Source organism: Rana temporaria, chromosome 1 (genome assembly GCF_905171775.1).
Source record: "Rana temporaria chromosome 1, aRanTem1.1, whole genome shotgun sequence".
Taxonomy (NCBI): domain Eukaryota; kingdom Metazoa; phylum Chordata; class Amphibia; order Anura; family Ranidae; genus Rana; species Rana temporaria.
The window spans coordinates 173,501,588-173,632,141 of NC_053489.1; the positions used below are offsets into that span (position 1 = coordinate 173,501,588).

At 42.2% G+C, this 130,554-nt stretch overlaps 1 protein-coding gene across 1 annotated transcript; it reads left to right on the forward strand.

The window, feature by feature from the left end:
- The first annotated feature begins 30,149 nt into the window (after nucleotides 1-30,149).
- On the forward strand, nucleotides 30,150-120,299 carry TMEM116 (transmembrane protein 116). Its single transcript, XM_040346257.1, has 11 exons — nucleotides 30,150-30,334; nucleotides 80,244-80,290; nucleotides 84,638-84,701; nucleotides 86,809-86,937; nucleotides 95,289-95,381; nucleotides 99,433-99,482; nucleotides 102,082-102,159; nucleotides 107,490-107,625; nucleotides 110,877-111,024; nucleotides 113,681-113,757; nucleotides 119,276-120,299. Exons 1-11 carry the CDS (start codon nucleotides 30,266-30,268, stop codon nucleotides 119,471-119,473), a joined length of 1,089 nt encoding a protein of 362 aa, XP_040202191.1. The 5' UTR covers nucleotides 30,150-30,265; the 3' UTR covers nucleotides 119,474-120,299.
- The last annotated feature ends 10,255 nt before the right edge of the window (nucleotides 120,300-130,554 follow it).

Genomic DNA, 130,554 nt, shown 5'->3' on the forward strand with positions numbered 1-130,554 from the left:
TGGTATGTCTGCAGTCTCTGACAATCTCTTTTAACAACTCCTATGGTATGTCTGCAGTCTCTGACAATCTCTTTTAACAACTCCTATGGCATGTCTGCAGTCTCTGACAATCTCTTTTAACAACTCCTATGGTATGTCTGCAGTCTCTGACAATCTCTTTTAACAACTCCTATGGCATGTCTGCAGTCTCTGACAATCTCTTTTAACAACTCCTATAACATGTCTGCAGTCTCTGATCATCTCTTTTAGCAACTTCTACATCATGTCTGCATTCTATGGCCATCTCTTTTAGTATGACTGTAGTATTTGAATGTCTCCTGTTGTAAGTCTTCAGTTTTTGACTGCATGTAGCTCTCAGTTCACTAATTATTATGTACGTCACTTTGATAATGTCACTTGAGGCCCCCTGCATCAAGAAAGTTGGGTGAAACCAACATGTCAAGTTTCTTACCACTTCCACATATTTCTTCATGATTCTGCAGAGAGAACACTGCATTGAGGTTGCAGTTGCACAGATCAGCCATAGACATTACAATGTTCTTTCAAAGTTTTGAAGGGAACCTGGACTGAAGGGAATATGGGGGTGCAATTATACATATATTAGTTGCTTGACTGTCTCTGGCTTTCATATTTTTTGACCCAAAACAAACAGACAGATTAGAAAGGCACAGTAAAGTCAGAAAACCTGATCTGCATACTTGTTTCAGGTCAGTGCCTCATGATGTTAGTATGAAATGAATGAAATACTTTACGCACATATGTCAATGTGTGTTAGCTCATCCATTTCTTTTGTGAACGCAGCCTCAGGGAGTAGCATGGGGGACGGTAGATGGTAGGTGGAGGGAAACACTGTAAGACAATCGGCCCCCTTTCAGCACCTAGCACAGCACTGGGTGTTTCATTACTTCCCGGAGGGTCAACTGAAGCTTTGGGGGTAAGTGCAGTATGAGGAGGCGAGGGGGGGGGGCACCTAAGTGATCAATATGTTGGGATCCATCCAGATGTCCTTTAGGCTGCTGGCTCAGCCTCTCAGCATGCCACTGAGATCCTGTGCCAGCCACTTCTGCCCCCTTTATAGCTCAGTGCTCCAGTGAGCACTGGAGGGGCCAAGCACAGAGTGGTGACTGACAGTCATTGCACTCTGTTCAGAGCTGAAGTGAGAACTAAGTGGGCAGCAGTCACCTGATCTCTCTGTTCTCAGGTTTAGATCTGGCAGGGGACAGCTTGCAGCATCAGACCAATGTTACTGCAGGTAGGTATATATATCCTTTTTTATATTCCCACACTTCTCCTTTCAGTACTTACCTTGCATGCTGCCTCATCCTCTCCAAAAGCCTACCTCTCCTGTTAGAGATATTGTAAGCTGACTGCACGATGCACGCTGACTGCACCAACATTCACAGCCAGCCAGAGAGACGTAGATAGGGCATGCATGCGTGGTTGCCGTGGTGGCGCTTGGAATTATGGAGCATAATTATTTAACAACTTTCTGTACTTCCTGGACTTTCGGTGGTTATACAGGGTGATGCCTGCAGCTGGTGTTTGAATGCTTCTAAGTGCTGAAAAGGGATTTGGAGTCCTATAGACCCGATATCTTTCCATAAAGAGTACCTGTCACATTCTTTGTGACAGCAATGAAAGTGATTGATTTTGTTTTAATAAAAATTAAAGCAACAGTGTAAAAAAGTAAAAATAAACAAAAAAAAGTATTTAATAATTAAAAAAATAAAAATTCAAAGTGCCCCGTCCTCCCCCACAAAGGTAAGCCAGCACATCGATCCAACACGCATGCACACAGTGATCATCCCACACAAGGTATCACCATGAAGGTTCCGATCTATTTACTCAACATAAAAACTTCTTTATATTTGACAAAAAATTGGGTTATGTACGTTTTTTTGCATTAAAATTAAAAATAAAAGTAATTTTTACCAAAATATTGTGTTTGAAAAAAATGCTGGCAAATACCATGTGACATAAAAACTTACAAAACCCACCAATTTATTTTTAGAGCCTCTGTGTTAAAAAAAAAAATTATATATATATATATATATATATATATATATATATATATATATATATATATATATATATATATATGTGTGTGTATATATGTGTTTTGGGGTTCTAAGTAATATTCTAGCAAAAAATACTGATTGTAGCATGTGAACAAAAAGTGCCAAAAAGGCCCGGACTGGAGGCCGAAAAGGCCCGGACTGGAGGCCCAGACCGGTATAAAAAAAAAATTCCAAATGCCAAGTTTACTTATTTTAGACCACAGTCACATGATGAGCCTTCTCTCTTCTTCCTGTTACTTCCTGGTGTCGTTCTTCAGGTATACACATCACTGCTTGCTTAAAGTGGTTGTAAACTCAAAGAAAGATTACTGCCAACCACTCTGTTCTATCAAGCCACACACACTGTGCAAATGTTTGTAAAAAAGTATGCCTCTAAATGCCTAATTTCAGATTGTTTCTGTTTGATCACATGACCTCTGGCCGCTCTCCTCCCCTCTCCCAGCGGGAGAGACTCAGATCCCCCTCTGACGTCAGATGGGAGGTCACGTGACCGCTGTGCTGTCCGCTCAGCCCCTCCCACTGTAGCCCTTAGATCAGGGGAGGATAGTGGCTGGAGGTCACTTGACCGAACAGAAATGATCTGAAAAAAGGTATTTAGAGCCATATTTTTATACAAACATTTACACTATGTGGTATAGCTTGGTAGAACAGAGGGACAGGCAGTAATCCTTCTTTGACCTAATTTCCAGCTACTAATAGCGGCAGGAGGGGAGGGGCGGGGAAGAGATCTCTTACACACAAGAGCTGACAGGGAGGGAGGGGGAGAGAGCAGAGAGTGATTTGACGGAGGCACATCAATTGACTACGGTGTCATGGATCAGCAGCCATGATTACCGTGGTCAGTTTACATAGGGGGACACAGGAGCAGGAAGGATCAATTAGGTTTACAGCATAGAAAGGGACAGATTAGACAGCACAATGCGTTTTTTTACCTGCTATAAAAAAACAGGATCTCTTTTTTTTTTTTTAGGGTTACAACCTCTTTAATGTTGAGTGAAGGCATCACTTTCAGTAGCCAGAACCTCTCTCATAGGAGAACTCACGGTGGTGGTGAGTAGACCAGTACCCAAGACATACCTCCCAACTTTTTGAGATGGGAATGAGGGACACCTATCAGCAAAAGTGTGCAGGCATAGGACACACCCCTTACCACACCCTTAAAGGAGAATTGTACAAAAAACAAGATTGGTTAAACCCAATGGTGCTTTTTTTAACCACTACTATTCCTTTATATTGGCTTTTGGAATTTACAAATGCAGCAATTTAGAAACCAGATGAAAGTTTTAGAGCTGGAAAACACGTTTTGATAGATAAAAAGTGAATTTTATATACATCTATATAGATCAGACCAAAATGAGGGACACATGAGGAGGAATGAGGGACAGAGGGACAAAATCAGGGACAGTCCCTCGAAATCAGGGACAGTTGGGAGCTATGATGAGCAGGGGAAAATATCCCCATGGCAGGATATTGGCTCTATTCATAGAGGAAACTGTTAGCCAGATTCACATATCTCATATACGCTACGCCGCCTTAAGTTAGAGAGGCAAGTGCTGTATTCACAATGCACTTGCGTCCTAAGTTACGGCGGCGTAGCGTAAATGTGCCGGCGTAAGCGCGCCTAATTTAAATTGGGAAGAGGTGGGAGTGTTTTATGCTAATAAGGCATGACCCCACGTAATTGACGTTTTGAATGTACGGTGCATGCGCCGTCCGTGGACATAACCCAGTGCGCATGCTCCAAATTACGCCGCAAAGACTCATTGGTTTCGACGTGAACGTAAATTACGGCCAGCCCCATTCACGGACGACTTACGCAAACGTCGTAATTTTTTTTAAATTTGACGCGGTTCCGACGTCCATACTTAACATTGGCTGCGCCATCTTTTTGGTGGCTTATCTTTACGCCTGAAAACGCCTTACGTAAACGGTGTATCTCTACTGCGACGGGAAAGTGTACGTTCGTGAATAGGCGTATCTCGCTGATTTACGCATTCTAGGCATAAATCAGCGTACACGCCCCTAGCGGCCAGCGTAAATAGTCAGCTAAGATACGACGGCGCAGGCGGTCGTATCTTAGCAACATTTAAGCGTATCTCAATTTGAGAATACGCTTAAATATACAACGGCGCAGATTCGGAGTTACGGACGCGTATCTACTGATACGCCGGCGTAACTATACCTGAATCTGGCTATGTGACTTTAATCCAATACACTGCCTAGGAAGGGGTGTTTAAAATCAAGACTGAGGATTAAGGTATGGATGCACAATGCACTATTGAAATACCTTTTTTTTTTGCCCAGAGTTGGGCTTTAATTAAGCATTTATTCTCCCATGCTCAACTGGTTCATACAATTTTAATTATGATAAAAAAAACTGGGAGACTTTAGTACTATTGGAAGCTATAACTCCGTTTTTAATGAAACTCTGAACTGCTTTAAAAAATGCCCATGGCTCTATCGTACACGTGGGCTGCAGGAAAGCCTCTTCTGCTTTTCTAACTAAATAGAATCCACTTTAACTGCAAAACAAACTGTAAAACTTAAAAAAAAAATAGTAAAATACATTTTATAGTATACTGTGCTGAAACTATGTAACTTTTTAAAGCAATAAGATATGACTAAGTAATCATACAACAGCTAGTAAGCTGTACATGTATTGATATTGTATGATGACTGGAAATGCCCAAGGTATTGCACAATACATTATCCAGCAGGGAGTAAAAAGAACACGTACACTCAGTCACTAGTGAAACCGATGCTGTGGTTTTTATGGCGGGCAAGGCTCTTTTTTCCAACTACATGATCATCTTTGGCATTTAAAAATATGAGAAGTTTTACTAAGGCTGACTCAAATATGTTACATTTAGTTTTTTTTTTGTTAAAATATAAAAAATCTAAACCAGTACATTATGATACAACAGAAAAATAAATAGTAGCGAACATAAGACATGCATTTCTTAGCCTAGTGCTGCTGCATAATCATCTGTTTTTCCAGTACATTACAAGTGCGTTTTTTCATGTTTGTTCGCTAGTTGTTTATGTTTTTTTTTTTAAGCCTTTTTGTAAGTGGAGACTGGTTATTAAACACAGAAGTATGCCAAAAGCGCACCAAAAACACATGTATATGCATTTTTCATGCACTCCTATTAAAGTCTTTGGGACCAAAAATGCACTATGCTGCACCAAAAGAAGTACCAGCACCTTTTCAGAAATCACACAGCATCATGTAGCATTCATATCAGCATGCACCATACAGAAGAATTTGATTTCCATTGACGTGCATTGCAGAGCAACAGCAGATGCAGAAGAAATTGCACTAATGTAAATGGAACCTTAAAGCGGAGTTTCCATCAAAAATATAAGTTTGCTTTATATTGTAGCTTAGACCTGAAAAAGAAAAAAAGAAAAAATTATTTTTACTCACCTCGAAATGCCTGTTGCTATGCAGTCCCACGAAATCTGCCTTCCTATTCACCGAGGATCCTGACGTCCGCTCCCTCGGCCCCCAGGATGCCGTGCGCTTCCCCTGTGTCCCTGGGCTTGTTGATGTTTATGGGTTGCCATCACAACGGCGTGCACTTTCACCGCCGCTCGTTGTGATGGCAACCCAAGTGTTTGACGGCGCGGCGCTGCAGTTCTATTGCGGACGCACAAGAATGAGGCGGGACAGGCGGCCCTTTCAGCTAGTCATCCACCGTCGTATTCCCGGAAGAAATTACTTGTGGGCTTCACAATGCCCACAAGCAAAATGAGAACGCTCTGCAGGGAAGAATATAAACTGTTCGTTTTAAATAACTTGGCGGAACGGCGGGACTTTTTCAAATAGTAAGTGAGACTAGAGAGACATGTACAACGCGAGATGAAAGGTGATATTTTAAAAAATTGAAAAATGTAATGGGAACCCCGCTTTAAAGTATTACTAAACCCAGGAGCCTGCATTCACTATATCTGGTCTCCCACTGTTCACAGAACACAGAAATGCAATTATTTTAGTAAACATAAACTTTTCTCATCAGCAGTATATAAGTCTTGCAACTTCTATTACTGTCCTGCCAAGCTTGTAGGAGGAGTTTTCATTCTCCTCTGGCTGTTCTATGAGGCTGCAGGACTCCTGACCCTCTGTCTGGACTGTGCTGATTGGCCCTGTATTTAGTATTATCTAAATAAAAAGTTACGTTATTTATGTTGAATGCCCTTGTATTCTAAAGATCTGCAGGGACTTTTACAGACACACAGTGCAAATATGTCAGCGTATCATTTTTATTAATAATAAAAACTAAAACTTTAAAACTGTTTAGTGAACACCATCTAGACGTTTTTGAGAGATAGTTCACAAAAAAGGGCTGTGTGAAAAAAAAAATTGCACACTTTTTTTTTTAACACACGTTTAAAAAATTATTTTAGGTCTGAAGATGACTTAAAAGCCACAAAAAATATATTTTCATAAAGGAGAGACGCTGGAAAATAAAATAATTGTAGTTCCAATTTGTATGTCAAATTATATTTGCGCAATGGTTTATCAAGCACAATTTTTTTTATAGATACCCAACATGTCAAGCCTTCAAATTGTGGGCACCCGTGAAACGATGACAAACTTTGGTAACCTAAATTATCTATAGGCAATGCTTTAAGGCCCCGTACACACGACCGAACATGTCCGCTGAAACTGGTCCGCGGACATGTCCGACCGTGTGTACGGCCTAGCGGACAGGTTTCCAGCGGACAAAAGTTTCTTAGCAAGCTAAGAAACTTGTCCGCTGGAAACATGTCCGTCGGACATGTCCGATGGTTAGTACGACTCATCGGACATGTCCGCTGGTTATGACGTATAACCAGCGGCCCGAAATCCCGCGAATGCGTCGAATTGATCCGTGTTAGAGAACGTCGGTGTCTTCTACGTCACCGCGTTCTCTGTCCACGGGGATTTTGGTCTGATGGTGTGTACACACATCAGACCAAAAGCTCCCAGCAGACATGTCCGATGAAAACGGTCCGCGGACCGTTTTCATCGGACATCTCTCCATGTGTGTACGGGGCCTAAAAGTCATCAGTGTAGGCTTAACTGTAATATCGGCACAAGGTTTTACTGTATGTTCTCTCCTGCATGTAACATGTTTAGCGCAATCAACGTTTTTCATATGTAGGCACTCCCAACATATGTTTACATTCGTATGTGTGAGGGGGGGGGGGGATGCTTAAAATTATTTTTTTTTGGGACGGGGGGCTCTAAGTGTTTAGGTGTACCTTTATTTTTTTACTTTTTTTTCCACTAAACTTTATTTTTTTATCACATAAGGAACCAGAAGTCCTCTATGTGATACCATTTTGTTGCGACAGGTTCGTTTCAATGAGACACCAGAGGTCTTCTGCCTGTAGTTTAGGGGCCGGCGCATGGATTAGGGGGATAACGCCCCTGTGCCCTGTGTGGATGGGCTGCCACTGGTCATTGGGAATGAAAGTGAAGAAAAATCCCAAAATTTAGGTTGTCACCAGTACAGGAATAAAGAAGAAATCATGAAGTATGAACACTTAGACCCCTTTCACATTGGTCCGCTTCAAAACTGCCAGTAAAATGCTGAGCGGCACTTTTGAGATGCTTTTGAGGCGTTTGCACTGCGGTTTTTATTGAACGCGTGCCTCATATAATCTGTTCCAAAAACGCTGTGGGGCATATTTGAGGTGCTTTTGAGGAGTTTTTGAGGCACTTTCTATTCATTTTAATGGAGAGGGGCATTTTTGGGGGGCTTTTTTTTAGCTCTCCAAACATTCTTCAAAGATACTGCATGCGGGATTTGTTTTCACTGCACTGCCAGCACACCACCCTAGTGTGAAAGCATTCATTAATTTTAATAGGAAAGATTTTTCTTGAGCTTTTCAGGCGCTTTTTTTAATACAAAGTGCTTGAAAAACTCCTCAGTGTAAAAGGGCTCTAATTGCAGTGACAACTTCTAATGCCCCGTACACACGATTGGGCTTTTGTCCGGCCAAATCACATCGGAATTCCGACAGAATTCCATCTAAGTAATATAGAACATGTTCTATATCTAAACTCTGACGGAATTCATCGGAATATTCGATGAAAAAACTCAGATGGGGCTACACACGGTCAGAATATCCAATGAAAAAAGTCCATCTGACTTTTTCCATCGGAAATTCTGATTGTGTGTACAAGGCATAAGAGGGCTTTTCTTTTCTAGATTTCCTCCTCCCACTTCCTATTGAGCAGGAAGTGAAAAGAAATCTCCCTAGTGAGACATAAATGGAGTGTTAACCATTCCTTATTCTCAATAATGAAAAAGAAAAGTTTTAGCTTGAGATATACTTTATGTCGACTCTCGGTTTTTGGAAATATTTGTTATGATAATCCTCATACCAGAGGATTGATTTCTCTCCTATATGCCCAACTTCTAATCCATCCAGATGTAAACAAACCATCCTATACCCAAAAATGGGAGGCGGACCTTGGACATTCTATTGACACAGATGACTGGTCTAAGATCTGGCAGGCCACTAAATCATCCTCCGCTAACATTATAGCGATGGGGCCAATTATAAAGTAATGACCCGCTGGTACCTGCTTCCTTTCAGAGTGGTTAAATACGTTCCTACTTGCTTTGCTCTCTGTTTTCGTGGCTGTTTGGAGTTGGACGATCATTTACATATTTGGTGGACTTGTCCAATAGCTCTGATCTTCTGAGAGGAAATCTTTGATTTAGCCTCCAGAATGTTTAAAAAAAATACCTCTTAAAGTGGAGTTCCACCCAAAAATGGAACTTCCACTTTTTGGAATCCTCCCCCCTCTCCGGTGTCACATTTGGCACCTTTCAGGGGGGAGAAGGGAGCAGATACATGTGTATTACCGATATTCGCTCCCACTTCCTGGCATAGATCACCGCAGCAGTCGTGGTGAACTACGCCATGTCCGGCGCCTACTCTGCCCCCCTGCTGTCTGCTGGGAGACACACAGGTCCCAAAAGACAGCAGGGACCAGTGAGGAAGTGCAGCACGACTGGCACATGCGCAGTAGGGAACCAGGAAGTGAAGCCGCAAGGCTTCACTTCCTGATTCCCTTACCAAGGATGGCGACGGCAGCAGACAGATCGGCTTTGGCTGCCAACATCGCGGGCACCCATATTAATTTAATTTAACTTCTACTTTACTCAATTTGAAACCAGAGTGCTTAAAGCGGGGGTTCACCCAAAAATAAATTTTTAACTTTACATTCAGCTGAGTTGTCCTAATGACAATCGGCTGTTTTTTTTTTCCCCCGTACATACCTTATTTCACCACCGCTTCCGGGTATGTCTTCACCGGGACTGGGCGTTCCTATCTGATTGACAGGCTTCCGACCGTCGCATACTACACGTCACGAGTTGCCGAAAGAAGACGATTGTCGGTGCGGCTCTATACGGCGCCTGCGCACCGACGTATAGCTTCTTTCGGCAACTTGTGACGCGTAGTATGTGACTGTCGGAAGCCTGTCAATCAGATAGGAACGCCCAGTCCCGCAGAAGGTATACCCGGAAGCGGCGGTGGAATAAGGTATGTACAAAAGGACAACTCAGCAGAATGTAATGTTAAAAATTTATTTTTTGGGTGAACCTCCACTTTAACAACACTAAGTTAAAACTTTTGTCCAGCTCCTTACAGCTGCTAAGCAAACGATTGAAAAAGCATGGATATCTCCTTGTTTGGTGGTAGCTGAGGCAAAGAATAGAATGCACAATTCCATGATTCATGCTAAAATGACGGCTATAGAAAGAGATCAGATCCCCAATTTCAAAAAATGATGGCACCCGTGGATACAATACCATTTACCATCAACCTTTGATGAAAATGTTCTTCTGTCATGGTAGTTAATTTGTGCTTAGCCATAGAATATCTTGTGATGGCCTGATGGACTCCTCTCCCTTTTCTTCTCTTTTCATTTTTTTTTTACCCCTTTTCATTATCTTGAAGCTCTTGATCCTTCAAAATATAACTTTCTTCCTCAGCTTATATATGCTACTTATAGTTGATTTAGGTGAGCAGTTTATTATTAGACTATGTTCTCATGTAACCCTTTTTTTTAACCAACATTTCTGTTGCATTTTTTGGTTACATATTCATATTGTATGTTAAGAAAGTATATTAACTTGAATTGTAATGAACTTTATTCCTTTTTGTCAAATATTATGTTTATTGAAGTTATCTGTAATGCCTTTTATGAACCAAATAAAACCATTTGACAAGGAGATAGACTTTAATTGTGCTGTAATACCGCTCACTACTACATGATATAGACACAACACCAGACTCTTTTACAGTCACTAAAGGAAAAATCACACACAGTGCTAAGAGATAGTTACAAGTGCTACTAGCACTGCATTTAAATATAATTAAAATTGTAAGCAAGTGGAGTGCATAGCATAAACAAAAGCAAAATACAGGTTTAAATACAGAAGTAAAATGCACACACACATGAATTATATAACCTGACAAAATAGGCTAGGTTTCCACTAGTGCAACCCCAAATTTGCGTGGTTTTGCCGTAATTTCTTGCCGTGATTTTACCTCAAGTCGCATCAAAGTGGGACCAAAGTAGTGCAGGGACTACTTTGAAGTCGCAAAGATATAAACGGTACTCATTGCAAATCATGGGGTACAATCTTGTTATGCGACTCTGCAGTCCCAAGTTGCATGACAAGTTGCACTAGTGGAAACCGATTTGTCATGCGATTTGAGAAATCAATTTTACATGACAAGTTGCAGCCTATTGGAGGCATTGGCACTGTTCCAATTGGTGCAACACCGATTTTGCGGTGCTGCACCAATTTGCAAAAGTAGTTCCTGCACTACTTTTGCCGATTTCAGGTGCAACTTCAATAGACATCTGTGCATGAAGCCACACAGATGTCTATCAAGTAACACCTGAAATCGCGCTAAACTTGCTACTTTGAAATCGCGCTACTTCAAGAGAAGTAGCGCGATTTCAAAGTAGCATCAATGTGAACCAGGGCGAAGAGCATACCTTTCGCCCATGTTCAAACTGGGTACGATTTGGTACGATTTGAGATGCGATTTCACATGTCAAATCGCATCTCAAATCGGCGGCATTTGCCGGCAATTGTCGGCAATGACACCGTCCTAATCGGTGCGACGCCGCATCTGCGGCGATGCACCAATTTCAAAAAGTAGTTCCTGTACTACTTTTTGCGTTTTCGAGCCGCGATTTACATTGAACCCTGCACAGATGTCTCTTAAATCGCGGCCAAAATCGCAGCCGCGAAATCGCTTTTACCGCGATTTTGAATTCGCAGCAGTGTGAACCTAGCCTAAAAAAGAGAAATATAGGAGCTGCGACTGCTGACTTTCTTATGAAAATACAGGTTGTCTGGCTGTTGCCCTGGCCCACTGGTTATACTGCTTTCTCACCAATGTGGAATAGTTATGCAGATCAATAAAGTATAGTCAAAAGTCCTAATTGTCATGCTTGTTCCAGGCCAGTGCCTCAAAAAGTTGTAATCAGTAGGAGAACCTGCCAATAGCAGTCTTGTTGCTTCTCTTTTTCTTAGTTTTTTTTTAAGTTTATAAACTCTGATGCGGGACTTTCCACTGTGGTTTTACAATCCTAAATGGCAGTAGTAAATACATGTCCAATGCTTCCAGGAATTCTATTTTTTTACAGACACTTGGAAAGGAAACAATAACTCCTCCTGCCCTTCTTTATTAAATATTTAATTCGCTCGCACATTGACATGGCACGTTGAGGTAATAAAAAAAGAATTATGTGCAAAGTGCACTTACCCCTTCAAAAACATTACCAGTTAGGTCAAAGCCGTGTGAATATTGATTGTTTTAGTTCATCATGGGTGTGTTTTGTACATTCCTTATGCTCACTGTGCCCTATCTAAACCTGCATGGTTTAGATTGTGCGTTTGCAAGGTGCATAGGCAGGGCTGGCTCTACCATGCAGGGCTGGCCCTACCATGGGACCCAATGGGACCATGGTTCCAGGCGGCATTTAGGAGGGGGCAGCAGCCCGGCCGGCAAGATGTTTTTTTTTTTTATGAGAGGAGACTCGTAGCAGAGAGCAGAGCAGATGCTGGTCGGCGTTGCGCTGGTTGCTAAAATTACTTGCTGACAGTCACCTAGCAACCAGTGATGTCAGAGACCGTGGCCGCCCCAGCATTCACAGCGCTCAGCCTCCGCGCCAATCAATTGGTCCGCCCACCTCTTCCATCTCCTGCGTGAGGGAAGTGTGGGTCTGAGGAGAGCTGCCTGTGCGGCTGTGGCCGGCCCCGGTGACAGAGAGTGGGCGATCGGGGGAGATATACAGTACAGACAGCCCCCGGCTCTCCTCTCCCTGTTACAGTGCTGCTGCTCCATTTACCAGTGAACTCAGCAATGGCGCTGTGACAGGGAGAGGAGAACCGCGGGCTGTCTACTGTACTGTATATCTCCCCCGATCGCCCCCTCCCCCTCTCTGTCAGCTAGAGCTAGAATAAAGAGAGCTCTAATTGGACTCGCCATGCCGCCGCCTTGCTTCCTGCTTTCCTCACCATGATTGGCCACAGCAGAGGGCCAATCAGAAGACTCTGAGGACTGGGGGCATCATGGGAAATTTAGTCCCTTAAGAGTGGCGGCCCCAGCGTGTCCACAGACACCATGCTAAAGCCCCCAGCATGCAAGCACTCTGCTGGGGGGGGGGGGTTACAAAAGGAAAAAAGGAGAATACTGGGCTCATGCTGCCAGAAGCCAGAGAGAGCCACGCTGTACCCACACCACCAGAGAGCCACGCTGTACCCGCACCAACCAGAGAGTCACGCTGTACCCGCACCAACCAGAGAGTCACACTGTACCCGCACCAACCAGAGAGCCACGCTGTACCCGCACCAACCAGAGAGTCACGCTGTACCCGCACCAACCAGAGAGCCACGCTGTACCCGCACCAACCAAAGAGCCACGCTGTACCTACACCAACCAGAGAGGGAGTCACGCTGTACCCGCACCACCAGAGAGAGAGCCCCGCTGTAACCGCACCACCAAAGCTCCCTGCTGGCAGCCGAAAAGTACAGCTAAAACAAAGGATTTCATTCTTGGTCCCAGGCAGCACCATGTCTTGGGCCGGCACTGCTACCATGGGACCCAATGGGATCATGGTTCTAGGGGGCATTTAGGAGGGGGCAGCAGCCCGGCCGGCAAGATGTTTTTTTTTTTTATGATAGGGGTACACTCTGTATACACTCACGATCTACGGGCAGCGCCAACACCCCTTCACATATCACACTTATTCCAGACCCCATCACTGGGGTACTCCAGGGGGGCAGCAGCCTTATCCAGCACCTCAGCGCAGATTTATTACAGGGTTTATCAAGGTTGGGTATTATTCCATAGGAAAGATGAGAGGGTGGATTCAATAGTCAAATCTTTTTGGGGGAAAAAATAGGGGTCTAAAACAATATGAAAATGTTGATAGAAAAATGATTTAAAAAATATTTTAGCACCCATAACCTTACAAGTGTATTGGATGCACACTTATCTTTTTTGTTCTAAGTGAATTTGGGGACTGTAATATCTGATATGTCAATCTAAGGCAATCAAGTTCTACTAATTACAATTTTTTACAAGATCCAGAATCCTTGATTACTAGACCAACAAGCATTGTGTGTATGACTGAATGGATGGGCGCATGCTCAGCTGCGATTTCCTTACTATGACAATGTTGTCTTTTTAATATATTTGGATGGTCATTCGCTAAAACTTTTGCTGTTTTTTTTTATTTCAATGGTGCGTTTTTTCTACAATAAAATATTTTTAAAATATTTTTAATCCCACTTAAGTGACCTTCTTGGTAGGCTCTCCTCCTTTTGTTTATAAAGCAGTGGGTGGACTGATCCAAGCAATATAGCCATATATATCTCCCTGCATGCATTTCAAAGCTTATTTTATTTTTAAGGATTTTTTATTTTAAACTATCGTTTTCCTGTAAGGGACACAATAACCTGGTAGTACACAGGTAAATGGTTTTGTAGACAACTTTCTCCTAGGCTATACTTTTGTTCCAGTTAGTGTATAAGGAAGGATTTATATTTTAGAAACTCAAAGCAGCTACTACTCTTCATAACAGAAAAGGTATTTTGTCGTGTTGCTACCTATTTGTTCATTGGTATTTGATTACTCATAGTCATAGGACACATGATCACGAGTTTTACAAGCACATGCTATGCTGTAGACAAAGCTACTTGCCCTACAAGTCAATATGCCAGAAGGTCTCCAGGCTTTCCTTTATTAAGTGCTTAAAAAAAGCTAAATACAATTTTGGTTTTGTTTCATAAGTGTATACAGTGTATACATAAGTGACAGATGAAATGTTGGGTAACCACGAATAAGGTGAGCTTATATAGCATATAAGCTCCCTATACTTCTTATAAAGACAAGGCTGGACACGTAGGGCATTAACTATAGTCAGGTGGTATACCCTATTGGGTGGATATTATTGGTGGATCACTTTTCCTATGATGAGTGTCAGAGAGTGAGCCACTCAAGGAGTGAAAGGGTTAATATGATACTACCATTCCTCCCAAAGATAACTGTGTATAACCCCAACCTCCCTGTGGCTCGTTTCGAGGTCACTCATCTCTCATATTGTCCGTTGGAATAATTTTGTGACTTTCAAAATTGTAAGGCAGGAATGGGGCATAGACAAATTATTTTTTAAATACCTGTTACTCCGGCACGCCATCCGTACGCAATTTGGGGCGTTGACTATAGAGCTCATGGAGTCCCCAATGGAAGACTTGCTCCCTTTTATTTTACTGTATTGTTTACTCTTGTGTTTTCATGTAAAACTCATAAATAAACACCTTTCGAAAAAAAAAGGTTATGGGTGCTGGCTTGCAGTTAGAGAGTTTATTGGTGCATCCCAAATAGGAGGCCCTTCTGTATTGTGTAATGCATTCATATATTGACTTCCAAGCATTTTAACTAAATGTGAACCCACACCTTGTAAAACAGCCCACTCGGTTTAAAACAGAAAGGCAATGCATTTGTGTATGTATAAAAAAATATATAAATCCTTATTTTTTTCTTTATTAATAAGTGATCACATGACCTCTGTTCTCAGCTGCATGAGGGGTTTAGAGAGCTGGAGGTGGAGACTGCAGGGGTGTGTGTCAGCAGGGGGCAGAGGAACATCAGTACACTGATCTTCCCAGTAATGAGCTGTGCAGGGTGGCGTGTCAGCACAAGTCTGACCATTGGAGGACAGGCAGACTGTGCTCCATGCACAACCAGAAAACTGACCACACATGGATGTGCTCTAATGCCTAGTAAGGTCAGTTTTAAATAGCAGGGAAACACACGGGAAGCAATACAAAGAGAACCAAATACTTTTTAGCACAAGTCATTTTGCATTTCAGGATGTGGTTTTAGAACATGACTCGTTCCTCACCAGGCTCTCGTGTCCTTCCTGGACATCTAACACTTGATCACCACTGTATTCTGTATTCACTTTGCCATATAGGCTAACGTTACATGAAGACACTGCTTTATAATTACTGCAAGGCCTTGCTTTCATCCAGGGCAGGTCCATACGTTGACCATGTGATAAGCAGTTTCCAATATGGATACCATGCCCTGAGGTGAAAGGTATAAAGCACACCTTTCCTCCCACCAAGCAGGACCATCACCAGCCACATTTATCCGCTTCCACTCAGTCTGTCCACTGTTTATTATGTCCCAACCTTAAAGGTTAAAATGCACGTGCCAAATGTACTTAAATTGATTGTAAACAATCACCTTGTAAAATAACCTATTCAGTTTAAAATAGAAATTAAAGGCAAAACATTTTTGTATAGATATAAAAAAAAAAATATATATATATATATATATATATATATATAAATAAATGTTTTCTTATAAGTGATCACATTCCTTCTGTTATCAGCTGCATGAGAGCTGGGGGAGGAGAAGCAGCAGCACACTGAGCATCCCACTAAATGGCTTTGCAGCGCAGACATGTCAAAACAAATCTAACCATTGGCGGAGAGTACACTGAGATCCCAGCATAGCTAGAGAACTGACCACGATGTGCTCCTGCTTACTGTGGTCAGTTATTAATAGGAAAGCAGAGGGAAAGGCAGGAACACCAGGGATTTTACACAAAGGAAGCAATACAAAGAGAACAGGATATTTTCTTATACAAGTACATGGTACAGCAGGCACATATGAAGTGTTGGGGGTAATAAATGGTTTTAAAACATAGTACAAACATCCTGTAGCAACACAACACTGCTCAACCCACAGGGTTCATGGCTTAACTCCCAGTGTAAGGTTCTTCTTATACACCAACGTTACACTTATTATTTCATAGTAGACTCTGTTAGCCAAAGGCACTGACAACTACTTTGCTTGAATAAGATTTTAATGATGAACTTGAGAATTAAAGTTACATCACTTTTCACATAAATGTACAGTTGACTCACAAGTTAGAACTGGCTTTGCTGTAGACATGTGCAATTAGTTTAATTCCAAATGGGTTTTTCATTAAAATTCAACAAATTCATTAATTCGGAAACATCCTAATTAAACAAATTTTTCTGAAAATAAATTTTCTAAAAAGAACAAAGATTCTAAAGAACGAAAATCCAAAAGAACGAAAAAAACGAAAATCCGAAAATAAGAACGAAAATCGGAAAATTTGAAAACCTGAAAGAACTAAAAACATTATATTATTGTATTGTAATTAAATTAATACGTTTATTATAGCTTTTGTTATTATTATTTATTAACAATAAATAATAATAATAATAAAAACTATAAATAGTTATAAACTATTAAATTATAGTTATTGGAATTTCCTTTCATATTTGGCGTATTTTAACGTAACGAATATGAATTTATCCGATTTGACAAATTATCGAAATAACGAATACCGCATATATACGAATGGAACATAACGAATTTGAATTTTTCCGAGTTCCGAATTTCCGAATGACCGAAATAACGATGTATACGAATGGAACATACCAAGGGTTCATGGCTTAACTCCCAGTGTAAGGTTCTTCTGATACACCAAGGTTGCACTTATTCCATAGTAGACACTGTGCTTCATACTTTGCTTGAATAAGATTTTAGTGATGAACTTGAGAATTACAGGTACCTCACTCTTCACATAAATGTACAGTTGGCTCATATAAGTTAGAACTGGCTGTGCTGTGCAATTTGTTTCATTCCAAATTAGTTTTTCGTTAAAATTCAGGATATACAGTACGTTAATTCGGAAACATCCGAATTAACGAAAGACCATTTAACAAATTTTTACGATTTTTTTTTTTCTAAAAGAACGAAAATTTGAAAATAAGAACGAAAATTTTAAACAACAAAAATTTGAAAGAACGAAAATCCGAAAGAACAAAAATCGGAAATGTGAAAATCCCAAAATAAGAACAAAAATCAGAAAATTCGAAAGAACGAAAATCTGAAAGAACAAAAAACATTCTATTATAATTAAATGAATACATTTATTAACCGCTATGATAGTTTTTGTTATTATTGATAATAATAATAATAAAAACTATAAATAGTTATAGACTATTAAATTATAGGTATTGGAATTTCCTTTCAAACTTGGCTGTAAGTGAACGTAACAAATATGAATTTATCAGAATTTACAAATTATTGAAATAACGAATACTGCATCTATACGAAATGGAACGTAACAAATGATTTTTTTCCCCGAATTATCGAAATAACAAATAGAGCATCTATACGGAACAGAATTAAACTAACTAATTAAAAATGTTCAGAATTTATTTGGAATAACGAATATCGATCATAATGAATGATCCGTAAAAAATTATATAAAAAAAAACGAATGAAATGAAAACGGAAAAAACACATTTTTTGGAAATGCACATGTCTACTGTGCTGCTGTAACAAAACACTTTCTCCAGGGCTTTCATTTAGGAAAAAAGGTACGTAGAGAGCCTACACATGGGCTGAACAAGATTTTTTTTTATGGATTTCCCTATCCATGCAAACAGCACTGATAGAAGAATCTTTACCTCCAATTATTGTATTCAGTAGCTGTGATAAATGCAGCTGTCCAAATACAGGGCTCTGTTGAACAGTGAATGCATTTAAAAGGGTGCAATCAATGTTTGCTGATCATTTTCAACCCAACTGCGTTGATTTTATAAATTTTTGTCCAGATGAGTGGTATTTGCCTGATGCCGCGTACACACGATCATTTTTCGGCATGAAAAAAAACGACGTTTTTCGGCATGAAAAAAAAAACGAAGTTTTTCGGCATGTAGAAAAAACGAAGTTTTTCCAACTTCATCATTAAAAAGACGTTGCCTACACACCATCGTTTAAAAAAATGCTCTAGCAAAGCGCGGTGACGTACAACACGTACGACGGCACTATAAAGGGGAAGTTCCATACGGATGACGCAACCCTTTGGGCTGCTTTTAGCTGATTTAGTGTTAGTAAAAGACGATTCGCACTTTTCTGTCTGTTACAGCGTGATGAATGTGCTTACTCCATTACGAACGGTAGTTTTACCAGAACGAGCGCTCCCGTCTCATAACTTGCTTCTGAGCATGCGCAGGTTTTTTTAATGTCGTTTTAGCCCACACACGATCATTTTTTACAACCTGAAAAACGACATTGTTTAAAACGTTGTTAAAAAATGCAGCATGCTCGAAAAAAAAAAATTGTCTTTTTTCAGAAGCCGAAAAATGATGTGAAGCCCACACACGATCATTTTAAATGACATTTTTTTAAAACGACGTTTCATGCCGAAAAATTATCTTGTGTACACGGCATTAGAATTTTGTCTAATTCAGCAGAAATAGGTCCATGGTAACGAAAATCCCTGAAATTCGGACGAAAACTAATACACATGTCTACTTAAAACGGTAATAAACCCAAAACCAAAAATGGAATATATTGCAGCTTATAAAACATTAGATGTGGTATCTACATTCGTTTTATTTTTTAGGGCCGGGTTCACACCACAAAAACGCACTCCAAGTTCGTTCTGAATGTGTTTCTGAATGCGCGTTTTTAATGTTTTTTTAAAGAGGAAGTAAACCCTTGGTTAAATTTTTTTTTAAATACACCTGCAAGAGAAAGTATGCTAGTATGCACAGCAATTACCTGAGATCGAAGCCCCCGAAGTCCGCCTCAGTCCCGTCCACCGCCGCCACCACCATGTCCCCTGGATCTTGTTCCTGTCTGCTGTGATTGGCCGGAGCGGCGATGACGTCTCTGCCGCGCATGCGCCCGAGACCAGCAGATCCCCGCGCATATGCGAAAACACGGCATTAACCCTGTTGATGCCATTCACAAAAACGGAACCGCTCAGTGGGCCTGCGCCGTTGTCCGCACAGCGGTGCCCGTTTTTGTGAAAATATCTCCTTAACCGTGTAGGTTAAGGAGATATTTCTGGTACCTGCAGGTAAGCTTTAAAGGATCACTAAAGGAAAACATTTTTTTTGCTGAAATGACTGTTTACAGGGTATAGAGACATAAAAGTTAACTGATTCCTTTTAAAAATGATTAAAAATAGATTAAATTCTATCATATAATGTGCCTGTAGTTTCACTTTTGTTTTTAACTGGTTTCATGTTTCTGTGAAGTAAAGAGACCCACAGAACAAAAACAAACAAATCCAAGGCAGTGTTTTGTTTTTAAAATGAATCTGATTGGTTCTGTTAAGTTTTAGACACACAGTAATGACCGCTTAGACCAGTGGTCTCAAAGTACCGGCCCGCGGGCCATTTGCGGCCCGCGGACCAGTTATAAATGGCCCTCAGGCAGGGTGGAAGTGAGGGGAGCAAAAAAAAAAAATTTTTTTTTTTTTTTTTGAGTTGGTGCCATCTGGTGGTGAGCCGTTGGTATTACAAGTTATTACCACCAGATATGAGCTGGCGCCATCTGGTGGTGGCCGTTGGTATTACAAGTTAAGCATTACAAGTTAAACAGCAATTCTAATGTTATTTTTCACTATTTTCACTGCCATCTTCTTCCCTCTAATTAGAACCCCCAAACATTATATATATTTTTTATCCTAACACCCTAGAGAATAAAATGCCGATCGTTGCAATACTTTCTGTTACGCCGTATTTGCGCAGCGGTCTTACAAGCGCACTTTTTTGGGAAAAAATTACACTTTTTTTTATTAAAAAATAAGACAACAGTAAAGTTATCCCCATTTTTTTTTATATTATGAAAGATAATGTTACGCCGAGTAAATTCATACCCAACATGTCACGCTTCAAAATTGTGTCCGCTTGTGGAATGCCGACACTTTTTTACCCTTTAAAATCTTCATAGGCGACGTTTAAAAAAATCTACATGTTGCATGTTTTAAGTTACAGAGGAGCTAGAATTATTGCTCTCACTCTACCAATCTCGGCGATACCTCACATGTGTGGTTTGAACACCGTTTACATATGCGGGCGCTGCTCACGTATGTGTTCGCTTCTGCGCGCAAGCTCGTCGGGACGGGGTGCGTTTTCTGGCTCCTAACTTTTTTAGCTGGCTCCTAGATTCCAAGCAAATTTGTCAAACCCTGACTTACACCAGTGCTGGTGGTAATAATGCGCTCGCTGACACCAGTGCTGGTGGTAATAATGCGCTCGCTGACACCAGTGCTGGTGGTAATAATGCGTCCGCTGACACCAGTGCTGGGGGTTAATAATGTGTTCGCTGACACCAGTACTGTTGTTTTTGAAGTTTGAAAGTTTGCATGCGGCCCCCCATGGGATATGAAAACTTGTCTTGTGGCCCTCAGGTAATTTGAGTTTGAGACCCCTGGCTTAGACCATCGTGAAAAGCTCCCAGTACTGTGGTTATAAGGAAACAGACAAGCAGGAAGTGTGGAGATCACAGCAGTTTTACAGCAACATCAAAGCAAAAACGAGCAATAAGGACATGAAACCAGTACTGCAGTAAGGTAAAAGAAGCTATTCAGCTAAAAAAATTGTTTTCCTTTAGTGATCCTTTAATCTAGGCAGACCTGTAGGAGCAAGTTGTAACAGTGGGTTTACAACCACTTTAATGCCTTTTTGGGGCGTTTTAGATGCGTTTCCGGATCTAATCCAGGTGTTTTTTTTTCTTTAATTTTCCTGTTTCCTTCCCACTATACTAGGGTCCAGTGTGTTTTTGATTTGTTCCAGTGCATTTCAGTGCGTTTCTGTGCATGTTTGATGTGTTGTACTGCGGTCCAGTGCAGGAAAATTGCAGCGTGCTCTCCTTTTTGTTTTGGAACTGAAAAGCTCTGGAACTGACTGCCCTGGAACTGAACAAAAACACACTTGACTGCATGTGGTGTGAACTGGCCAGTTCACACCACATGCAGTCCAGTGTGTTTCTTTTTCTGCATCAAAAATGCATGGAAAGTAGGTTATATGGTTTTCAATGGCATTGTTCCCACCAGTGCTTGCAGTTCCAGTGCGTTTCAGTTCCAGAAAAGAAAGTAGAACATGCTGCATGTTTCCTGCACTGGACTGTACTGGAACGCTGTACAGTAAAATGCATCAAAAAAGCACTGAAAAACACCGGAAAGCACTGGAACACACATGTCCTTATTCAGGGAAAGTTCAAGTCCCAAAAATGCACTCCAAATCTGTTCCGAAATGCGTTTCTGCATGCGTGTTTTCAAAGTGGTCTGGTGCTTTCCTTGTCTGTTTTTAATGCGTTTCTGGATGCATTCTAGGTGCTTTTTTTCTTTTTTTTTTCCAGTCCCAACCCCCCCCCCCCTCCGTTTTTGATGCTTTCCAGTGCATTTTTGATGCGTTTTACTGCGTTCCAGTACAGTCTAGTGCAGGAAAAATGCAGCATGTTCTACTTTTTTTTCTGGAACTGACAGCACTGGTGTGAACTATGCCATTGTAAAACCATATAACCTACTTTCTATGCATTTTTGATGCAGAACAAAAACACACTGCACTTCATGTGGCGTGAACTGGCCCTCAAGGTTAAGAAAAAAGAGGGGGGGGTTAATGCACTGGACTGCATCAAAAACGCACCAAAACGCTTAAAAATGCACTGAACTGCATCAAAAAATGCATTAAAAATGTGCTGGATTGCATAAAAAAAGCGTCAAAAACATGCATGCAGAAAAACATCAGGAACGCATTCTGAGTGCGTTTCTATGGTGTGAACTGGCCCCAAGGATTTGCCTTCTGTTTTCCAGCGGTGATCTGGCCAGTAACACACCTCCTGATTTATAAAGACACCACTGTGGATGAAGGAGCACAGGGGGCAGATGTGGACAGAAGCATTATCACTCTGAGGAGAGGGCAGTATTAGGCCCCGTACAGACGACCAAACATGTCTGCTGAAACGGGTCCGCGGGCCAGTTTCAGCAGACATGTTTGGTCGTGTGTAGGCCCGAGCGTGCAGGATTCCAGCAAACATTTGCCCGCCGGGCCTTTTCCCAGCAGACAAATATTCCTGGACTTGTTTTAAAACCGTCCGCTGGAATCCTGCCCGCTCGGACATGTTCGGTTGTCTGTACAGACCTACTGTACATGTCCGAGCGCCCGCCATCCCTCGCATGCGTCGAATGACTTCGACGCATGCGTGGAAGCATTTAACTGGCAGGCCCGCCCACGTCCCCGCGTCATTGTCGCGGCGACACCGCGTCATTGTCGCGGCGACACCGCGTCATCGACGCGGCGACACCGCGGACACGCCCCGCGTATTGTTTACGCGCGGCTTTCTGTACGATGGTTAGTACAGCCATCGTACAGAAAGCCCCGGGCAGACATGTACGGTGAAAACGGTCCGGTGGACCGGTTTCATCGTACATGTTTGCACGTGTGTACACGGCCTCAGATGTACTAGGCGATTTAAATACACTAACAAATTGAAAATGAACACCGGATAATGCTTTGTAATCAGTTACGACAAACAGTTAAAGATAAAGCTTTTATGTAAATATATAAAAAGTGGATCATTGCAAGCACCCCATCAGTAGTAAATGTCTCATCCCTGTAACTGCAAGAAAGCTTTTCTGCTGAAAAACAACAGACGTTCTGGCAGGATCACTATATTAAAGTAGAAGAAAGCTTATAAATGGAAACTAATGCAGCCATCACTTCTATGAATTGGTAAGCTGCGATCTTTAATACTGCTTTAAGAAATGAATTTTTAGTAATACAAAAAACTCTGGGCCAGATTCTCGTAGAATTACATTGCTCCACGGCAGCGTAACGTATGTGATTTACGTTACACCGCCGCAGGTTTACAGCGTAAGTGCATGATTCTCAGAACTCTTACCTGTAAACTTGCGGCGGTGTAACGTAAATGCGCTCGGCGCAAGCCCGCCCAATTCAAATGGGGCGGGCACCATTTAAATAAGGCGCGTTCCCGCGCAACGTACTGCGCATGCTCCGTCGGGTAAATTACCCGACGTGCATTGCGCTAAATGACGTCGCACGGACGTCATTTGTTTAGACGTGAACGTAAATGGCGTCCAGCGCCATTCACGGATGACTTACGCAAACGACGTTGTTTTTTAAATTTCGACGCGGGAACGACGGCCATACTTAACATGGCTTAGGACAACTAGGGCTCAGCCCTAATTTTACGCGGCGTAACTCGACGGAAACAACGTAAAGTTAGATCGACGGGCAGCGCGGACGTTCGGGGATCGCCGTAACTATTCATTTGCATATTCTACGCCGACCGCAATGGCCTCGCCACCTAGCGGCCGGCCTAGAATTGCATCCTTAAGATCCGACAGTGTAAATCAATTACACCTGTCGGATCTTAGGGCTAGCTATGCGTAACTGATTCTATGAATCAGCCGCATAGTTAGGACGGCCGTAACACAGAGATACGACGGCGTATCTCTTTTGTGAATCTGGCCCTCTGTTCCTCCAAGTAAATAAAGTTTATGACTTATTAATTCTTCATTAGAGAAGTTTCTGCTCATAGTATCTCTCCATGAGGAAGTTCCCTGCAGAATACAGGTGACTGTAAACATCTTCTGTGTACAATGGGTGATAATAGGGTTGTAATAACTCTTTTATGAGATCTAATGACTCACTATTTATTTTGTCGGTGGAGTTTTTTTTAGGTTGTAAGCCTATTTGCATATATTTTCTATGTTTTCCTAAAGAGAACCAGTCACAGTTGGCCAAATGCAAGAATCGGAATATTCTGTCTCAGGGTATATTCTACTGTACATGCTCAGTTATGATTTTGTGAGTCGGGGGTCAGAGGTCATCTAATGTCTGATTGTTGTCCTGTCTGACCTAACACACTGGGGTTGATTTACTAAAGGGAGTAAAAAATGTTTACTTAGCCCGGTGAACTCTCACTTTAAATAGCCAATCATGTGCAAAAGAATGTGAAAAAAATAACAGGACATTACACTAGATTAGTAAGGGAACAAATGTAACCCTTTCAATAGTAGGTCTGCATTATAAAAAACTGAATACCTAGATTCTTGTATAAGCCCCTTTGTGGTTCTCATTAATGTTGAGGCAACACTGAGGCCTCGTACACATCACCGTTTTCCTCGGAAAAATCCATCAAGAAAAATGCTGGCAGAGCTTTTTTGCAGAGAAAAACGATTGTGTGTGTGTTTTTCGTCGAGAAAACTGTTGTGGATCTCGACGAGAAAAAAAGAGAACATGCTCTCTTTTTTCTCGTCAGAAGTCTCAATTTCCTTGTCGTGTTTCTCGTCGGGCTGGTTTACGACGAGAAACACGTTCGTGTGTATGCTTAGAAACCCGCGCATGCTCAGAATAAATGCAAATGAGTATGAGGGGGGCGTGTTTTATGTAAACGGTCGTATGTACGAGGCCATAGACACAGAGCTTCCAGGTCTTTTAATCCTGGAAGGAGATCACAGCTAAAGTGGGGCTTTCTGCCTCCTTAGACCATCCTGCCATGTGCCTGTGAGGTGTTGAGGCCTCAGGGGGGCAACCCAAGGGCCCTTTTTTGCTGGAAGCTGCATAAAGCTGGCTGCCGTCTGAGGATCTAGCCTAATATCACGGAAAAGGTGTTGCAAGGATGATGGAAGGAGGCAACCAACTTTCCATGGACATTAGTGAGTACAGACTGCTGAGAAAGATCTTAGATGGGGCTGCTGCCCACCCTTTGGTACTAGAGAGTCAGCTGTGAGTTTGGAGAAAAAGGGGTTATCAGCTGGTGTCCTGAAAAGCTAAGTCCATTTAAGGCCCCTTTCACACTGGGGCGTTTTTCGAGTGTTTTTCGAGCATTATTTGAGCGTTTTTCGATCGTTTTCAGAGCGTTATTCCAGTGAAGCCTCATCTGCAATCCCAATGTGATGGTAAAGCACCGCTAAGACCCTAAAGTTTTAGGGCGTTTTGCAGTGCCTCAGTGTGAAAGGGTAAGGCGTTTTTAGAGCGCTTTCAATTCATTTCAATGAAGAGGGGCGTTTTTGGAGCGTTTTTTTTCAGCGCCCAAAAGCTGCTCCAAAGATGCTGGAAGGGTCCATTGAGATGCATGGAGAGCGTTTTATGAGTGTTTTAATATCGCTATTTTTAATGCTAAAACGCTGTAAAAACGCATCAGTGTGAAAGGGGTCTAAGTCGTTGTGAAGGGACTTTGCTGAAATTGCTCAGAGAGGAGGATTTTGTGTCCTTAGTCCTTAGTCCAATGACCGGTTTTATGAGGACTTTGCTTACAGTTCTACAGATAGAAGTCTAGTGTCCTCACTTTGTACACAGTTCTCGTCCAGTGGCGGCTGGTGCTGAAATTTTTTGGTGGCGCAAACAAACGAAAAAAAAATAAACAAACTAAACTAAAAACAATTGCAGCCTCACTGTGCCCATCAAAGGCAGCCACTGTGCCCATCAAAGGCAGCCCTTATGCCCAACAAAGGCAGCCCCTATGCCCAACAAAGGCAGCCCTTGTGCCCATCAAATGCAGCCACTGTGCCATCAAATGCAGCCACTGTGCCATCAAATGCAGCCACTGTGCCATCAAATGCAGCCACTGTGCCATCAATTGTCGCCACTGTGCCATGCCATCAATTGTCGCCACTGTGCCATGCCATCAATTGTCACCACTGTGCCATGCCAAATGCAGCCACTGTGCAATGCCATCTAAAACGCAGCCACTGTGCCATCATTTATCGCCACTGTGCCCATCAATTGTCACCACTGTGCCATGCCATCAAACGCAGCCACTGTGCCATCAATTGTCGCCACTGTGCCCACTAATTGTCACCACTGTGCCATGCCATCAAACGCAGCCACTGTGCCATCATTTGTTGCCACTGTGCCATCAATTGTCACCACTGTGCCATCAATTGTCGCCACTGTGCCCATCAATTGTCACCACTGTGCCATGCCAAACGCAGCCACTGTCCAAGCCATCAAACGCAGCCACTGTGTCATCAATTGTTACCACTGTAGCATCAATTGTAGCCACTGTGCCCATCAATTGTCGTCACTGTGCCCATCAATTGTCGTCATTGTGCCCATCAATTGTCGCCACTGTGCCCTGTAAAATGCTGCCAGATTGCCCCCCCGCCCGGCACTTTCCTTTCTGGGGTCAGCCATCCTCCTTCCACCGTCCCTCAATATCTTCTCCCACCCTCGATGACGCTTCAGCCAATCAGGTTACCAATCAGAACCGGTAAACCTGATTGGCTGAGACGAGTGTTAGCCAGGGAATGCACCCCCCGTGCGACCCCTGGTTAACTATTTGCAAGCCGATTACAGCCCTCAGGCTGTAAAAGGAAAGGCTATCCAAAGCCAACCAGCTGCCGTTATTCAGATGGCCGGCGCTCACCAGGGGGCCAGCCATCTGAATAGTGGGCAGCAGCGGCAATACATAGATTCATGCAATGCATGAATCTATATATTGTTGATCAGTGGCGGTGCAGGAGAGAGAGGGGGCGGCGCTCCTGCGCCCTCTATGGACAAACCGCCACTGTCCCACTGAATCCTCTAACCCTATCCACACAGAAATAAAAACACCAAAAGGAACACCCCTGGACTGTTTATTGAGCCAAAGAATGACTGTGACTGTGTGCCTGGCTGCGGGGTAACTGTTGGGAAAGGGAACTCTGGGCAACTTTTTAGCGGCTCCTACAGTGGTAGCGCTACAGATAGATTATAAATGCCCAGGAAGAGAATGTGAAAGTGAGTACATAGCTCAAGCTGGCATCTGGTGTGCACAAAGGGAATTTATATCTTTTGTGGCTATTGAGGAAAATATATAAATAAACAATGTTGTGCCCAGAGCTCAGCTTTAAGGCCCCTTCCACACGGGGCGGATCCGTTGCAGCGGAGTCCACCAGCTCAGCGGGAGATCTCTCCGTTCTGCCAGCAGATGACAGGTCCTTCTCTGCTCACTAAGCGGGGAGGGGCTTGTCGTGCGCCGCTGTTTGCTATAGAGAGATCGGACAAAAACGGACCCATGGACTAGGGGGGTGGCGTCCCTGCGCCCCGTATGGACGGGCCGCCACTGGCATCTACAAACTAAGGTATAGATACTGGGCTTTCTATTTATTTTATTTTGTGTACTACTAATGGCAGTGGTCACCGACTTACCTAACTGATGCTGGGGGGTAACTGACTAACTGCCACTGACATCACCGGTGACACTAATAGAGCAATCAGTGCTAATAATATACAATGTCATTTCACTAATGACACTGGCTGGGAAGGGGTTAACATTTAGAGCAATCAAGGGGTTAAATGTGTGCCTAAGGCTGCATTCACACCTGAACGCGGCGTATTTTACCGCAATTTGCCACGACAAATTGCGGCGTTTTGTCCCGCGATTTGCCGCGACAAAACGCAGCGTTTTTTAAGCCTTACATACGCCAGAGGGGTGATCAACATTGTCGGCTATGCCGAACGCCGAAAAGCCGCCTGAAAAAAAGGTCCGGGACTTGTTTTGAGCTTCAGGCGTACGGCGTTTCGGCGTTCGGCGTGGAGATGTGAACCATCTCCATAGCCGTCAATGTTAAATCGCCCCTCCAGCGTATTGCAGGCTGCAATAGTGTTGGGCGTTGGGCGTGAAAACGCCTAGGTGTGAATGGAGCCTTAAGCCTAGTACACGCCACTAGTTTTTTTTTCATTCAACCCAGTGGGTTGAACGGGAAAAAAAAAATGGACAGCTCCGATCGGTGCTGTGGTACTAACAATCCGATGTTAGTACATCACCTCCGACCGAAGCTGTCTGGTTTTTGTTTTTTTCATTCAACCCACAGGGTTAAACGGAAAAAAAGACAAGTGGCATGTACTTGACCGCCGCACCATCGCAGTCCCACTATAAGTCGGTGATCATTTCCATTAGTAGTATAAAAAAAGGTGCTTTACTCCAAAGCTCCCACCCCTCCATGTTGAGGGCATGCGGCCTGGTATGGTTCAGGGGGAAGGCGCTTGCTCGTCCCCACCCCCTTTCCTAACCGGCGTGCTTGGATAGGGGTCTGGTATGGATTTTGGGGGGACGGCATTGGGGTTCCCCTTAAAATCCATACTAGACCGATGGGGCCTGGTATGCTCTTGAAGGGGAACACATGCCGTTTAAAAAAAAAAAAAAAATTTGCCGTGGAGTGCAAGATCATCAGAGCACATGTCGCATGCCAAAGTCCGATTCGTTAATCAGTGTATTCTGGCAGCGAAGGAGAACCCTGGATCACATATTGTTGTGTTGGTGCCGGGATCTGTCAGATGTTTTTTCATTGAACTTGCTGGTTGACACAGTGAGTAACAAATTTCATAAAAACTAGATTACAGAGTCATTAAGTAATGGATGTGCATGGATCATTTTTGGAGAGTAAGGTTATTGATTAGTATCCATTTAAAGCGCTACATTTTTGTAGTAAAACCTTGGATTGCGAGCATAATTCGTTCCAGAAACATGCTTGTAATCCAAAGCACTTGTATATCAAAGCATTTTTTTTCAGGGTATAAAAGAGAAGAAAGGCACCTCTGATGCCGCGTACACACGATCATTTTTCAGGTTGTAAAAAACTACGTTTTTAAGGGTCTAGAAAAAACGACGTTTTTTTTCAACCCGATCATTAAAACGGCCTTACCTACACACGATCGTGAAAAAAAATGCTCTAGCAAAGCGCGGTGACGCACAACACGTACGACGGCACTATAAAGGGGAAGTTCCATTCCATTGGGCTGCTTTAGCTGATTCCGTGTTAGTAAAATACGATTCGCGCTTTTCAGTCTGTTACAGCGTGATGAATGTGCTTACTCCATTACGAACGCTAGTTTTACCAGAACGAGCGCTCCCATCCTATAACTTGCTTCTGAGCATGCGTGGGTTTTTCACGTCGTTAAAGCCCACACACAACCATTTTGTACAACCCGAAAAACGACAACGTTAAAAACGTTGTTAAAAAAATAGAGCATTTTTTGGCCGTTTTTCAGAACCCAAAAAATGCTCCGAAGCCCACACACGATTAATGACATAAAAAAAAAACGTAATTTTTTAGAACCCGAAAAATGATCGTGTGTACGCGGCACAATATGTTGCTAAATGTTGTACCTTCATTAAATGTAACCATATTGCTACACTTAGAGGCTCCTCTCTTCTTTTTTATACTCAGTTGTGACATGACACTACTCTTATATCAAGACATCGCTTGTATATCAAGGCAAAATTGAGTAAAACATTTTGCTTGTCTTGCAAAACGCTCTCAAACCAAGTTACTCTCAAACCAAGGTTTTACTGTGTATATATATATATATATATATATATATATATATATATATATATATATATATATATATATATATATATATATATATACACACACAAATATATTTGCACAGTTAGCTATCCATGTTATATGGTGCTGCTGCAAATAAAAGAGTTACAATGTGACTTTAATGGTGGCTGTCAGCGATCAGATGAGAGGGAAAGTGACAGTTCAGACACATTATTACCATACGGGAACAGAAAGATACCTGTGATGATCGTTGCTCTGTACATAGATATAGGATGCGGTGGGAATATACAGTAGATGAGTGACAGATCGGAATGTAGACACCGATCAGTCCCGATCCCGATGACCTGACTCATTCCATGTCACAGGGACTTCCCTTCCTCGGCCCCTCCCTCCCTCCTCTGTACGGACTGATGGCACAACCTCCGTGCAGGAACTGTCACATCTCATCTCCCCCAGGATGGGTGACATCTCCTGCTGCACTCTATAGAGGAGAACTCACCCAACACCCATGGATTATACTATGGAAGACAACACCTCCCTGTGGATCAATGCTACCCTAGCAGAACACATCCATGGGGTGAGTACACACAGATCTCTCCAATCCTTTATAGATCTATGACTTCTAAATCTGCAGTCATCACTCATAGAGATGATTTCTTTCCACACTATTTCTAAAAGAAATGAAAAAAATACACTTATTGCATACATTGCTGACGATATACATACACTACATTCATATCAGGCTGTGAGATCAAAGAGCTTACAATCTAAAGTTCCTTTCTTACATTCTAGGGCCAATTTTAATATCCTAGTTACGCCCTGGAGTGTGGGAAGCAACCCATGCAAGCACAAGGAGCACATGCAAACTCCATGCAGATATTGCCCTGACCGGGATTGGAACTAAGCACCCCAGTGCTGCAATGCTAATCACATTTTTAGGTTATTACATTTCTTATTTTTACTGAAACTGTAGTTTAGACAAAAACAGTCACTACTATTCTGAACGCAGCCTACCATTTATACGGATCTGCGTCAAAGCACATGCGTATGTATGTATAGGACTGAGAAAAAGAACATGACAATTTTTACACGTTAGAAAACTGATGTATTTACCGATCATCTACAAAGTAACATTTGTTCCTTGCCTAAGCCCTGGTTCACACTGACTGACACGCAATTTCATTCCCGCATGTCGGTCCCGACTTCGGGGGGCGATTTCAGAGACATCTGTGCGGGTAATCGCATGGAAATCGCACCCCGAAATTGGCAAAAGTAGTACAGGAGCTTCAGTTGGGAATCGGTGCACCTATTCGGACGCTGCCATTGCCGATTTTCCCACATCCAAAGTTCCGCAGATGGGGCGCATGGAAGCATTATCGTTTACAGCTATTCACTTCTATGGTCCCATCTGTAGCACCTCTACCACTGTCGGTTTTACACTGGACATATTCTATGCCTGCAAATGAGACCTTTATCTAAAACATCACTTGTTCTAGGTTTGTACTGCTGATGTAGATCAGGGGTCTCCAAACTTTCTAAGCAACAGGTTAGTTTACTATCCTTCAGGATTTAGAGGGCCACACTGTGGCTAATGGAAGTTGAAGTGCCCCGTCATCAGTGCCCCATCAGTGGTTTTATTGGGAGTAGTAGTCCCCCATTGTTCATATCAGTGAAAAGAATTGTGCCCCACAGATGGTGTCCGTAGGGTGACCAGACATCCCCGGTTTCAGGGGACAGTCCCCAGATTGAGGACACTGTCCCCGGACCAAGTCTGTCCCTGGTTTTGTCCCCAGATTGGATTTGAACAGGGGCTGAATTACACTCCTTCCCCCCCACACTCCACCGCTTTTCCATTATCTGTGCCCCTTTCTGATGATCATGTGCTGGTCGGAGCGGAGGGAATATTTCTTCAGTTTCGGGTGCATGCCCATTCAGCTACTGTTCTTCTGCCTTGGCTCAAGTCCCAGCCAACTGCCTGCCTATGTCCTTGCCGGAGTGATCTTCCTCCGCTCCCCACCTAGTAGTAGCCGGGGCCGGAGAATGAGACTTTGAGAGGCTGTGAGGCGGGCAGAGAGTCGCCGATTGCCGCCATTAATAGTAAAAAAAAAATATGTCCCCGGATTTCATTTTAAAAATCTGGTCACCTTACCATAGGGGGAATGATGTCCCTTCATTGGCATCAGTTGGTGGAATAGTGCCCTAAGCAAAGGGCCACATCTGACCCTCGGGCCACAGTTTGGAGACCACCGATGTAGATCATTTGGCCCAGATGTCACAAGGAGGCGTATCTACTCTAGGAGTAGAGGATTTTGACATAGTACATTGTATGTATTTATGTTTCACAGTGAATGGAGGCAAATAAGGTTAAAGCTGTGATCACTTATATCACAGGGGTCAAACACAAGGCCCGCGGGCCGAATCCGGCCCTCCATGCCATTTCATGTGGCCCTCGCACCTCTCCTGCAGCTGCAGGAGAGCTCCAGCTGGTCCTCCTCAAGATCCTGTACTTTCTGCTTTCAAGCAATGCATCCAGCTTCTTCCCAGCAGCAGCATAAGGAAAGGGGGTGTACTGTGATGTAAGGGAGAGTGGGGGACTCAACTTCTGATGGTGGGGGGGCTCTTGATATCTATTGTAAGGGGGAGGGGGTGCGCTGGACATCTAATCTTACAGATGCAACCGGCCCTTCTGAGGGCAATCATAATGCTGATGGGCCCCCGATGAAATTGAGTTTGATACCCCTGCCTTATATTGTCCAATAGGGACTCCCCATGGGAGTTTAGGATTTTGGATGATAGGTGCATATTTAAATTGTCAACAACTGCTTCAAAGTTCTTATAAAGATACCATTGTGCGCTTGGATCAGAGTTCTCTGCCGATCACTTCTGATATTTTTTAGCATATTTTACCTTGTTTGGCCCATCCACAACTGCTGATGATCCACTCTGTTCTCAGCAATTGAAGTCAGACTATTTTTTTTATTTTTATCTCAGTTTATTGCCTGATATCTTATCTGTTTGACAAGAACAAAGCAAATGTGAAGCTGTGTTTACTTTCACTAAGGAAGTAAATGGATTTTTCTAGTACTGTACATGATCGTGCATTGGGCTGACTATAGATGTTTGAACCGGCCAAGATTTGATCCGTGTAAGTGCAGGCTAGATGTACCCAAGCCAATTCATCGATTGATTTGGGTAGAAGCAGCATGTGGGATTTTCAGGATGCAATGACAATTACTGTGTTCTTCCAGAAGGGACAGCTTCCCCCACCAGCCCCCCCTCCACTGGGAGAACACAATAGGGACACGGGAGGGACTCCCCCATCAACACCGACTGTGTTGATGGGGGAATCAAACAATTTTCTTTTCTGCAACACGTGGCTCCAGGAAAAAAAAATTGCTTCATCTGTGGCCTGCCTAACAGTCACTTTATAAAGTAGACATACTCATTGTGGCAGATTCATATAGATCTGCGGATCTTTAGATCCGCTAGATCTACCTGGTTTACGATCCGCCGGTGCAATTTAGCGAGGCAAGTGCATGATTCATAAAGCACTTACCTCGCAAACTGCACCGTCGGATCCTAACTCCCCCGGGCGGAATGCAAATTCCGCGGCTAGGGGGAGTGTACAATTTAAATCAGGCGCGTTCCCGCGCCGATTTAACTGCGCATGCGCCGGGGCGAAAAAGCCCAGTGCGCATGCTCCAAATGACGTCGCTACGACGTCATTGTTTGCGGCGGGTACGTCGTTTGCGGCCATCGGTATTCCCGATCGCGGTACGCAAACGACGTAGAAAATTTCAAAATCGGCGCGGGAACGTCGGCCATACTTAACATTAGCTCCCCCTCATAGAAGCAGGGGTAGCTATCCGCTGGAAAAACCCGAACGCAAACGACGTAGAAAACGAGCGACGGGCGGGCGTACGGACGTGAATCGGCGGTTTTCCTCATTTGCATATGCGACGGGTAAAAAATCGCGACGACACCTAGCGGCCGGCGGGAGATTACAGCCTAAGATTCGACTGGTGTAAGTCACTTACACCAGTCGGATCCAAGGGAGATCCATGCGGAACTGATTCTTATCTCACAGATCCGACCGTCGGGTCTCACAGATACGACGGCGGATCAGGAGATCCGCCGGCGTATCTCTATCTGAATCTGCCCCACTAAGTTCATCAGCCCAGTGGCTCCAGTCCAAATTTTTAACACTTTTCCTGAAAATTATTCTATGCCCAGATTGGTTGTACTATTGGTGTAGCTGATTTTATACAGATGATGTAGTGAGGTTGTTTTTTTAGCTGATTCATACCACAGAAATGCATTCCAGATGGTGCGTTTTCAATGCATTTTTTTCACCGTTTTTTTCCAGTTTCCTGATGTCTTTCTTTTGCTGTAATTCGTTTTTGATGCATTTGGATGCGTTCCAGTGCGTCCTGATGCATTTTTTATGTGAAAAAAATCCAGCATGTTATACCTTTTTTTTGCGCACTGGAACACTTTTAAACTGACGACACTGGTGTGAACTAGGTTATTGGGACCCATATATACTGTCCCTGCATTTTTAGTGCAGAAAAAAAATGCACTGGGTGGCACCTGGTGTGAACTGGCCCTAAGGCTGGGTTCACACCTCCGACGGATGTGGCTCTTAGCAAGGGTCCGGTGTGTCCCTGTTCTCCATTTCAGGGACGGAATCAGGGCCACATTTTTGCCTGAATTCGGCCCTGAAACTGAGCCAAAGATGCACAGGACCCCCGTGCAAGCCGCTCCGCATCCGCAATGGAGATATGTGAACCGCTCCATAGAGTGCTGTTCACACTCTCCTGTCAGGTGTGAACCCAGCATCAAGGAGTAGAGATTGTCTACCTAGAAAAGTGAAAGTTCAGTTCATTTGCTAACGTTGCAGAGACTGTACCCAGCAAAGAGCAAAAACAAAAGAGTGTTCAGTTGGCTTACTAAAGGAGTAGAAACTGTCTACCTAGCAAAGCAAATGTTCAGTTGACTTACCAAAGGAGTAGAGACTGTCTACCCAGGAAAGTGAATGTTTAGTTCACTTACCAAAGGAGTAGAGACTGTCTACCCAGGAAAGTGAATGTTTAGTTGATTACCAGCCTTTTTCAACCAGGGTGCCCAGGATTGCCTTGAGGCTTCTTCAGGGGTGCCTGGGCAAAATGCCTAAACTTAAAAGTGATATACAGTTGTATTCAAAATTATTCAACCCCCACTGAAATTGATTGCTTTTCCCAGTTTGACATTGATTTTGATCATTCAGTCATCCTGCTTACAATTAAATCAAAGAGGCACGTTTAGGTCAGACAAATATAACATAACATTTATAATGAAATAACCACAAATGTCTTTTCTGTGCTCACATCATTATCAGTTTTATTCAACCCCCAGTTGACATTCAAACTTAGTACTTAGTACAACATCCTTTTACAGTTATAACAGCTTTTAAACTTGAAGCATAGCTTGACACAAGTGTCTTGCAGCGATCTACGGGTATCTTCGCCCATTCGTCATGGGCAAAAGCCTCCAGTTCAGTCACATTCTTAGGCTTGCGCACTGCAACTGCTTTCTTTAAGTCCCACCAGAGGTTCTCAATCGGATTTAAGTCTGGTGACTGCGATGGCCACTCCAAAATGTTCCAGCCTTTAATCTGCAACCATGCTCTAGTGGACTTGGAGGTATGCTTGGGATCATTGTCCTGTTGAAAGGTCCAACGTCTCCCAAGCCTCAGGTTTGTGACGGACTGCATCACATTGTTATCCACTATCTCCAGGTACTGAAGAGAATTCATGGTACCTTGCACACACTGAAGCTTCCCTGTATCTGCAGAAGCAAAACAGCCCCAAAGCATGATTGACCCCCCCGCCATGCTTCACAGTAGGCAAGGTGTTCTTTTCATCATAGGCCTTGTTCTTCCTCCTCCAAACATAGCGTTGATCCATGGGCCCAAACACTTCTAATTTTGTTTCATCAGTCCACAGAACACAATCCCATAACTTCTGTGGTTTGTCCACATGATTTTTGCACACTGCAGTCGACTCTTCTTATTCTTTGGAGACAGCAAGGGGGTGCGCCTGGGAGTTCTGGCATGGAGGCCTTCATTACGCAGTGTGCGCCGTATTGTCTGAGCAGAAACTTCAGTACCCACATCTGACAAATCTTTTGTCAGTTCCTCAGCAGTCACAAGGGGACTTTTCTCCACTCTACGCTTCAGGAGGCGCACAGCAGTCAAAGTCAGCATCTTCTTTCTGCCACGACCAGGTAGCGTTTCAACAGTGCCCTTTGCCTTGAATTTGCGAATGATGCTTCCTATGGTGTCTCTTGGTATGTTTAACATCTTTGCAATCTTCTTATAGCCATTGCCCTTCCTGTGAAGAGTAATCACCTCTTCTCTTGTCTTCCTGGACCATTCTCTTGACTTCCCCATGTTTGTAACCACACCAGTAAATGTCTAAAAGGAGCCGAGTATCACAGTCATTTTAAAGCTGCCTGATTGGTGCTTATTAGGCTTTATTGCTGCTCCCTGACATCCACAGGTGTTTTCAATACCTGATTGAAAACACTTCAATGAACCTCTGTTCTTCAGAATGGTAGTCTTTAAGGGGTTGAGTAATTGTGTAAATGAAGAATTCACAAAATAAATATTTACTACTGTATTACAAAACCAATTGATGTCATTTTAGTTGCATATGGTTCTTTAATAAGTCCTTGTAGGATTTCATTCTGAATACAATTACAAATGTACACTAAATTCCCTAAAACCCCTTACAGCATTGGGGGGTTGAATAAATTTGAACACAACTGTAAAAGCCAGCAAGTAGATCAAGCCTGCCTTTTAAGCCTCGTACACGCGACCGAGGAACTCGACGGGCGAAACACATCGTTTTCCTCGTCGAGTTCCTTGTCAGGCTGTCGAGGAACTCGACAAGGCAAGTTTCTCCATTAGCGTTGAGGAAATAGTAAACATGCTCTCTTTTTGGCTCGTCGAGTTTCTCGACAGTTTCCTCGACGAAAATGTACACACGACCGGTTTCCTCTGCAAAAAGATATCTCCCAGCAAGTTTCTTGCTGGTTTTTGCCGAGAAACTCGGTCGTGTGTACGAGGCTTTAGTTACACAAAGCCACAGGTTTTCATTATGCACCATTACAACTTTCTACACACTGCCATCCTAACAACCAATGACACCATCAATTAATAAGGAGGATGTCTGTTGCCTCCACAACATCCTTGTTTGACCCTCCTGTGCCCCTCTCCCTCAGCACTGGGCTGACTGATGGAGAGAAATTGAGGGAGAAGAGAAACATTGGAATACTAGTCAGTACCCGTGTGCTTACAGGCCCCCCAAGCCCCCCATTTACTTACCTGAGCCCTTGAAAGTCCCGCGTCGTGAGCACACTGGCTTCTTGGCCCAGGCTTCTCGGCTCTTCATTGGATGATTGATAGCAGTGCAGCCATTGGCTCCCTCTGCTGTCAATCAAATCAATGATGCGGCGTGCAAGGGGGCGGGGCTGAGTGATACAGTCGGCGGCTATGGCCGCCGATTGCATCATGGGAGCATGCCCGCAACCTAACCCCCTTGGGAGATTAGGTTAGCTCTTGCGGGGAGGAGCCAAGACAGTCGCCAAGGGACCCCAGAAGATGAGGATCGGGGCCACTCTGTGCAAAACAAGCTGCATAGTGGAGGTAAGTATAACATGTTTGTTATTTAAAAAATAAAAAACCTTTACAACCCCTTTAAGATTGTCTATAATTTTAAGGTTACCTCGACTGAAAAAAGGTTGGGAAACGCTGCTGTAAACACAGTCTACTCATCAAAGGCGATGTTCAGTTGATTTATGGAGAAGTAGAGACTGCCCAACTAGCAAAGTGAAAGTTCAGTTGATTTCCTAAAGGAGTAGGCGTTGTCTTCCCAACAAAGTCAATGTTAGTTGGCTTAAAACAGTAAAAGCTGTCTACTTACCAAAGTGAACGTTCAGTTGATTTACTAAAGTAGTAGAGACTGTCTACCTAGAAAAGCATTCACTGAACGTATTAAATAAAATAAAGCTGTATTCATGTCCTAGCAACGTTTTTTTAAACTCCTGGTGACCGTCCTCTATAACTTGAGAAAATCAGCCCCAGTGACCATATAGTCACTCTGATCTCTGTGAATATTGATAACGCTGCCAGTAACGATCATCTAATGAGATTGATTTTCCAACCTGTGAAGAATGTTTTCATCATTTATCTGCTAGTTTATTGGTCAGTTTGTGATTATTGTGAAGGTTGGTTCTCGTATTGGGCAAAATGTCACCATCATTATCGTTGAGCTTAAAGGGGTTGTAAAGGTTTGTTTTTTATTTTCTAAATACGTTCCTTTAACCACTTCAGCCCCAGACCATTTTGCTGGTCAATGACCGGGCCACTTTTTGCGATCCGGCACTGCGTCGCTTTAACTGACAATTGCGCAGTCGTGCGACGTGGCTCCCAAACAAAATTGACGTCCGTTTTTTCCCACAAATAGAGCTTTCTTTTGGTGGTATTTGATCACCTCTGTGGTTTTTATTTTTTGCGCTATAAACAAAAATAGAGCGACAATTTTGAAAGAAAATTTATATTTTTTTTACTTTTTGCTATAATAAATATCCCCCAAAAATATATATAAAAAAAAATGTTTTCCTTAGTTTAGGCCGATACGTATTCTTCTACATATTTTTCGTAAAAAAAAAATCGCAATAAGCGTTTATTGATTGGTTTGCACAAAAGTTATAGCGTCTACAAAATAGGGGATAGCTTTATGGCATTTTTATTAATATTTTTTTTTCACTAGTAATGGCGGCGATCTGCAATTTTTATCGGTACTGTGACTTTATGGCGGACACTTCAGACATTTCTGACACATTTTTGGGACCATTGCCATTTTTATAGCGATCAGTGCTATAAAAATGCATTGATTACTGTAAAAATTTCACTGGCAGGAAAGGTGTTAACACAAGGGGCTAAAAATGTTCCCTCATTGTGTTCTAACTGAAGGGGGGGTGGGACTGACTAGGGGAAATGACAGATCGCTGTTCATACATTGAAAGAACCGGGAGCTGTGTGTTTACACACACAGCTCCCGTTTCTTGCTCTGAAACGAGCGAACGCGGGTGCCCGGTGGTGATCGCGCCCGCTGGGCACTCGCATCGGCACCAGGGTCGAGCAGGGGGCACGCGCGAGCCCCTAGTGGCCGCAATGCAAAATCACGTAATATTATGTGAGTTTGCGCCCAGGGCTGTGGAGTCGGTAGATAAATGTTCCGACTCCGACTCCTCAGTTTTATGTACTTCCGACTCCGACTCCTCGACTCCGACTCCTCTGTATTAATATGCGAATGTATTTTATACATTCCTTGAGGGAAAGAAACGCAACCTACCACAGGACTACTGGCTGGGAAGCCAACAGTCTACTGTATTGCACAGTTTAAGCAAAAGACAAACACAATGAAAACAATCAAGTGGCTGGATAGTAGCAGCAGGCATAAACATCAGGAACAGGATTTTTACCAGTTCAAAAATACAAACCACATTATTTGGTTGTTTTAGAACAAAAACAAAGCTTATCTATAATGAACCAAAAACAAAATCTGCAAAACCTAGAAATGGTTTATATTAATCTTGAAATGTAGTTCTAGGCTTAGCAAATGCAAATCAATTCAATGTAGAGTTCTAAGGAAGAGAATTGCCTCTGTCAGATCCTCTTTCATAGAGGCTCTTAAGTCAGACTTTATTATTTTTAGGGCTGAAAATAATCTTTCCACACTGACTTGTGTGGGTGGCGTTGCAGTAACTATTCTGGCCACATCACTAACGATCTCTGGATAAACAAGGATGGCTTCTTCAACAGTAAGTTTTGATGAGCGATCATACTTTTCAACTTCTTTTAGTGCTTTATAAAACTCCTGTTGGAATTTTTTTATTTGGACACTTACTGGTTCTCTAACATGCGTTCCCTGTAAAAGCAGAACACAACACTATGGAAAGTATAAGTATTGCAGCTCCTAATTGTGCGTTGCGTGCCATATAGTGAAGCACATGAAAAGCGTGCTTCTTCACGGTCACTTAACGTGTTCGTTTTGCGGTTACGTGAGGCACTGCATGCATTGGTCTTTATTCTTACAGTAGAGAAGTCATTAATTATAACTTTTTGTGAATTGGGACATTTAAACTTGCTTTTTTTTTTTTTATTCCAATCTAAATCTAGTAGTAGGAGTCGGAGTCGGAGTCGGTGCATTGTTTGCCGACTCCGACTCCGACTCCAGGTACCCAAAATTTCCCCCGACTCCGACTCCGACTCCGACTCCACAGCCCTGTTTGCGCCGCCGAGCCGACCTGCCGCCGTAAAACTACAGTGGGCGGTCGGCAAACGGTTAAGCTAGTGCATTGTTGGTTCACTAACCTTTTCCTTCAATTTCCCTTTTAAATGTTTTTTTTTCTTTGTCTGAATTTCTCACTTCCTGTTCCTCCTCAGTAAGCTGTTCTGGCTGACTAACCCCCAGCCAGAACGGCTCGGATGATGGGGGCAAGCTTACTGAGGAGAAACAGGAAGTGAGAAATTCAGACAAAGAAAAAAAAACATTTAGAAGGGAAATCTAAGGAAAAGGTAAGTGAACCAACAATGCACTAGCTTAAAGGAACCTATTTAGAAAACAAAAAACAAACCTTTACAACCCCTTTAATCTGCCGAGTGTTTATAAAGCATAAAAGTGTGTCCATGAGTGTACTAAAGGCACAGAGCTAGATGCAGTAAAATATTAAACGAGTGCGGTGTACTTTGTATAGTGTTGTCATGTCATACCAGCTCCAGGCACTACAAACTGAAAACATGTAAAGAAACAGAAGCCCAACTGTGCCAGAATAAATGCCCCATGGCTTTTTATATTGTGTTTCTAATCTGCCATACAGCCAAGTTTACTCTAATCCTCCTCACGGCAAATTAGGAAGTGGGTCTTGAGTCCTGTCACCTGATTGGCTGAAAGGACAGGCAAAAAACATTCTGCATGCAGCATCCCCAGCAGCCCCCCTAAATACATACCATAGGTGTGCGCAGCCTATTTCATTAGGGTGTGCACCCCAAAGCTCAAACACATGTGGGTATAAATACATATAAATAAACGTAAAACATGGACAGTGTCAGTAGAGCAGAAATTGGTGTCAGTAGGGCAGTGGACCGTGTTTTATTTTTCAATATTTTTTTTTAAATGTTTTAGGAGCCCTATTGGGGGTTTTAGTGAAATATCAGCAGGGGGAATCTGTACCATACGGGGTGATTAGGGTGTGTCCAGGCACATCTGGCACACCCCCTGAACACGCCTATGCCCAATCTTGATCCAGCGATGTGCATGAGAGCCGAGGCTCTCCCGGGTAGGGTTGCCACACCATCTCTTTAATCCAGGACACGCATTAATTACACAGGTTCTGTGGCTGATTAAACCCACTTGGTGCCTTATCTGCATTATATCAGCCCCAGAACCTGTGTAATTCAAATGTGTCCTGGATTAAAGGGATGACGTAGCAACCCTACTCCCGGGGTCTCTTGCTCCTTATTGGCTCAGATCCAGCAGCAGGAGCCATTGGCTCCCACTGCTGTCAATCAAAGCCAGTGAGGAGTGACTTATGAGTGAGTGAGTGAATTACTTATATAGCGCTACAAATGCGAACTGAATTGCCTCAAGGCGCTTGGCATCCATTTTCCTTCAGTTTAACCCTCAGAATAGATGGGTCCTTAGTTTTTTTCTGAAGGCCAGGTGAACTTATGGACACTCACAGTGGGGCTCGGGAGCGAGCACGCATGAGTGTCCCCATAGCAAGTGGCTTGCTATGGGGGCACTTAGCGGGGGGTAGGAGCCAGGAGTGCCAGCAGAGGATCTGGGCTGCTCTGTGTAAAACCACTGCACAGCACAGGTAAGTATAACATGTTTGTTATTTTAACCACTTGCTTACTGGGCACATAAACCCACTTCGCGCCCAGGCGAAATTTCAGCTTCCGGCACTGCGTCGCTTTAACTGACATTTGCGCGGTCGTGCGACGTGGCTCCCAAACAAAATTGACGTCCTTTTTCCTCCACAAATAGAGCTTTATTTTGGTGGTATTTGATCACCTCTGCGGTTTTTATTTTTTGCGCTATAAACAAAAATTGCGACAATTTAAATATATATATATTTTTTACTTTTAGCTATAATAAATATCCCATTTTTTTTTTTAAAAAAACAATTTTTTTTCTCAGTTAAGGCCGATACGTATTTTTCTACGTATTTTTGTAAAAAAAAAAATCGCAATAAGCGACTGGTTTGCGCAAAAGTTATAGCGCCTACAAAATAGGGGACAGAATTATGATTTTTTTTCATTTTTTTTTTTTTTACTAGTAATGGCGGCGATCTGCGATTTTTATTGGGACTGCGATATTGCGGCGGACATATCGGACACTTTTGACACAAATTTGGGACCATTCACATTTATACAGCGATCAGTGCTATAAAAATGCACTAATTACTGTATAAATGTGACTGGCAGGGAAGGGGTTAACACTAGGGGGTGAGGAAGGGGTTAAATGTATTCCCTGGGTGTGTTCTAACTGTGTGGGGGGAGGGGGGTGACTGGGGGAGGTGACCGATGCTGTGTCTCTATGTACAAGAGACACAGATCGGTCTCCTCTCCTCTGACAGCTCGTGGAGCTCTGTGTTTACACACAGAGCTCCACGTCCCTGCTGTCACCTGCTGTGTCACCGCCGATCGCGTGTACCCGGCGGACATCGCGGCCGCCAGGTACACGCGTCGGCTCTGCAGCGATGCGCCGGGACAGTGTTTACCCGCTGCGCGCCACCCAGTGGCGCGCGCGGGTAATGCTTTTAAAAAGATGTCCAAAGACGTCCACTTGGAACTTGAGAGCCGCGCTGTTGACGTCTTTTGTCAATAGCGCGGGTCTGAAGTGGTTAAGAAAAAAAAATAACCCAAGGCTTTACAATTACTTTAGGGAAGGTGTTCTGTCTGTAAGGCAGAAACACTTCCTAATAAATGGTGGCCTCTTGTCTGATCCACATACAATACAGAAACAAACACCTAATAAGCCCTAGTTCAACTTCCTCATTGGTATTGACACTGGCACAGGTTGTGTCCTGAGGGGAAGTGATTTCACCTAAGTTCTAAGTGGTGCGTTATTACTTATTTATAGAGTTGTGTGCTTCATGCCGTTTTGTTCGGTTAATCATTTAAATAATTGCATTTTTTAGGGCAAAAGTTTGATTTGTCAGGTTTCACCTATCACTGTAGAAAAGCACGGTGATTTTTGTATTTCATGCCTGAAGTAACAATTTGAAAACATTTGTCTCATTTACGCAGAACAGTCCTATTGAAGTATCCATAGACTGCTGTGCTTACATAATCCAAGCGCCCTCAGGCTCCATGAGCAGAACAGAAACAATCTGCTCAGACACATATTAGTGGAGGCTGGGAAGAAGATGGAGTGAATATGTCTGAGGGAACAATAGCAATCATGTCAGGTTTTCTATCTAGCTCCTAATGACCGTTCCTCTAGAACAGGGATATGCAATTAGCGGACCTCCATCTGCTGCAGAACTACAAGTCCCATGAGGCATAGCAAGACTCTGACAGCCACAAGCATGACACCCAGAGGCAGAGGCATGATGGGACTTGTAGTTTTTGCCGCAGCTGGAGGTCCGCTAACTACATATCCCTGCTCTAGACAGTGGCTGGTGTTGGGGGCCTTACATAAACGTTTGTCACCAGATTTGACTAAAAATAGATAAATTGTATAACTTTCAAGTGATGTCTATGGGCAGCATAAAGGTTGTCTTGGCCAAAAGCTTTTCACCAGAACAGAAAATGAGGCTCCAACAGAGCCCCAGATAGCAGTAAAATCACATAGGGGTTCTAATTCTTCTCCACTCCCCCACCCCAAAAAAAAAAATGGGCTATAGATCCTTAACTTGTGCCCAGATCATACTCACTACATTAATAAAAGTATTGGGACGCCAGCCTTTACATGCACATGAACTTTAATGGCATCCCAGTGTTAGTCCATAGGGTTCAATATTGGGTTGGCCCACCCTTTGCAACTATAAAGGCTTCAACTCTTCTGGGAAGGCTGTCCACAAGGTTGAGGAGTCTATGGGAATGTTTGACCATTCTTCCAGAAACACATTTGTGAGGTCAGGCATTGATGTGAATGAGAAGGCCTGGCTCTCAGTCTCCACTCTAATTCATCCCAAAAGATGTTCTATCAGGTTGAGGTCAGGACTCTGTGCAGGCCAGTCAAATTTGTCCACCCCAAACTCGCTCATCCATGTCTTTATGGTACTTCCTTTGTGCACTGGTCCAAATCATTTGGTGGAGGGGGGATTATGGTGTGGGTTTTTTTTTCAGGGGTTGGGCTTGATGCCTTAGTTCAAGTGAATGGAACTCTGAAGGCGTCAGCACACCAATACATTTTGGACAATTTCATGCTCTCAACTTTGTGGGAAGAGTTTGGGGATGGCCCCTTCCTGTTCCAACATGACTGCGCACCAGTGCACAAAGCAAGGTCCATTAAGACATGGATGAGCGCGTTATGGATGAACGAACTTGACTGGCTTCAACCCGATAGAACACCTTTGGGATGAATTACAGTGGAGATTGTGAGCCAGGCCTTCTCATCCATATCAGTGCCTGACCTCACAAATGCGTTTCTGGAAGAGATCCTGGGCCAGATTCACAAAGAGATACGACGGTGTATCTCCTGATACGGCGTCGTATCTCTGAATTCCGTCGATCGTATCTATGCGACTGATTCATAGAATCAGTTACGCATAGATATGCCTAAGATCCGACAGGTGTAAGTGACTTACACCGTCAGATCTTAGGCTACAATTCCAGGCCGGCCGCTAGGTGGCGTTTCGGTTTATTTACGCGACGAATATGCAAATGAGGAGATACGCCGATTCAGAAACGAACAAACGACCGCCCGGCGCTTTTTTTTTACGTCGTTTGCATTTGGCTTTTTCCGGCGGATAGTTACCCCTGGGTCTATGAGGTGCAGCCAATGTTAAGTATGGCCGTCGTTCCCGCGTTGCGATTTAAAAAATTTACGTTGTTTGCGTAACTCGTCCGTGAATGGGGCTGGACGCCATTTACGTTCACCTCAAAACCAATGACGTCCTTGCGACGTCATTTACCGCAATGCACGCTGGGTAAATTTGCGGAGGGCGCATGCGCTGTGCGATCGGCGCGGGAACGCGCCTGATTTAAATACTACACGCCCCCTAGCCGCGGAATTTGAATTCCGCCGGGGGATTTACGATACGCCGCCGCAAGTTTTGAGTGCTTTGTGAATTAACCACTTGCCTCAAAAACTTGCGGCAGCGGATCTTAAATCAGATAGGTTACGCGGATCTAAAGATCCGCTAACCTATGTGAATCTGGCCCGTTGTGTTTACACTGACATCTCCCCATTGTTCAGCTCCATGACACGATCGCGGGACACTGGTGGACATGGAGTCCGCGAGTCCCATGGGTCACGGTCACGGAGCTTGTGGCAGGGTCGTGAGCGCGCCACCGCCGGCGCGCGTGTGACCACACAGCAGCAATTTAAAGGGGACGTATATATATGTCCATTTGCGCAGCCGTGCCATTCTGCCGACGTATACGTTTGTGCTGCGGTCGGCAAGCGGTTAATAGTTGAATTTTAGATTAGACAGGCATTGGAACTCTTCTAGTGTTCTAAGTCAGTAAGGCAGGTAGCTATTCACTTTCACCATAGCCCAGAGATTGGGTGATGCACACATTCTCCCATAGTCAGAGGTGAAAACTTCTTCTTGTAATCCCAGGCCACTCTGCAACTCCTTCTTGGGCCTCCTGTTTTGCAACAATTGGATGCTCCCTTACTTCCTGTTGGATAAAAAGGTTGTCTTTAAGAAATAAGAGGAAAATCGTCCTAAAAGTAACACAGATAAAAGATATTTTTTAAGTAATATTAAAAATGGCAAACATGTCATACTTAAAGGGTCACTAAAGGATTTTTTTTTTAGCTTTTTTTTTTAGCTTTTTCCTGGTTTCATGTCCTCATTGTTCGTTTTTGCTCTGATGTTGCTGTAATTCTTCTCTGTTCTGGACACTTCCTGGTTGTCTGTTTCCTGATGACCACAGTACTGGGAGATTCTAGTTTCATTTTCCAAACCATCACTGCTCTATGGCTCTGTACATGCACAGAGGCAGGATAACATGCAAAAACAAACCTAAAGGTACATTATATGATTGATTTTTATCTATTTGTATTCAATTTTAAAAGGAATCAGTTAAAGCGGTAGTTCACCCTCAGTGTCAACATTGTACCATAAAATCAGGCATTGTAGCGCGAGCTACAGTATGCCTGTCTCGAATTTTTTATCTCCGTACTCACAGTGTACTGGTACATTATAGATTCCGACTCCCGCGGGGAATGGGCGTGCCTATGGAGAGGGAGGATGATTGACGGCCGGCTCTGGCACGTCACGCTCCCCGAAGACAGCCGGAGTAGGTCTCGGCTCTTCACGGCACCTGCGCACAGGCTATGCGCAGGCGCCGTGAAGAGCCAAGCCTATTTCGGCTATTTCCGGAGAAGCGTGACGCACCAGAGCCGGCCGTCAATCACCTTCCGTCTGGATTGGAACGCCCATTCCCCGTGGGCAGTCGGAATCGTCTATGTACGATTACACAGTGAGTACGGGGATAAAAAATTTGAGACAGGCATACTGTAGCTCGCGCTACAATGCCTGATTTTATGCTAGAAGATTTTTTTTTTTTTTTTCTTGTTTATAGGGTGAACCCCCGCTTTAACTATTATGCCTCTATACCCTGTAAACAGTCATTTCAGCAAAAAAAATGTTTTCCTTTACAACTCCTTTAACCACTTCCAGACCTGCGCACGACGATGTACGTCCATTTTTTAAAGATTGATATCTCGGTAACGCCCTCCGCCGCTTACCGGAGCCGTCGGTAGCGGCGGAGGAGATCGCGACTGTTCGGCAGCTGAGCGGGGACGAGACTGAAGGAAAAATCTCCTTCGCCCGTCCCCATAGCTCTGCTGGGCGGAAGTGATGTCAAAACGTCAGTCCCGCCCAGCCTCTTAAAGAGACAATTTATTTTTTTTGTCATTTGAAAAAATGACATTTCCAAATTTTTTTTTTTTTTTTTTGCATTTAAGTCTAAATATGAGATCTGAGGTCTTTTTGACCCCAGATCTCATATTTAAGAGGACCTGTCATGCTTTTTTCTATTACAAGGGATGTTTACATTCCTTATAATAGTAATAAAAGTGATCAATTTTTTTTTTTTCAGTGTAAAAAGTAATAAAATAAATAAGAAAACAAAAACATTTTTTTTTTAAAGCGCCCCGTCCCGACGAGCTCGCGCGCAGAAGCGAACGCATACGCGAGTAGCGCCCGCATATGAAAACGGTGTTCAAATCACACAAGTGAGGTATCGCCGCGATCGTTAGAGCGAGAGCAATAATTCTAGCCCTAAAGCTACTCTGTAGCTCAAAAAATGCAACCTCTAGAATTTTTTAAACATCGCCTATCGAGATTTTTAAGGGTAAAAGTTTGACGCCATGCCACAATTTTTAAGCGTGACATGTTGGGTATCATTTTACTCGGCGTAACGTTATCTTTCACAATATATAAAAAAATTGGGCCAAATTTATTGTTGTCCTATTTTTGAATTAAAAAAAGTGAATTTTTTCCAAAAAAAGTGCGCTTGTAAGACCGCTGCGCAAATACGGTGTGACAAAAAGTATTGCAATGACCACCATTTTATTCTCTAGTGTGTTAGAAAAAAAAATATATAATTTTTGGGGGTTTTAATTTTATGGCAGAAAAAACTGTTTTAGTCTTGCAAACACCAAATCTGAAAAACACCTAAGGTCTGGAAGTGGTTAAGCCTCGTACACCTAGAAACGCGTGTCTGGCTGACGTGATGAGGACGTGACGCCGGTGAGGGTGGGAGGAGCCGACTGCTCCATGGCTGCTAGCGGCGTCTGCCGCACCGAGTCTCCATCGAGTACATCGGCGGACCGACGGACACCAGCGTGAGAGGCTGAGTGACCAAAGGACCGAGCGGGAGACTCATCCCCTCCCAAAGACCCGACGAGTGCGGAGAGTGACCGTACCGCCCCACGATCCCCAACAGCCTGTATCACAACGGATGGCCGAGCGGAGCACAGTGGAACCGATAGCAGGGGCTACATCAAGGTCCCCCCCACGGAACAGCGCAGCCCAGCGGCGGTCGGCGAGATGAACTGGGGGATTGGTGAGGCGCTCAGTTGAGCCGAGTCGGGTCGGGCTCCCTGCCCCCCCCCCGGACCCCCCCCTCCCTATTCTCAATATTCCCTTGTGAATGACTTTTTGCTATTTGCTGTGTCTGTTCAATCTTGGGAGGATTTCAGGTGCAGTGCACCCTGGGGACTAGCTGCCGCGGATTAGATTCGGGCATGATAGGTTAAAGGAGTGATAAGGCTGCATCCTCTTTTGCTTCGGTGGTTTCATCGTTGTAAGCATTGTTTAGGACTCAGGACATATGAAAAGTTCTATTTTCCTCTTGTGAAAACAATCAGGGGAGGTGTTGCAGGGAACAGTAAAGAGGAGCTCCTGAGGTGTGGTGTGACACCCAGAGTAAATTCGGGCACTGTTTTTTTTTTTTTTTTTTCCTTTCTTTGTTGTTTTTTTTCTCTCTCCATGTGTCCTGGCGGTTATATCTCTTAACACTCAGCTCAGTAGCGACATACCTGGTGCAAGAGCAATGAGAGACTGATTAACTTGAGTAAAACCCTGGTGTATTTTCTATAGGAGTATGTAAGGAGGACTATTAAGATAGTCCCCTTTAAAACGTATCTTTTGCCTTATGATCACTAGTGAAGGGGAGATCTCTAATTCAGGAGATTAAAACTAGTCTGAAACCACACAGAAAGGCGCAGGCCTACATCTGGTGAGCAATAAGGCAAAATTGAACATAAGCATTGCTGGCTCTCTCCAGATATCTGAATACCCTATACACTCGATCAACCGTGATAAAACTGTAAGCATAGCGGGCATCTCTTACTGTAAAGATAGACCCCGCAGGCTTAATAGACCGGCTTAAAAGTAGTAAATAAACGGCGAAACAGAGGAGAAATTAACAAGACCGCCCAGGGAAACAGGATCAAATAGGTATGAGGTATACCCCCTTTCTCTACACACCTCTCCCCACAAGGGGGTCAATATAGTTGGTGTTTGGTACGCTGAATACCCCCACGGGCATAGAACCCGAGATAGATAATCAAGTTAGATTACAGACTACTGTGAACAGGGGGAAAAGGAAGGAGAGAAGAAGGGAGGAAGAAAAGGAAGAAAAAAGGGAAAAGGGCCCTGAAGCAGGGGTCTGAGAAAGGAGGAGCAAAAGAAACAAATAGCAATTCTTAAACATCTTCAAACTGGGGAAGAGAATCAGACCCAACAATAAAAGCAGGATGAATAGATCAACTAGGGGCGTTACTTCAAAAACACCTAAAAATAATCCTGGAAACGGTTCAATACAGCAATATATGACTCAAGAAGGGAGTCTCAAAAGCCCAGGGATCACAAAGAGAAATGAAAAAAAGAAGAGTGAGACAAAAAAGGGGGGGAGCAGTGCTGAGAGCTCTAGAGGAGAAACGACAATAGAGAGCGAACAAGAACACAGTAAACTAGTAGAACAAGCCCAAGACACACAACCCCCCACGAAGGCTGAGATGAACACTATGCTACTGAGGATGGAAAACATCATAAAAACAGAAATCAACAGAATAAGATTAGACCTAGGAGGGCTTCTTGAAAGAGTAGAAGGGACAGAAAGGAGAATAGAAGAACAGGACCAGGAACTAAACATACTGAAAAAGCAAGTGAAGGCAATGAGTGACAATCAAAGATTGATGGCATATCGGATAGAGGACCAGGAGAATCGCAACAGGAGGCAGAACCTCAGAATCCGTGCGATTGTGGAAGAAAAGGATGAAGATCTCAGAGCAATTATGAATACAATATTTAACCCCCTGCTAGATAAAACAGCAGAAGCGAAGCCCCTCAAGATTGAAAGAGTACACCGTATAGGTAACCCCCAACAGACAGAAAGATACGGACCAAGAGATGTCATTGTGCGATTCAGGAACTATGTGGACAAAGCGGAAATCTGGGGAAGGCTTAGGGGGAAACCCCCCCTAAGATATAGAGAGACTGAGCTCCAAATATTTCCTGACCTGTCGAGAGAAACGTTGGCAAGGAGAAGGCATTTGAAACCCTTACTAGAGTCGATGCGGGCACAAAATATTAAGTATCAATGGGGTTTTCCTGCATGCCTTATTGGAATAAAGGGGGGTAAAACTGCTCGACTAAGATACCCGGAAGAATTGACGGAATTTTGCTATAAAATGGACTTAACAGTACCTGAGCTACCGGACTGGGTGGATTAGCTTGGTGTTGGTTTCAGCCACATTTGATTGGAGGGGGGGACAACCGGGGGGTGGGAGGGAGGGGGGAGGGGGAGCAGCTAGAGGAGCACTTAGGTACACCACCACTAGGGAGGAGCCGATGGAGAAGACGAGGAGGCAACCAATAGCGGCTCCTAGGCCAGGATTGGGCCAGGGGAGGGGGGGAGGATTGGGGGGGGGGCGGACGGGAGGGGGGGAACATCGGGGGGGGGAATAGGCCAGGGGGGAGGAGGGAGGGATGGGAGATGGGATGGAGGAGGGAGGGGGTGGGAGTGGGAAGAGTGGGGGGGTGGGGGGAGGCAGGGAGACCATCTGACCGACATCACAAGAAATTATTTCAAACACTTTAAAAAAAAAGAAGAAAAACTTATATGACAGATGTTAAGAAGTTTCTCTCATATAATGTAAAAGGGCTAAATTCCCATATTAAAAGACACAAAATTCTCTGTGAACTAACACAGTATAAAACAGATATTGCCTATCTTCAAGAGACCCATATTACCTGGGAGTCCAATATAAAGCTTTACTCATCAGAATACCCGATATGGTATTACGGGGATACAATCTCATCGCGATCCCGGGGGGTTGCTATTGGATTCGCTCGTAGAATCCGATTCACATTGGTGGATAGACAAACAGACCCGGAGGGGAGATTCCTGTTCCTGAAAATAAAACTTGGAGGAGAGATTTATACCCTAGCTAATGTGTACGCCCCCAATGTAAACTCGGTTAAATATATTAGTAAAATTATGAGAAAACTAAAAGAATTTGAAGAGGGCCACGTGGTTTTGATGGGAGATTTTAATTTCTGCATGAGTCCAAGCCTCGATAGTACGTCCTGTGCACAGGGGACAAATCGTGAGCAACTAAAGATACTGATAAAACAAATGACACAAAATCAAATGGTGGATGTATGGCGGATCCTCAATCCGAAGGCCCGCGACTACACGTTTTTCTCACCTGTGCATGGGACGTACTCGAGGATCGACTATGTCCTCGTCGACCACAGACTTCTGGAGAGGGTGATAGAAGCAGGGTGTGAGATCATGACGTTATCAGATCACGCCCCTATAACCTTAAAAATAAAAACTTCTATACAAAAAGACACACCACCAGAATGGAGATTGGATGAGAGTCTGTTGGGGGACGAGGAGGTAGTGGAGAGGATACAGAAAGAGTTGGAATGTTATTTTCAGGAGAACGACAAGGAGGGTATCTCAAGAGCATCCCTTTGGGAGGCCCATAAAGCATATATAAGAGGAATCTTTATAGTAGAAGGGGCAAGGAAAAATAAAATAAGAACGAGTAAATTAAAAACATTAAGGGAGGAGATATATCGGCTAGAACAGGAGCATAAATCACAGGGGCAAAAGAGGGAAATATTTCATAAGTTGAGTATAAGAAGGGATGAATATAGAGCTCTGGCGGAACAAGAAACTAAGAAATATATAGACCGGACAGAGAGAGAAAGATATGTCTGGGGAAACAAACCTAGTAAAAACTTGGCCAGAATGGTAAGAAAAAAGAAAACTAGGAATTTTATAGAAAAAATCAGAAACAGGAATGGTGACTTAGTACATGCGACTAATAAAATAGCAGAAGTATTCCGGGGCTACTATGAAGAACTTTACGATATTCAACAAAAGATCAGGTGCCCACGCGAAAAAATGGATAAGATTAGGGAAATATTACAGTTAGCCAATCTCCCAAAATTAGAAGAAGAGGAGGTAGAAGAGATGGAAGGTTCAATAACGGAGCAGGAAATAAGGGAGGCCTTAAAAAATACTCCTAAGGGGAAAAGTCCCGGGCCAGATGGCTTTACATCTGCCTACCTACAAAAGTTCAGCACCATCTTAATCCCCAGACTCTGCCAATACTTTAATGGCCTTGGAACTGACTATGAAATGAGTAGAGAGGCTTTAACAGCAACGATTACAGTGATCAAAAAAGAGGGAAAGGACAATACGATTTGCTCGGGTTATCGACCGATCTCACTCCTGAACGCAGATACGAAACTTTATGCAAAAATTTTAGCGGAAAGAATGAAGGGAGCGATGACAGCCATTGTCCACCCAGACCAGGTAGGCTTTATACCTGGGAGGGAGGGAAAAGACAATGGTGTGAGGGCGCTCCTTCTCCTTGAGCAGATCAAAGAAAGTGGGACCCCTGGTCTATTCCTGTCGGTTGATGCTGAAAAAGCTTTCGACAGGGTAGACTGGGGATTCCTGATACAAACTCTAGAATTCATAGGAATAGGTCCAGGGATGATAAGGAGGATCAAAACCCTATATTTCCACCCGTGTGCAAGGATCAAAATTAACGGATCCTTATCCGCACCTTTTGAGATGAAAAATGGGACTAGGCAAGGATGCCCCCTATCCCCCCTCCTCTTTGTCCTATCATTGGAACCCCTTCTGGCAATGGTCCGACAAAACCCAGAAATCTATGGGGTAGAAGTAGGTGAAGACGAGCACAAACTGTCAGCCTTCGCAGATGATTTATTATTCTATATAAGCAGCCCAAGAGTCACTCTCCCAAAGTTAATAGATACCTTAAAACAATATGGTGAGGTCTCAAACTTTAAAATGAATACAACAAAAACTGAGATTTTGAATATTAATATCCATAAAGACGAAGAACTATATTTGCGGAAGAAATACAATTTCTCCTGGCAAAGAGAGATAAAGTATCTGGGTATAAAAATGGCAAATACTTTGAAAAAAATATATAGAATAAATTTTATCCCCCTTCTTGACGAAATTAAAAGAGAAATTAAAACTATATATAATAGACCAATATCGTGGTTTGGGAGGATAAATGTGGTAAAAATGGTACTTATCCCCAAAATTTTGTACAAATTCCAAATGGTCCCAATTTATTTGCCTCCGTCATATATCAAAATAATTAACTCCCTTCTAATGAAATACATATGGAACAATAAAAAACACAGAATCTCTGCACAAACTCTAAAACGAACCAAGAAAAAAGGTGGCCTGGCTGTACCTGACATTAGATTATATTATAACGCTTCGGTCCTCACACGGGTCATAGAATGGGCTAAAGAGTCACAGGATAAAAGGTGGATAAGTATAGAATGCACTTTAGCGAGGGCACAATTAGGGAGATTAATCTGGAACCCCCCACATTGTAGAACCCTACACACGTCAACACACGCAATCACACATAATGCTTTAAGGATATGGGATCGATTACACAAACAATTAAAAACTAAATTCAACTCACCCCTTATAGATTTGAAAGAAAACAAATATTTTGCACCCGGGACTAAAGAGGTAGGTGGTAATTGGATTAAAAATAGAACACAGTTAAAAGACATAACATTAAAGGGTAAAATTATGACCCTTCACGAAATCAGGATTGTAATGGAGGCACTCAGCGAGTGGAGGTACCTGCAGTTGGTGTCATTCGTTAAGTGCCTCCCACACCCATTGAGGTCACGAGAGGAGTACACTACACTGGAACATATGTGCAGCACCGAAAGCTCAAAAGGAAATATTTCCAAAGTATATAAATATTTGCAGAAAATAGACGAGTCGGATACGCTAAATTATATACAAAAATGGGAGAGAGACCTAGGAGTTCCCAGGGGGAAGACGACCATAGGGAGAATCCTTAATTTGACTCATACTTCGGCGGTTGATGTAAAAACCGCCGAGATGAACTTCAAGTGTCTGACAGGATGGTACACTACCCCAGATAAAATTGCCAAATTCGGAGTAGGAGAGTCAGAGGAATGTTGGAGAGGATGTGAGGCAAGAGGAACGATGGCCCACCTGTGGTGGGACTGTGTAAAAATCAAAACGTTCTGGGGAAAAGTTTTGGCTTTGATAAAAGAGATAACTAAAAAAGAACTGGAAGACAACCCTTGGGTAGTCCTCTTTCATGGGGGAGATACGCCAGTCAACGAATATAGGGGATCACTAATTCCGCATTTGTTGAACTCTGCGAAACGATTGATACCCCTAAAATGGAGAAACCCGGTAAGCCCGCAAATATGGGAGTGGATCGACTCTGTAGAGGGCACTTATAGGAGGGAGACAGTAAAATACGGTGTCGAAAAGAACAAGGCAGGAAATAAGGATATCTGGGAAACATGGACTGAATTCAAAAAATCTTGAAAATACGCAGAAAATATGAGAGCGGAATAAGAATGCAGCAGTACAGGAAATAAAAATACTAGGTGGAGTCGGGGGATGGTCCGGGAGGGGTAGGAAGGGTAGTTGGGGGGGGGGGGGGGGGAAGGGATAAGGGTGGGGTGCTGCGCCACGTCAACACGTAATGATAGCATGTTGGACCTTGTTTATATGAGGAACGCTCTAGCCCGTCTAAATTGTTAAAGAGATGAAAGAAGTTATGTCAAAAAAAAAAAAAAATAATAAATTTTTAACTATATGCAAAAGCAGAATAACAAATATAGAATCAAGCAAAAAAAAAAAAAAAATACCACAAATGATGCTATACCCGAAATAGAGACGGAATTATGAATAAAATCATGAGCAGGTCTCTTGCTGTGGTTATGTCTGACGTGGAAAGAAAAAAAAAAAAAAAAAAAAAAAAGCCTCGTACACATCGGACGTGGAATTTTGTCCAAAGTGTGTTGGCCGTGAACTTGTTTTACAGACGGCAGAACTTTTTCAGCCAACATACACAAAACTACGTGGTTTTTCAGCTCTTTAGCACAACTTCTGCTAATGTTGTCTTATGGTAAACGATAATCTCTTGCGCTACTATCAGTAGATAGTGAATAATCAAAAGGTGTATATTAGTATCTAAGCAGCGATATCAAAATAGTGTTCACTGTGCACAAATAATAAACATATATATAAAAAGGTGATACCCCGCTCAAGAAAAATACATCAACCATAAAAACACAAAGATCCAAACATGACAGTGTTGTCAAACAAAAGTAACCAGTGAAAATGGATAAGAAAGATAAATGATCACTTAATAGTGAATCAGTGCCTGCAGAACAATAACTTAAAAAACAATGCGCCCCCCCAAAAAAATGTTTGAGCACCAGCCGCCACTGGTACACACAGGAGGTAGACGCCCCACATACTGTACAATGGGCCTAAAAGCAGGTATAGTTTTGGGCACAGGTACACAATAAGGAGCAGTTCCAGCAAAGACTAAAAAGACTAAAATAGTAATTAAATACTGTAATACTTAATTTACTTTAATAGGAGCTCTGTGTGATCAGTGATGGACAGCTCATGAGTTGTATAGATCTCAAGTTGGCTCCTGACATCACATATTATTTAGTGTTTGTAATACAACAAAAACTGTCAGAGACCGTGAATGCACTTAGTAGATGGTCAGGGAGTGCAGACATTGGCCCGGATTCACATACATCGGCGCATATTTATGCCGGCGTAGCATATCTAATATACGCTACGCCGACGCAGCACAGATAGGCACGCACCGAATTCACAAAGCCTCCGCTGGCCAAACTGTGCTGGGTTTCCTCGGCGTAAGCCGCCGTAGGTGGAAGTGGGCGTGAGCCATGCTAATGAGGCGTGACCCCATGTAAATGATGGGCCGAGCGCCATACAAGTGCTTAAAACAAACGGCGAATGCGCCGTCCCATGGACGCATACCAGTGCGCATGCTCAGAATCACATCGGAACTACTCCCTAAGATAAGTCGAATCACTGCCTACGACGTGAACGTAACCTACGCCTAGCCAATAATCACAAACTACGTAAACAACGTAAAATACGACGGCTGTGTTCCCTGGTCCATACCTTTGCATGAGTTGCGCCTTCTATATGGGGAATAACTTTACGCCGGACGCAAGTCTTACACAAACCGCGTATATTATGCGCCGGCGCAACTACGTTCGTGAATCGACGTATCTCCCTCATTTGCATATGTGCATAGAAAATCAATGGGAGCGCCAAATGCGCCCAGCGTAAATATGCGCCCACGATACGCCGGCATAGGAAAGTTACATCGGTCAGATGAAGCCTATTTTCAGGCGTATGTCAGTTTATGGGCACGGCGCATAGATACGACGGCGCATACTTACACTTACGCGGCGTATCTCGAGATACGTCGGCGTAAACGCTTTGTGAATCCGGGCCATTGAGTTCAGCTACAGCAGTGGTCGGAGACTGGAACTGGAGACTGCTTCAGAAAATCGACAGAAAAAAAAAGTGAACACCAAATTGGCATAGTTGCCATTTCCAGTCGTATTTTACTTTTCATTTTCTGTCAAACTAACAGAACAATAGCAGTCGGTTGGATCATTCGTTTTTTTTTTCGCGTCTTCCAGTTTTAATGAATCAGCCCAAAACTATTTGTTCTGGCAAGAGTTATCTTCTAGGTTTGCTGCTGGAATTAATTCCCATTTTCCATTGCATTGGGTTATGACTAGATCATGTTTGCCTTTAGAATGTTTCGAATTGTCTTTATTTGCAATGTGACATTAAACTGTTTATATTGTTGTACTTTTATATTGAACTTTTATATATTTAACTTGTAGTTTATATTCCATTGACTTTACTAGGGTCTTATTTTTCAGAAACATGAACATTCATTGACAGCCAGAGCGTAAAAATAATATAATTTTTTGTAAACCCAAGGAATATTAAAAGTTTTCCTTTTTTGAGTTTGAAGCAAGTTTCTGTCAAAACAACTTGCACGCGTTACTTGTCAGCTGACCTCAAAAGTCTACGCTGTATTGAAGACCGGCGAGGTAAAGATAAGAACCCTGGGTGTGCCCTACACTGCATTGCCTAAGGCAGCAAATGAAATGTCACCCTTCTCATATACACAGCACCAGCACTTGTGGATGAGTTTTGTGGACGTTTAACCATTTGACCTCCGGAAGATTTACCCCCCCCCTTTCATGGCCAGGCCATTTTTTGTGATGCGTCACTGCGTTACTTTAACTGGCAATTGTGCGGTCATGCAACACTGTATACAAATAACATGTATGTCCTATTTTTCCCCACAAATAGAGATTTCTTTTGGTGGTATTTGATTACCTCTGCCCTTTTTTTATTTTTTTGCGCTATAAACAAAATAATAACGACAATTTTGAAAAAAAAAACACAATATTTTTTACCTTCTGCTATAAAACATATCCAATAAAAAAAAAAGTTGCAGACATCGAATTTCTTCATACATATAGACCTCTATGTATTCTGCTACATGTTTTTGGTAAAAAAATATCCCAATAAACGTATATTGATTGGTTTGTGCAAAAGTTATAGCATCTACAAACTATTGGACACATACTGACATTTTAATTTATTTTCTACTAGTAATTTTAACTTATAGTGAGACTGCAATATTGCATCGGACACTCTTGACACTTTTTGGGAACCAGTGACACTAATACAGCGATCAGTGCTAATAAATATGCACTGTCACTGTACTAATGACACTGGCTGGGAAGGGGTTAAATATCTAGGGTGATCAAAGGGTTAGATGTGTGCCTAGCCATTCTTTTTGTTTACTGTATGTGCTGCTTGTATGTGCTGCTTTTACTAAGGTACTAAGTAATGGATTTTCTTAGAAATGCTGCATTTTTACACGGCACTGGATGCTCGCCGCAGCACTGGGCACCGCGCTTCTGTCTGGAGACCTGAATTGAGTGTACACTTTGTAAACTTACAATAAAGTTAAAAAAGAAATGTTAAATGGTGGTGTCTGTAAGATTTTTTTCTTCCTCTTCCCCATCTCATAGCACACAGAGGCAGGAGCGGGAGCCATTGGCTCCTGCTGCTGTCAATCAAATGCTGTGAAGAGTCAGGCCGCGTACACCCGGTCGTTCCAAACCGATGAAAATGGTCCGACGGGCCATTTCCATCGGTTCACCGCTGAAGCAGACTGATGGTCTGATGTGCGTACACACCATCATTCCAAAATCCGATCGGGTCAGAACGCGGTGACGTCAAACACACGACGTGCTGAAAAAAACGAAGTTCAATGCTTCCTAGCATGCGTCGACTTGATTCTGAGCATGCGCGGGTTTTGAACCGATGCTTTTCTGTACTAACCATCGGTTTGGACCAATCGGTCAGCAGTCCATCGGTTCAATTTTGAAGCATGTTTTAAAATTTTGGACCGAAGGACAACAGACCGATGGGCTATATACACCGTTGGTTTGGACCGATGAAACTGAACCTCGGTCCATTCTCATTGGTTTGGAACGACCGTGTGTACGCGGCCTAAGTGGGCTGAGCTGCGATGTGTGTGTCAATGGATGCACACAGCTCGGATCAGGAGCAAACCCGCACATGTGCCCCCATAGCAAGCAGCTTGCTATGGGGTCACACACAGAAGAGGAGGAGCAGAGAGCGCCGGAGGGGGACCCAAGAAGAGAAGGTTTGGGGATCCAGGTAAATATACCATGTTTATTATTTTAGGGGAAAAATAAAAGAGCGGATGGACTTTGTTTTTCGTTCAACCCACTGGCTAAATGAAAAAAAGTAATCATGTATAGCAAACCTTTTTTACCTGCCCTTTTGCTGAAATTTCATGACACAGTAGAGATCTAGGGGTCGGTAGGAGGAACCACAGCAACTAGCAGGGAACGTGCTATTCTATACAACTGGAAGGGTGGAATAGGATTAGTGCCAGGATCTCTGCTACAGAATGAAGTTTCAGCTAGTTTCATCCAGTTACCTAAAATAAAGGGACTTACACCAATGTACTGGCTGTTCCACTAAATGTTAGCGGTTATAGGGCTTGGGGAATGTATTATAAGCAAGTGTATACTGGGCTTCTCCTCTCTATTTCTTTTTAAAGTGTTACTAAACCCAAGACTCTGCATTCACTATATCTGGTCTCCCACGGTACACAGAACATGGAAAGGCAATAGTTTTAGTAAATATAAACTGCTAAATATCTTTTCTCATCAGCATTTAGAACAGTCTTGTGACTTCTATCAGTATCTGTTTAAAACTTGTAGAAGGAGTTTTCATTCCGCTCTGACTGACCTATCAGCCTGCAGGACCCCTGACCCTCTGTCTAGACAGTGCTGATTGGCCCTGTGCTGATCACATGCACACTCCCACGAAAAAAACTCTCTAGCAGTACACACCAAACCGAGCATGTGCAGCTTGTCCCCTAGCCTCTGTTCTATCATCAGATGGATTGGGGACAGCGAAAAGAGGGGAGGATCAGAGAAGATAGGATCAAATAGCCTTTTTACACAATGCACAGGAATAACCCCGTAGGTTTCACAGTGAGTAAAACAAGCATGCTTTACTGCATATACAGACTGTTGTGGGTTTAGTAACACTTAAAATTTTGTTGAGTTAGGTTTCATTTTCTTTATATTATGCTTCGGGAAAACAATAAAACGTCTTCCTTCTAGAAAAAAAAAAAGAAGGAAAAAACCCCCAGAAAAACCCCACGAAACAAAGAAAAAAACTAGTCTGGCAGCATTTCATAGATGGTTTTGTTCAGCTGTTACAATCCTGGAACAACAACATTGTAGCAGATGATAATGGGATCCACAAGCCAGAACATAACAATGATCTTTAGGTATAGTAGATATAGCTTGCTAATTTTAGCCAATTGTGTAAAAGTTGCCTCTTGCCCTGCTCTACCACCTCTCAATGGGATGTAGGAGGGTCAGGGCAAAGTTCAGCTATAACAGGAACTGTCAAAAACTTGAAAATCAATTGAATCCCTTTATCCACTTCTTATTTACCTTTACAGTTTTCATTGAGGGCCCATTTACACTACTGCATTACAGTGACCACAAAGCACGTGCACAAAACATATCACACTTGTGTTAAAGCGCAACACAGCATACAGATGTGATCTATCTGGTCTATATGTGAGGAACTTGTTTCCAATGGGGAGGGATGGCGACTTAAAGTGGGGGTTCACCCGGAAATGTACATTTTTAACCTTAGATTGATGCTCATTTTGTCAAGGGGAATCGGCTAGTTTTTTTAAAAACGAAGCAGTACTTACCGTTTTAGAGAGCGATCTTCTCCGCCGCTTCCGGGTATGGGCTGCGGGACTGGGCGTTCCTACTTGATTGACAGTCTTCCGACAGGCTTCCGACGGTCGCATCCATCGCGTCACGATTTTCCGAAAGTAGCCGAACGTAGGTGTGCAGGCGCCATATAGAGCCGCACCGACGTTCGGCTTCTTTCGGCTACTCGTGACGCGATAGATGCGACCGTCGGAAGCCTGTCAATCAAATAGGAACGCCCAGTCCCGAAGACCATACCCGGAAGCGGCGGAGAAGATCGCTCTCTAAAACGGTAAGTACTGCTTTGTTTTTAAAAAAACTACCCGATTCCCCTAGACAAAATGAGCATCAATCTAATGTTAAAATTTTTTTGGGGTGAACTCCCGCATTAAAGTGGATGTAAACCCTTTTTTTCCCACAAATAGAACTTTCTTTTGGTGGAATGTTTTACTTTCTGTTATAAAACATTTCCAATAAAAAAAAAAATGTATTCATCAATTTAGATCAATATGTATTCTGCTACATATTTTTGGTAAAAAATATCCCAATATGTGTATATTGATTGGTTTGCACAAAATTTATAGCGTCAACAAACTATGGGATATATATATATATTTTTACTAGTAATAACAGCGATCAGCAACTTAGAACGGGACTGCGATATTGTGCCGGACAAATCAGAACCCTAACTGACACTTTTGACACTTTTTAGGAACCAATGACATTATTAAAGTGGTCAGTGCTAAAAAATATGCACTGTTACTGTACTAATGACACTGGAAAGGAAGGGGTTAACATCAGGGGCAATCAAAGTGTTAAATGTGTTCCCTAGGAGTGATTGCTAACTGGGGGGGGGAGGGGTTGCTTTGACTGGGGGAATGTAAAGATCTGGGGGGCAAATCCTCAGCCAGCGGGCGTAACGTAATTTTTCCTATTTAAGTTACACCGCCGCAAAATTTCTACCTAAGTGCCCGATCCACAAAGCACTTAACTAGAAATTTTGAGCGGTGTAACTTAAATCCGGCCAGCGCAAGGCGTTCCTCTTCTCCAGGGGGCGATTCCCATTTAAATGAGGCGCGCTCCCGCGCCGGCCATACTGCGCATGCTCGTGACGTCATTTTCCCGACGTGCATAGTGCGAAATTACGTTACGCCGGGCTTTGTGGATCGCGACGGGACAATAAAGTTGCGTCGGGTAAAAAAAAAGATACGGCGCCAAAAAAAAAATTTTAAATTAAAAAAAAATCGCGTGGCGAGCAAGAAAGGTCTGTTTTTACAAGGTGTAAACAGTTTACACCTTGTAAAAGCAGCCCTAATTTTGCGTTTGCAAAATAAAACTTACGGAGAAAAAACGAAGCTGAAAAGCTTCGTGGATCTCCGTAAGTCCTAATTTGCATACCCGAGGCGGCATTTCGACGCATCCTAAGATCCGACAGTGTAATTCAATTACACATGTCGGATCTTCGTCCTAACTATGGGAAACTGATTCTGTGGATCAGTTCCATAGTTAGGACCAGGGATACGACGGAGTAACAGCAGTTACTCCGTCGTATCTCTTTTGAGGATTTGGCCCTGTGTTCCTTAACAGGAACACAGGATCAGCCCATTCAGTTCCCACAGAACGGCGATCTGCCTTGTTTACATAGGCAGACCACCGTTCTGCTTTTCTTCTGAACAAACGGCAGGTCCAAGGGGACATTCCACACAGCGGGAGTGGGTCAACGGCGGCACACCCGCCCCAGACCTGTCAGACCACGTACCAGGTACGTGATCTGGCGCAGAGCGGCCGTGCTGCCGCAGTAAATCTACGGTGGGTGGTTGCTAAGCGGTTAAGCTGCTATTATGCAATGGCTTTCTTGAGCTTGTCTTTGTAGAGAGACATGGGTATCATTGACAGGGGGGGATTGGAAATGACCCTGTTATTGTACATGGAAAAAACATTTATTTCGAAAAGGCAGTTGGCATCTCCAACAAAAGCTAGAGTTTGAAGATGAATGGAGCCTAACTTGGAAGGAGTCTGGCACCAGAGGAAGATCATTTTGTAGCTCTTTTACTGAAAATAGGGATACATACAGTAGATGTTTGCTTTTAAAAGATATTTGGTTGGATGAATCCTTCATTAAAGTGGAACTATACTCACCTTCAGTCCAGAGAAGCGAGCTCCCCACCGGCTGCAGACCTCTTTGGGCGGCCGGCTTCTGGGTATCGATCGCTGGCAGCTTTCATTGGCCAGGCCGAGGTGAGGTCACTCTGCCCATGTGTAGGAGTTCAGCCACCTCGGCCTTGCTGAACTTGTACAATGAGCTGCATGTGCGCAGCTGGCTTGTAAGTCATTCTAATTCCGCGTACACACGGTCGTTTTTTGGCATGAAATAAAATTACATTTTTAGTATGGGCTTCACATCGTTTTCCGTCTTCTGAAAAACGACCAAATAAAAATTCGAACATGCTTCAATTTTTGTCGTTTTTTGTGTTGTAAAAAATTATCGTGTGTGGGCTAAAACAACGTTTTAAACCCGCGCAATGCTCAGAAGCAAGTTATGAGACGGGAGCGCTCGTTCTGGTAAAACTACCGTTCATAATGGAGTAAGCACATTCATCACGCTGTAACAGACAGTAAAGCGCAAATCGTCTTTTACTAACACGGAATAAGCTAAAGCAGCCCAAAGGCAAATGGAACTTCCCCTTTATAGTGCCGTCGTACGTGTTGTACGTCACCGCGCTTTGCTAGAGCATTTTGAAAAAACGATTGTGTGTGGGCAACGTCGTTTTTTATGATGAAGTTGGAAAAACTTCATTTTTTTTCATGATGAAAAACTTCATTTTCTTTCATGACAAAAAGTGATCGTGTGTACGGGGCATAAGTGTTTTTTGTATCTTAATGCATTCCTTGCGGTAGTAAACCTCCACCTTTTTTTTTGGAAACCTGCAAGGCAAAGTTATAATGTACTAGCATGCTACCACATTATGCAAAACTTAACCAATTAAGGACCGAGCCTCTTTCTGAGATCTGTTGTTTTTTGCTAGAAAATTACTTAGAACCCCCAAACATTATACTTTTTTTCTAACGCCCTAGAGAATAAAATGCCGGTCATTGCAATACTTTCTGTCACACCATATTTGCGCAGCGGTCTTACAAGCGCACTTTTTTTGGAAAACAAAATGAATTAATTAATTAAAAAATAAGACAACAGTGAAGTTAGCCCAATTTATTTTTATATTGTGAAAAATAATGTTACGCCGAATAAATTGATACCCAACATGTCACGCTTCAAAATTGCGCCCTCTTGTGGAATGGCGAAAAACGTTTACCCTTAAAAATCTCCATTGGCGACGTTTAGAAGATTCTACAGGTTGCATGTTTTGAGTTACAGAGGAGTTCTAGGGCTAGAATTATTGCTCTCGCTCTAGCAATCGTGACGATACCTCACATGTGTGGTTTGAACACCGTTTTCATATGCGGGCGCTGCTCGCGTATGCGTTTGCTTCTGCACGCGAGCTTGGCGGGACGGGGCGCGTTTAAATTTTTTGATTTTTTACACTGTTCTTAAAAAAAAAAAATTGTGTCACTTTTATTCCTATTACATTCCTTGTAATAGAAAAAAAGCATGTCAGGGCCTCTTAAATATGAGATCTGGGGTCAAAAAGACCTCAGGTCTCATATTTACACTAAAATGCAATAAAAGAAATGACCAGACCTGAGCAACCTGAAAATAGGTAAGTATATACATCTTTCTTACACAGGTTAGCATAGGTTTTTAAAGGGGGGGCATTTTTAAGATTAGTAAGGTTAGTTAGTTTTAGCTTGGAATTCCACTTTAAAGGGTGACTCCCACTTTTTGTGGTAAAAAATAATATAGCATATACAATTGCAACACAAGTCATTTTGTAACTGAATGTTACTAAAAAAAGTACCTTTCCTTTTCAATCTGCAGCTCTGTAATTTTCTGTAAAATGTAATGCAATAGGGAAACCTGGAGGCGTTCTGTACGAAGATGGTGTACGGTACACCCCCCTAAGAAATGTAATTTCCTGCTTGTGTGATTGGCTTACTTATTTTCCCAGAAGTCCGCACTAAGATACAAGTCAGATTTTGGGCATCCCCTGCAACAAAAATTTCATTTTTGGTGATATACTCATGGGTATATTAATGGGGAATTAATGTTAAAAGGGATAAAAACCCTGCAGATTTACTCATTAGAGCCCTGCAAGTGCAGCAGTTGATTGATAATTTCAAAATTTCTCCAACTGAGTTTGTTAAAAATCCTTGCAGGGTACATAAATCACCCAGAGGGGAATGTTTTTTTTTTTTCTCAACATAAGTAGAATTACTCTTTAAGCCTGAAACCAGTGTTTAGGGCAATTACCTTTCCTTTCATGTCACAATCTCTGTGTACAACCGCCTTAAGCTCCCATTTAATCCTAAGTGTTTATGCATGTGCTTTGCACCTAAGCCTATGTACTACAACGCTCAGCAATTGGAATGCCTTGCAGGCTGTGCACATCTCTACATTCAGTTGCTTCAAGCTCAAAAAAGGCTTTTTTAATAGCTATGTCATGCATTTTTAGCCTTGTAGACTTCAGTGAAAGCACCGGTAAACATGTGACACAAGCGGTTCCATGCGTTTTAATACAACTGTTCTCCTCTACGTTCTTTCTATTCTCCTTTTATCCACACCATACACATAAAACATTTAAAAAACACATATACATGTGCAAAAACATGCAAAAAAAAGTGCTTCTATAAGCACCTACTAGGTATAAATGGAGGCATAGATCTACCAACAACTTTGTAGTGCCAAGGCCAGCTTTTATTGGATGCAGGTTCATTGGATAGGTCATCATATTGCATAGTTTTGGTAAATCTACACAGGGTTCCATTTATGTGCCAACAAACACACTACTTTATTGCTTCATTTTACAAGATGAAAGGGACTGACAGAAAATGTTATATCCGATCAGCAATAATAAGATATCAAACCGCTAGATGGAGGAATGGTTAATACAATCATTTAATCACAGCTTTCTTAGTGTATGCAAACTCTAAAGCCCTGTACACACGATCGGATAACTGATGGAATCTAATCCGATGGATTTTTTCGTCGGATATCCGATGAAGCTGACTTTCATCAGTCTTGCCTACACACCATCAGTTCAATGCTTCCGAGCATGCGTCGACTTGATTCTGAGTATGCGTGGATTTTTGACCGATGGACTTCCATACAGATGATCGTTTTTTTTTCTATCGGTTTTTCATCCATAGGAACATTTTAAAACATGTTCTATTTTTTTTCACCAATGGAAAACAAACCGATGGGGCCCACACACGATCGGTTTGTCCGATGAAAATGGTCCATCGGTCTGTTTTCATCAGACAAACCGATTGTGTGTACAGGGCTTTACAATACATTCCTCTTATTAGCTCCCTTATATACAAGTAAAAGCGGTTTATTATATCTGTTTAGAAAGCGCAAAGCTAGAACTCTTGTTAGCTGAAAACTTTCTTTGCTTTGGACCCCAGAATATCAGTCAGTCATTGTTACTTGATATCCTAATGACTACAAAACACCTTCTCATGATGTTATAGAGAAGAGAGGGAGATGTTATAAAATCCTAACATACTCCTTGTCCTTACATTACAATACTATCCAGTATGGTTGCCACCCTAGGACAGGAAGTGAGTTATTAGCTGAATTAACAAATTAAAATACATGTAAAAAAGTGTGAATAAAAACGAATACAGCCACCAAATCTAAGGACCAGCTGAAATATCATCAATTTCTGTTTTTGGGTTTAGATATGCTTTAAGAATGATTGGCTGTATTGCCCCCTTTGCAATCTCAAGCCTCGTACACACGACCGGTTTTCCTGGCAGGAAAACTGCCAGGAGAGCATTTCGTCTGTATGTTTACCTGTCCGAGGTAAACCTACGCATGCTCGATAAGACTTCGACGCATGCGTGTTAGCATACAAGGTTAGTGTGGGGTGTAGAAAGATGGCGGCGATGGCATCGAATGTAATGAGCGCTGGCTCGTCATAGTCGATGATGTCACCACGTTCTTGCCATTCAAAAGAATAGCGGTTCTGTATGCACGGCTTTGCAAGGCAAGCTTGCCAGGAATCCCGTCAGGAAAACCAACGTTTTTTTTTTCCTGACGGGATTCCCAGCCATGTGTACAGGGCTTAATTGTGCAAATCCTTGGCTGTGTATCCGTTTTGGCTGCCAGATGATTTTCCCTACTGGGGAGATCAAAATGAGCAAGAATGACGTATCATAAGTACCATCATGTGCACCTAGAAGCTACAGTCCATGTTTCTATAGTCTGGGCATGACCATTCTTTGCAGATCACTGTTGTGCTTTAAGTCATTCAGCTCCAAGTACGCAGTGGCATTACTATGGGGGGTGTGGACTGCACCCGGGTAACACCCACCATAGGGGTGACACTATCAAGTAGGAAGTGATACCTGACCGAGATGGTGTCACCCCTATCCATGACAGCGCACAGATTGGTGTACCGGCACCAACCACATCATTTACAGGGGCCAGTTTAATGTGTGCATGAGTGGCAGGCTAGACAGGAGAGAGCCCGGTGTGCTAACCTGCCCAGTGTCTACTGCTCTGTCCTGCTCCTGTTACTACGCAGCGCCAGGACAGGGCACTGTGGCAGACTAGAAGGGGAGAGCTGCGCCGATGTGCTAGCCTGCTCAGTGCCATACTGCCTGTCTTGCTGTCACTCTGCAGGGAAAATAATTATTGGGGGGAGGGGGGTGACACCATGTTTTACCGCACCAGGTGACACCAACCCTAGTGATGCCACTCAAAGTACAGTTTCTGGCTCTGTGTTTTTTTAAAGCCACATTTTGATACCTGTATCTACGTGGCCATAATGTCATGGCACCTTATGTATTTAGTAAGTTATGGTTTTGTCTCCTACAGAAGGATTGTAAGAATTTGTTTTCCAGAAACGTCTCTTGAAAAAAAAAAAAAGGGCAAAAGAGGTTGCTCTGTAGTCTCCTGAACATACATTTTTATTTATACATCCACCATTGTAGTGAAAGGTGAACACTGGTCTAACCTGTTTTCATATGTCCTAAGTAATCTTGCTAAGTAACTGTAATTGAGAGTATACATAGATATAATCTGTTGACTTTACAGCAAACAAATTTACAGATTGCAACATGATTTGAATACATATTATACGGCTTGGTTTCATTGTAAGCTAAATGTGCTTTTCGTACTCATAGAGCTGCATGGATTGGCCATAGAGAGTTGAAAAGAAAAGGCAAATACAGTACTATCCATTTATATCTTTAAAGAGTAGACTGTTTTCTGTATACACCTCCAATCCCATTAGATCATAAGCAGCCAATGTGTTTGCCAATGTCACTCTGGTATTAATGATCCAATTTAAAGGAGACCTTCACCCTCTTTAACTACTTTCATTTGTTTTACTCCTCCCCTTCCTTTAAACAATCAGATTTTCCCCTTCCCCAAAAATACCCTTTTCTGTGGGATCCAGGCGGCTCTTAAAGCTTCTATCACCTAGACAATCCCCCCCCCCCCCTCCTGAAATCTTGGGATACTTCCATCAGGCATCCCTGTAGGCTGAAGTGTTCTCTGAATGGCGCCCTTGCTGAGCGAGTGACCTCCTGTGCTGACTAAGCAGCAAGGCAGCCACTAGGCAGGGAACCCAGAAGCTAGAGGCAATCACTATAGTAACATTCTTGCTACAGTGATTTCCAGCTTTCATGGGAATCTCACAGGTATGGTACCTACATACTTACATTGGTCCAAGTTGCACTAATTTAAAGTGATTCTAAAGGCAGAAGGTTTTTGCATTCTATGCATTAAGATAAAAAACCTTCTGTGTGCAGCAGCCGTCCTAATACTTACCTGAGCCCCATCTCGATCCAGCGATGTTGCACAAGAGACTCGGCTGTGCAGAACTCTCCCCCCTGATTGGCTGAGACACACAATGGGCGCCATTGGCTCCTGCTGCTCTTAATCAAAGTCATTGAGCCAATGAGGAGAGATGGGGGGTGGGCACACAGAGCAGCGGCTCGGCTAGGGTTCCCCCATATAAAGCTGTTTGCTGTGGGGGCATTCAGCATAAGGGAGGGACCAGGAGATCTGGCAAGGGACCTGAGATGAGTGTCGCATTCTTGCCCGAGGTTGGACCGACTCTATGATGTCAGCCAAAAGCTTGCATCAGCCCGCTGTCAACTGTAAATGGGTCATAGGAGTGCAGAACGAACTGCTCTCCTGTGATCCACGGACGTACAGCCATACGAGATTTGGCTGTACTTCTCCTTTAAGCTTCAATTTTAAAGCGTATCTGTAGTCAAAATTTTCGTTACTTTAAAACTTGTATAGAGGTGAGTTTGGAGGACGCCAAGCTCATCTCTATACACATGATAGATCCCCCCGTCACATTACAGGTCTCCCCAACCCGCCAGAGTCCCCCTTCATGTCAGAGGCCCCTCATTACATCAGATTCCCCCCTATCATAGAGGCCCCAGAAAGAGAGTCCCACCTATTGGAGAGCCCCCCCCATCATATCAGAGTGGCCCTTATACATCAGAGTCCCCCCATCACATTAGAGCCTCCCCATCACTACAAAGTCCCCCATCACATCAGAATTCCCCCATCCCAGAGCCCCCACTCACACAGGTCATTAGGAAGCAGATTTCTGTCTTCTCCTTAATGTTGGGGGGTAGCCCTGCATGCCACCTGCCCTGGATCAGAGTCATGAGTTGCAAGTTGGTTGTTATGGTGCTACCTGCCAGCCCATCCACACAATGGCACCTCATGAAACTGATCCAGGGCAAACTAGGTCCTGTGCTGGCAGCACCCTGGAGGAACCCAGACAGCACCCCAGAGTGCCGCAGCACCCTGGTTTTAGAAGTACTGCTATACGAATGAGGTCAGTTAGCCATGGGGCATAAAGGAACGATCTATGTGCATTCACCCACTATACTAAAAATAGGAATAATCCCCTTATTTTTGGGATATGTGATAGAGTGCGAGATGTGCATACCATCTGTTCTAAAAAGGCAGGTGCTACTTATTTGGTGATAAAAAAATCACAGCTTAGACCAGTCAACACCCCAATGCTTCCAGGACTTCACATTTTTTACAGACACTTGGAAAGGAAACAATAACTCCTCCTGCCCTCCTCTGTTAAATATTTAATTAGCTTGCACATAGTTGAGGTAATAAAAAAGAATTATGTGCAAAGTGCACTTACCCCTACAAAAACATTACCAGTTAGGTCAAAGCCGTGTGAATACTGATTGTTTTGGCTCATGGGTTTGTTTGTGCATTACTTCTGTTCACTGTGCCTTAGAACTCTGTTCGCACCAAACTGTGCGTTTGCAAAATGCATAGGGGTGCCATGCAGAGTTAAAACAACCTTACAATCTCTTATATATCTCTTTTGAGTTTCTGGGTTCGCACATCTGCTGTAACCATGATGATCACCATTATTTCCTTAATATTATGCAAAGTGCTGGAACACACAAAAAGGATGGGAACACCAAAGTCCTCACTTTTGGAGTATCCAAGACATAGGTCCGGATTCACAAAGCACTTACGCCGACGTATATCCAGATATGCCGCGTAAGTGTAAGTATGCGCCGTTGTATCTATGTGCCGTGCCTATAAACTGAGATACGCCTGAAAAAAGGCTTCATCCGACCGACGTAACTTTCCTACGCCGTCGTATCGTGGGCACATATTTACGCTGGGTGCATTTGCCACTCCCATTGATTTTCTATGCACATATGCAAATGAGGGAGATACGCCGATTCACAAATGTAGTTGCGCCCGGCGCATAATATACGCGGTTTGCGTAAGTCTTACGTCCGGCGTAAAGTTACTCCCCATATAGGAGGCGCAACTCATGCAAAGGTATGGACCATGGAACACAAGCCGTCGTATCTTTTGTCGTTTACGTTGTACGTGAATATGACTAGGCGTAGGTTACGTTCACGTCGTAGGCAGTGATCCGTCGTATCTTAAGGAGTAGTTCCGACGTGATTCTGAGCATGCGCACAGGGATGCGGCCACGGAACGGCGCATGCGCTATTAATTTTGAGTACTTCTATGATGCTTGGCCCATCATTTGCATGGGGTCACGCCTCATTAGCATGGCTCACGCCCACTTCCACCTACGCTGGCTTACGCCGAGGAAACCCAGCGTATCTTTCACAGCAAGTGGGAGCGAGTGCTTTGTGAATCCAGTGCTTGCCTCTGTGCGCTGCGCCGGCGTAGCGTAAAAGAGATACGCTACGAGCGGCATAAATATGCGCCGATGTATGTGAATCCGGGCCATAGTATATAAGAATTTGTGGCCTATCTCAGCCTAACAATCCTCATATATAACTAAAATATCCCTCTTGGGTGAAGCAATCCTTTATAGTAGAAGACATGGGCTAACTTGGCCCACCAACCTCCATTTATAGCTAAAATATTATGGTGGACTGATATTTTAAGTATCAAATAACAAAGAAATGGCAGCGCGAGATCCGCATTAGAATGGTAATCAGCATGTGTGAAAGATGAAACCACCACAGGGTTGTCCGCAGTGTGATGGATAAAGAAACCGCAAGGCTGTGTATGAACTTGTCCTATCCCTCTAGCCGCCTACAGGGAGGTCAGCTGTCAGAAAGTCTGCTAATCATCGGCGTTCTGCACAAGAGCAATGCCAACGATTGGCGGGCTTTCTGACAGCTGTCATGATCTGATTTCCCTGTAGCCAGCTAGAGGGATAGAAAAAATTACAGCCTTATGGTCTCTTCATCCATCACACTGCGGACAACCCTGTGGTGTTTCCATTTTCCATCCATGCTGATTACCAAGATTTTAACATGTAAAGCCTTGTACACACGACTGGTTTTCCCGGCAGGAAAACTGCTAGGAGAGCATTTGGCCGAGAATCCCGGCTGTGTGTATGCTCCCTAGCAGTTTTCCCGTCAGGAAAACAGACGGGAACCTCGACGGGAAAATAGAGAACCCTGCTCTCTATTTTCTCGTCGGGTTTCCCGGCAGAGTGTTTCCTGACAAGAAAACCAGTCGCCTGTATGGGTGAAAAAAACGTGCATGCTTGATAACATTTCGACGCATGCGCGGTAGCATACAAGGTTAGTGTGGGGTGTAGCAAGATGGCAGCGACGGCATCGAATGTGACGAGTCACCGGCTCGTCGTAGTCGATGACGTCCCCGCGTTCTTGCCATTCAAAAAAACGGCAGGATTTTGTGTGGCCGTGTGTATACACGGCTTTTCAAGTCAAGCCTGCCAGGAATCCCGTCAGGAATACCAACGTTTTTTTTCCCAACGGGATTCCCGGTCGTGTGTACAGGGCTTAAGTGTACTATTTTATATTTAGGAATAAATTACTAATTTTAATGAGGATCTTGTGCTGCCATTTGTTTGTTGTTGGAGCTCCATGGATCTTCCTGGATCTTTACCTGGCAAGCTGCAGGATCCTTGTATATTGGAATGAACGTTTGTCCACACCATGCTGACACCATAAACTACCATATGTTGGGCTGGACCTTGTAGTGCACTTTTTTGGTCTGTGTTATATACTTGATCCTTTAAGTATGCCCAAAAGATGATTATGAGCTTACATGATTGCTAAGAATATGTCATCCTACGTATACTGTAAGGTATGTAGTTTGGCATTATTTATATAGAATTATAAGTAATTATTATTAAAAAAGGTATGTTTAATAGCAAGGAGGCATGGGATAACTTGGACCACATATCTACATTTATAACTAAATAGATCTTTGGGGCAGAATGACCTTTAAATAAGCCCGAAGATGTTTATGGGCTCATATAATTCCTATATTCCTAAGAATATGTCACGCTGCTTTTACTGTATATAAGATAAGTAGTTTGGCAATTGGCATGATGTGCATACAATTATATAAAATATATATGTGTGTGTGGTTTCTTTTTTTGGGGGGGGGGGGGGTAACAAGCAGGGCCGATCGACCCTATAGGCTCACTATGCAAGCTGCTTAGGGCCCCGCAAAGCTGCGGAGGGCCCCCCAAATTACTAGAGGCCCCACCCAGTAAAAAGTAATTTTCGGCCCCTCACCCCACTTCTCAACTCGCTGGCTGCATGGAAGAAGAGGTGAGAAGTCAGCACCCCTGCTTCTCACTTTAATGTAAGATGTAATTTTCGACAGCAGAACACCCCCTCCCCCCGCTTCTACTTTAATGTGACATGTCACTGTCGGCAGCGCCCCCATGTGACATGTCATTTTGCTTAGGGCCCCAGGGAGGTCAGGATCGGCACTGGTAACAAGTATGTGTAATGTAGTTATGATAAAGGTTTTTTAGTGGTTAGAGAAAAAAAAAGCAGAAACAGTATTCGGCAAAGATGTATCAAGTTTAAGGACGCTATAAAGAGAAGGGATTACAACTGACCACACTTGTAGTCTGATTCTGTAGTTTACTATGTTTACATTGGTCACTTCTGCATGTCACCAAAACATCACTTATTTTGGTGACAATAAGAGCTGGTATACACTGGGGCGGCACGACTTCGGGGGCGACTCGGCAAGGCGTCCTGAAGACGACTTCAGAGGCGACTTGCAAAATGACTTCTGTATATTAGTCAATGCAAGTCGCCCCAAGTCGCCCCCGAAGTCGTACAAGAACCTTTTTCTAAGTCGGAGAGACTTGCGTCGCTCCTATTAGAACGGTTCTGGTGAATAGAATGGGACGCGACTTGTCAGGTGGCTGAGTCGCCTGACGAGTCGCCCCAGTGTGAACCGGCTCTAATAGAGTATTTTTTGGGGTTTGAACATGGAGTGCTGGTCTTGGATTGGAAAACATGAACTGAAATCACAGCAATCTTTACTATTACCAATTCAGGCATTCACTTGGCCTTGAGTTGGGTCCTTGATTTCAGAATGAACAAGATACACTCCTTCAGTAAATTAGACCAGAGTTTTTTTTAACCAGAGTATCTGGGCACATTGGGTGCCCTCTGGGTCCTTCAGGGGTGGCTTGCATTCAACTATAAAAACTTTTTATATACGGTACATACTACTCAGTTCAATCGTGAGATACTGATACTGGAAGGTTACTTTCCAGCTTTGTGTCAAAAACTGTACATACATCCTTTTATAGTACACAACTAAATATATGAATGGGAAATACCACTAGGAAGACTAATTTACCAGAGGAGTTGAGAATCTTCACAAAATATACAGTAAGTGTTATTCACTTCAATTATCCAATCATGTGAAAAGAAAATTGCTGTTCATTTTGAATACCCAATCCCAGTGAGCTAATCATGATTGGATAATTGAAGATTTTCTACTCCTTATTAACTAACTTTATTTCTATGGTCAAGAAAGAACAATTTTCAGTCTCCATGACAGCCTTTTTTCCTATTGGCTAGAATATTGTAGGTCCATAGAGGGGGCCTCAAGTAGGACCCCTGAGATTATCAAAGTGCTGATTTTATCACTTATTATTCCGTGATATATTGAGTGATAGTGAATATTCAGTAATAGTAATGCTACAAAAAGCTGTCAGAGATGGCAGACATGCATCGGGAGATGGTCAAAGACTACAGGTTCGTACAAGAGATTATCAGAGACTGCAGACATGCTGAACGAGATGGTTCAGAGACTGTAAACATACTATAGAAGTTGTTGGAAAATGGGGACTTGCTTCAGGAGATGGTCATTACCTGAAGACACGCTACATTATACTGCTAGAAATAATGGCTATAACAGGGATATTGGAAAACCCAGACTACTATCAGCAAAGGCTCAAGGGTGGCACATAAATGTCCATTGTGGGACTTAAAGTATAAGAAAAAAGAATAGTCTAGAAAAAAGTTGTCTACAAAACCATTTCCCTGTGTACCACCAGGATATTGTCTCCCTTAGGCCTTGTACACACTGCCAGACATGTCCGATGAAAACGGTCCGCGGACCGTTTTCATCGGACATGTCTGCTGGGATGTTTTGGTCTGATGTGTGTACACACCATCAGACCAAAATCCCCGCGAACAGAGAACGTGGTGACGTATACGACACCGACGTTCTCTGACGCGGAAGTTCAATGCTTCCACGTATGTGTCGAATCAATTCGACGCATTCGCGGGATTTCGGGCTGCTGGTTATACGTCATAACCAGCGGACATGTCCGATGAGTCATACTGAGCATCGGACATGTCCGACGGACATGGTTCCAGCGGACAAGTTTCTTAGCATGCTAAGAAACTTTTGTCCGAGCCGTTCTGACTGAGGTTAGTCAGCCAGAACAGCTTACTGAGGAGGAACAGGAAGTGAGAAATTCAGGCAAAGAACAAAAAACATTTAGAAGGGAAATCAAAGGAAAAGGTAAGTGAACCAACAATGCACTAGCTTAAAGGAACCTATTTAGAAAATAAAAAACGAACCCCTTTAAGACCTGCTGTATCTTGTAATGCAGCAGAGCCCTTCCCAAACATACCTATAGAATGCGCTGTGCTGTTTTTCACATTCAGAAAGCCTAATGTATTACAGTCCATATGTACAACCACCAATTGTGACCTTGTGAGCTGCTCTTTAGCATCTTGCTGCTGTAGGATACATAGAACTTAGATTAGGGTAAATTAGGTGAAATTTCTAATTGAGCAGTTTTATGTTTTTGCTGAATTGCATTAGTAGCTCACTGATCACTTTAACTGGTAGCCTGGGTTTGCTTTTCAATGTTTTCAGACCTGTTTTCAGACCTAAATATGAAGAAGATTTCATTTTATTTAGAAAGAGAGTACTTATCAAAGTATGTTACTATATTAAAAAGAATTGTAGTTATAAGAGCCAACCATATTTGCCGACTATTACAGTAGGTAGACTCTGCCCTCTGTTCAGTAGAGCTGCCCAGTGCTGTGCTGTGCCTTGTTGATCCTGTTATCTCGCTGGAAGTCTACCAGACAGGAACTAACTGAACACTGTTTATTTCTTAGTAGAATCTAATGATGTGAAACACCCACATTTAAATGGCTCAACTTAGTCTCGTGCAGCTTGTGTGTGGTCTGAGACATGGCATCCACCCCCTAGAGCAGTGTTTCTCAACTCCAGTCCTCAAGGCGCCCCAACAGGTCATGTTTTCAGGATTTCCCTCCGATGAAACGGCTGTGGTAATTACTAAGGCAGTGAAACTGATCAAATCATCTGTGCAAAATAATGGAAAGTATGAAAACATGACCCGTTGGGACACCTTGAGGATTGGAGTTGAAAAACACTGCTTAGAGAACAGGTTAAAAACCACAAGACATTCAAGTAATTCTTCACATATTGGCTCCCAAGCAGTTTAAGTCTATGTGAACCCACACCTTGTAAAACAACTTTTTTCTTTTTATAAGTGATCACATGACCTCTATTCTCAGCTGCATGAGGGGTTTAGAGAGCTGGGAGTGGAGACTGCAGGGGTGTGTGTCAGCAGGGGGCAGAGGAAAAGCAGTACACTGAACATCCCAGTAATGAGCTGTGCAGGGTGGCTTGTCAGCATCCGTCTGACCATTGGAGGACATCCAGGCTGTGCTACATGACAACACATGTGCTCTAATGCCTGGTATGGCCAGTTTAGGAAAGCAGGAAAACACAAGGGAAGCAATACAGAGAACCGGATACTTTTTAGCACAAGTGCATTGTACAACAGACATGTATTAGGAATATGAAATGTTGGGGTAACACACTTTATCCTCCTCATGCCTGTTACCAACAGACACCCTGAGACCCCTTTCTGATAGTCTATGTGCTTTAACATTTCAGGATGGGGATTTAGAACATGACCTGCACAAGTCTGACCATTGGAGGATCCGCACAGAAAAAAAGAAGAGTGGGCTCTATAGAGTAGAATGGGCTGCCATCCACTCGCTCTGCTCATTGTGGCCCGCGACTGGTTACCAAGTCGCTTAGGTGGCCCTAGCTCTTCAAAAAAAACCTGCATTACATGAAGACACTGCTTTATAATTACTGCAAGGCCTTGTTCTCATTACTCTCCAGGCCAGGGCCATACGCTGACCATGTGATACAGCAGTTTCCAATATGGATGCCATGCCCTGAGGTGAAAGGTATAAAGCACACCTTTCCTCCCACCAAGCAGGACCATCACCAGCCACATTTATCCGCTTCCACTCAGTCTGTCCACCGTTTATTATGTCCCAGCCTTGAAGGTTAAAATTACTTTGATTGTAAATGATCACCTTGTAAAACAACCAATTCAGTTTAAAATAGAAATTAAAGGCAAAACATTTTTGTATAGATATAAAAAAAAATATAAATAATTTTTTCCCTTTTTTATAAGTGATCACATTCCCTCTGTTATCAGCTGCATAAGAGCTGGGGTTGTTTTCCACCCCCCCCCCCCCCCCAAAAAAAAAGAACACCAGCCGCCACTGGTCAACAGTTTCATCTAGGGTCTAAATGGTGCTCACATCAAGGTGTGCAAGATTAGACAACAATCATCTAATGTCTATGAGAATAATTAATTTGGCCATATTGAAATTCCTGGATACAAAGCATACTCGTATTTGTTTTCTAAAAATATGTTACCAAAAATATATATATTTAAACAGAGCTGTTTATAGAGATATACTTTTCACTTCTTTGTAAAATATATAAGGCTTTGGGGTTGATTGATTAAAACTGGAGCATGCAGAACCTGGTGCAGCTTTGCATAGAAACCAGTCAGCTTCCATTTTTTTTTTTCAAAGCTTAACCACTTGCCGCCCGCCTTATTCAAAAAGACGTCGGCAAAGTGGTTTCAATATCCTGAGTGGACGTCATATGACGTCCTCAGGATATTGAGCCGCTGCGTACCCCCAGGGGCACGCATCGCAGCGATCGTTGTTGCAGAGTGTCAGTCTGACACCCCGCAATAGGTATTGCGGGTCTGACACCCCGATATAGGTAAAGAGTCTCCGACGGAGACTCTTTACCACATGATCAGCCGTGTCCAATCACGGCTGATCACAATGTAGACAGGAAAAGCCGCGAGTAAAGGAGAGCCGATCGGCTGCTCCTCTGACAGGGGGGGTTTGTGCTGATCGATTATCAGCACAGCCCCCCCGAGGATGCCCACACTGGACCACCAGGGATGCCACTAGACCACCAGGGATGCCCACCACAGTTATGCCACCCTTGACAATCACAAATGGATGCCAATCAGTGCCCACAATGGATGCCAATCAGTGCCCACAATGGGCATCACTGATTGGCAGGAATTATTGTTTGGCACTGATTAGCATCCATTAGTACAACACATACTATTAGTACGTTTGTGCCACCTATCAGTGCCCATCTATGCCCATCCATGCCGCCTATCAGTGCCCATCCATGCCGCCTATCCGTGCCTATCCATGCCGCCTATCCGTGCCCATCAATGCCACCTATCCGTGCCCATCCATGTCGCCTATCCGTGCCCACCCATGCCGCCTATCTGTGCCCATCCATGCCGCCTATCAGTGCCCATCCATGCCGCCTATCAGTGCTGCATATTAGTGCCCATCATCAGTGCCCATCAATGCCACCACATCAGTGCCACCTCATCGGTGCCCATCAGTGCCCCCTTATCAGTGCCCGTCAGTGCAGTACCATCAGTGAAGGAGAAAACGTACTTATTTACAATGTTTTATAACTGAAACAAAAAAAAACTATGTTTTTTCTACATTTTCGGTCATTTAAAAAAAAAAATTGCAGAAAATAAAAATCCCAGAGGTGATCAAATACCACCAAAAGAAAGCTCTATTTGTGGGAACAAAATGATAAAAATTTAGTTTGGGTACAGTGTAGCATGACCGCGCAATTGTCATTCAAAGTGCAACAGCGCTGAAAGCTAAAAATTGGTCTGGGCGGGAAGGTGTATAAGTGTCCTGTATGGAAGTAGTTAAAGCGGAGTTTCACCCATTTGGCATGTAATTTTTTTGGGGGGGAGTGGGGGCTTCAGGAGGAGTGGGACTTCCTGTCCCACTTCCTCCTTCCGCCGAGGGGCTGCAAAGGCGAATAGTCTAATCGCCTTTTGGCAGCCCCTCCTGTAGGCGATCGCCTGGGACACGTGACAGGTCCCAGGCGATCGCCTGTCCAATCAGAGGGCGCAGCGCTGCTCGCGCATGCGCAGTGAGTGCCCGGCCGTGAAGCCGAAAGCTGTCACGGCCGGGTGCCCACAGTTAGGATGGAGACGCCGGCGGAGAGGAGGGGAGAGAAGCGGAGCTCCGTGCGGCGCGGCACTGGACAGTGGAGCAGGTAAGTGTATGTTTATTAAAAGCCAGCAGCTACACTTTTTGTAGCTGCTGACTTTTAATAAACATAAAAAATGAGTGGAACACCCCTTTAATTAAACAAGTTGATGTTAGAAGTAGTGTTGCTCACGAATATTCGCATTGCGAATATTCGACTCGAATATAGCATATTCGAGAAATCGCGCTATATTTCGAATTTCGCGGTGAATATTCGCAATTCCGAATATTCGCATTTTTTCAATTTGATTTTTAAAACAGATCACATCCTATCGACGTCTAAAAGCATTGCTGGTATGATTAGAGACCCTGGGCCGAGTAGCTAAGCTGAGGCGATCCTTTTATGTTGCCAAATTGAAAAAAAAAAAATTGCGATTTTTCGCTATTGCGAATGCGAAAATGATTGCGAATTTTCGATAACTGTGGTAGGAGAACTCTGATTGTCTCTGATGCAAAAGGGGGGGGCTTTGTGTATGTTTCTGTTATGAATATTTGTATGTTTGATATTATTTTTTTTTGTAAGAAGGAAAAAATTGCGCATACCTTAAAAAAAGGGGAGAATACAGCAGCAACTCAAAAATGTTATACAACATAAATTAATACAAGACAGAAAATGGAGTCGCTCTACAAGAATAAAAAATATGTCTAGTGACAAGACATGTGGGCAAATTATAAAATAAGCAAGCGCAAATAACTTGTGAAATACACAGTAAAACAAATATATAAGGAAATATAGTCCCAATAATAGAAAAATAATCTTTCATAAAAATGTCTTTGATATGTGAAGTGAAAAAAAGTCCAAAGCATGCAGCATGAACGTGTTCAATCTTCAAGGTGTTTGATTGACAAATGGCTGTGACAGATGGATAGAGTAAAGAATCACCACCAATGCAAAACACTTTTTATTTTCTATTGTAAAATATCAAGAATATTCTGAGCCAATCAGAGTGCTCCTTCTGCATTTGCCGAATATTCGCAATTATTTTGTATTGTAAAATATCAAGAATATTCTGAGCCAATCAGAGTGCTCCTTCTGCATTTTTCCCGAATATTCGCAATTATTTTGTATTGTAAAATATCAAGAATATTCTGAGCCAATCAGAGTGCTCCTTCCGCATTTGCCGAATATTCGCAATTATTTTGTATTGTAAAATATCAAGAATATTCTGAGCCAATCAGAGTGCTCCTTCCGCATTTGCCGAATATTCGCAATTATTTTGTATTGTAAAATATCACGAATATTCTGAGCCAATCAGAGCGCTCCTACAGCATTTGTCGAAATTGCGCAGTAAATATCGCATTCGCATGTTGCGATATTTCGATAAAATATCACGAATATTCTGAGCCAATCAGAGCGCTCCTCCAGCATTTCTCGAAATTGCGCAATAAATATCGCATTCGCATGTTGCGATATTTCGATAAAATATCACGAATATTCTGAGCCAATCAGAGTGCTCCTACCGCAGTTATCAAAAAATCGCAATTATTTTCGCATTCGCAATAGCGAAAAATCGCAATCATTTAATTTCGATAAAATATCACGAATATTCGAATTTAGCGAATATATCTCGAATATTCGAATATATATTCGAGATATATCGCGAAATCGAATATGGCATATTCTGCTCAACACTAGTTAGAAGCTGATTGGCTACCATGCACAGCTGCTTCAGATTTTGCACTCTCCAGTTTTAGTAAATCAACTGCATAATGTTGTAGTTTATTTTATTTATTTATTTTGCTTAAATGTACTAATATGTTTATTTTATTTTTTACAGGTGTATTTTACAATCAAATGGATCCAAGTGATTACAGCTACACTAAGGTATGACACCCAGTTAGCGTGACTGTTATTACTGGCCCCTAGGCACACAAGTTTTGAGCTTTAAGCCACACCTCCTGCCATAGGTTACATGGCCTTAAGGTTTTTCGTTGTGTCTTTTTAATAAAATCACCTGACATTTGGACATGCAGCAGTACACTAATTAGATTACATGGAACATTTCCTTTGAGTCAGTCATTGTCTAGATTATTGTCAAAACATAGAACAAACTTTCTCGAAAAAGTGTGATTTTATGCAATTAGATCAGTCCAATGCTAATGACCTGCCAGTCATAATATGCCATCTGCATTTGCTTCACTCTACTCTGCACACCAGGATCTTGCGTTATCCAGTATGTGACAGCTGACAGGTTTGCTCTAAATAAAGATAGCTATCTATTTTTTTATTAATGTATTCTGCTCTCCAGGGGAAAAAATGACATGTAGTACTTTGTCCCATCTTTCTATGTGCTGTCTAATGCCCTGTACACACGATCGGAATTTCCGATGGGATAAAATCCGATGGAATTTTCCGTCAGAATTCCGTTCAAGCTGTCTTGCATACACACTGTCAGACCAAATTCTGACCGTCCAAAACACGGTGACGTAAAACACTACAACAAACTGAGAAAAATTAAGTTCAATGCTTCCGAGCATGTGTCGACTTGATTCTGAGCATGCGTGTTTTTTTTCTCTGTCGGAGTTCCACACAGACAATCGGAATTTCCAATAGGATTTTTTTCCATCAGAAAAAAATAAAACATGTTCTTTTTCTAAACTCCGACGGAAAAAAGTCAGATGGGGCCCACACACAGTTGGAATATCCGATGAAAAAATTCCATCTGACTTTTTTCATCGGAAATTCCGATCGTGTGTACAAGGCATAAGGCTAGCTGTGAGGTTAGACATGGGGTCCCTTCTCTTCCATGGTTGTCCAACAATACAGCTAGCAAAGAGAAGACTGCTTTGGCAGGTGGAACTTTACTTCATCTCCAAGCCCATTTGCCTGGAACATCACATGGGACTGTAGGCATCAGGCAAAGACCATCAAACATGCATAGAACAGAATAAAAAACACCACACCATAAATTTGGCATAAAATTGGCCACGGCCTGGTTTATTGATTTAATAAATTAATTAATAATAACATAAAAATGTTATTTTCATCAAATCATAAAAAAAAATACTCAGCAATTAACCATACTTCAGCCCAGCCACTAAAGCCTCGTACAAACACGATAGGTTAACCAGTCTAAAGGACCGTTGTCTTAGGTTAACCGATGAAGCTGACTGATGGTCCGTCACGCCTACACACCATAGGTTGAATAACCGTTCGTGTCAGAATGCGGTGACGTAAAACACAACGACGTGCTGAAAAAAACGAAGTTCAATGCTTCCAAGCATGCGTTGATTCTGAGCATCGGTTAAAATTTAAAGCAAGTTGGCTTTTTTTTAACCGATGGTTAAATAACCTATGGGGCCCACCCACGATCGGTTTTGACCGATGAAAACAGTCCATCAGACCGTTGTCCTCTGTTTAACCTATCGTGTGTACGAGGCCTGAGTGTTTCTAACTGTATAGGGATGTGACTGACTGGAGGAGGAGACATATCAATGTTTCTACTTAGTAGAAACAACGATATTTCTCCTCTCCTCTGACTGAAAAGGGATTTGTGTGTTTACACACACAAATCCCTGTGCTGGATCTCGTGCCCGCGATCGCAGGTAGCCGGTGTAATCGTCCACTGAGACTGCTGACATGACATCCAAGATGGTAGACCCCAGCAGCAGTCTCAGGAATTTTAGACGTCTACACAGGGGAGGATTTTACAGGAAGATATGTTGCATAGAATATGTTAAATAAGTATAATCTTAGGGGGGATTTTAGTTGACATGAATGGCCTGGGGACAAGGTCTCTTTATATTCAGGCAGAACCAGACAGTCAGGGGGAGATTTACTAAAACTGGTGCACACAGAATTTCATGCAGCTGTGCATAGTAACCAATAGGCTTCTAACTTTAGCTTGTTCAGTTAAACGTTTACAATAAGGGACAGTTCACACCAGACGCAGTTCCGTTCGGTTCCGTATGCATTTTTTCTGCACAAAATGCATGCACAGTGTTTTCCATGTAATCCATGGTGCAGAAACTGACCGGAAACTGACTGCATGGTGTGAACTAGAGCCAACTAGAGCCATTGGAATACATGGAAAAGACTGTGCATGCATTTTGTGCAGAAAAAAGCGCACGGAACTGAACGGAACTGCGTCTGGTGTGAACTGGCCCTAAGACCTAGAAGCTGATTGGTTACTATGCACAGCTGCACCAGATTCTGTGTGCACGAGTTTTAGTAAATCTCCCTCTGAGTGACTTTGACTGAATACTGATCCTCCACTTCAAAGACCACCTGACCAGTGCCACAGCATTGCTCAAGTCTCCTGAAATGAAGTGCAAAAGGTTAAGTGCCCTAGCATCATGGGAAGCCCTGGGTATGGTGCTTGGAGCTGGAGGAGGTTTTCAAAACTCTATTATTTTTAGATCATACAACTGCTGTAATCTGTATCATCTGCCACACAGCTATGACTTGTATCATATACTGTATTTTATAGATCCTGCAGGTATGGTTATAAGTCACATGTCATTAGGGTGTGTAACGAAGCATACAACATCAATCCACATGACTCGTCCTGACTGTTCGTGATACTAAATTTAGAAGATGCTGAAATGACATAACTGCGTTGCTTGTCAAACCTGAACTAACACATTGTTTTTCATAAACATAAGTGCATCCATGGAAAAGTTTAGTTTACTTCTTAATGATCTGACCACGCTTATGTTAGGATTAACAGTCGACTGCTTGCCGGGGTTAGACACACCTAGTGCAGCGTCAAGGAACATCATAGCTAATAGATAATGTATAGAGAGTCTGAGGGTCAAATGCCAGATTGGGATGTCAGCCAAGAGCAGGATGAGAACCGCATAAACAAACAGACTGGACAATTACAATATGAGGGGACATAAAGGTTGTGTCACCAAGTGGGGGCAGGATCAGAGAGTGACTAGTCTTAGCCATAATGGCTGGTGGACTTGTAAAGGACACCTCCACGTTGTGGCCTTTGCTTTAGTCACAACTGAGACAAACAGGATGGCCAACAGCCAAGGATAGTCTTGAGTGGCAGCAAAAAAAGGCAGTAGGTTAGAAAATTGCCAAGGGCAATAATGGATGGGCAAATGCAACCCAACAAGATGTGCTGGAACCAAACTAACAGGATGACCAGGAAAACAAACAAGAGTGGGGGTGGGCAATAGGCACTAGATATGAAGGTTACCAGCGTAAACAACACAGGAGTGACCCAACAGAGTGTCCTAGAACAGAAGATTGCCAGGACAAGATTAGAGAATTAGACATAATAAGTAGAAGCTGACTAGGAAAAGGCATGGCAAGATACTTTCTGCTTTTGGGCAGATACCAATTGGTTGATTTCAGCTTTTGGTAAATACCAATAGGTTGATTTCTTAAATCTTTCAGAGATTCCTGTGCCAGCATCCCCCTGCTGAATTTCCCAGCCTTGCCCCCACCATGATCACTATTATAAAGTTAAGGATAAACTCTATTTTTAGTTGGAACATACTTTGAGTTATTGCAGTGTTTACCCCAAACTCATGGTTGCTATGCTTTCATATCCAGCTCCTTTAATTATTTTTCTATAATATTAAATATAGATATTTGGAGATTACAAAGCAACTACCATGTATTCTGCTTAGCAAATCCTGGAATAATCTAAAAGCCACTTAGGCCCCGTACACACGACCGAGTTTCTCGGCAGAATTCAGCCAGAAACTCGATCGGAGCCATATTCTGCCGAGAAACCTGGCCGAGGAACACTTTCGGCCGAGGAAACCGACGAGGATCTCGTCGGGCCAAATAGAGAACATGTTCTCTATTTCCTCGTTAGTCAACGGGGAAACTTGGCTCGCCGAGATCCTCGGCGGCTTCACAAGGAACTCAACGAGCAAAACGATGTGTTTTGCCCGTCGAGTTTCTCGGACGTGTGTACGGGGCCTTAGGGAGAGCATTGTTTTCAAATAATCTAGAGACTAATTAACTTGCATTATTGTCGACGTTTCAATGAAGCTCAGTCTATCTTTCTCAAGACACTACAAAATGGAAGTGAACAGACCAATAATCTGTTCACTTCCATGTTGTAGTTTAATGAAAAAGGTGGACTGAGCTTCATCGCAAACCTTGACAATAAAAATGCTGCTGTTTTGATCTATGTCATCTGCAAGACCCATTAATGCCTCTCTATTCTTGTTTTGAATTTATATATTTACATTTTTTTTTTTTTAGTATTTTAGGTCCTGGCTCAATAATTGGTTATGCAGTCTTTCAGAATGTAGTAAAATCTGCAGAGGTAAGTAATTAGTGAAAATGGCTAACATCCATATTTTCCCATAGGAATAAGCAGAGGTTAAACACATTTTCTTTGCTCATTCTACAACCCAATTAAAACCAGCTCAATCATAAACATTTTTTTTTAGTTTGGGTTAGAACCAATGTCGGGCATTATTTCTGCCTCAGAACCCATTGGGTGATTTTCCACTCATTTTCCAGCCTCAGTAATCCTCCAGAAGTGAGTTGGAAATTACCCCAATCTCTTTAGCAATAGCAAAAAAGAATCCTCTCTGTTGCCTTTTTTGTTGCTGTCTGTGTCCCTCTTGGGGTGGTCACCTTCTGCTTCTGGTGTGGTCAACAATGTAATATTTATGCTGTGTATAGCACCTGGTGAGAGTGCACCGGAAGCATTCTTGGTACATCTAAGGATTGAACATTATTCAGTAGAGCTAAGATTTAACTACACCCCTTGACCAGGTCCTAACTATAAGATTAGGTTACAGGATAATTAAGGGGGTGTCATTAACCAAGTTGAAAGGATTACCTGCGTGGTCTGTTCCTTCTGTGATTCCTAAGAGATTGGTGGTATTTTCCCTAGTAAGAGGTAATTTGACAACAATCAGCAAGTTGAGCTGTTGAGTCAGATTGAGCAGCAGGGGCTACAAGGAAGACCTGGCGAACTGTGGATGGGAAGTTACCATGTAAATGACATATGGTGCCGCCACCCTTGCCAAATCAGTGGGGTTTTAAAGTGTTTCTCCCTGATGGAGTTGAGGGACAGAAGAAGGTTTTCTGGCCTTGCAGTGAGGCAGCCTGAGGCCCCGTACACACGTCCGAGAAACTCGACGGGCAAAACACATCGTTTTGCTCGTCGAGTTCCTTGTGAAGCCGCCGAGGATCTCGGCGAGCCGAAATTTCCCATTGAACAGCGAGGAAATAGAGAACATGTTCTCTATTTGGCCCGATGAGATCCTCGTCGGCTTCCTCGGCCAAAAGTGTACACACGGCCGGGTTTCTCGGCAGAATACGGGTCCGATCGAGTTTCTGGCTGAATTCTGCCGAGAAACTCGGTCGTGTGTACGGGGCCTAAGGAAGCGGTCACATGTCACTGCCACCAGTTTTGATGCCAATGTGATATTTGAATAGTACGTTTTAAAGACTTTCCATTATAAAGAGGTTTTGCACAAATCCAATTGGCTAGAGTTCAATAACCTCTGTCACACCATGAATGGAACCTGTATAATGTAATACAGGCAATTGTAAAAAAGGGGATTGTCAGAGTCCAAGTAAAGAAAGAGAGTACAGACACTGTTGACCAATCGAAGGGAATCATTGTCTCCCCTATAAGGGCCGCTGCAAGGAATTGACGAAACCAGTGGGCATTGGACCTAGCTTCTGGGATGGGTGTGTGAGTGATAGGTGCCCTCTGCTATTAAATCACTACCAAAGTGTAATAATTATTTTTCTTTATCTCTTTCTCTCATCTAGTAATGGCTCTACCCTAATGTAAGAATCCAAGCCAGCACCCAGACAGGCATCCTGCCGGTTGAACAAAAATAATCAGATCTCCCCTTCCACAATATACAGCATGGATGGAGGAATTGCCTGCTGTGGTTTTTAAATTCTGACAGCCTCAGCTGACACCCAAATCTAATTGGATGCAGCTGCTGTTTGGCCAACTATTCTCTGATTGTTCATTTGAAGGGTATCCAGTGGGAGGTGGCTGACAGGGCGATCAACACAGAGAATTCCCAAGGGAACCATTTGAAATTGGTATAGTGTGTTTGCAGCTTACCCTGTTGTAGAGCAGACAGATATTCAGGACAATATGGGAACAATATGTAATACAACTGGGAAAGTAGGTGAAGGGAAAACGTCCCCACTAGGACCTAGGCATCAATAATACCTAACAGAAGTTCTAAACCTTTATATTCTACCCAAAACCAAAAAGAAAATTGGCTCAAATTCTCTTCTAAAAGCTAATATGATTCTTTAGTGCTTTGCCCACTGCATATTTATGTTATATATTTCATATCATATACATGCATTCTTCTGATGTGTATTTAGTTTCAAAGATATGTGTGATTTATTGCAGACAATAATTCTCTTGTAATTGTCACTCCTAGGTTCGGCCTCTCTTCTACCTTAGTCTTTCTGATTTGCTCCTTGCAGCGTGTTGGCTCATCGGAGCCGTTCTATATAGGAGATCATGTCAGCACGATGTTGCATGCTATAACCTGCAGGCAGTGGGTCAGGTAAGTGCTGTGCTCCCTTATTCTTACTGTCATTCACCCATTTTCGTTACAGAGGTCGGGGCACCACCCATATTCTATGGCGCAGCCAATCCACAGAAAGATATGAAAGAGAATGACCAATGAGAGTGTAGAGGCGCTGTGCAGTGCGCCTCAAAGCCTCACAAAACCCCACAAATTAAATATCTTGCCTGTAATCACAGGATTGCATTGGCATGACGCTTCCATAATGCACTGTGTCCGGTGCTCATACAAATGACACAGTGCACTTAAAGGATTTTTTTTTTAAAAGGACATTTTTTGTAAAGGGACTAGCTGGGGGGGTGCGGCGGTCGGCGATCTCTCCATGGGCTAGGGTATACAGATATCATACAGCTTATTTTTTAGTGTATATATTTCTGTCCAAAAAATGCGTTTCCTTATGAGCAAAGGCCCATTTACATGGACTGCCAGGGGAGGTAAAAGCAGGCGGGTGATCCATTGTGTTTTACCGTGTCCAACCACCCACCTAAACACAGAAGTGCAGATACTCAGGGCTGTATACAAGCTGCATCCATGACAAAAATGTATCGACTTGTCCCCACGAATACCACTCATTTAAGTGAATGGGGACATTCTGAAACTGTCTGCAATGCGATTGGTTTGCAATGCAGAAAGTTGGCATTTTGAGGGGTAAAAGAAGCAGTGAGGAGCCAACATATTGCCACCTCACTGCCCGTCAAATACCCACTGAAAACCATACACTGCGTATCAAGGGGTGGCAATAAAAGCTGCACATGTGAAAGAGCCTCAAGTTGATGTAGTCCTTGTGGAATTTAGGTAGGTCCTTTTCTCTTCCAGATGACCAAGTCTAAAGTCAGCCACAGATAGATCGAATTTCGTCTGTTTAAGCAGTGACCGGCCGAGATTCCATCTATCTATGGGCAGGCTGGTTGTAGTCAAGTTGATCCATTGATCGACTTTAGTACAACCAGCCTGTCAAATTTTTTTTCATCCACTCCCTGCTGGCAGAACACAATAGCGCTTTGGGAGCGATTCCCCCATCAACAGAAATCAAGCAATTTTCTTTCCTCCTAAGAAAATCCCCCATCAACAGAAATCAAGCAATTTTCTTTCCTCCTACTCATGGTGGAAGGAGAGAAAATTGCCTAATCTATGGCAGGTTTTCTCAACCATGGTTCCATGGAACCCCAGGGTTCCTCCAGAGGTTTCTAGGGGTTCCTTGAGTAATGAGCAAAGTTCTGCCGACACCATTGACCTTTTTAGCTATCTGCAAGTGGGGGATTCTTCCCAATGATCACAAGTGTAATGCCGCGTACACACGATCGGAAATTCCAACAAGAAAACCATGGATTTTTTCAGACGGAATTTTGTCTCAAACTTGTGTTGCATACACACCGTCACACAAAATTCCGACCGTCAAGAACGTGGTCATGTACAAAACTACAACGAGCCGAGAAAAATAAAGTTCAATGATTCCGAGCATGCATCGAATTGATTCCGAGCATGCATGTTTTTTTGCGCGTTGTACTTGCATACAGACGATTGGAATTTCCGACAAGAACTTTTCCCGTCTGAAAATTTGAGAACCAGCTCTCAAATTTTCGCTGTCGGAAATTCCGACAGAAAAAGTCAGATGGGGCCTACTCACAAACTTTTCTTGTCGCAAATTGTGACCGTGTGTACACGGCATAAGGAGCATTCTTCCCACTGACCATCACACTAATGTGTCATGAATTGTAGATGTAGTCATTTTTAGCCGGGGTTCCCTGAGACTGGAAAGGTATTCAAAGGGTTCCTCTGTTTTAAAAAGGTGGAGAAAGGCTGATCAGCCGCTTTAGCCTTTATTTAGCCTTGTACACAAACATTGACATTGACATTAAAGTACAGGTTCAGTTCTCGTGAGGTATGTCCCAGGTAATGCCTTTGTTTTGTTTCTCAGCTGTCAGTGATCTCATGACTCTGGACAATCCAGTTTTTACCTTCTTACAGACACATTTCTTGTAAGGCAATTTCTTGTAACACGTGGCCCTCGTTGTAGCTAGGTGCATATTTTAACTATTTATGGTCATTAAACACAAGGAATTAGAAACATTGCTGTATAGAAAACTGTAAACCTTGTAAAACAACCCATTCAGTTTAACCACTTGCTTACTGGGCACATATACTCCCTTCCTGCCCAGGTGAAATTTCGGCTTTCAGCACTGTCACGCTTTGAATGACAATTGCGCGGTTGTGCGACGTGGCTCCCAAACAAAATTGGCGTCCTTTTTTTCCCACAAATAGAGCTTTCTTTTGGTGGTATTTGATCACCTCTGCGATTTTTATTTTTTGCGCTATAAACAAAAATAGAGCGACAATTTTGATAAAAAAATAAATTTTTTACTTTTTGCTATAATAAATAGCCAATAAAAAAAAAATAATAATAATTTTTCTCAGTTTAGTCCGATACGTATTCTTCTACATATTTTTGGTAAAAAAAAAAATGCAATAAGCGTATATTGATTGGTTTGCACAAACGTTATAGCTTCTACAAAATAGGGGATAGAATCATGAAATTTTTTTTTTTGTCATGACTGCGATATTGCGGCGGACACATCGGACACTTTTGACACATTTTTGGGACCATTCTCATTTATACAGCGAACAATGATATAAATATGCACTGATTACTGTATAAATGTGACTGGCAGGGAAGGGGTTAACACTAGGGGGTGAGGAAGGGGTTAATGTATTCCCTAATTAGTGATTCTTACTGTGGGGGGAGGGGGTGACTGGGGGAGGTGACCGATGGTTATCCCTATGTACAAGGGACACACTATCAGTCTCCTCTCCCTGACAGGACGTGGAGCTCTGTGTTTACACAAAGAGCTCCATGTCCCTGTCCCCGTGACCGCCGATCGCGGGTGCCTGGCGGACATTGCGGCCGCCAGGCACGCGCATCGGCACCTGACTGACGCTGCGGGCGTGTGCGCACACCGCCGGCGCCACTCGCCGGCAATTCAAAGCCACAATGTGTAAAAACCTGCTGTGTGGGCGGGAAGAGGTTAAAAAAGAAATGAAAGGCAAAAAAAATTGTATAGATATAAAAAATAAACATTATAAATAACCTTTTTCCCTTTTTATAAATTCCCTCTGTTCTCAGCTACATTAGAGTTGGGGGGGGGGGCAGCAGAACACTGATCTTGCCAGTAAATGGCTATGCAGTGGGGGCATGTCAGGACAAGTTATCATTGGAGGAGAGCAGGCATAGCTAAAGAACTGACCACAGTTTGTTCTCCTGCTTAGTGTGGTCAGATTTTAATAGGAAAGCAAGGGGAACACCAGGGATTTCACATAAAGGAAACAATACAAAGAAAACAGGATACTTTTTTATACAAGTACATGGTAGAGCAGGCACATTTCAGGACTATAAAGTGTTGGGGTAACAAACGCTTTAAAGTAAAACTTTTTTCATTTTGGATAAAGTAAAGCCCCGTACACAAGATCGGAATTTCTGATGGAAAAAGTCCAACTGACTGTGTACAGGGCATACGTAAGAGTTATAACCCCTGCCAGTTTTTCTTTAGCCATCTGTGTCCCATTGGGAAGATTCACCTTAATTTCCTTCATTCAGCCTGCCCATTAACGGTTTGAATACAAGCCAATTTGTGTTGAACCGGCCAAGATTGGAACTTTATTAATATAGTGAAGAATAAGGCGAGGCTGTGGTCACTTTGAATAACCAATCATGTGTGAGAGAAAGAAAAACATTTTTTTTCCTAGCACCTGATTGGATGATTGAAGAAACCTTATTCATTAAGCTCAGTAAGGCCCCTTTCACACTGAGGAGTTTTTCAGGCGGTTTAGCGCTAAAAATAGCACCTAAATAGCGCCTGAAAAACTCCTGCCCAGCATTCTCAATGTGAAAGCCCGAGGGCTTTCACACTGAGGCGATGCGCTGGCGGGAGAGAAGAAAATCTCCTGCAAGCAGCATCTTTGGAGCGGTGAGAGGAGCGGTGTGTATACCGCTCCTTCACAGCTCCTTTCCATTTAAAACAATGGGAACCCGCGGTAATACCGCCCGCAATGCACCTCTGCAGAAGCACATTGCGGGCGGTATTAAGACTTTTTCAGCCGCTAGCAGGGGTTAATGCCGCTAGTGGGGGTTAATACCGCACCGCTAGTGGCCGAATCCTGTGGCAATTCCGACGGTATATCGCCGATATTTTTAATGACGCTATACCGCCACCGCACATCCCACCCCAGTGTGAAAGGGGCCTAAACGTATATATTTTTGTTAAGTGGATAGTTTATTTTCCTTTTGTAAATCACCCCACTCTGTAGCCAGTTAGTTTTAAAAATAGATTTTTTGCCCTCTGCACTCTTGTAACATGTTATTACATCAGAGGCCTATCTAGTGAAAATAGCACCTATGGCAAACGCTTAAACTGCGCCCCTGTGGAAACATTTGAAACCTATCTTTCAGATAACCTTAACAAAAAAAAACAGCTAACAAAACTAGTGATATTTATCATCCCTTGTGATACCTTGGGTAGTGACATATCCTCTTTATGGAGAAATCTGGGGTTTATTAGACCCCTGATACCTCCTCTGCCCTCCAAGGCCAGGAAAATGCAGAACCAATACTGAAAGTGATGAAATCTTCATCACTTAAGGCCTCAGTTTTCACAGAGGAGAGGGAGAAACTGATGTTCCTCCTTCTTCTTTGTGCGCTGCCAATCCGACCAGATGGAATGGGAGAGCCTGGGAGAACAGGGGAGGGCTGTGGCTGAATGCAGCAGGGATAGCGCTGCCATTGTCCATTAGCAAAGGTGCTGAAAAGGAGATCTTGCCTATGCTCGGGAGGAGGGAAGAAGAGACCCTCAGACCCTGGTAAGTGCCTTGCTGCGCATGCCACTCAACAGCGCCCCCTTCATATGGCGCCCATGGCACTTGCCATGGCTGCCATACCCTAGATACGTCACTGTATTACATGCATTTTGTGCTTTCAAATACGACTGTGAAAAATTACAAAGGAAGAATAAAGGGAGAGGGACTGGTTATGATTTCACAAACTCTTGTGTTTTCACAATGAGATGTCGCAGGCAGCCTGCTGCTTTGCATGCAAAGAAAACGACATGGAAAACATGTAATGAACTTTTTTTCACAGGAAAACGTTTATGAAAACACCTTGAACGCCATGTGTGCTGTCTACCATTATTATAATGTAGGGAAACATTCACAGCAGGGGCTGGAAATGAACACAATGGAATTCAAATAATTATAATTATAAACAAGAAGTGCTTTTCACATGAAAAGTCTAAATGTTGGATAAGGCAAGTCCAGGGCAGAGTGAGAAGGAATGTCATATTTGCTCAGTGAATACGTATGTGATTGGATATTGACAATGTCAGTGCTTTGTATTGGTGAATTAATAAAACTAACCAGACTCTTTGCTATGTTTTTTTTTTTTTTTAGTAAAGACGGTCCTTATTTTGAATGCATATTCTTCTGTCCTTCTCCACAACTATACTTATTTTAGGTTCCTCTAGATCAGGGGTCTCCAATCTTTCCAAAAAAAGGGGCAGTTTATTGCTCTCCAGACTTCGGGGGGGGCCGGAGTGTGCCCAGTGGGAGTAGAAAATGGCCCAGTGTTAGTGGATGTAACCAATACCCCGTCATTGGTATTAATGGGAGGAATAGGGCCCCATCGCTGGTGTCTGTGGGAGGAAAAGTTCAAATTACTGGCATCAGTGTGAGAAATATTGCCTCAGATCAATGGCAGTAATAATGCCCAATCTCCAGTACCAGTGGGAGAAATAGTGCCCCATTGTGAGTGCCAGTGGGAGAAATCGGGCCGCATCATCGGTGTCAGTGGGAGTCAAAGTGCCCCATCATCAGTGTCAGTGGGAGAGATAGTGCCCGATTATCGGTGCCAGTAGGAGAAATTGGCCCCATCATCGGTGTCAGTGGGAGAAATAGTAACCTACTGTTGGTATCAATAGGAGATATAGTGCCCCAAGGGCCACATTCAGCACTGTATACAGCGCTCCCAAAACACCCTGCCCATTGAAATGAATGGGCAGCGCTTCCAAAGCACCTGAAAAGAGATTCGGAAGTGGTGCAACACGGGTGCTTTTAACCCCTTCTTCGGCCAAGGGGAGTTCAGATTTAAATATATAAAACTTTATATATTTTGACCAAAAGGCAAGTCTTTATTGTATCTGAGCCATACAAGCCACACAGGACCAAGAATTGGTTACATTTATTGTGTTGCATAGCGTATATTTTCTCTAACATCTTTAGTTCATAAATTGAGGAGTTGAACTTTAAACTGGCTGCACTTTAGTTTCTATCCTCTACTTGATTGGCATCCATCTCCATGGCCTCCTCCTCAAAGTGTTGTAGAGGATGCAATAATGGGAGACTGTTGCGCATATATGATGTCTATATCTGGTTATTAAGGCCTTTTGCACAAAGGAGTAAAATATACTGAAGTTTTCACTATTCTGAAATGAGATGCATTGCTATCTATGGGACATTGCACACAGCTGAGTAAAGATCAGTAATACAGCGTTGAGCACAAAGCAGTAAAACGAAAATTCTTCATTTTGGTGCAGTGATTTACGCATGTTTACTCGTTTTGGCCCCTTGTACACGGGCATCATAAGTATTAATGGGAATATTACAATACTGGCAATGAAGAAGAATTTTACTCATCTATACACTTACACCCCTTTACTTGCCTATACGTAACATTACTCAGGTCTTTACATACAGTTTTTGGCCCTTTGCACACGGATGTCACGAGATCCTAAGTAAACATCAGTAAATTATGACCGTGTGCAAGGGGCCTTAGATGTAGTGGTCAAAAGGGGCAAATGTGATATCTAAGATCATGGGTGGGCCCCACCTCTCGATTTCTAAATTCTACTTTTTCCATTGTTCTACTATTTCACGCAAGGCTTAACGATATGGCATACTGCCTTATTTGCTAAACAGAGCCAAGAGTAATCTAGCTTCAAGCTGGAAATCAAGGAAAATCCCACCAATGGTTCCTTGGTATAGAAGATAGATCAAATGCTGCTAATGGCGGAACTAATGCCTCGTACACACGACCATTTTTAATGGTCTAGAAAAAAACGTTTTTTTCGACGTGATTCTTGTTAAGTCTGCCTTGCATACACACGATCGTGAAAAAAAAAATGCTCGAGCAAAGCGCGGTGACCTACAACAAGTACAGTGGCACTATAAAGGGGAAGTACCATTCGGATGGCACCACCCTTGGGGGTGCTTTTGCTGATTTTGTGTTAGTAAAAGTTTGGTGAGATACGATTCACGATTTTCAGTCTTCGTGCTTTTCAGCCTGTTACAGCGTGACGAATGTACTATCTCCATTACGAACGCAAGTTTTACCAGAATGAGTGCTCCCGTCTCATAATTTGCTTACGAGCATGCACGTTTTTTTCACGTCGTTAAAGCCTACACACGACCGTTTTTCAAGACGTGAAAAACGTCGAGAAAAAATAGAGCATGTTCTAAATTTTTAATGCCCATTTTTCATGTCATAAAAAAATGCTCTTGAGCCCACACACGATCGTTTTTAATGACCATTTTTAAAAATTTAATTTTTCACGTCATGAAAAACGGTCGTGTGGCTTAACACAACATAGAGACAACAATGGAATTCGTGGAAAAAAATTAAGACAACTGTAAAGTATTTACAGGCAAATACTGTCCCTTAATTTACCTGAATTTATTTGCGGCCATACTCTTGTAGGTAAACTCAATTTTAAGAGGGACTTAAAATGTATTTTGACGTGGGGAGTGGATGCTCCTTTTTCTTTATAAAAATTGAGAAAAAAATATATTCTCTGATTCTGTCAAATGTTTAAAAATGTTCAACCATTCTTTATAAAGTGAGAATAATTTCAATGTTTTGGCAGAAGAAACTTTTTCGTGTAGTAATAAAATAATTGCTTTGAAGGATTTGTTTATGACTTTGGCAATGGTCACTAACATTTACAACCAACATTTGCATATTTTTAATTATGAACATGATAATAAAGTATGTTCCTGTTTTGTGCATCTTCAGCACTCATAGCAATAGTTGGTAATAAACCATTTGTACAAAATGCTTTATTGTAATTCTTGCAATTTTGTGTTTCTAGAAATTGTACCTGGAATTTTGAGAGTATGTCTTGTTTCTTCTCTATAGTACTTTTTATATGTTAGATCTCTGTTATCATGTTTGGCACAAGAATATCCGCTAGTTTATTTAATCTTTTGGTAACCATATTATCATTTTATAGTGACCCTTTTTCAAGGAATACACATCTTTTCCTTTTTTTTTTTCTTTTTCATTTCTACAGATGTTCTATATATCCACCTTTTTCCACACCTTAAACTATACTTGGCAAAACTTCAGTATCATGAGAAGAAGGCTGGACAGTGAGTTATATAAGGTCAGTTACTGGTTAGTGTTTAATTTTTAGTTTAAAGTGTTTGCATGTGCTAAAAAAGATTTATACAGTAGTACCTTGAATTATGAGCCTAATTAGTTCCAGAAGCATGCTTGTAAACCAAAGCACTCGTATATCAAAGTGAGTTTCCAAATAGGAAATAATGAAAACTCAGATAATTCGTTCCAGTTTCACTGCTGGTGTATGCGGTACCGCATGTGGCCAGAGGTACAGGGGCATCGGAGACACTTAGGCCGCGTACACACGGTCGGTCCGAAGGACCGTTCTCATCGGTTAACCCATGAAGCTGACTGATGGTCTGATGTGCCTACACACCATCAGTTAAAAAAAACAGATCAAGTCCAACTCGGTGACGTAAAACACAACGACGTGCTGAGAAAAATGAAGTTCAATGCTTCCAAGCATGCGTCGACTTGATTCTAAGCATGCGCGGGTTTTTAACCGATGCTTTTTTTCATACTTACCGTCAGTTTTGACCTATCGGTTAGGTGTCCATCGGTTCAATTTTAAAGCAAGTTCTAAAATTTTTGACCGAAGGATAACTGACTGATGGGGCCCACACACCATCGGTTTGGTTTTGCACGTCAATCATCTATGCAGAGCTTAGGAACGCCTACTCCCGGGGGAGCGAGAACCCGGAAGCCGGGTGAAAACAACAAAAGTAAGTACAGACCAAAAAAAAATAATCCAGCATACTGTTGATGTCAGCAGTATGCTGGATGAAACAGTCTATAGATATGTTAGGGTGAACCCCCGCTTTAATGTTCAGATGGAGTTGGTAGTTGAAGATGTCCCAACAGCAACAGTTTTTTTTTTCTTGTTAAGAATTTTAAGCGGAGTATAACTAACAATAGTTTTTATTTGTTAAGAATTAAAAATTGATTAAACCTAATTGATCATTTTAACTATAACTAAAGCAAAAATATTTTTTAGATTTGGATAGAGTAGTGAGGGGTTAGAACCACTGTTAGTTTTTTTTTTTTTTTATTGCTGTCTGTGTTCCCATTAGAGAGATTAACTCTCTTACTGTCCTGATCACCAATGTCACCAGGAATGAAAGTAAGGGTAAATTCAAAAATGTTAGTTTGCCACCAGAACAAGAATAAAGGGGAAATCTTTTAGTAGGACCACTTGTTTCCATGACAGCTGTCCAAAGCTTGACGCACGCACATAAATTCGATTATTTTTGTTCAACCTGGAGGCTGAATAAAAATGATCTAACATATTGCCCCATCCATGCTGTGTTGTATACTGCCAGCTACAGCCAGTGCCTGTCAGAATACCCAAATACTGCATTTAATTGGATGCAGCTGCTGTTCAGCTGACAATTTTCTGTCCGGCTCATTTGTTTGTTCAGTTAAAGGATGTTTGAACGGGAAGTGGCCGACTGAGTCATGCAGTCAGCAAATTTCAACGGGTTCCTCAAGAACCTTAAGATGGGGCTCCTAATGAATCAGAAAGATATCGTCTAATGGCGCATACACACAATCGGAATTTCCGATGAATGAAGTCCAAATGAATTTTTTCATCGGATATTCCGACCGTGTGTATGCCCCATCTGAGTTTTTCCTTCGGAAATTCCGACAGACTAAAGGCTCATACACACAGTCAGACATCCAACAAAATTTCCCTTGGATTTTTGTCCTAATTGATTTGTTCGGCCACACCCATAGCATACACACAGTCAGACTTTTCTGCAAACTTTTCTAAAACTTTCCTAACATCACGTGTTTTTTTTGCTATTTTCTGCTCTTTACCGCCACCCTTTGGTTAACTTCTGCTATTGTTTATTGCTTTTAACATTGGTTCTGAGCATGCGTATTTGCACTTTGTCCAAAAGTTGGTTGGATTGCTGTACACACTGTCAGACAAGGCACCATCGGACTTCTGTTGCCGAAAAGTTGGTCCGTTTGCAGACCCAACTTTTTGTTGGATGAAAACCCGAAAAAGTTGGTCTGATGAAGCGTACACATGGTCAGACAAGTTAGAAAACTTGCAGATTTTGAAGTTGGTTGGCAAAAAGTGTGACCGTGTGTATGGGGCTTTAGAAAGAGAACATGTTCTCTTTTTTTCTGATGGAAATTCCATTCGTCTGTATGGAACTCCGACGGATAAAAAACCATGCATGCTAAGAATCAAGTCGACGTATGCTCGGAAGCATTGAAATTAATTTTTCTTGGCTCGTTGCAATGTTGTAGTTCACCGCGTTCTTGACGGTCGGAATTTGGTGTCAGTGTGTATGGACACCGATGGAATTCCATCGGAAAAATACATCCTTGACGGAAATTCTGATCGTGTGTACAAGGCATTACTTTTGGTTAAATATATAGGGCAATAAATTGATCTCCCCAGTGAGACACAGGTGACCAAATAAAAAATAACAGCAGTTTTACTCTATACAAAAAAAAAAGCCATCATGTATTGGCTTGTTTATATATAACTATAGAGCCATAGTTGATGATTAAGCTTGAATAAAATGAAGAAGGGGATTTATCAACAGTGACACAGGCAATGCAGAAGATACAAATATTATATTATTATTATTATATTTTTTATAGTATTGTTGCAACCTATATCTTAAAACTGCACCCCACTGAATTCCAGACTTGAATCATCCTACCAATACATGTTCTGGGTCATTGACCCGGAAAGTACTAAAGCCACTGGATCAGCATAGAGGCCGGCAAAATAACATTTTAAGAAGAGGTCAGCCTACATATTCCCATAATTTGTCAACAAAAAGAAACCGGTAGTCAGGTAGATATGTAGGCTGCCATTGCTGACCTTTGCTTTTAAAATGTAAGTTTGCCATACTGATCCATTGACATTTGCATTTGCTAGAAAATACTGACCCAAAAGAAGTATAAGGATCAATAGTTTTGACTTTGATCTTTATGCTGCATACAGGTTTCAGGTCAGTAACCTAAATTACAGAAGCTTAGAGCAGTGGCAACTTCAGGGCCCATTTGAACCATCGAAAAGCATTAAATACATTTCTTTTACTCAGCCTTAGATTTCTCAATTCATGGTAACACAGTACGAATTAACTAATCTATCTGCCGGCTATTGTATTCTGACAGCTGGCACCTGCAGCTGTCAGAATTTCCAAATAGTGATTGTAGTTGACTGGCTGCAGTCGCTGTTCAGGTAGCAATTTTCCACCTGACCTTTTTTTTCGCTTGACGTTTGTCGAGCTGTGTGGTGCTGGCAGGGCCACCCATGATTCGAATTTCAGCTGATTCAGTGAGAGTTGACCAAATCACCAAAATGTATGGCCAACTTTAATTCTGGCGTTGCAGGTATAATGATGTATACAGGAATTTTGTAATGTGCTATTTAATATTTCATGTTCAATGGTGAAAGACACATATACATTTATCACACATTTATTGTAACCTGGCCATATACAAAAGGAATTTTGGCTTAAAAAATATAAAAATCAATAGCCGTATGGCGAACTTCAGCTTTTCACCAGCTTTGTAAGATAACGCTATCCACATTTGAAAATGTCCTAGAAAGCATTTGCTGGGGATAGTGTACCCTGGTTACTGTACATTAGTACTTACTCTTATTACTGAACAATGCACTTGAACTGTAACGCTTCCATTGCGTGGGGTTAAGGAGAAAAGGAATTGATTGATGGACCAAACTGACAACATGGCTTCAGGTAAAAAGTTGTATTTCACAGCTGCTGTCAGTCAGATCATTTTGTCCCGTAAGTTCACCTTCAAACGATTTAATGTTTGCTTTTCATGATACGTTACCTGGAGGCACTTACTCTGGGTCACTGCTGACATATTAGGTACTTTTGACTCCTGTTTGTCTGTTCAAAGAATAACCCAGAGTAACAAATACAAAACACTTGTCCAAGACCTAGGATGGTATACAATGAACATTACTCACTTGACTCAGGGTCAGGTAAAAATGAGTCTGAGTTCATGACAGCAATGGAATGGAAAAACGATATCTGTCTGCTGGTGAGCTTTAATGGAAATATACAAAAAAAGTGACACGCTTTTTTTCCCCAATGTAGATGTCAGAAAAAAAGTGCTGTTTTGGAAGAATAACAACAGTTCTATCCAGGTAAAAAAGCCCACTATTTTTGTGACTATCATATCACCTAATGTCGCGTACAGACGATCGGACATTCCGATGACAAAACCGTGGATTTTTTTCCGACGGATTTTGGCTCAAACTTGTCTTGCACACACACATGTCGCACAAATGTTGTCGGAAATTCCAAACGCCAAGAATGTATTCACGTACAACACATACAACAGCACTATTAAAGGGAAGTTCAATACCAGTCGTGTTAGTAGAAGTTTGGTGAGAGACGATTCGCGCTTTTCAGCCTCATGCTTCTCAGTCCGTTACAGAGTGACGAATTTGCTACCTCCTTTACGAACGGTAGTTTTACCAGACCGAGCGCTTCCGTCTCGTACATGATTCAGAGCATGCGTGGAATTGTCAACACACGTTTAGAGCCGGTTTCCTCACAAGCCACCGAGGCCAGGCTTTGGGGCGGCAGTGGGTGCAGGGGCGGCGCGCTCAGCTCCCTCTGTCCTCCGGCGCTCGGATGTCACCGAGCTGGGTCTGTGTGTGCAAAGTCCCGCCTCCCTAGACCAGCTTGTGTGATAGTAGATTGAATCAGTGTTCCGCCTATCACACAAGCTATTCTAGGGGGGCGGGACCTTGTACACAGACCCAGCTCAATTTTGCTACATGAAGCTTCTCAACACCTTTAGCAAAGTAGCCCATCACAGTATAAATTAAGCCAAAATGAGTAGAATCCCAAAAAATCTAACTATGATTTAAAGGTATATGTATTTGTGGTGGCATCTGAAAATTAGTGAAGCACTTCTCTAGGTGACAAAATTGGTGATTTTTTAATTAGCACGCCCCCCCCAAAAAAAAAGAATTATAAGAATAGGACCAAAACAAAAATATGGCGCTTCTACAGAGACGTTTTTATTTTTTATTTTTTTTACTGCAACACCATTTTTATATTTGTTATTTTAATCTAGTTCTCTTTTATTATATTCTTAGTTGATGATGTATTTGTATGTGGATGATATGACATCTAAAGATACAAATTAAGCATGCATTAAATGAATAGAAATCAGTACTGAATTGATTAAACTGCGCTCCTTCCATTTTAAAGTGCAAATGTGCAAAGTGATTTCAACTAAACACCAACATGATAATATGTGTGTAAAAAAAGTCCAAACACAAAATAAGTTCACTAGTGCAAATAGTGAATGTTCAAACAATGTATCAGAGAACTCAGACAATGTATCAACTTCTTCAAATAGTGTACAAAATCTTCAAATCCCTGCTGAACATTAGGTATATTTGACTGAAATTTCTTCCCCCACCATCACCTGTCACACATCCTACTCACCAGACTTCCATGACCCCCATTACGGGTAGTCATAAAACGCATATGGCTATATCCAGCAGGAGTTATACATGATCCCAATGATAATCCCAACGTTTAACCGACCTCCAGGACACTCACACCAAAAAGGAATCCAGATCGTTTGAGCACGTTCCCAGGCAAAAAACGATTTGAGGAGAGTTGTCCAATGGTTAATGGGAAAAATCAAAAAGAAAGGGCTTCCATAGTGAAGTATGTCACGATTTTATAAAAAAAAAAGATAAAAACAAGGTAAAACAGCAAATGCATGCAGCTTAAAAATCCATGTGCATGGAGATGCCATAGTGCGTTCCAGCTGGGCTTTAAAAACCGGCAGAAATGACGTATCACAATCAAGTGTGATTGTTTGTGATATATAATTTCCGCCGTTTTTTTAAGCCCAGCTGGAACGCACTATGGCATCTCCATGCACATGGATTTTTAAGCTGCATGCATTTGCTGTTTTACCTTGTTTTTATCTGTTTTTTGGATTAAAATCGTGACATACTTCACTATGGAAGCCCTTTCTTTTTGATTTTTCCCATTAACCATTGGACAACTCTCCTCAAATCGTTTTTTGCCTGGGAACGTGCTCAAACGATCTGGATTCCTTTTTGGTTTGAGTGTCCTGGAGGTCGGTTAAACGTTGGGATTATCATTGGAATCATGTATAACTCCTGCTGGATATACCCATATGCGTTTTATGACTACCTGTAATAGGGGTCATGGAAGTCTGGTGAGTAGGATGTGTGATAGATGATGGAGGAAATCTCAGTCAAATATACCTAATGTTCAGCAGGAATTTGAAGATTGTGTACACTATTTAAATAAGAAGATACATTGTCTGAAGACTCTGATACATTGTTTGAACATTCACTATTTGCACTATTGAACTTTTTTTGTTGTTTGAACTTTTTACACACATATTATCATATTATCACATTGTTGTTTAGTAGAAATCACTTTGCACTTTAAAACGGAAGGAGCACGGTTTAATCAATTTGGTATTGATTTCTAGTCATTTATTTTTTCTTATACAACGTGCTGTTTCTTATCAATACTCACCTGTTTAATTACTTTAATTACTCTAGTTGTTGTTAGTCATCTCTCCCCTCCGCTGGTTCTGTGTTTTTTAACCCCTCATTCACAAGCATGCATTAAATATTTTTAAGAAACAACAGGATTACCTTGCCTCACATCATTTACCTTTGTGTAAATATATCTGCTTGTACTGCCTCTTTATTAATAAAGTTCTATTTATTTCAGTGCTGTTCCTTTCTTGTTCACTCTGCCCACCCTGAGCATTGGGAATAGTCATCATTGCTACGAGAACAGCAGTCACAGGTAAATAAAACATGTTATAAGAAATCATGTATATGTGCTGAATGTAAACAATACCCCACTGTCACACCAGAACAGTGATGTGCACCAGATGCTTTAGTGCATGTACAGTGGGGCAAAAAAAGTATTTAGTCAGCCACCAATTGTGCAAGTTCTCCCACTTAAAAAGATGAGAGAGGCCTGTAATTGTCATCATAGATATACCTCAACTATGAGAGACAAAATATGGAAACAAATCCAGACAATCACATTGTCTGATTTGGAAAGAATTTATTTGCAAATTATGGTGTAAAATAAGTATTTGGTCACCTACAAACAAGCAAGATTTCTGTCTCTCACAGACCTGTATCTTCTTCTTTAAGAGGCTCCTCTGTCCTCCACTCATTACCTGTATTAATGGCACCTTGAACTTGTTATCAGTATAAAAGACACCTGTCCACCACCATCAAATAGTCACACTCCAAACTCCACTATGGTGAAGACCAAAAAGCTGTCGAAGGACACCAGAAACAAAATTGTAGACCTGCACCAGGCTGGGAAGACTGAATCTGCAATAGGCAAGCAGCTTGGTGTGAAGAAATCAACTGTGGGAGCAATAATTAGAAAATGGAAGACATGCAAGACCACTGATAATCTCCCTCGATCTGGGGCTCCATGCAAGATCTCACCCTGTGGGGTCAAAATGATCACAAGAACGGTAAGCAAATATCCCAGAACCACACAGGGGGACCTAGTGAATGACCTGCAGAGAGCTGGGACCAACTTAACAAAGGTTACCATCAGTAACACACTACACCGCCAGGGACTCAGATCCTGCAGTGCCAGATGTGTCCCCCTGCTTAAGCCAGTACATGTCTGGGCCCGTCTGAGGTTTGCTAGAGAGCATTTGGATGATCCAGAAGAGGATTGGGAGATTGTCATATGGTCAGATGAAACCAAAGTAGAACTATTTGGTAGAAACACAACTTGTCGTGTTTGGAGGTGAGAGAATTCTGAGTTGCAACCAAAAAACACCATACCTACTGTGAAGCATGGGGGTGGCAACATCATGCTTTGGGGCTGTTTATCTGCAAAAGGAACAGGACGACTGATCTATGTACATGAAGGAATGAATGGGGCATTGTATCGTGAGATTTTGAGTGCAAACCTCCTCCGATCAGCAAGGGCATTGAAGATGAAACATGGCTGGGTCTTTCAGCATGACAATGATCCCAAACACACCACCTGGCAATGAAGGAGTGGCTTTGTAAGAAGCATTTCAAGTTCCTGGAGTGGCCTAGCCACTCTCCAGATCTCAACCCCATGGAAAACCTTTGGAGGGAGTTGAAAGTCTGTGTTGCCCAGCGACAGCCCCAAAACATCACTGCTCTAGAGGAGATCTGCATGGAGGAATGGGCCAACATATCAGCAACAGTGTGTGACAACCTTGTGAAGACTTACAGAAAACGTTTGACCTCTATTGGCCAACAAAGGATATATGACAAAGTATTGAGATGAACTATATAATACTTATTTTCCACCATAATTTGCAAATAAATTTGCAAATAAATTCTTTCCAAATCAGACAATGTGATTGTCTGGATTTGTTTCCACATTTTGTCTTTCATAGTTGAGGTATACCTATGATGACAATTACAGGCCTCTCTCATCTTTTTAAGTGGGAGAACTTGCAGAATTGGTGGTTGACTAAATACTTTTTTGCCCCATTGTATGTAGACAGGAAGTGGCTAAAGGATGGAGACGATCAGCAGACCTGAGCAAGGGTATGTATTGTCTACATTTGTTTGGTTTTAGATAGTTTCATAGTTGTTAAGGTTGAATAAAGACACTAGTCCATCCAGTTCAACCTGTGTGGGTGTGTGTGTGTTTGTGTCAATAATTATTTTCCATATCCCTGTATATTGTGTTCACTAAAATGTATGTCCAAGAGTATTTTAAAACTATCAATACTTCCTGCTGATACCACCTTATCACCCTGACAGTGAAAAAAACCCTACGCAGCTTAAGGTTAACTGCTTCTCCTCCAATCTCATTGTGTGGCCTGTGTCTTCTTATAGGGTTAAAACTCATGTCAGTTTATTTTTTATTGCCTGTGTCTCTTTGGGTAGATTTCCTTTCCAGAAGACGCAACAGGAAATGAGAAAGTTTCAAAATAAATTTCCATTTTGATAGTTGTTACTCAAACAAATGTCCACATTGGAAGACTGCTCTTACCTCTTCTCCTAGGGACAACTCTAAATTTCAGAATTTCCCAAGACTTTTTCCTGGTGACAGTTGTTGCCAGGAAAAAGAAAGGTAAAATCTCCCTAGCGGGTAGTGGGGACAGCAGTAACAACTTGACAGGGGTTATTTAGCTTCCTTACTCTATCCAAAGAAAAAAAAAAAGCTTTGTCTATACATACACTTTAGAGAGGAACTATGGTTATTCTTAAAAGAAAAAGAAAATAAATAAAAGTCAGAAGTTACAAATAATGTAGCTGCCAACTTTTAATAAACAGGTACTTACCAACCCAGGAGTCCAGTGTTGTGTTCAACCAGGCCCGTTCTTTGCAGGTTTTCGGATCCCTGGTGCCGTCATCTTGGCTGTGAGTACCTGCTATTACACAGTTGGCTTCCCACTGCGCATGGGCGCAGGCAAGAAATGCAGAGGAGGGAGCAGGTACCTGCCATAACTTTAATTAATGGTAGAGGAGGGTGATCAGAACTTTCATTTTTTATTGAAGTTACACTTTAGGTTATTATCAAGCTTTCCTCTGCTGATCCTATAGGCTCAACTCTTGCAAAGTACTAAAAGAATTTTTGTGAACAAATACCAATTGTCAATAGCACCTCACCCCGATAAGAAATGAAAAGTAAAAAGGACAAAAAGGGTACCATGTGGACCCAGGGGCTATTGAAGTGGTGCAAAATAGAGATTTCAGACAATCAAAAATTTTTATAAAAATAGAAAACAATTTATTACACAGGAATTATATGACATAAATATGATAGATAGAAAATAAATCTTGATTAAATACATGATGTGGAATCAAGACGAAGCATTGTTTTGGTCAGCTCTACATGTTTCACTCTTTTGAGTTTCCTCAGGAGCTTTTAGACAGACAATGCTGGATATCAAAGAAAAGAAATCAACAAAAAAACATATAATCAAATAACTGTAAAGTAATTTTTACACCAAATGTATACTAATAAATATACAAATAATAATTAATAATGTAAAGGGGAAAATGAATAATAAAGATACATCAATTTTAGCAGAATACGCATGTTCAGGGGTCTCAATCATAAATAGATAAACAAGGGCTCCGAAATACAATTAATAGAATTACATTTTCAAATAAACTTACCAAAGGTTAAAGAATAAATATGTCAAAAAATGACAGCATGAAAGAACAGCAGATCACACAGGAGTAGCCAATGCTTCAAAGAAACCGAAAATACCTCGAGAGAACCACAGCAGAATAAAAAGCCGATTAATATGGAATAAATATCTGAAAGATAAAGGATACATATGTATATACATATGTCCAGGAAATCTTTCCAAATTGATACAGGATTGAGTATATATATAAATAATAAAAAGTACCTGTCTGTTTGAGACGAAGGAACTAATATTAATAGAACCAATCCATATGTTCTACACTTAGTGAATCAAATCACGAAGGGGCATTGTTGCAGCCAGTTGGTGGAAAATTGATTGCAGTGGACAATCACTCTATAGAAAAATATATAAATATATATATATATATATATCATATATTTAATAATAAAAACAAAGAAAAAGAAAAGAAAAAATAAAGGAATGAATGTGCACCCAAAAAGGGGCACATAAATGATCCTTAGTAGCCAAAGAATACACTAAACACAAGTCAAAAATGAACTGTGAATAAATACCTGGTTTGAAAAGAATCCAAAGGAAGCGATGCATAGCCACCTGGATGGCTGTGAGGGATACAACCTTTCCTCACAGAGCGTGTGTCTGGTCTGACAGTCAGAACGCCAAGACACGGCGCTGGGCTTTAAATTCGCCACCGCGGCGGTGATTGACCAATCACAACGCCGCGATGCGGACACGTGACCGGGACGTCAGCATAAACAACTATTCTTATTCTGCTGTGGTTCTCTTGAGGTATTTTCGGTTTCTTTGAAGCATTGGCTACTCCTGTGTGATCTGCTGTTCTTTCATGCTGTAATTTTTTGACATATTTATTCTTTAACCTTTGGTAAGTTTATTTGAAAATTTAATTCTATTAATTGTATTTCGGAGCCCTTGTTTATCTATTTATGATTGAGACCCCTGAACATGCGTATTCTGCTAAAATTGATGTATCTTTATTATTCATTTTCCCCTTTACATTATTAATTATTATTTGTATATTTATTAGTATACATTTGATGTGTAAAAATTACTTTACAGTTATTTGATTATATGTTTTTTTTTGTTGATTTCTTTTCTTTGATATCCAGCATTGTCTGTCTAAAAGCTCCTGAGGAAACTCAAAAGAGTGAAACATGTAGAGCTGACCAAAACAATGCTTTGTCTTGATTCCACATCATGTATTTAATCAAGATTTATTTTCTATCTATCATATTTATGTCATATAATTCCTGTGTAATAAATTGTTTTCTATTTTTATAAAAATTTTTGATTGTCTGAAATCTCTATTTTGCACCACTTCAATAGCCCCTGGGTCCACATGGTACCCTTTTTGTCCTTTTTACTTTTCTTGCAAAGTACTGTTTCTATCATCCGCATGAGCTGCTTTAATCAGCTGTGTATATAGGTTGGAGGCTTGTTGCATGTTGATGCTAAAAAGGTCTTCCTGCCCACTTGGTTGGTGGCCGAAAAGAGGTCTTCTATCCTGAGAAGACTTATATATTGCAAAATAACAGTAGAGTATGAAAGCAACTATTTTAGAGATAATAAAATATTTCACTGCGCCCTGAGTATTCAGGATTGTCCTGATGTTCATCGACCATATAGAATGGGCATGTGTGGGGAGTTGTGTGGTACAGAGGTGTTGTGATATACACTGTTTGTTGGTAAATCTTAGTTTTGCCTAGTTCACAGTGGTAAATGGTAAAGGTTCTATTGTTGATAAAATCAGCATTTCATGTGGAATCGGCCTTTCTTGGAATGGGTGACAGTTTTTTGTCAGATTCACTGGCATATGCTTGGTTAGTCTTTGGTGACCATAACATTTGGCCCTTTATGAATAGACCTCAGGTGCCTTTTTCTTTTGTTAGTAAAAATATAAACAGTAATGACGTCTGTATTGTTATTACAAAGACAGTAATTTTGTATGACTGACTTGCTCTAATGTTTTTAACAGCTGCTTGGTGTTGAATGTTGGATCCCAGATAACAACAGACCCAGAGAGATATACTGACACTGTCTGTAATGGCTTACACTTGTATAGCACGGGTGTCTACCTGGCTACCTTCTGCCTTACAGTCATCCCCATACTGGTATGTAACATCATAGTGGTGGTAGAACTGATGGAATTTATTGTTTTACATTTAGCACACAAAGTTTGAAATGTATTAAGACTGGAACGGAGAGAATCTGGAACAGTTGTGCATGGTAACCATTCTATTTTTCAATTTCATAGTATTTAATATTTTTGGTATAAGCATGTGTACAGATCAAACAGTTCACATTGCAGTTGCAGAGAAAGTAAGCCAAATACATGGATCAACAATAAGGCAAACTGGTATCCAATACACACTGAAAAACGATCAGTGAAGATGTGACGACGTAGCTGGAGAGTATCTCAGATCAATGAGAAGAGTAACAAATCTGTACAAAGAGTGCTGATATTAAAAGTCGCATCATATGTATGGGACAAGAAGAAGATGGTCAGCCAAGAAAGAGGAAAACAAAAAAGGAAGAAAAGGGAGTGGGGGGGATGTAGAAGAAGCTAAAAAAAAAAAGATGGGGGATTAGGAGAGAGAACTGGAATGAATGGGGTACTCCTGTACTATAGGATGGGAGAGGAAGGGAAAGAATGGGAAAGCTGGCACAGGGGACCCCCAACACACCAGGTTACTGAGACAGGAGGTGAAGAGGGGTACGTATCACAGAAGACGTTTAGAGTGACGGTAAGCAACCCAGGGATTCCAGATCTTGTTGAATTTCTTATGGTTGTTGGTATTGGTGCGTGTCAAATGTTCATTAACATAAAAACCATCCAACCTGTTTTTAACTTCAGAGAAGTAAGTAAACTGCTTCCTCCAAGCTTTAGCAATGGTCAGTTTAGAGACTAATGCCCTGTACACGTGATCAGTTCATCCGATGAAAACGGTCTGAGGGATTTTTTTCATCAGATATCCGATGAAGCTGACTTTCATCAGTCTTGCCTACACACCATCAGTTAAAAAAACGATCGTGTCAGAACGCGGTGATGTAAAAAAACACTACGATGTGCTGAGAAAAATGAAGTTCAATGCTTCCAAGCATGCGTCGACTTGATTCTGAGCATGCGTGGATTTTTAACCGATGGATGTGCCCACAGACAATCGTTTTTTTCGGATTTTTAACCATCAGATAATTTTGAAACAAGTTCCTAGTTTTTTCACCGATGCATAAATAACCGATGGGGCCCACACCCGATCGGTTCGTCTGATGAAAACGGTCCATCAGATCGTGTGTACGCGGCATAAGAGTACATAAGGTGACTGCATTAGACCAAAAATGACCTACCATCAGACAGGTCCACCACGTATGGAAGACAGCAGCTTCTATGTTTCATCTTCAAAGCTTAACTGAAGAAGCTGAAGATAGAAGCTGATTGGTTGCCATGCACAGATGCTCCATTCCCTCTGGTCCAGTTTAGATAAATTCCCCTCATATTTTTTAATTATAAAATAGAGTGATGCCAAATAATTGACAAGCATTTTCCAGGTGCATGCATCTTGTGAGAAATCATAAATTACCTTGTTTACAGCTACCTTTTTTTGCACAGAACACTCAGCAACACAGCTTAGTGTATTTTAAAATATATATTTTGAAGCCATAGTGCAGGGGTGTCAAACTCAATTGCATTGTGGGCCGCATCAGCATTATGATTGCCCTAAAAATGTCTGGTTGTATCTGTAAGATTAGATGTCTAGCGCATCCCCTCCCCTTACATTAGATATCAAGAGCCACCCCACCATCAGAAGTTGAGTCCCCCCCCCCGCCCTCCCTTACATCACAGTGTACCCCCCTTTCCTTATGCTCTGCTGGGAAAAAGATGGATGCATTGCTTGAAAGCAGAAAGTACAGGGTCTGGAGGAGGGCTGGAGCTCTCCTGTAGGTGCAGTAGAGGTGCGAGGGCCACATGAAATTATCTGGAGGGCCGGATTCGGCCCGCGGTCCCTGTGCCATAGTGCAATGATTTCTGTTAGAGAAAGGGAGTCACCGCTCAAGGTAGAAGACAAATAATGAACCCTTACCTGATCTGAAGCCACAGGTGCTGGCAATGCATATCACAATGCAAATGAAGGGAAAAGTCTGGACAGCTGCACTCCAAAAGATGATGCTTATATTGTAAAAACAGGATCACAAAACACATGCCACAGCAAACGGGATACAAACTGACGCGTTTCACACTATAACTCGCTCCGTTGATTCCCGCTGAGCCGGCAGATGACAGGGTGGTCACATCTCTGCTCTCCCCTATAGGGGGATCGGATGAACATGGACCGTTTGTCTGTGTTCATCCGATCTGCTCTGCAACGGATGGAAAAATAGGATTTTCCTCCCTCTGCAGAGTCGGAGCATAGCAGACACTGATGAGATGGGGTGTCAGCGGATGTCCATCCGCTGACACTCGCTATCCCATAGGGATCAATGTATGTCCCTTTTTCATCCCTAAACGGATGGATGAAAAAACAGATATACGGTCCGCATGTGTGAAAGGGGCCTAAAGCCTCGTACACATGGTCTGATTTTTTGGAAAACTTGCTCATTTCGAAGTTTGTTGGCAAAAAGTCCGACCATCAGGGCTCAAGTCCTGTGGGAACGCTAGGGAACGGAGTTCCTGCACTTTTTTCACAGCAGGAACGCAGTTCCCTTTGCAGGACTAGAGCAGCCGAGAGCTGCCGAGCCGCCCAAGCCTATCCTTCACTAAGCGGCGATGCCCAGCTCGAGTCACTGTCAGGGGCAAACGAACCTTAGTAATCCTTTGTTACTGGCCGCTTCCTGTATATGGATTCATTGGGTAGTGTGCGGGTTCCGTCACTTCCTCGATGCCGCAATGGAAGTGACGGAATACCCACACACTACCCGATGAATCCATATACAGGAAGCGGCCAGTAACAAAGTAACATAAAGGATTACTAAGGTACAGTGGATCGAAAAAAACAAACAAACATGCGGTTTAGTAATTATGCAAATGAGCATATCATTTATTTTTTTTGGTGGGGGAGTGGATCTTGGGTGGGAGTTCCCACACTTTTTTCCCCAGGACTTGACCCCTGCCGACCATGTGTATGGGCCTTAAGACTGGAGTGAGGCTTTATTTAGTTTTTGTCTAGCCATGCATAAACAACCACTTGAAAAAGCCTCCAAAGTAGTTCAAACAGAGAAAGCCTAAAATGCAAATACATTAGAAGTATCAAAGGCTGATCTAATTGGTTTATGCAGTAAAATGACCAAAAATTTTTCATTTTCTCAGCACTAATGTTGATTTTAATGACCACATAAAAGCCTAACACGGTCTGGTTTCCATTTTTAGGTGATCGCAGCATGTTCGCAGACTGTTGTCCAAAGGCATCTTGCAACAACAGCAGGCTTCATCCAAGACCAACAGTGGGCAGTGATTAAAGTAATGAGCTGGCGCCTTCTGATCTTCCCTGCCATCTTCTTTCTCTGTTGCTTGCCAGGTGAGTCTCTTAAGTGTAGACTTGTAATAGCCAATAACCAGTTTCTTCATATAGCAAGGATGTTTGCTAAAGATGAAAGGAGTATATTTGATACATTTTTCATCGCGTGAGTACAGGAAACAGTGCCCCTTTATCTCATACCTGCGAAATTGATGGACTAAGGCTGGCCATACACAGTAGGAATTTCTTTCCTGCAACCACAGGTGGGGGAAGCCGTCCTCACTGGGTGAAGACAGTGATTATTGCTAGCAGATATAGCAGCAACTAGTGATAATCGCATGTAAAAGCCTGCTGAATTGGCTGATATTCTAACCATATATGGACAGGCTATATGTACCAAGTTAATCGATCAACATGGGTACAATCTGCCTTATGGATTTTACTTGCGATTATTGCTAGCGGCTTGTATAGCTGCTAGAAATAATCCCTGTTTTCTCCTGGTGGAGACGGATTCCCCCACCGACCTGTGGTTGTAGAAAATAAATTTGCACTGTGTATGGCCGGCCTTACTTAGAAGAGCAATGTTGGGAAAGTTTCCTGGACATTGTACATTTTACATGTACAAAGTAGACACCTGGGACTATATAACGGCCCAGCTCTTCCCACCCTCTGTTGTCTGTACACATCAGTCAATTTATAGAAATCCATTTAGTTTTTTTCATCTCCATTGGGCTTTTTCAAGTCTCTTCTGCTGTAAGACATGACCAGATCTTCCAATGTGAATTTACATTTGTTTTGTTTGTGAAATTAAAGTGGATGTAAACCCCAATTTTTTTTTTTGCTGTAACAATGTAGAGTATAAGATTTTCTATCATCTGTGCCCAGTCTTGCCACACAGATTTAATCAAGCTCTGAGCAATCCTCTTTTATTGTTCAGTGAAATAAAACAGACTTCCAGATAAAAACCTGTCCAATTAAAAAGTCCTTACCGCCCCCTTGCTTCGAGTGACAGGTTATTTACATATCTCTCCTGGATGTTATCATAATATGAGGTGATCCACAGTTCATAGACAAGTGACCAGGAGGTGTTATGTGGGGAGAAAGAGAGAAATCCACCCCTCCCCCCACATAACACATCCTGGTCACTTGTCTATGAACTGTGGATCACCTCATATTATTATAACATCCAGGAGAGATATGTAAATAACCTGTCACTCGAAGCAAGGGGGGGTAAGGACTTTTTAATTAGACAGGTTTTTATCTGGAAGTCTGTTTTATTTCACTGAACAATAAAAGAGGATTGCTCAGAGCTGGATTAACTCTGTGTGGCAAGACTGGGCACAGATGATAGGAAATCGTATTCTCTACATTGTGACAGCAAAAAAAAAAAAAAGATTTTTTGGGTTTACATCCGCTTTAACCCCTCCACCTTTAATGAAAATGATATAGGATGCCAAAATCCTAGATACATAATGAGATAATTAGGGTCTAAATGTAAAAAAGCATATTTGGGTTTACTTTCTGGAATTAACACGGAGAAAGTAGTGTTGCATACATGCTGGATCAACAAGTGAAAATGTAGAAAAAAGCCTAAAAATGAAAAAACAAATGCAGCCATCACCAGAATGGATAAACTGCAATATAACATTTTTGCTTTTGGGTTTAATACCAAATTTTTGCACCAATGCCAATGTAATGCAATGGGTAGAAAACCAAAGCTCACACTCATTTGGTCAAACCATATATGAATACTGTATATACTTAATAAAGCACTGACTATTATGGCAAACTTTACAATGTAGATTAATACTTTTATTTTACATTTTTAATTTATACATTTTATTAACAAACTTTAGTTTGCATTAGCTAAAGTCCTGTGTGTGTAAAGCATCAGCTCAACTATAACTAACATTTTAATAATTGTACAGTCAGTTGGTCTGAATTATATATCCTGTTGAGGATTCTAGCAGCTGCCTGCAGCCAATCGCCCACATAGTCTCTCTTGTCTTCCAGCCGCTTCTATATTGTAAAATAAGTGCAGATATAAATGGTAGCAACTAGCAAGCAATGAAATTCCAATGTAAAGGCTGTAGAAAGTAGGAGGCTCAGGTGAGAAGCTTCTTCCTAAGTCCCCGAGGGACATACAATCCACTATTATCTTCCAACAAAAAATAATTTAAGCCTTTACATGAACAAGCCTTAGAACAACAAACTCTCTGCTACCTAAGCCTCGTACACACAATTGGATTTCCATCGGACAAAGCGTAGGACTTTTGTCCGAAGGGCGTTGGCCGTGAACTTGTGTTGCATACAAACGGCAAACATGAAACTACGTGGTTTTTCAGGTCTTTAGTGCCACCCTTTGGGCAACTTCTACCAATGTTGTGTTATGGTTAGCATTGCTTCTGAGCATGCGTGTTTGTACTTTGGATTTTCTTTTTTTTTTAGAAGGACTTCTGTACACACAATCGGATAATCCGACACCACGCATTTGTTGTGGGAAAAGTTTAACACATGCTATCCAATATTTGTTGTCAGAAAATCCGACAATTGTCCGATGGAGCATACAAACGGTCGGATTTTTCCAACAAAAGCCTGGCATCACACAATTCCCATCAGAAAATCCGATCGTGTGTACGGGCATTTAGTGTCATAGTTGAAGTAGTGATTATTAAGATATCTGTTTATATTTTACTCTATCTGTCTTCATTTACAGCTGTTATCCTAACTGTTTTAAAGCTGGCTGACTACAAAGGAACAAATGCATTATATATATTTCTTTATTGCATTCAGGTTAGTTAATATTTATTTTTTGTTTTTCCCTTAGCTGGTGATAGTTTCAAATGAATGTTTTACCTGTATTCATTCCTATGCATAATTCTGTGGAAATATATAAAATAACTTCCTAAACTTGCTGTTTATGATACTTGCTGATGTTATTTGTTTGTATACTTTTTTATCTCTACATCTATCTCTAAGCAACTTCAAGTAGCCCTATATACAAGGCTAATGTACTATATATATTACATGTCCAGATATGTAGATTATATACTAAGGACCTAACAAGTTACTTTATGATGCCCTGGACATTTGTACATATAACTGGACTAAATTAGGGTTTTATATCTGTATTGTGGTCTGTATTACCCATTCACATTAGTTTACCGAATACCATGGCTTTGGAACTGACACATTTCAGTGTGTCCCCAAGATAGGCAAAAGTACTTGAAAAAGATTGCTGAGCCTGCCAGCCATGAATTCCTAAATACCAAAGCTGTGTTTTAAGTACATATTTTGCACTGTGAACTGATGTATAAATAAAAAAACAAAACAAAAGGGCATCAGAATTAAAGGGGGTTGTAAAGGTTCCTTTATAAGTATAAATGTTATACTTACCTCCACTGTGCAGTTCGTTTTGCACAGAGTGGCCCCGATCCACGTCTTCTGGGTTCCCTCAGTGGCTGTCTCGGCTCCTCCTGCAAAAGCTAACCCCTGTTCTGGGAAGCTCTCTCCCATGGGGGTTAGCTTGCGGACACGCTCCCGTGTGATACAGTGGCGGCCATAGCCATCAAGTGCATCATTTAGACCCACTGCGTCATTGATTTGATTGACAGCAGTGGGAGCCAATGGGTGCGCTGCTATCAATCTCCAATGAAGAGCCACCTCAAGCTGGGGGAAAGCATTGCGGGATCTTCTCCACGGAGTTTCGTGGCTCAGGTAAGTAAAATGGGGGGGCTAGGTGGCCCGAGAGTGCAAGGTGTTTTTTCACCTTAACGCATAGAATGCATTAAGGTGAAAAAACACAAAGCTTTACAACCCCCTTGTGGCTATAAACTGAGCAAACTTTCTGTTAAAAAATAAATAAAAAAGAAGCAAACTAATCGGGTACATTAAGGACCAGCCAAAGATAGATCTTCAGCTAGACAGATATTGTAATATAGGGCTGCAACTAACGATTATTTTCATAATCGATTAGTTGGCCGATTATTGTTTCGATTAATCGACTAATCGGATAATCTTAAAAAAAAGTGTGGTGTACAATTTAGTTTAATATGTAAATAAAAAAAAGGCAATTTATTCTTAAATATCCATATGCAGTGGTAAATATAAATAACCAACTACAGTAATTGTAATGCCTTCTATTACCTCCACTTTCTCTGGGTTCAGATGCTAATCTTCCCTGCACAGAGTCTTTAAAATGTTTTTTTTTTTTTTTTAAACAAACTCGTTATACTTACCTGCTCTGTGTAATGGTTTTGCACAAAGCAGCCCAGATACTCCACTTCTGGGGTCCCTCACCGATGCTTCTGACTCCTCCTGCCTTCAGAGTGCCTCAATAGCAAGCTGCAAAGTATAGTATAGAGCACCCGCTATAGCAAGGTAAAAAAACTTCTGCCTTTAGAACCACTCACTCACTGCCTAGGACTACATGTCCCATGAGGCATTGCTCCTCACACTCTCAAATTCTCAGGCACTTAGGGCCAGATTCACGTAGAATTAAGATCCGACAGTGTAAAACAATTACACCTGTCGGATCTTCTGGCTATCTATGCGTAACTGATTCTTTGAATCAGTCGCATAGATAGAAACAGAGATATGACGGCGTATCAGGAGAAACGCCGTCGTATCTCATTTGTGAATCTGGCCCTTAGTGACATCATATGGATGGTGTACTAAGCTGTATGTGTGCTGCACTGTATTTCCTGATATGTAAACAAATAATGCATACTATATGCAGGCCAACTAATCAACTGGCTGATTAATCGATTATGAAAATAGTTGCCAACTATTTTCATAATCGATTAGTTGTCGAATAATCGATTAGTTGTATCAGCCCTATTGTAATACCATCATCCATTTTTATATCCATACCCCACTTTCCTGTTAAAGCAGCATTTGCCTGAATAGAACAGTGCAGTCCATTCAGCACCAGGTTGACCACACTCTCCAAGACACTCTATAATCTAACAGACCTGGTCAGACACACATTCTTTTCTCATCATTACAAGTCTATGTGAGGATGCTTGTGATAAGGAATATGGGCTTTACTAATCTATACATATAGCATGCATATAGCTCTGGAGTGTAAGGGCATGAAGTGTACATACAGTAAGAGAAAATTGTATTTTAAAGAATTTCCAAGCAAAAAGTAATATAACACTGTATATGACGTTGTAGCTGTAGAGAATATTTTCCCTTATTTGACCTATACAACACCATTTTTTATAGTTTTTCATGGCGATGACAATGCATGTAATTATATTTAGTATTCTGTGAGCTCCTATGGCAGTGATGGCGAACCTGTGGCACGCGTGCCACAGCCGGCACGTCGAGCCCTCTCTGTGGGCACGTGAGAAAATCCTGTACTGACTCGGTATATCGCGTTCACAGCTCCCCTTCACATAGAACTACATCTCCCATAAGTCTCTGGAGCCAGGGATGATGTGTCTAGGATGGGCGTGGACGAGATGAAGGGTTGCTCCGGGTTGGATGGCAGGCGGAACATGTGGTGGGGATTGAGCCAATGGGGGGCCGTGTCTAGAATGGGGCGTGGACGAGATGAAGGGTTGCTCCGGGTTGGATGGCAGGCAGAACACGTGGTGGGGATTGAGCCAATGGGGAGCCGTGATGGTGCCTACTGAAGCTGCCCAATCACAGGCCGTTCTTATGCCCGGGAACTGACTGAGTCGGCAGATGCATTGGAGTGCTGTGGCAATCGTTAAAGTAAGTGTACATGCTGTGTGGGGAATAAATGTGTTTAGCTGTGTACACTGTTTCTGTGCCTCTTCAAATAGAATCTATTCCTTGGGGACTTTTTTTCTTCTTGTTCCCAACATTGCCACAAAATATGGAATTGTATGGTCAGAATAATGTTGTTTATATGCTGTCTGTGTTACAGCAGATGTCTCATGCTGTGTGTTGGCTATTCAGGTTTATCTGGCTGGAAATGCCTGCTAGATTTTGCAGAGATCACTGCAGTATAGTGTGAGATGTAAATACATATAGTTTTTGTCCCTGCCATCCCCCTGTATTTCATGATACCAGAGTCACATGACAGACAGTCCAGAATCACTGGCATTATACAGAGAGGTGTAGAGATGTTGCTTGGAGTTTGCATTTGACGTGCATTGAACTGCATAGGCATTGTGAGTGAACCATTGGTAAAGCATTGCTACAGTTGTCTTTGAATGTACACTTTCAGAAGGATGTTTCCTGGACATTGAGGACTATGAATGTAGTCAGGAATGAGAGATTTTCTAAGTAGTCTTCTGCTACAGCAATGCAGGGCAACCAGTATGTCGTCAGCTGGAGTAGAACTACAGATCTCAACATGCCTTAACCAAAGAGAGCATAATGTGTGCCAGCAGGGAATGGGGGGACTGGGAAGTTCTGCTGCAGCTGTAGAGTTGCTGGTTGCATGTCACCCCCTGTAACAGGATTTGTTTATCATCCAGCCAGTGCTTCTACTGAACAACTAGTAATTTAAAGTACACCTGTCATGCAACTTGAGTGTATTGAATATTAATGTATAGTTAGAATAGTGATACTGATTGCACAATGCTAGGACAGCTTCCAAAAAATGTAACTTTTGTCAAATGTGTTCTAGTTTTAGATCTTCTTGTACAAAACACAGACTACATAGTGAATACACAATGATTTTTGATGTGTCCCATGTTCACCCCCAGACATCATATCCCACGCTCATCAAGTTCTGTATATGTTGGCACTTTGGAATGAATACGTTGATTTTGCGTTGCAGTTTGGGCACTCGGACTTAAAAAGGTTCGCCATCACTGTCCTATGGGGACTTTGGGGGAAGGGGAAGAGACAAATGGTTGAATCAGTAGTTGCGTACAACAGACGGGTTTTTCTTCAAATGTTATCGATGCATATTAAAAGAAAAGTATTACCGGTAACTACAATTCCTTAAAAAAGAATGGCAGTGCTTTGTTCTGTACTTTCATGTCTCTAGCAGAGTTTTTCCGTCTGCTCACATTCCAGAACCATAATATAAGTAAACAGAAGGAGATAATTATAAAATGGCAAAGCAAACACTTTCGTCATTCCAGTAAGTCATAGCCAGACTCTTGTGCGGTCAAACTGGTAAAATGCCATGATGTCTTGTATGGATCAAGAAGCATCTGAGTTTAAAGAATAATTCATTCTAAAACCTAAAACATTAACCACAGCCACAGTACAAAGCAGTGACAGAAATACTTGAAAGTCTCTTTTTTTTCCTTGTATTCAGCTGGATGAGCCAGTGCTACCAGAAGAGTGTAAAGACCATGTACCCCTGAAGTGCCCCATCCTGTCTCCAGCCTGTTCTCTTGGTCTACAGGAGCACTGGTTTCTAACAGAAAGCAGGCCTGTACTTTTGCCATGCAGGGCAAAATGACAAAATCCAAATATGCCCCTCTCCCCCTAGCAGCAGAGGAGTGAAGGAAAGGCCTGTGCTGCCGGGAAGGGGGACATTGAAGCATACTTGTTGCTTTGCCCTGTTGGATGAGTTTGCTTGAAAGCCAGCACCAGTAAGTCAGAAGTCAGCGTTCTTATAGGCTACACAGGTGAGGGAGGTATAGGCAGAGGGTGGCAAAACTCAATTTGGCAATCTGTCAGGATGGCACAGTGTCACGAATACTACATCTCCTGTGTGCCCAACTGTGTTCACTGGTTCCTTAGACTGAAGCACAAGACACAGTAGTGACATAAAGGTCCGAAGAACAACTGAGTGCAGCAGGGGACACTTTAATGACACTCCCAGACATTTTGGTTTCTAAAGTGACTTAAGTTGGCACTTCTTCTTCATCATAGCTGCGTTCAGGGGCTCAGGCATCAGGAGAACTGTCTTCTTTACAGATAACTTATTAACATATATTTGGATTTTTAATGATCAATTTTGTGGTTGGACTAGATGGACTTGTGTCTTTTTTCAACCTGACTAACTATGTAATTTAAGGGATACCTGTACTGAGAAAGATATCTAAATGGCCATCACTAATTTCTGAAATGGTAGGCGCATGTTCCTGTCTGATTTGCAATCTCAATTGAAAAAGAAAAAGAGAAGTCCCGATGGCACCACCCCTGGCACAAAAGATCCCTCTGATATTTTGATATTGATTTTTAGCTTTGCATTGATGCTTGGCATATATTATTATTATTATTATTTTTTTTTTGAACAAGCTCTGCACAATTATTAGATATTTGGCAATGGCATGTGGCTGTTTTTTCATTTAATGTTCTCATTTTCTGTTTTATAATATTACAATAATTCATTCCTTGTGTTAAAGTACAGTTTGATTTTTTTTTTTAGGCCATTACAGCAGTCTCTCCCGGATTTATTAACTGCTTGGCATACGGATGGACGCAACACGTGCTACGGAGCTTAAAACAAAAAGGCTGTCGGGATGTGGACACACAGACTCCTCTCCTGCGCTCACAGAAAAAACTGTATGCCAGCATGCACACCTCTTCCACTGACTTCAGACCAAACACAGTATCAGCACTGTGAGGACTACATTAGGCAATGCTGAACAATTATAATGGCGGCCTCTAACCTGTCCATAAGGATTTAATGGGTTTCTGCCATACTTGACAGACTTGAAAAGTGAACTGCACAGAAGCTATAAGGAGATATCAGAATGCCTATTTGAATATACATGCAATCATAATCATCACTGGGGACATGGTCATGGTCTGCTTATAGAACATTGTAGGCTTTCTTCCTTGTTTTAGTATTCTGAAAGTTGTCAGCAATTTGTTGAACATGCGGGACAATGAGTGTTGGTTGCCCAGCAGTGCATTTTGGCCTTTCTTTAATAGCTGATGTCAAAGCAATGATGTGATATAAAACATAACAACCAATCAAAAATCAGCTGTGAACATTACACTTAACCTGGTAAAACTAGTAACTGAGTGGCTGTTAAAGGTTTCTATAATTTATATTTTCTGTATATAATAGCACATTTTTGTTAATACATAAGGGTAGTCATATGCATGCTGTATGTGACTATAACATTTAATATTTATTTTTATTACAGCCCTAGGAAACCTGTTCTGTGGCACATTGCATTTTAGACATTAGGTCTTGGCACTGTCTACAGCAGTAACATGTGTTACCTATGTCCGACTCTGGTCTAAAAAACCTGAGCATGCCAATATAATTCTATTGCACTTTTCTGCATATTATAATAGACTGAAACCTAAACTAAATGAAGTGAGGCTGCTCTGCACTATGACACCATTGGATTCCTTATTTAGCAATGTACAGTGGGGAAAATAATTATTTGATCCCCTGCAGATTTTGTAAGTTTGCCTCACTGACAAAGAAATGAAGGGTCTATGGGCCAGATCCACAAAGAGCCGGCGTAACGTAAAATTTCCTATTTAAGTTACACTGCCTTAAAATTTCTACCTAAGTGCCCGATCCACAAAGCAATTACCTAGAAATTTTCGGCTGTGTAACTTAAATTCCGCCGGCGCAAGGCGTTCCTCTTCAAATGGGGGCGATTCCCATTTAAATTAGGCGCGCTCCCGCCGTACTGCGCATACTCGTGACGTCATTTTCCCGACGTGCATAGCGCGAAATTACGTTACACCGAGCTTTGTGGATCGCGTCGGGTCAATAAAGTTGCGTCGGGGAAAAAAAAGATACGGGGAAAAAAAAGATACGGCGAAAAAAAAAAATTTAAAACAAAAAAAAAAACGCGTCGCTGGACAGAAGGGTCTACTTTTACAAGGTGTAAACAGTTTACACTTTGTAAAATCAGCCCTAATTTTACACATGCAAATTAATGAAGAGAGGATAAGGGTGACTTCTGGAACCTCAATAAGGTGATCGGATGAAGACTCCTTATAAAACAGTCAAGTATCCTTAGATAGAAGTACAAACCGCTCACCTTAGCAGATGGACCTGTGGGTGAGCAGCAGGTCAAATGCGCTGTCCCTCTAATAAGGGGGTATTATAAGATGATAACGGTGCCTCCTCGGTCGATCCTTTTCTCCAAACCGACTTTCAGTGGCGGATGGTCATCTGGTATACTCTCATGTAGTTGAATGGCATGAAAAAGTATAAAGTAGACACATAGTGCTCTCCGTATAGTAACCAAAATGCAATAAATTTATTTAAAATAAAAGTACTCACAAAAGAGGCACTATATCCTAGTGCATAGAATATGAGCATATATCGATAAAATACCAAGTAGGTGGCTGTCCTGACATCAAAAATGGAAGCCTCCCGCACGCGTATCGTCCCAAGGTACAGGACTTCTTCAGCGGATCTGTCCTGTACCTTGGGACGATACGCGTGCAGGGGGCTTCCATTTTTGATGTCAGGACAGCCACCTACTTGGTATTTTATCGATATATGCTCATATTCTATGCACTAGGATATAGTGCCTCTTTTGTGAGTACTTTTATTTTAAATACATTTATTGCATTTTGGTTACTATACGGAGAGCACTATGTGTCTACTTTATACTTTTTCATGCCATTCAACTACATGAGAGTATACCAGATGACCATCCGCCACTGAAAGTCGGTTTGGAGAAAAGGATCGACCGAGGAGGCACCGTTATCATCTTATAATACCCCCTTATTAGAGGGACAGCGCATTTGACCTGCTGCACACCCACAGGTCCATCTGCTAAGGTGAGCGGTTTGTACTTCTATCTAAGGATACTTGACTGTTTTATAAGGAGTCTTCATCCGATCACCTTATTGAGGTTCCAGAAGTCACCCTTATCCTCTCTTCATTTTGATTAATTATTTGTTTTTTGGACTTTCATCATTTTGTTAGTAGCACTGCACTGCTTTTTTTTACATACTCTGACCAAGGACTTATTGACCCTCAGTGTTCAGCAGCTTTGTTATTGTTTTGTCCTTTGCGCAGTCTGCTCTCTCTATTCAAATGCAACTTAATACTTACGGAGAAAAAACGAAGCGTAAAAGCTTTGTGGATCTCCGTAAGTGCTAATTTGCATACCCGAAGCGGCATTTCGACGCAAAATGCCCCCAGCGGCGGATGCGGTACTGCATCCTAAGATCCGGCAGTGTAAGTCTCTTACACATGTCGGATCTTCTGTCTATCTCTTGCAAACTGATTCTGTGGATCAGTTTCAAAGATAGAAACAGGGATACGACGGCGTATCAGTAGATACACCGGCGTATCCCTTTTGAGGATCTGGCCCTATAATTTTTATCATAGGTGTATTTTAAATAATAGAAACAGAATATCAACCAGAAATCCAGAAAAAAACATGATACAAATGTTATAAATTGAGTTGCAGTTCAGTGAGTAAAATAAGTATTTGATCCCCAAGCAAAATACGACTTGGAACTTGGTGGAGAAACCCTTGTTGGCAAGCACAGAGGTAAAATGTTTCTTGTAGTTGGTTACCAGGTTTGCACACATCTCAGGAGGGATTTTGGTCCACTCTTCTTTACAGATCTTCTATAAACGTCTTACCTCTGTGATTGCCAACAAGGGTTTCTCCACCAAGTACCAAGTCATGTTTTTGCTTGGGGATCAAATACTTATTTTACTCACTGGAATTTAAATAAAAATATATAAAAATATTAACAAATTTTAATAATTCACAGGGTATCACATATATACACGATACATCTAATCAAATAGAAATACAGAAATAGAAAGGCTGAGTGGTTTGTCCCAGAAAGATTACTCAGTTTTGAGGTTCTTGAGGGGTTAAAGTTTGGCTCTACATGTTTCGCGACCAGAATTGTCGCGAAACATGTAGAGACAAATTTTAACCCCTCAAGGACCTCGTGGATACACCTAGGAGATACCCTTTACTCAGCGTTGGGCTTCGTTTTCTTCTACAGTTTTGCAGCAAGTCTAACCACATATATACTGAGTAATCTCGCTGAGACAAACCACTCTGACTTTCTATTTCTATTTTTGTATTTCTATTTGATTAGATGCATCGTGTGTTTCTGTGATACCCTGTGAATTATTAAAATGTGTTAATATTTTTATACGTGCCTATAAAGTGAATTTTTCCACAAAAATTCCAATTACTAATAGGACATGGCACTTTGTTAACTAGGGTGTTGATTACCACCCAAGGGCTCTTGTAATTAACCTATATCTATTTTACTCACTGAACTGCATCTTAAATTCTAGCATTTGTTTTATGTGCTTTTTTCTGGATTTCTTTTAGCTGCTGAAGAAAAATAACCAAGTGCTGAAGAAGAATAAGGGGTGTAAGAGTTTACAAGCAGCTGGAAATCTGTTTGCTGCCTGCTTTTGGATAATTTTACATCGGAGTACTAAGCACTACATTTTGTTCGTATTTAAAAAAAAATTGTAATAAAATTAAACATTTTGTAAAATTCCTGCTGTTGCTGATGGTGATAGCTTTCTTTTAGAATGAGTTCATTCTGTCTATCTAAGCAAATTGTGCATTCTTCTTATATAGACAGTTTTTTTTTATTTTTATATTCAAGTCTCCACAATATTGTCACATTAAACATTTGCCTGAGGAAAGTACTGTAGTGTAACAAGAACAAAGCTTTCTCTAAGGTAATTTATCTGTAAACTGAGGTGAACTCAGCTTAGCTTGTGTTTTCATTGGTTTATAGTCTTAAAATTGATTTAAAAATTTCTGGCTGATCTACAACTATTAATATACAGGTCATTCTCAAAAAAATTTGCATATTGTGATAAAGTTTATTATTTTCTGTAATGTACTGATAAACATTAGACTTTCATATATTTTAGATTCATTACACACAACTGAAGTAGTCCTTTTATTGTTTTAATATTGATGATTTTGGCATACAGCTCATGAAAACCCAAAATTCCTATCTCAAAAAATTTGCATATTTCATCTGACCAATAAAAGAAAAGTGTTTTTAATAAAAAAAAACTCAACCTTCAAATAATTATGTTCAGTTATGCACTCAATACTTGGTCGGGAATCCTTTTGCAGAAATGACTGCTTCAATGCGGCGTGGCATGGAGGCAATCAGCCTGTGGCACTGCTGAGGTGTTATGGAGGCCCAGGATGCTTTGGTAGCGGCCTTAAGCTCATCCAGAGTGTTGGGTCTTGCGTCTCTCAACTTTCTCTTCCTAATATCCCACAGATTCTCTATGGGGTTCAGGTCAGGAGAGTTGGCAGGCCAATTGAGCACAGTAATACCATGGTCAGTAAACCATTTACCAGTGGTTTTGGCACTGTGAGCAGGTGCCAGGTCGTGCTGAAAAATGAAATCTTCATCTCCATAAAGCTTTTCAGCAGATGGAAGCATGAAGTGCTCCAAAATCTCCTGATAGCTAGCTGCATTCACCCTGCCCTTGATAAAACACAGTGGACCAACACCAGCAGCTCACATGGCACCCCAGACCATCACTGACTGTGGGTACTTGACACTGGACTTCAGGCATTTTGGCATTTCCCTCTCCCCAGTCTTCCTCCAGACTCTGGCACCTTGATTGGACCACTGAGCAACAGTCCAGTGTTGCTTCTCTGTAGCCCAGGTCAGGTGCTTCTGCCGCTGTTTCTGGTTCAAAAGTGGCTTGACCTGGGGAATGCGGCACCTGTAGCCCATTTCCTGCACACGCCTGTACACGGTGGCTCTGGATGTTTCTACTCCAGACTCAGTCCACTGCTTCTGCAGGTCCCCCAAGGTCTGGAATCGGTCCTTCTCCACAATCTTCCTCAGGGTCCGGTCACCTCTTCTCGTTGTGCAGCGTTTTCTGACACACTATTTCCTTCCCACAGACTTCCCACTGAGGTGCCTTGATACAGCACTCTGGGAACAGCCTATTTGTTCAGAAATGTCTTTCTGTGTCTTACCCTCTTGCTTGAGGGTGTCAATGATGGCCTTCTGGACAGCAGTCAGGTCGGCAGTCTTACCCATGATTGCGGTTTGGAGTAATGAACCAGGCTGGGAGTTTTTAAAAGCCTCATGAATCTTTTGCAGGTGTTTAGAGTTAATTCGTTGATTCAGATGATTAGGTTAAGAGCTCGTTTAGAGAACCTTTTCATGATATGCAAATTTTTTGAGATAGGAATTTTGGGTTTTCATGAGCTGTATGCCAAAATCATCAATATTAAAACAATAAAAGGCTTGAACTACTTCAGTTGTGTGTAATGAATCTAAAATATATGAAAGTCTAATGTTTATCAGTACATTACAGAAAATAATGAACTTTATCACAATATGCTAATTTTTTTAGAATGACCTGTATACATTACCAAGATGGTGAACTGGTTTCTTGAGGTAAAGATCAGGTGGGAACTTTTATTGATGCATTCATTAGCTGAATTTATTTTATTTTATAGCTCTTTAACCACTAGAGAGCCGCGCTATAGACGAGAGACGTCCACAGCGCAGCTCTCAACTGCCGGGTGGACATCCCTGGACGTCCATTTATGTGCATTCCCTGCACACGCCGCTGGGGGCGCGCAGCGGGGAAACACTGTGCCCGACGCATCGCTGATATGCCGATGCGCGTGCCTGGCGGCCGCGATGTCCGCCAGGTACCCGCGATCGGTGGTGACAGCAGGGACGTGGAGCTCTGTGTGTAACACAGAGCTCCACGTCCTGTCAGGGAGAGAGGAGACCGATGCTGTGTCCCTTAGGGACACAGCATCGGTCACCTCCCCCAGTCAGTCCCCCTCCACACACAGTTAGAACACACCCAGGGAATACATTTAACCCCTTCCTCACCCCCTAGTGTTAACCCCTTCCCTGCCAGTCACATTTATACAGGAATTGGTGCATTTGTGCATGTATAAATGTGAATGGTCCAAAAATTGTGTCAAAAGTTTCCGATGTGTCCACCGCAATATCGCAGGCCTGACAAAAAAAATCGCAGATCGCCGCCATTACTAGTTAAAAAGAAATCATAAATCTATCCCCTATTTTGTAGGCCCTTTAACTTTTGCGCAAACCAATCAATATACGCTTATTGCGTTTTTTTTTAACAAAAATATGTAGAAGAATACGTATCGGCCTAAACCGAGGAAAAATTATTTTTTTTTTTTTTAATTGGGATATTATTAGAACAAAAAGTAAAAAATAGTGTTTTTTTTTCAAAATCTTGATAGCACAAAAAATAAAAATCGCAGAGATGATCAAATACCACCAAAAGAAAGCTCTATTTGTGGGAGAAAAATGATAAAAAATAAAATTTGGGTACAGTGTTGTATGACCGCGCAATTGTCATTCAAAATGCGTCAGCGCTGAAAGCTGAAAATTGGTCTGGGCACGAAGGGGGTTTAAGTGCCCAGTAATTAAGTGGTTAATAGTGATTATTTGTCAAAACAAGATTCCACATGACAGCACCATGGATGATCAGTGCCATTTCTATGTCTCATATCTATGGAGGCCTGTAGGCATTGTAGATAACATTCTTTTGGGTATTAATGAACAGCTGGGCAGGGTAGAAACAGTTTGCCATTTTTCATTCTAAAAAAGAGATACAGTGGTACCTTGGATTACGAGCATAATTCGTTCCAGAAGAATGCTTGTAATCCAAAGCCAATGGAAACTCAAATAATTTATTCTATAGTGACTTCTATTGGGGGGTGCCGGAGACACTCTAAAACCACTCAGATGCACTGGGAAACACCCAAAGCGGCTCAGAGTGCATTCGAAACAGCTCAGAATGTCACTGGCGCCCCCGCACCTCTGGCCAAATGCAGTACTGCACACCGCAGAAGCTTGAATCCTGCTCGTTTTACGAGACAACGCTCGCAAACCGAGTCAGGATTATTTTAAAATAATATTTTGTATTGCAAAACACTTGTTAACCGCGTTACTTGCAATCCGAGGTATTACTTTACATACTGCTTTACAAGGTTTTCTTAAGACTGGGGGTGGTTGTATTGCACCTGTGCATCCAATTGCCTTATACATCGATAGTTACCCTTAGAAAAGTTTACTTCACATGTTCTGGGATCTACCATCAGAGCCCAAGTTTGTGGAAATAGAAGGATGTGGGCATTAAGAACCAATAGTACCAATCTGACTTTACCTTTAACAAAATAAATTCACAGGAAAAGAAAATGTCTGGTTTCTGTAAATAATTATGCACATTGCCTAAGATCCTCTAGAGCAGCAGTTCCCAACCCTGGATACAAGGCAGTACATTTGGGGTACTTGAACAAAAAATTCAGAATGGCATAAAAAGGCTATGCCATCCTTGTAACCAAGTGTCGCTCGGTCCTGACATCACTCTTGTTGGAGTTACACCCACCAACAGCAGTCACAGAACACTACCACACGCTCTGCAGGTCAGTTCATCGCAATGATAGTTATAAATTATTGATACATTTAATACTGCTTGCAAATTGTGTAACTGAAAACTTGGTCACATGAGCAGAGGGATGAGCATGAGGAAGCAGAGGTTAACTTGCAGACTGGCAGTGAGGACAGTGAAGTCAAGGAGCAGGAATTAGTATAGCACAGCATACATCCACTTTTATACATTCTGCTTTTCCATACTTTTTTAATTTATACTTTCATATACGCATTTCACTTTCATCATAGTGAATGTGTGTGAAGCGCTGCATAAATTGTCAGGAACATATAAATACTGTAAATACATAAATAAATACAGTTGTGCTGGTGATGGTTTTGTCATAGGCTCTCTGTTCCTTGCCCACTCTTGGTTTAAGCCAGCCGTAGACGGTTCGAATCTCGGCTGGTTCAGCAGAAGCCAGCTGAGATTCGAACATGCATTGGCTGGCTGAATGTATCCAAGTTGATCAATCGATCAACTTGGGTATGACCAGCCTGACAAGTTTTACATGGGATGATTGCAAACGGCTGTTATAGCCGCTAGCAATGATCATTGTCTTGGGGGGAGGGATTCCCCTGTCAACAACCCGTGATTGCAGGAAAGAAATTCACTCTGTCTTTGGCCGGTCTTAGAGCAGAGTAGGCTCAGGTTTTATTTAACCATTAAACCCCTTCCACTGTTGCAATGTGGACACACCCATCGAGCAGCACGGCTTGCCACGCACATCAATATTGGCCTTCTGCCATTATGGGGAAAAATTTATGAAAAGTGGGTACGCAAGGGGAAAAAGGTTGGGAAGCATTGCTCTAGAGATGTACACAGGGGACTCTTTTCTTCCTGTACAGTAAAATGATGAGTATGGCATGAAGTGAGTGTTAGTTAAAGTAAGGTGACCAGATTTTTAAGACGAAATCCGGGGACATATTTTTTTTTACACTAGTAATGGCGGCGATCAGCGACTCTTTGCCCGTTGCCGCCGCCACCACCCGCCTCACTCCACCAGGGAAGGCAAGGAGATAAGCAGGCAGGCAGCTGGCCAGGACTTGAGTCAAGGCAGAAGAACATGTGAGCGGAGCTGAATGGGCACCCGAAACTGAAGATATATTCCCTCCACTCCGACCAGCACATGATCATCAGAAAAGGGGCACAGGTAATGGAAAAACATAGACCCCCCTAAGCTAGTAGGAGCGGATGAGCGAAGGGGGGGGGGGGTTAAATTGAGATTTTTTCTAATTAATTCTGCACTGTCTTCAAAAATGCCCCAGCCTCTGTTCAGATCCAATCCTGGGGCAAAGCCAGGGACACAGACTTGAGTCTCCTCAATCCGGGGGCTGTCCACGGAAACCGGGAATGTCTGGTCACCCTAAGTTCAAGGACAATATGAAACATATTTATTGTTGCTGTAATACAACAGACTCTCTCTATATCTGTGAATAGAGGGAGAGTCTGTTGTACTGTTGCTGGAACACAGTGCCACTTACTGACCTTTGCACATACTGCTGCAGTATATCACAGCCTAGCAGCCAGTCCATTCTGGCATGCAAACAATTCTATTGGTCCAAGCTGGCTAAAATTAATTTAAAGAAAACCTGAAATTCTCTTTAAATATAACATGAATGCTAAAATTCAAAGTGAGAGTGGGTAGCAGAGATAATGACCATGACAGATAAATGAAGATTTCTGTCCCTGCCTGAGATCATTAGTTACATTTTTGATTAGATATACATGCCTAGATTCAGGTACGTTGCCGCAACTTTGCGGCGGCGTAGCTTAAGGCATTTAAGCTACGCCGCCGTAAGTTAGCGAGGCAAGTACATGATTCACAATGTACTTGCCTGCTAAGTTACGGCGGCGTAGCCTAAAGGGGGCGGGCGTAAGGGCGCCTAATTCAAATGTGTGTAAGGGGGTGTGTTTTATGTTAATCGGGCTTGACTTTACGTTTTTTATGTTTCTTTTTAACTGCGCATACGCCGGGCGCCTACATTTCCCAGTGTGCATTGCGGCTAAGTACGCCGCACGGGCCTATTGATTTCGACGTGGACGTAAACGCCGTAAATCCCGATTCACGGACGACTTGCACAAACGACGTAAAAATTTCGAATTTTGATGCGGGAACGGCGGCCATACTTAACATTACTATTCCAACTAGGGCCTAGCTCTAACTTTAGGCGGCCTATCTCTAACGTAAACGGCGTAAAAGTACTGCGTCGGCCGGGCGTACGTTCGTGAATCGGCGTATCTACTAATTTACATATTCTACGCCGACCGCAATGGAAGCGCCACCTAGCGGCCATCCGAAATATTGCAACCTAAGATAGGACGGCGCAAGCCGTCGTATCTTAGATATGTTTAAGTGTATCTCTGATTGAGAATACACTTAAACATAAGTCGGCGTAGATTCTGAGTTAGGTCGGCTTATCTACTCATAAGTCGGCCTAACTCTTACCTAATCTACCTAACAGTATGTTGTTATTTAGGCTGCTGCATTTTACTAGGGTTGCTGTTGTAAGTGATAAATAATAAATATTTTGCATAAACTAAGGCGTGTTTCTTGCATTTTCAAAGAGTTATGTTTTATTTAAAACACTGCTTTCTAGAATTGCGAAATTGCCATCAAGGCCATAGAAGGGGACATTTGTTTTGTCAAGAGATATAAGTAATCACATACCCTCTAGTGTGGGCCAACTCAATATTGAACCCTACGGACCAAGACTGAGAAGCCATTAAAGGTCATGTCAGTGGTAAGGAAAAGGGTAAATACTGCGCTAGTGGTGCTTATATGACAAAATTAAACTAAGTGAATAATAAGCTGTGACATAAAACATGTGATAATCATGTGGAAACAACTGTGCAAAGGAAATAGTCGCATGAAATGGAAATATTCTAAAAAAATATATATTAAACAAGTGCATATAACTGCTACACAGATAAGTGACATATAGTCAAGAGCACCAAATGTATATAAACGCAAAATACATTGAAATGCAAACCATCACACAGATCCCTTCTGTGTGAAACAAAAATCTGTGAATAAAAATTGAAAATGTTCATGCGTGTAAAAAATTAAATAAAATGGAATAATAAAATGTAACATATGTTGAGTAAATAATATGACAATAAAAATAGTCCAATCTATCTAAAAAGAAGAAGGAAAATTCCGGTCCCACAATGGAAAATCCATATACGTTAAAATTGAAGAAAGAAAGGGATAAAATGGCTGTTCACCACCACCAAGATGTATTCCTCCTCCTACGGTACCCACAGGTAAAAAATGGAACCTTACCAGATAAGGTGGACCTTCTTAGGGCAAGGTCATAGAG

Bases quoted from the DNA above. Each gene is read 5' to 3' on its own strand.
- TMEM116 (XM_040346257.1), top strand. From the start codon at position 30,266: ATGGATTATACTATGGAAGACAACACCTCCCTGTGGATCAATGCTACC. The intron at 86,938-95,288 runs GTAAGTGCTGTG...TCATTTCTACAG, and splicing joins ACCTGCAGGCAGTGGGTCAG to ATGTTCTATATATCCACCTT. The intron at 113,758-119,275 runs GTTAGTTAATAT...TTTTTTTTTTAG, and splicing joins TATTTCTTTATTGCATTCAG to GCCATTACAGCAGTCTCTCC.